This window comes from Pomacea canaliculata, linkage group LG8, assembly GCF_003073045.1.
Source record: "Pomacea canaliculata isolate SZHN2017 linkage group LG8, ASM307304v1, whole genome shotgun sequence".
Classification (NCBI taxonomy): Eukaryota; Metazoa; Mollusca; class Gastropoda; order Architaenioglossa; family Ampullariidae; genus Pomacea; species Pomacea canaliculata.
Genome location: NC_037597.1, coordinates 17,961,543 through 18,071,818, shown reverse-complemented (window position 1 = coordinate 18,071,818; position 110,276 = coordinate 17,961,543). Strand labels below are relative to the sequence as shown.

Here is a 110,276-nt window from a genome sequence, read left to right as displayed (position 1 = left end):
CGAGCCGGAGGCTGGCGAATCTTGTTTTTGTCCTCAACCTCGCTTTACTGTCTCTGTACCTTGGAGGTTGGTTTTACCTTGCCTTTCAAAGTTTTACCGCGGAAAGAAGCAGTCCTAATGTTTCGGAAAAGAGTTTGACGGATGCCAGAACGACTTTACGGGAAGACTGAAGGAGGTGACACTGAGGGACTTGAGTCTTCCTGGCTGGGGAAGCTCATTAGAGGCATCTGTACTGCCACGGTCAATCCTGTCGTAGAGGATGTGATTATCTGTGATCCAGCATGTAGCGACTGTCGTGGTGTAGTGTCGACTGATGTCTGTTAACGACCTCGCCGCTGCCTGCAGCCTGCAAGTTCGCCTCCCAAGAACAATGATCCCACGCTGGACAGCGGCTACTTGCAGTGATGACAGCCTCTGATCTCCTTCATGCCTGCTGATGGTCCACAACCTCTTGTCTCGATGCGCCTCTAGGTTGGCTGGGCGAGCGGTACCTCTTGGATTTCCTCCCACAGCAAGATTCAGTGACTCGCACAAGCGTCCTGACTACGATGACGACGACTCCCCTCAAAACTTTATTCAGCAACAGTAGTCATGTGCGCGATAACTAGTCAGGTGGTGTCATTTCTCACTGCACGTTTCAGACCAGTCGTTCACACCCGCCCAGTAATCTGGAAGGACTGCGATGCCTCCTGTGAAAACTTGTACTCTCCTCCCTGCCTGTGTTAAACGTGTATGAATGATCATGTAGCTGGATGGAGACATTGAACGCTTGAACAAAGAACGATTGAAATCAAAGAGAAGTTTTATGTCAGACACAATCACATTCACACTTATCTTGTCTACTCTGGCCGAAGTAATTATTTAGGGTGGTGACAAAACAAAAGCAAGACACGAAGCGTGACTTCGCCTGTTCGGTGCATGAAGGCGTCAGACGGTGTCTGCCTGTGTCAGGTCTTCCACTTTAGTCTTTGCGCCGGTGGAGAGAACATTTGTCGGTTGTGACCATCGTCAACACTTTTCTTCCTGAGTGACAGGAACCGGACGGAAGGAGTGGAGCGGTTTGAAAGAATAAAGCTGTTTTCACTCATTTGACCCGTTATGTGTAGTAACTTTGTCCTGTGAACAGCATGTTGTTAACCTGCACGACCGTCAGTCCAATTTAATAATTGAAGGGTTCTTAATAAATAGTTAGATGAAAACAACAATAAACTGACAATTTTTTTGTGTTTGTGCGATATATTTTATGTATTTAAACAATATACAGACTCCTCGCAATGTTAGGAAAATTGCGTTTCTCTTTCGTGCGTGTGCGCGCGCGCTCGCCAGCTTGTGAGTACTGGTCTTAAAAAAAAATTTATAATTTAAGTATTTATTGGTTGCTCTCTATATATAATATTTTTTTGGCATGCACATAACAGCGAAATTGAAAGGCAGTATGCAAAATATCACTACGCACTTCTCTGTTTGCTCAAAGATTCGTTTCTTTAATAAAAAAAAAAAATTGTGCAACAGCTTTGTGGACATTTATTAACGTATATCTTGCAACGATGCGTACAAGGCTCTCTGTCCGCCACCTTTTATTTCGGAGTCAATGTCTGGTGCTGCAAACACGCATCTTTCATGGTACTTTCCCCAAGTCAGACAAAGTTGTTGGAGCTGTTGCTTTCTTCGACACGGTGACTTTCATACCGACGATGTATTGTTGGGAAAAGCTGATCAAACATGAACATTGATCTGAAAGTTTGAAAAGAAATGTTACCGCATACACTTCAGTTTGCTGTCAACACGAAATTCTCTCTTTCTGTTCGTCTTTTCAGCTTATAGACATTTACCATCTGGAAAACAAACAGCACTTACTTTTGTCCTGCTCTCTTTTTTTAAAATTTACCGTGGCAACAGCTTTTAGCACATCAAAGAGCTTTTCCACTTGGCTAACAGACCGAACCCCCAGCGTAACGATTTGACCACCGACAAGTGTGACTGTGCATGTGCCATGGGATGGAGACAAGTGTTGTGTGTGGCTGTTAAAAGATAACCGTGGATTACAAAGACGGTTTTACGCTTGAGATGTTGAAGTGTGTCAGATAAAAACGAATGTAGAGCAATGTCGCTTCAAGGGCGCTGAAGAGGGGCGACTGCGAACATTACAAGCTCATTCGCTGTTTTCATGAACAGGGAGGATATGTGCCCTGTCTTCTATCATGGTCCGACTGTTGCTGCTGCTGACGACGGTTTAACTCCCTCACTCCCCTCTTCATCCCCTCTCTTTCGTTTACGTCACGCTGTGGGATGGCCGCTCCATGTTCATTAGTTCATTCTTCACAGCCATTTAAAAATATTGTTGTCATCATACAATCATAGGATCATTGTTAGATACTGATGGACTGACTGGTGTGAGCGATGTCGATGCTGTCTTTCACTGTGCTTCTTGTCCTGCTATTAAATGCGACATCGTTTGCTAAAGATAGCGTCTACAGTGTGGTGCGCAGAAACAAGTGTTTGGGGTAGGGGGTGTTTATGTTGCATTTTTATGGCAAGCACTTTGAATGGACCCATTCATCCCAAGTCTTTTGGGGGGATTGATTTGTTAATAAATGTGTCTATGAGATTTATTGCTGAGGCCTTCTTAGCCACCAAGTGCTGCAGCTGTGTGTGAATGTGAGCGCGCAGGCATGTATGTGTGTATGAGCATGTGAAGGGAGAGTGAGAACATGTAGGGGACTGGGACTACATTAGCCACTTCTGTGCAGATGTTGTTCCTAACACATGATTTATACAACCTAACAAATCAAGTAGTCAAGACAGACTAGTACTTCCTGTAGAGAGAAACTGTCCTGCATTTTAAGATTGTCAAGGTGGAGAAAGTGATGTATGTTGACATTGTTGTGGTTGTTGTTCTCAGCAGCGCTTCCCTGTTCTGTATGTCCTATTCTGACAGTGATATTTTTCATGGAAACAACAAGGGCATGTAGCAAAGACTTGCGAAGTTAGTGCTTGTGGAGCTTCTCACTCTCCCACACACTCATTCTCCCAGGAAGTCAGTATATTGTAATCTCCGCAAGGGTCGGGTTTTAGGGGCAAGAGGATGCTGGACCTACATCAGTGTTGTAATGTCTGTTGTAAATGTTTGTAAATACCTAGGATTGTTGATTTCTACTAATCTTAGTTTTACAGGTGCATATCAGGACTTGGCAAATAATACAATATACATTTTAAAAAGTCTTTTTGATGTTCAGATTCAGCCTATGTTACAATATGGTATAGAACTATGGGGATTAGATAAGACATCTCAATATTTTGAAACATTCACCTTTTTGCCTTTAAACTTGGCATTAGATGGGTGCACACCAAATGACCTAGCTTGTGGTGAATCACACAAATACCCAATAACAGTAAATTCAGTGATTAGATGTATTCATTACTGGTGAAACTTGTTAGAATGTATGATCATATATTGCCTCGTAAAGTTTACAGAATGCTTTTTGATTTAGATGTAAACAGTAAAATAAACTGGGTAGCTAATATTAGAAAGAAGTTATTTTTCTCTTAAGTTTGGCTTTGTGTGGATGAATCAGGGGGTAAATATAAGTTTATTTATAGGCAAATTAAAAGAACAACAACTTTTTTTGTAGATGGCAGGAATGGGAAGATCACATTAACAGCAGTGAGAGGTGAATGTGTGAAAACATAAATAAGTTTTGTTTATTTGCCCCTATCCACACACACACACTTTCTCTCTCACAGAGGGTGGGCCACATGGACAACATGTTACAGGCGCCAGCTGGTTGGTGAAAGCAATTTGGCTGGTTGACTCAGCCATCCAACTGGTGCCTAGTGTCATATTGTGCACCTGACAAAACAAGCAGACTGTTTGATAACATGACCTGAAACCATTGATAGTCTGCCTAAGAACCTGGAGGTTCCCTATAATCAATTCAGTGAGCCAGCACAGTCTCTCTTGATATGAAATAAAGCTTTACATGTGTTCACTATATGCATAAAATACATTTTAAATGCATACATGCACATGTACAGGTTTGAGAAATAGTTTTAAACTGTCAGTGTGTAATTTTAGTTGATGCTAGCATATATATTCATGTATTATGATAACACTAACTTGGAGATTGTCATATCAAGAATAGAGCTGTCAAAAATATTGCAACAGCTATAGATAATTGTTGGTGCTGGCATTCAGGATTGGTTTAAATACATCTGAGAGATATATGAAGGCCAGGCAGTAAATAGCAGAAAAAAAACATGTAACCCACATGAATTCTCCCTTACATGGTACACAGTTGTGCAAGAAGTCACAACACAGAGAGTATGCTTCCCTAAAGTTAAGCAGATAGTTTCAGTTAGTTTCTCCATAGAATGGCGAAGGATGAAGAGCGTCCACAAGATACAGGAATTTTATAACAGCACAGTAAAAAAGCACACACACACACAGTGATTATCAGTAGTATTCATCCAAGAATCTTCAGAAAAAAAACATCCACTCCTAACCCCATTTCTGATTTTTTTATATATCTCCCCTCATTAAATTTCCAGAATCCCTCGCTCCACCTCTTGTCTGTTATGTGACCACATCCAGTTGCCCTGTCCTTGACTGGTAGTCCTGATTAAATGAGTTTGCCAGCATCCTGTGCCAGACTGATTGAAAAGAACAAAAAAAAAAATCAGTGCATAAAAATAAACCCATGTAACAATCAAGGTGTTACAAACCAAACATGAATTATGTGTCACTTGTAGAAATAATGATAACACATAATATGTTTTTCATTCATATACATTTATTTAATGAATAACTAGTTACTTCAATTTAATCACTGAGGTAGAAAAGTATGCAATTACACAATTTTCTTTCACCTCATGACTTTATTAGCCCATTTTCGGCAAAAATCTTATATCTTGAAGAAATTTATCAATACTACTTGTGTTCTTTTTTTAATTGAATGTTCCTGTTTTTATTATTGTGTGTCAGCACAGAGAATGTAACCTGTTTTGGTTGTGATGCCGCATGATATTAAGTGTTCAGTTTGCAATTAATTTATTTATCAATGTAATTTTCCCTTTGGAAAGGTATTAAAATGTTATAGCCTTAAAGCAGTATGCATAAATAATTCTTCCTGATGCACTTCAGTCTGTTATTCATGTATGTTTTATGTAATATTGTATATTCCATTTTTTTGTATTTCCTCGATGTGCTCCTTAAAACTTTTTTAAACTTTTTTTCAAAATAATGTTTTCTATTTTTTTTCTTAAGGATGAAACTGATAACCATCCAGGTGGTAAACACAGAAAGTCAAGTGAAGGTGAAGTGGAAACCTTCGAGGCAGAAGGTTAGCTTACCTTATCTAAATCACACTTGTTGAAGAAACATGCATTGCTATAGATACTGTCTATTTTTCAGAAATGAAAACAAAATATTAGACATTATAGCAGTACTTAAAGTCCATATCACTATGATTAGCATTGTTTGACTGAGTTGGTGTGTTTGTATTGATAAACTTGTAAGGACTTTGTGAAATCTTTTATTATTAAAGTATCAAGCATTTTAATTAATATCTTTTTTATAGTTACTAGTTTATATTCAGAACTCTAAATTAAGGGAGACAGAGGATCATAAAATTATTTTAGTAATTGATGGAGTGCTTTAGGAGTTCATAATGTTATTTTAGATTATATTGGTGCGATGCATAAGAATGCTTATGGACCAGTCAGTGCATTGCAATCTGTACTAGACATTTTAGAAAAAAAGGCCTTTAAGCTTACTATACATACACTGGTACAAAACATTTCAGAATGTAACAATCCTGCTTGCAGGTCAGATGGAAGGATCCCCTGATCATAGATATGACTTCAATGAAAATTCCAGCATGGAACATCTTATACACATCTGTACCAAATTGGGTGTTGGTCACCATGGCTACCTGACACAGCTGGAGCTAGGTCTTGTTTGCCAGTTCATTGGCATGGAACAAATGGAAGATGAGGTTAGATCACAGAACATAAGTGTGCATGATTAGTAGAGGCAGCCTGTCACTATTAAGTGTTCTCATAGTCAGAGAAGCTGTGTTGATAACTAAGTGAATTATTTGATTATGTGCATTAGATATTAAATTAAGTGACAATGTTTGCTATTATCCTCATAATCATCATCATACATCATACATTTTTTAATGAAATTCTAGATTGTGGTTCCTTCATTATTGCATGGAAAATGGCCACAATAGTCCCCAATCCCAAACCAGGTAAAGCAAAAACAGGCCAATCTTATTACAGAAGATTGATTTTCATATAGAAAGGAAATTCAAAACAATTATTAAAAGCACATGAAGCTATTTGCTTGTTAGGCCAACAGCACCCTGCCCCTGGAACAGAGTGATTTGAGGGGAAAAAATAACACGATGGACCATATAACAGCCCTACAGTAGGGACCAACATTCAAACACCACCTAAAAGCAAAATCCACACATTGATAGGTGACATTAGGAAAGGTCAACTATGCTAAGAGTAGCAAGGGCTGAACTGTCTTTTTTCAGCATCTTGTAAAATCAAGTTTTGTCTATCTTTAATTAAAAAAAACAAACTAGTATTTATTGTTAGTTATTTACTGACAAATGAAGTGAATATGGTGTTGTAAAAACTACATTGCTCCATGCATTAAATGTAATGTGCTCACATAAAATGTGTCTGTTTAAAAATAATAATAAATGATGATGTGTGTGCACATATGTTTGCCAGTGTGGATTTTCCTTTAAAGGTAAATTTTATGTCATAAAATTTAGGTGCCTTGTTGGTTCATGTGGAAGACATTGTCATCCTCCATGAATCGGTCCACAGTGTCTCAGTGTTTCTGTTTTTGTTCCAGGAGCTAGAAGACCTGTTTGCCAGGCTTGACATGGATCATGATGGCTACATCAGCTTCGATGAATTTGTCAGCGGTTTATCCCAGTACTTGACCTCACCTGACTTTGAGACCCCCACCATGACCCCCTTTCCTCGCCCCCTTCATGTGAAAAAAAAGCGGCCGCCTCCTCCACCAGCACATCTTAATCAAAATGATTTGTTCCTTTACACCAATGGAGAGACAATTTCTTTATTCTCATTACTTGAATCAAGTAATACTGGGTGTGTGTAACATCATAATTGCTAAATATATTTTACATATTTTTAATTGAGTTTTCTTTTGAAAGACATTGTAATGTGTATGAATGAATTTTAGGAATTAAACCTGTATGAAGGTGCAGCAAGACTACTTTGCACTCATAGATGGGCCATGCAATTGTGCGAGCACATTCATGGATACATAGTTAAATTTATGCATCCATGATTAACATGGCTTATTCTTGCATATGTATATTTATATTCCTAAACATACATCTGAATATTTGGGGAGTTGATTTGGCTTTACTTTATTTTTTTGGTAGTGATATTTTGTTGTTACAGTGAAATATTTTAATATTTAGTAGTCTTAATGAGGTGTTGTTGCGGCCCTATGTTCCTCAAGAAGCAACAACGAATAAGCTATTAGTCTTAATTGTGGTTTTTTTTTTTTTTGGTTTATTTTCATGTTTCTTTTGTATGTACAGTTTTATTTATACATTTTTTATTATTCCAGTAATTTTCTTACTTGATTTTAAATCGTTATTGTTTAAAAGGTTAGATATTTGTCCTTGCAGATTTGCAAAGGAAGGAGAAATAGTTGAGTTTTGGGAAAGTCTTCATTTGCACCATGGAGCTGAAATTCTTAGGGTAACAAACGTTCTTTCCTTTTAACATTCGTTTGTAAGTGTCAGAGTTGAGTTCACATATTGATGTTAGTTGTATTTGGCAGAATATCGTGTAGCACTGTTGGTCAAAGCTCCAACCTGTTTCTTTTTGAGCATCTGTGCTGCTGATGTGAGTAATGTAGTAAGAAGCAAGTAGATACACCCTTTATTTAGTATAGATTGTGGGAAAAGTGTTGTTCTAGAGACGTACATGCTGCAAGTGTGAAAAAGACAGTGTCCCAAGCAGTTTCGTCAGTGTCTAAACAGAAACAGAGTCATCCTCTTTAGATTTTTCTTTTTTCTTTTTTTTGGTTCTAGTTATGTTATATATTAAATTTAGAGGATATTACACTGTGCAAGGATCTACAGGCATCTCTGGGAAAGAGAGTGAATTACACTTTTATTAAATCTTTCTGCTGTCCTTTCCATGTTAGAGTATGGGATTCAGCTCTGAGACCAAAGTTAACCTGAAGGACCTGTCACAAGCTCTAATCTGTGAGTGGATGGGCCAGATGAGTAGCGAGGACTTCCTGGGTCACATCATTAGTGTAACTTTCCAGCATGAGCTGGGCTACCTCAGGTAACATTTTGTCAGTGTCTTGCACTGTGTGGACACTATCAGTTTTATATTTAGTTTATTGTATATTAAGTTATTTTCACACAGCTATAAATACACTGAATGTATTCCATATACGTATATATCAATATATGTGTTAATGTGTGTGCACATGCTTTTTAAAGACTTAAATTAGCATGGGAACCAAATGAGACTTTCTGTCAAGAATTGGCAACAGTACTAAAGGCCTTTGCTTCACACAAGCTGTTTTATGATATGCTATGCTAAGAATTTTTTCAAAGCTCCTTTTTGTAACAGGGTGGTGTTAGACCAGACAGTAGAGGAGCGTAACAAGCTGAGAGGGAATCTGGCTGAAGCTCTTACCCACAATGCATTGCTGGCAGCTGAGGTGGATGAACGCCATGCACAATTGGAGAAAACTTACGAAGCTCAGCTACGGTGAGTGAGACTTGACTGAAACAGCTGATTAGCAGCTCCTCATTTTGTCTTACATAAAGATTAAGGCTTTGTCCCTCATGTACACTGACCTTCATCTTCATCGTATGTTGTCTGTGATGATGCTTAGCTAGAGAATGAGGTTCTGTGCTTGTTACAGATCACTGGATCTTGAACATCAGGAACAGTTACGTAGCCTCCAGATTCAACACAAGGAAGAGAAAGAGTTGAGGGTCTCACAGGCAGCTAGTCTAAACAGGCACTGGAAAATATACAGCAGTTGGAGCAGCAAGTTTCCAGTCTGCATAAGCAGCTCCTGAAAAGCCAGCAAGTATGTGTGTGTTTGTGCTACACTGGGCTTGCAGACATAACTGTAAGCTGCTCCAATTTGTTACAAAGTCAGTTAACGATCCAGTTTAATACGTTGATGGTGGCGCTAACCCAGTTAATTCCTTGGCATGCTGGCTTGTCATGCAAGTCATTTTCATAAATTTTAATAATGCTTATTTCATCATTTATCAGATCGCAAATAAAGTCTAGCTATGCTCACAACGGGTCTAGAATTATCATGGCACTGTGCCCCAAACCAGATTTAGTAAGAAATTATATTTTATATTTACAGCACCAAAACTGTTGATGCTCATGTGTGAAGCATATTTTATAATTGTATGTTCTGGTTTGAGTCATCTAATCATACAGTGACTTGGATTTTGATATGCTAGCCCATTATGATGGGAAAACAGACCTGTGTAACTGCATGGATGAATTTTTTTTAATTAATTTGCTCTTTCCTTTTCGTATGCCACTAAACATACCTCTACCAGAGTTTTGGAAAGTACTGACCTGCGTTGAATCCTTGATGGCAAATGGGTATTATTGACTGAGAAGTTTTATATTTCATCCTTGATATAGAAATTTGAACATCTGTGCATTTTAGGAGGTAGCAGAGACTTGCAAGGAGCTGACTCAAGTGAGGGAAAGACAAGCAGAATGGGAAGAAGAGTATCTCAGGCTGAAGAAAGAGATGCAACTGCAGCAGAAGCAGGTGTGGTGCATTGCTGGTTATTTGCTACTGTGTAAAAATGATTATCTAATTTGTTTGATTATCTAATTTATTTACCTCTTTGTTTTCATTCTTTAGTTATCAAAATCAGCATGTGCTATGTGATGTGCTGCTTTTTAACAGTTTGCATCAGAACATAGAATAGTGTCTCCTATAAATTGTTAATTATCAATCTCTTTAGCGTTTGCCTAAAACATTTCTGAAGCTGCATTCATTGTCTTTCTCCACAAATCAGTTATTTGAATTTTTTTTTAAGATGGCTCACTGGTGCAAATGTTTTTAGTCTGCATGTTGTTGAGCTAAATTGGTCTGCATTGTTTCAGGCCTATCATCAAGAAACCACAAGAATTCATTTCTTCAGATTATTTATTTTTGTAATTGGTTGTGCCCACAACAATGATAATATAGTACATTGAAAGTATGTTTGTACTTTACAGTGACAGTACAGGGCATCACTAGTGAAAAATCTTAATGTTGGTCTTCATTGGTGAATGCGACTGGTTGCATCAAGACTGAAGTCCAGATGCTGCTGTAAGGTTAAATCCTGAAAATGTTTTCTCCAGCTATAGTTGTGTTATGATTGCCTTGTTTTCTTTTTTTACAGCTTACAAAATTGGACTCCCCCAGAAGTCCATCCCTGGAAGGAGAGAAACAACTTGCAGTAGAAGCTACTAACCGATTAGTTGCAGAAAACAAGGTAAACACTCTTTTGCTTTATTTTATACCCACAGAGCAAGGTTTTTATTGTGCATTTTTATTTCTGCATTACCACAGGTTTTTTAAAAAAAGTCACAAAGGAGTGGCAGATAGGAAATAAAATGACGTCATGTGACAGGTTGCTTTAGGACAACTCCAGATGCTGCCATAAACTGAGCAGTGTTTCCAGGTCTTGGCTATTCCTTAAAGTTTTCTGTTGAAGTTTGAAGTCTTTGGGTTCAAGCCATAGCTGGAGCCAGATAGTTAAGGAAAATATAATGACAAATGTTATATTATGTAGCAGAAGGTGTGACTTCATTTTTTTTTTTTTTATCAGCAGCAGATAAAACTGAACTTTATATGTTCCTCACTTATCACATGGCACACATTCATGCACACTTTATGAAGATAATGCTTATAGCCATAGGTTGTTGATTCTTTATTATGGCCTCCGCTTGCTGGCTGTCTGCAGTTACTGTCAACCACCACTTAACAAGACAAACTCTAGGCAGCGCTGTCCTCAACCAGGCAGCTAGTTGAGATGGTGGTGATTTCAGCCAGTGTTAGGGGGTGGCAAGCAGAAGTGACCACCCAAAGCCCCATGTATAGCACCTGGAGGAATGATATCTTGGGAGATGGAGATAATCCGTAGTTTTCACAATCTTTGAAATTCCAAGAACTCAAATTACCTCCCCTTTTTAGTGGAGTAAAAGTAAATTCCGTTTTCACATTTTTTTTAAAGCTTGTCTTTTTCCCTATTAGGCTTCTATTTTCCCAAAGCTCCACATCCCATTAGTGCCGGCTCTTGGACAGTGTGGATTGTGCTGCTGGGGTCTGCCTATATAGGTTGGAGTGTGGCCTCCTTCACCCTGTGGCCCCCTCCGTCCTTTCAGGACAACAAAAACTCACTGGTCAATCATTTCTGCCAACCATCTGGTCTTTATCTGAGGTGTAATCCAGCATGTTAATTGCTGCAGATTCCAGTTTTCTTTTGTGAACACAAGAGTTCTGTAGACACATAGCATTGCAAAATCTATTGTACTGGCTTTTAAATAAGTGAAACTAATGTATTCCATCACATGACACAGGAACTTAAAGATCGCGTTGATGAATTGATGGTGCAAATTGAGGAAATGCAGCGCCAAAGTCTAGCAGCAAGTTTACGCCATGGAAGCAGTGTTTCAGCGAGAAGAAATTCCTTAGCATCACGTATACCTGTTCGAACACAAACTTCATCCCTGTCCTCAGGTATTTGCTATGAAGAATCAAAAGCTTTATTTTAAATGTTTTTCCAATTCTCATATTGATTTTCTGGAGTTTTTTTTTTCTTATTTAAAAAATCCAACTGAAATGGAATACTGAAATTCATATTTAATGCACTTTATCTTTATGCACTGAAAGCTGTTAATTAAAGTTTGGCTTGGCATTAATATTTTGTAATCAGATTTATGATGACATACACTAATTAACCCTTTTGTCGATGTTTGTGAAATTTAATACATTTTAAGTTTCATGTACATGTTGTAATGACTAAAGTTGTATTTCAAATTATTTCTTAAATATAAAATCTGCAACAGTGTTTATTCTACAAATGCTAGATACACATAATTTTCATTGTTTTTGTAAAATATGGGGTTGGGGTGTGACTTTAAAACTGGGTTGTGTTTTAAAGGTACTCTTAAACAGCCACATTAAATAGCACGTTTTATGGCTTCAAATAAGAATTTAAATGTCAACAGAATGCTATTTTTAAAGTTTCTGAACATTTTACACTTGTTCTTCCTCCCTCATGGCCATCATTAATTCAGAATACAATCCTCACTGTGTTGCATATTATTTGAATACATGAATAAATTTTTCTTTTTATTGCTTAAAATGTTTTTTAAATGAGCAACTTGACATCTCTGTATCTCTCTGTAAGCTGCATAAAACATTTTGTTTTCTAGACTCAGCTAAAAAGCTAGACTGAGCTTAAATGTATTTAAAAAAAATAAAATTTTGACAATTTTATCATCAGCTTTAGATACTCCTGAAATGAAAAGAACAAATTTTTATTAGATTTTTGATGCTAAGTGAAATAATTTTTATTTAGTTTTATCAAGTTTTGATAGTAAGCTGTATAGTTTATAAAGGAATGTGAGGGCTCCCATTGAATTTATTATTTAATAGCAGAAATTTTGTTAATAATCAACAACAATCAACACCTCCATCTCATCCCTTCTTGCTGTTTGCTTCTATGCAATACTTTACCTACAACCAACAAGATGCTTCAGAAATGGATGATGATGAACTTTTAAGTTCTTCTGAAGGATTCTACTTTAACCGCCGCAGTCTCCTGGCAACACCTGAAGAATGTTAGTTTAATTTTTTTTCATCCAATGAGATATCATTGCTTATTGTTTTTTTCTGCCATTTTTTAAAAATCCATGCTTCATTGTGTGCATTGTTATTTGTTTTACAGTTTAGTGAATGCATAATGGTACACTAGTATTGATGCACAAACACATGCACTTAAGTCTTTGTGTGCACTGTAATTTGAATCTGTTTAATTAAAGTCTCTCTTTGTGGCAGCAACTTGTAATCTGGTTTTTGTTGCTTTTTTGGGTAGGAAGAAAGGGTGGTGGGGAGCTTTTGCCTTTCTCAAATTCCATTTTATGTTTTTGTTGTTTATCAGTTCAGTGTTTGCCTTGATATGCTTTTGGAGAGACTTGCATTGGAATGAGTCTTAGCAGAGTATGTCTTGAAAGCCCAAGAAAGGGTATATTAAATTTTTTTGTGATGAAAGTATAGAAATATAGAAGTAGTGCTTAATTTATAAATTACATTTCAAATATATTGTAAATATATAATGATCCAATGTATCACATTTCCTAATGCCATAACTACTTAACTGTTGAGAAATTCAGTAGAAAATATTTGGTGAAAGAGGAAAAGTTGATGTTTGCTGAGTTTTTTTTATTTAGTTTTGATATGGATTGTGCGTGTAACATTAGTTGTTGACATGCCAAGTTATTTTCTTCTTCCTTGATTTTCCCTGAAACTTATTGCAGCTGACAGCTCCCCAAGTCTCAGCAGTGAATTAAAACATCTTCATCGACAGAGGCGAGGAGAGCTCCGAGAAAGAGAGAGAAAGGAGGTAGAACATGCCTACCGTGTGGAGATTGCAGACTTAGAAGATAAGCAGAGAGAAGAGAAAGAACAGATAATAAAAGCCTTTGAAAGGGAGAAGGTGTGTAATATGTGTACATGTGCATTAAAAATGTGTGCATTGACTCAGGTTTCTTTGTGGTGGTTCACTGGTCACCAATACAGTCAAGATTGACTGTCCTGGGTTCAGATCTTGTCTCAGGCATGTTGCTTTTTCTCTGAATATGGCACCTGTTTACAGGGCCAGATGCTTTGCTTGGCCGCTGGCTAGGCATAAAATACCAGTTCTCCTCCTCTCAGATTCTTTGTTTGATTCTGACTTTTCATTATAATTTTTCTTTGTTGAGTAAGTCCCCTTTTTCTTGCAAGTGAAGGTAGAAGAAAAGGTTGGGTAGGTTATGAAAATAGAATTATAATATAAACAAATTTATAAAATGTTGCCTTTCTTCTGTTCATGCTTGATGTTACTTAATGACATTAATGTTAATTTTAATCTTAACTTTTACACTCAAGAAAAAATACATAAGCATCACCTGGAGCCTTTTGCACACTTCATCAGCAATTGTAGGCTGTGAGGAGACATCCTGAGTTTGACATTCAAACATTCCTTGTACAAGTTGTACTTTTTAATATGGTTAAACAATTCTGTTGATTATATGATGCTAACACTTCCAAGTTATGAGTGCAAGTTATTCTGAAGCTTTTAGACTTAAAAGATTTTCATTCAGTTTCATTGTTTCATAGCTTCTTGGGATGCAACATTTTTGCCTACTCTTTGTACCAAAGTAGGCAATAGGAAATGTCAGATGTTTATCAGATATTATTAATATGGCTTCACAGACTAGGATGACAGAAGACTTTCAGGCAGTCATGAATCAGCGTCTGGCAGAGCAGCAGAAAGAGCTGCAGAATATTTTTGCTCTTGAAAAGCAGGACCTGCTGCAGCAGTATGAGTCCCGCAAGAACTACATGGAGTTGCAGCATCAGCAGAAGATTCAGCAAGTTCTAGCCGGCAGGTTGGAATGGGTTCTCTGTACTTGTAATCTGTGATGGGTACAAGTTCTAAGTTCTTGGGGCTCCACTAAGCTGTCCCCTAAAGCTATCTTAGGAAGGAGTCTAAATGAAAATGCCTAGACATCACTGCAGTTGTGACCCAAACCCATTCTTTACTACTAATTCCCATAATAGATGTAAATATTTAAAATATTCTTATCATAAGCCAAAAATCTCTCAGACATCAAGAATATAAAAAAGAACTGATGATAGATCATTTGTCTTGTTAACAGTTGGAGATGACAGAGTTTCAATCGCAAAAACAGCCCCAGCAAGCATGGTTGTTATAGAAGATAATGTCTTTTGCATTGTTTAGTTTGCTTTGGCATGAGACAGAAAAAAAATAGCATTGGTTGTCTGAATAGATAGATGTAGTATCATTCAAAATATGAAGAAATATAGAACTGCTTAATTATTTTTTGTTTCTGTTGCCTTGCCATCAAAAGAATTAGTTATTGAGTTTTGTCACAGGGCAAGAGAAGAAATTCAAGACAAGGAAAAGTTTCCCCGGAACCAGATGAAGGAAATTTCAGACTTGCACCGTCATCTTTCCCAGAATGAGTCCATCATACAAGATCTAAAAAAAGAGAATGCTGCCCTAATAGCAAAATTGTTGGATGTTGAAAACAAACTGTCATCTTGTCTTAACAAAGAACTTGTGTGGCAGAAAGAGTGTCAACAAAAGTTGCAAGAACAGCAGAGTGCCTTTGAGACCAAACTTCAATCTGAGCTGAAGAGAGTTTTTGATCAGGTGTCACTATATTTTCATTTATGCATGCGGCATTGGTAGTATGCCCTCCTTGTATTGAGTGTAAATGGAGGTTTTCTCTGACATATTGATGGACTAACAATGGCAGGCATCATGTTGCCTTTTAATGATATGTAGTATCCTTGAAACAATCTTTGAAGGTATAACAAATTAGCTGGCTATAATTTTGAGGTTAATCTAGGGTTTCTGAAGAAATAGCTCTTCCTGTTAGACGATGCATTTTCTTAACAGGGAGAGTCAGCTCTAGAAGGAAAGTTAAAGGATGACTTCTATCAACTTGTGCAGAAGCGAAAGGACACATTGCATGAACATCAGCAGCCTAACACAGAAAGTGGGTCAGCTTCTGAAAACTCTTTTGACAGAGAAGCACTTTGTAAGTGGATTTATTTTTATGATTATGATAATGGTTTTTTCTTCTTGTTTAGCTTTTATGATGAGCTTATGATTCCAAATGGTATTTGAATAATGACAACAAAAGTGTGAACACCTTTATGTTTGTTTATGTTATATTTATGTCTATACACAGATTGTACATTACTTGTACATGTGTATCATACTTTATAATAATTGGAGTATTCGTTATGTGCCAGGCTCACTGCACATTATCATACTGATTGATATGTTCGCCCACATTCCCCCCACTTCCCACACACACAGAGAGGACATTCATGAACATGCATGCACACACTATATAAGTTCATTCAGTTCTCAAAGCATCAGCTAAAACTTGCAGCACAGTAGGTAATAACTGTTGGATGAATAAGGTGCTTTGCACATCTCCTATAAAATTCCATTCTGAACCAAAAAGTCCTTCCAGCTTCAAGGGCAGAGCAGAACAAAACGCAGAAACACTACATAGACTGAAAGACTATTGCCAGTATCATTACCAATTCTAACACCTTGTTAAATTTTGACTAAAAGTGTAACTGACTGGAGAAAATAAAATCTGCCATGCACACATACTATTGATCCAAAGTTGAAAATAAGTCAAAGAACTATCAGCAGTTTTTGCCCTTGAACCCTCCGTAAGCTCAATGAGAAAAATTAGTAAGACCTGTGTACAGTAGTTCTTGCATGTATAGCATTGTACTTATAAGAAGTCTTGGTTTCTTCTTGCAGATTCTGCTTTTGAGCAGGAGAAGGTGACTCTTGAAAGTCACTATGAATCGAAGATCCTCAACCTTGAGCAGGAGTTGGCAAACCTCAGAGAAGCTAGTATCACAGAGCAGAATGTCACTCACAGTCTGCAGACATGGAGACAAGTGACGGTCAGTTTCAAGATGTCATGAGTACTTATTGCAGACAGCTGTTGAATGACTGAAGATCCCAACAGGAGTGGACACAGACCGTATTTACAAGCAGACTGTGGTTAAAACCAGCATGCTTACATCAGGAATACATTGTATAAGTAAATTTCCAGCTCTGTAGTTAGCCCTGGAGTAATATTTCCAGTTGAAATTTGTTTTTTGTTTTTTGGAAGAGAGATTTACATGAACAACACAAAGCTTGTAAAAATAGTAAACATTCCTGTATTCCAAAGCCACTGAAGACAAGCAAATGTTTCTGTTGTACCTAAAGATGATGGCGACCAGTACGGAGATGACTGCAGGCGAAAAGCAGAGGATGCAGGGTGCGGAGGAAGTGAAGGTGCAGGCCGCTCACCTGAGAGAGCTGGAGTCTTTTTCAGGTCTGCAGGTGAGCCTTGTAGAGAGCCAGAGGCATGCTAGCTCCCCGCAGCAGGCGCTTGTGGAACACATGCAGCTGAGCGACAGAATCATGGCTGGTGAGCAGGGAGCTTCACAAGGCAGGGGGCATGCTTTGCTGTAGAATAAACACCAAGTAGTCTTTTTCTTTTCCAAGTTGTCACTTCATAATTTTTCTTTTTGTGCATCATGCTATGCAGTATTTTACTTTGCATTCGATTCATGTTTTTTTTCTATATAATTTTAGCTCATTGATCAAGAACCATAAATTGATTCAGACTTGCATTGTCTGTTTTATTAGTGCTCATTCTGCTTTGTTTCAAAATAATCCCTGCTACCTGCATTTTGGATGTTACAGTTATGTTCCATGTTATGGTACAACAGCGTTTACAATATTGGTATCCTAGCGTGTTCATTCTTCTTTGTATGCTTCTTCAGTTTCTTCAGGGTTCGTGGGGTCCCTACCGGGCCTTACGAGTCCATACCTTTAGATTGTTCCAAGTAAGATTTTGTAAGCCATTGCATTTACATGTTTCCAAGTATAGTCTTAGAAGATCTTATATTTGCCCAGAGTCGATACAAGTCTTTCAGAAAATATTACCTCAAATCCAGGCCTGATCCTTTTTCACTAATACTTAGACTCGTCAGCAAAGGCAGGTGAAAAAAATCAACAAATTTATTTAATGAACTATCAACGAGGAACAAGAGTGGCTAGAATGAGGACCAATTATAAGAAGACTATTCAAAGTAGTTATTTATTGCAACTTTTGAATCAGTTTGCATGAAACTTTAAGGCTTTCAGTCGTTACTTGTCGCCATTCTAATAACATGAAAGGGTTGTAATGAGTCTGGGTCTAAACTGCTTTGAAGTTTAACCCACTGAGCAAGGGTGTTGTGGAAGTGCGCATTAAAGAGGGCTGACGGGGGAAGGTGATGAGCTGGAGGTTTGTCAAACGAAAGTAGGAAAAACCGGTATGAGCATCACCAGTGATTTCACTTTCAATAGACTACACTTCTGAAGTTAGTTACTGTCCAATTTTGTTACTATTTCTAATTTGATTGTATTCGATCGCAGATAAGCACCAAGAATAACTATTTCTATCAGAATATAAAGAGGATGAAATATTCTTTAACACTTCTCCTTTTGGACATTTATCCCTTTAATTAAATTGTACTGCTTGTTGATAATTTCTTGTTGTAACACTGGCTCCATAGCTAACACATTAGGCAAAAACAACCTAGCAAGCAGCAAGCCCCTCAGTGAGTGTAAAGTTAAAACACGGACACTATCATCTAGGTCCTTACGATTGTCCGAAGGAACCTTACGTGGGTCTCTGGAAACCCTGTTTCTTGTGTGGTCTCTGCGTCTGTCATTGTCTTTTTTTTAATTATTTAGTTTTGCTACTACTAATTGACATCGCCAGAGGCAGTAGTTGATAGTCAGCTACCATCTTGTGTCTTGGGGCAAAAGTGCACTCGGTGACTTTTACTGCGGCTGTTGTGACGATGTCTGGTCTGACAGGCTTCCCTCAGTATTAGGACAGCATATTTTAGGTGGACATGGGTTCTGGTTACGCATGCGAGTTTGGTCAGCAGGGTCAGTGGGTGGGAACTGCAACACCGAAAGAAACTCTTCTCAGTGTTTAGTGTACAGGTACCAGGCTCTGCTGTGTTCTGTCGACTTAGGAAATGCGTTACAGGACATGATCATGGAAGTTTTCCCAGCAGGGAAACTGTTTATGTTGAGCAAACTGTCAGAATCTAGTATAGCTTTAATCGGGTGGCTTTGTCTTGGTTTGATTTGGGGTTTTTTTTTTAAAGCTAAGATGGGTAACTTGCTCGTGACCACTGGCTGCAGTCTAGGGCAAGATCCACTCTGTATGTATCGTCACAGAAGCAGAGAAGCAGAGACAGGGGGAGCGAACTGCCTGGGAGGAGGAGAAGCGGGAAATGCAGCTGCAGTTGAGATCCACCCAGGACTTGCATCGCAACTTGGTCCTACAACATAAACAATTGGTTGTTTTAATCAATTTTTTACCTACTTACATAACATTCATTGTCTAAACGCAGGCATCTCTTTTGTCATATTAAGATGGTTCTCATTGTTTTAGCAAACATGTTCTGTTTGTATATATATTCTTTCAACAGACAGGTTTACAGCAGATGTCTCATTAAACCCACAAAGACTTCTTCACGCGCCACGATAACACCTCAGATTTTTATATTATAAAGACAACTATATATATACACACCACACACTATTTCAAGGATGATAATTTTGTTCGAGTAAGTAAACAGTCTTTAAAAATCAGTTTATCAGCGTAACTCACCTCAGACGGTTTTCAATGATCAAATATGCACGAGACATGTTAGCCTGCTGTTCTAATGCCACTGTTTTTTCACAGTGTCGGTCCAGCACGAAGCTGGCGGAGATTGCCAAGGACTTGTATGTGCGGAATGTTGAACTCACCTGCGAACTGCAGCAGACGGAGAGAAGGCTGCGGACTGCACAGCGACAGTGTCGCAAACTGCAGGAAACATGTCAGACATGGCGCAATACTGTGCATCGCATTGTCCGCCCTACCGGCCACTAGGTGACCAGCACTCGTTTGTCCACTGGAAACAAAAACCGCGGGAAAACGTTTATTTCTTTTCATGCTACATGCGCTGTGCTACTGGGCTCGCTTAGCCTTTAGATGGAGACCGTTGACTTGAGGGGAGGATTGGATACAGTCAAACAACGACGTCCACAACACCTAACAAAAGGTGGCGTGCCTAGAGAGCAGCATCCGTTCACTGTAATGAAGAGGTTTAGCAGCGACCATTTTCGAAACTTTTTTTCAATTACACTGGTTTGAGAAAGTGAATTGTGCTGTAAGCTAAATTCGCTAACACACTTGATTTTTTTTGTTTCAAGGGAGAATCTATGAAATGGCTTTTCCAGAAAATTTCTTTGTGTGTGTGTGGGTGGGTGTGTGAGCGCGCCTGCGTCTGTGTATTATGTTTCTTTGTATGTGTGAACTGTTTAATTTTTCTAAAACTAAAAAAGCTCTACTTCTAAGATTGATTCTGAGACTGAAGAGTTCTACTTGTAAAACTGACGTTGTCCTGTTGTTGTCCAGTGTTTACCTTATGTGCAATGTGGCCTCTTGTATATTAATGTACATCATACTGTTGATCCGTCCTGTGCTCGTGTGTCACTTTATGTCACAGACGAGAAAGAATACATTTTTCTTAACTTAATTCATATCATAAAGACACATTTTGTTTGTACAAAAACTGCAGCTATATACCGTTATTAAACATGTTAATATTGCAGCTATATACTGTTATTAAACATGTCAACAATTCTTTGGTGTTTGCCAGTTTTTGGAAAATGTGGAGAAATGGGCAGTGACTGCATATTTTATAGTAGACTAGAGTGAGATGCCTTACGTTTGTTCGTCCATCGGAGGCGGATAATTACAATGACTTTTAAAAAGAAAGATAATTTGAGGATCTCGGGGGGATGGGCTTGGAGGTGGCTGATAAGGCTATTTCATGTTCGTAAGAGTCTCCAATAGGTACAGCATGTGGAATGTTGGCACAGGAGGACACTTTGACCTTACGTGTGTCTGTTTTGCTACCATGAGGCTTCAACTACATGGAGGCCTATCTCCTGTACATAGGTCAGAAGTCAAGTACACCCTGAGACTAAAGGTTGGGTTGTTTCGACTCCTGATGCACTGCAGAATTCAATATACAGCAAATCAAAATTGTGTAACTTAGACAACCCGCATTTTTTAGTTGGTTCAGTTGTATTCCTTCATCGAAACAGTTACCAGGTTTTTGTGTTCAGAGTTCTTGAGAATCCTATTTTGCAGCCACAAATGACTGCACCATTTAATGGGAAATAAGGAAATAAGACGAGTGCAAATTGTATTTCATTTACTCATACACCAACATTCTAGCGGTATGCCAGTAGTAAAAACCATGAATAAAAGCACAAAAAAATTGATGTTTGGAGTGGGTAGTGCTGGGTCAACAGTTATCAAGAAAGGAAGTTACTGCAGTGTGTATTATTACCAAACCCAGGTTTATTGAAACATAACAAACTGTATGTCAATGTACCAAACACCAAAATAATTTATAACAAATGCCATTCTATTTTTCCATACAATAAAAAAAGCATTGTAGATTTCTAAATACAGTACAAATGTTAAAGGAAATTTTAAGACAATTTATAATATCACGTACCTTACCAGTCCTTTAAATTTCGTCTCTGCGTCGGGGTTATTGCCCTTTTCATCCTATTCATAGAACCACGAAATTTCCACAGGGAATACCCCTTGTGCTACTTTACTGACTAGTGCAAGTCTATGTCATTGTTGGGTATTGTGTAGATACAGGCCCGGTTCTACCTATTAGGCGAACTAGGCAATTGCCTAGGGCGCAGCGACCGAGGGGGACGGAAAAAATGGCCTGCTGGTTTTTTTGTTTTGTTTTGTTTAGATGAATAATTTTAGGGGAAAATATCATGTTCACAAAATGATACTAGCAGGACACCTTTTCTCTGCTTGTAGACTGACCACCACTAGTTTCTCAGTACATGCATTACAGGAAAAGCCAATCATCCCAGGGCGCACCTGCAGTGACCACAGCTAACCAGCAGGGAAGTAGAGGGCGGATGGGGCGGCTATAGGCCTATAGTCTTGTACTTACTGTTGTGACTCATGGTCGTGAATATTTTACTTTCTTATTAATTATTAAATTTCTGTTCGATTGGTGTAGTACGCTTAATTTAGTTGTCAAATTGTAATGTTTGTTTTTATTATCTAAGAGTGCATCTGTTTGTCTACAGTTTGAACGGCTAGCTTGTTGTTATGCTCCATTGACAGAATATTTGAAATTGGTTATTAAGAGATAACGCTTACTAAGACCTACAGTCTATATACTTCTCTTGTTTTCAACAAACCCTATGCTGGGCACCACGCAGTGTTGATCACTGGACTGTGTTTGGGGAGCTGCCCTGACACCATGATTTACAACTTTTCATTGTTAGTGTCTAGAAGACTCTGGTGACAGACCTTGCTCCGCCCCCCACCTGTGAGGTGTGACTTTGGATGGGAACAAAGTACATGTAGCTGCTATCAGGGTGGTCTAGATGCTGGAAGCTGTGATAGTTTGAGTTTTAGACCACACAGCAAAATAAGACCAGAGCAAGGTGCTACAGATTTCTTGTCTCCATCAGTGTGCACTCCATAAAACCTTTTACACGAGTGTTTGAAATCCTCTACTCATAAGTGTAGGTCTGATTTGGGAGGCATGCAAGCATCCATGGACCATGTGTGCATGATGCACGCCTGCAAAAGAAAAACAGACGTACTTTTTCTTGACAAAAAGTAGTTGTTACTTATAAGTTATTAATCAAATCTGACAGCAAATTCTTGAAAAAGATTTATTTTTAATAAGCCATTCTTTGACACTTCTGGGTTCTAACGCCTCTGGCCGTAATGAGTTCTTGCAGAAAACCACTTTTCTACTATTTTTAAGCAGCAAACATGTAGTCAGTTCGGTTTTACTTGTTAGTTCGTCTGTAAGATGAGAAAGAAGAGAACGACTGAAAGGACTCGCCGATGGAGGTGCTAGGTAGACAGGCCCACAGGGCAGCGATAAATCTGTCACAGTTAATGACCAGTCGGATCAGACTAGCAGACTGGACAAAGAAGGTGGTGCCATGTCACTTGATAGTTGTCTGAGATGAGAAAGAGAGAGGAGAGAAAGATTGAAAGGACCTAAGTGGGGTGGCTTAGTGGAGAAGGGTGGCGATAAATCTGTCACAGTTAATGACTAGTCCGATCAGAGTAGAAGACTAGACAAAGAAGGTGGTGCATGTTAATTGATACTTGATAGTTGTCCGTGAGATGAGAAAGAGAGAAGAGAGAAAGATTGAAAGGACCTCAGTGGGGTGGCCTAGTGGAGAAGGGTAGCGATAAATCTCTACCACTTTAAAGAAAGTCAGATCACATTACCAGGGCTGGACAGCCGAGATTGGGGAAGAGGTGGTTTGAACTTGTAACTTAAAACCCACAGGACGATGTAAAAACCTCACTTGTCTGAGCGGCTGCAGACATCTCGTGCTGCTGTTTGAATTGACTTTGTAATCGTCTGTTCGGGTGCTTAGAGCTACAGTATCATCCTTCCACAGCTGTCAGTAAAGGTTGTGAACTGGATGCAAGACTGAACAGTGCTAATGTCCTACAGCCACTTCATGAGAGTTTGTAAAGATAAGTTCGCATGAATTTTATACACTGTGACATAGCTGTATATATTTTATTAACACAAAGTCTTAATATTCATTATCCAACATAATTAAGCTAGTTGATATTGTGCCGAATGTTGTAGTGTCTCTCAGAATTTTATTGACCCTTCCAATTTCTGTTGCCAGTGCAGAACGGAGTTTCCCAAAATTAAAATTAATTAAAAACTATATGAGATCAACAATGTTGCAAGAGAGACTGACTGGGCTGGCCACCATATCTACTGAGCATGACTTGGCAAATGCACTCAATCTGAAGGAACTGATAACTCGTTTTGCACAGCAAAAAGCAAGAAAAGTGAGATTATAAGCATCAATTTCATGACCAGGACTAAATAAATTGCAAAATAAATGATATAACATGGTTGATGGTTCACTTTTTGCAGAATTTTTCTTTCGCCTAGGGTGCAACACAGCCTAGCGCCGGCCCTGTGTAGATAGGTAGATGGCTGGCTGACAGTTTTATGAGGTGGCGACGAGAAAAAGAGGCAAAGAATGGAATGATCTGGAAACGCTATTTCTGCTGTCGTGCAATCTCCAAAAAAAAAAAAAAAAAAAAAAAAATGGTGCTATTCAACAAGCTGTCACCATGAATTTCGATCACATGACCTGCCTGTAGAAGTACAGAGGAAATGTCTGTCGACGCGTGTGCTTGGTTGTTCCAGCAGCAATAATTCCCATTCATAAATAATAGCACGACGACTTCCTCTAGCTTAATTGCTGGTTCCGACATTTCATGAACTCCTTTCCCGATTCCTCTTCCGACCTCTGGGCCCCTCACCTCGTCACGAGTTCTCCGGTTCTCTTGGCATCCCTTGTCTCTCTATTTTATCTGTCCTTCCATCTCTCCACTCCTACCTCTCACTCTTTGCGTAGTTAATAAAGATAATTGGCTGTCTTGTGTTCAGATCTCGTCTCGGGCACGTTCATTTCTTTCTGTATGTTTACAGAGCTGTTTGATTTGCTGTGATATAGTCTTATAGTTGCCCCATAATCCCCCCCTCCACTCTCTTTCCCTCTTATTCACTCGCTTGGTCGCTTACATTCTCTCATGCGCGCGCGCACACACGCACGCCACACACACCACACAATTATATAACGGAAAGAGTGAACGTGTGTAGAAAGAGGACAAAGTCGGGCAGAAAAACATCTCAGTCCGAAGAATCGAGGTCTGATCAACAAACACGTAAACAGAAATTACTCGACATTTTATTGTTAAAGGACTAATAGGGAGGATATATTTATTTTAAAGATTGGGTAAAGCTCAGAGCAAAATGCGATATATTTCCAAAAATCTGGCAGGATACTATCCTTCCATTCTCGAGATACAAGACTACAAACATGCACACAAAGAGAGAGAGAGATCAAAATCGTGATGTCACGTGTGTGCACAAATATACCTACCTAACATATAGTCTCCCTTTTTTCCAGTGGCTGTAGCCTCAACAATGTACAGATATCCTTAAACGTATGCAAATTATTGGATTTTCCCGATTACATAAGTAAGGGAGGGAATAAAAAGACAAGTCGATCCCGACCGGTTCTGTTTCCTTGTTTCGCACGAGAGAACTGTCTTTGCTCGTTTCTCCTCTATTCGCTCTTCGATTTACCGGAAAGAACAGTTCATCACCGGAATCCGCAGGTCACAGACTTCAGAGGAAGGTGATCAGGTCAGGTATGGTGCTTCATGACTTTGAGTGTTCACAATACCGACACGACATTCTGTGCGAGTGGTCGGCTGTGCTAGATGTAAATATGGGTCACACCACCTCTTATCGAACGCACATCTCAAAACTGTCATTTCAGCTCGGTACTGTACTGTGACTGTGTGTAGACAATGACAGGACCTGTGAGACTGGACGTACCTCAGCTTCAGTCGATTTCTACTCGTTGACTTCTGACTACGTGACTTTACGTTCTGCGTCGGCGGTAGGTTTTTTTTTTTTTTAAGAGAGAGAGAAAGTATGTGGCACAGCAGACCAAAATCGATCTGTTTTCTATATTTTTCTCTCTCTTTATGTATATCTATATTCATCTGTCTAACCCTCTTTAACGACACCTAACAGACTTATCACCAATCTAAGTTCACACATCGCAAAAAATATTCTGTCAGCTTTATGTACAATAATTTATTAGTGAAAAGGAAGGATTTATAGTTTATAGTTCGACAGAGTTTCTCGGAGTCCTTCTTGATCGTGGCGAGCGTGACAGTGAGTAGGTGTCGCTGGACATTGTTTCCCAGTTACTCTGTATGACGTCAAGCGGCGCGCGTGACCAGACTGTTTGTAATTAGATAAGTTCATTGTCTTCATCTTCCTTTAAAATGAAAACACTTTGTTACTCATGTACATGACGCAAGAAAGACAGGTGGGGCTCGAGGAGGAGGAAGAAAGCTGATGTTTGTTGCGTGTTTGCACTGGTGCGGGAAAGTAGATCACACTTTACTTGACCCTCGACACTCCGTGACCCCAACATCCTTCTTCCTGCGCACGTTACGGGTTATTCCCCACAGAGTACGTTTGTTTTCTACTTAAGCTGTTTATTTCTCAGGGGCCACAGTCAGACAACAATTACCGGATCGTGTACCGGACGTTCCTACATTCGAGAACATTCTGAAGCCAGATCACTCCTACACGGTAAGGCTACAAAAAAAAAAAAAGCACACTTTCACTTTCAGGTGTGTTGTTTGCTGCGCTCATATCTGATGTCTTGTATATAATCACTCCCATCGTGGAGCATAGTCATCAGTTTTATTTTAGTGGGTATAGCTACTAAAGGTATTTTCATGAGTAATGTTTGGTGCCACGTGTAGCTGGGGAATTTACAAGACCAAAAGTATTCAATTCCTGTTTACTTTTCTGTTGTCAAAATGGCGCACCCTTTCACATGCCTGGAATGTATTGGAGAGTTAAAATATGACGCATGATGGTCCAAACTTGAATATGTGTGGGTACATGAATGTGAATGTATTCATATCTTATCATATATGTATTTATTAAGACATTCTAAACACTCTGTAAGACATTTCGGTATTTAGAAGGGTGTTTTGATAACAGAAAAAATGGAAGACTGGTTTAGAATGTATCGAGGACTGTAGTTTTCAGAGACGTAATTTAAAGTGCGTGTCAGCGTTGGGTCATACCTATGTTTAGTCTGTGAGGAATGGCGTAGGAAACGTGTGAAGTGCGGGCTGATTACACGGAAGAGCAATGAGCTGTGCTATCGGTCGCTCTCCCTCCCAACCTCACGCCGCACGTTAGTGTGTGCTATCTGTCTCTAGCAGCGACAGCACGAAGTCAAGTTCCTTGTGCCGGTGGTTGCGACCGCTTAAAGTGCCAGATCAGTATTGTATATCATTATACGATGAAATTATCGAACTCAGTGTAGAATATTCTGAATTCGATGTTTCATTCACTTTGGTGAGTTACATATGCTGTCACATAAGTACTACGCAGAAGCGATTCTTACATTTTACCCAGAGAAAATTTAGATCACTGCATTTTAAGAGAATCTAGTGAGAGTGAAAGAGGCTGACAAGGGGACGAAGCAGAGAGAGAGATGAAAGGATAGATGAACTAGTGTCACTGGCACCACCATCAGTTACATCTCCCCTTCAATCAACACCGTGTCCCCGTTGCTGAACACGAGCTGTCAACCTGTCAAGTAAAGGAAGGGACATAAAGGGTACAGGTGTTTTATTACTTCGCTACAATGACGCTGAGGATGAATAAGTTTGACTTGGTGATAGGTCGAAAATGTGATAGGTCGAAAATTGATATAATCACTGGATAAAGCATGCTAGCAACAGAAATCAACCAGGGCTAGCTAAAAATATAATTACTAATTATCATAAAATGTCACCACTCATTATAGAATAAAATGTTAATACTCCAGCATCACACGACGTGAAAATATGTCGTTTCATCAACATCGTACGGTAAAAACAAATCGTGATTACAGACTGTTTAATGATTAGTCATGTTATTTGCCACAAGCTATCACAATACGTCACTGCGGTTACTGCGTTACTTGCAACACCACCAGGTGTTGTAACACAGATGACCTGTGTCTTCATGTTGTATCTATAGATAAATTCGTTGTATCTATAATTAGATTCTCTCTCTCTCTCTCGAGTTATTCAGTGACTGTACTAGAAAATTCACAGAAAAATAAGTGGATCTCCTTCATTATTAGACGTGTCTTCTAAAGTAAGGTTAATTATCGATTTCCTCATTTTTCGCATTATTATTGAGTACCCGCCTATAATGGTGATCTCAACGATGACTAAGCGTAGTGAATAATTATTACACAAATGGGGAAAACCCGTTTATTGTGCTTCATCAGCATGTTGCAGCATTCGCTAGTTAACAGAGGAGCGGTGGGTATCATATAACGAAGTGTAATACGTTGTTCATTACATCCTATTCCTTGTTGCAGACGATCCTTGAGACTAAGCCTGCAGCATCCGCTTCATCGGAGAACGACAAGGATCGCACCCACCCGACAGTCCATTTGTGCCACTCCCACTTAACAATACATACCATAAAGCTGGAGGTAGAAGTTTACCCAGAGTATGGACAGTTTGACCAGTTTGACGTCTTCCACTTCTGGACACGACAGCTGCCTGAACATCGACGGCTATGGTGACCCCGAACCCGTTGACCCTGATGACCTGCAGCGCTTCCAGTGCGGCGTCCACCGCGGACTGCTGCGGGAGCCTCTTCAGACACAGTGTGGACACCGCGTGTGCTCCCAGTATGAGTCTGCTGGTCCCTTTATGTACTCGATCTAGCAATTTTCTTATAAAAGTTTTAAATGAATGCATTACTAGGTTTATTGTACATTCCTCCTTGAAAATATATTTAAAGGGTGTGGTTTAATAAACTAAATTAATTTTCAATTTTATTGATCATAAAATTACTAAAAATACAAAGTTTCAAAATGTTCATTTTCTTACACTTCTTTTTCGTATGAAATAGAAGCATTCAAAATCTTATTATACATAGAAAAGCCTCTGTATAAGTAAAATATAAAAAGTTACAAAGGTTACATTTCTTACAAAAGGAAATTATTGAAAGTTATTTTTCTTCTTGTTATTTTGTTTTGTTTGCTCGGCACAGTAAGTTTTGAACAAAGATATTTTCATTTGTGAAGACAGTATGATGGTATGTGTCTGTGCCAGGTGTCTGGAGGTGTGGGTGGCTGAGGGCGAGTCCAGAATGTGTTCTGTGAATGAAGAGGACTGTTTACCTGTCTCACGCCAGACAGTGAGTGTCCATTGGTAACACGCACCTCCTCCTCCCTGATGTGAGGAACTGATTTGTTTGCAGCATGCTTTACAAATAAAGCAAGCATTCCACGATGTTGTTTTGCCAGATAGTACTGAGCCTGAGGAAAAAAGTCAGACTTTCTTCAACACTCTTTCCCACGACCTAAGCTGCTAAATTTATTAGCTCAATGGTTATAAGTAGATACAAATGTCCATAAGTTTTAATAAATGTTTGGACTGCATAGCAGTTCAGGATGAGTAGATTAAATTAAATTTAGTATCACATATTATAAATAACATAATATCAAAAAACATTATACGTGTTATTAAGCAATGAGTGAAAAAAGTCATCCTTTTCAGATGTCAGACTGAATAGTAAGTGGATCAGTTCTCTGGAAATAATTACATAGAAGTGACCACTTGCTTACGTGTACGCGCACGCACACACACGTAAGAGCAGTAAATTGTTCTAATGTTGTGAGAATCGATCATTGATTTTCCCTTGAGGATTACTTCCACTGAAAAAAAAAAATTTTCGTAACTGATTAGTTCCGTGCTGACGGCTACTTCCGCATGTCGCCACATCGGGAATACTTCTTGCCAACCGTCAGCATAAAAACTCCTTTCAGCATGTGAATGTGTGCATTTTACTTTCTCAGGTTTGTCCAGACAACAGCTGTGTTCGCGAGATGAGGAGAATGAAGGTGCACTGTGTCAATAAAGGCTCTGGTTGCCAGCTCCAGTGTAAATACCAAGATTTGAAGGTCGGTAATAGGGCTAATTAGTACGTAGCGGTTTTCCTTGCTGTCCACGTGTGTGTATATGTGTGCATATTTTATTTTTATATAAATTTTTTTCAAATGTTTGAAACCAAGTTTTTGAAGCAATTTTTTTCTTAGGTGTTAAAAGGCTAGGGGGAAACAAACTTACTTCACATGGCTGGGTACAGCTCAGTGCAAGATACTTTTTCCTCAAATCTGAATCTCTCTCTCTCATCACGCTCTTTCCGTTCTACAAACATCACCTTGCACAGAAAAAGGTCCAGATCGTGACATGTTTGTATGCAGATGCGCCTAACTAGCATTGGGCTTCAGCTCTCCCATTGGCTGGGACCTTGACAATGTTAACGTATCCATGTACAATCGTGACGTCAGTGTCTGTTTACCTAATTTCTTTTTTTTCTTCTTCTTTTTCTGTTACTACTGCTGCTGATTATGATGAAGTTCTTCTCTTTATCCACGTAACCCATTGAAACTGGGTTTAAATTTTGTTTTCATGTGCCCAAAATATAAAGATCTACGCCAGTTCTGAATAGGGCGTCAAGAGGGGAACGTTTATATTGCTCTCTCTGTAGCTATATACAATTCATCTTTTAATTATAAAATGCATTCTTTAGTTAAACAAATTCATTTTATATTTATATAATGCATTATGTATCTATACAATTCATTCTATAACTAAAGAGAAAAATTTACAGTAAAACCAAAGTATTTCATGTATATTATACTAGAAATGTTCTATCCAGCTCAATTCTAGCTATTTACTTATAGAATGAATTTTGTATTTAGACATTGAATTGTGATCGGAACGAGGCTCTGACAGTCAGTATTTGCATATAAGTTTAGACATGTGAAAGGTCATCCAATCAGAAATCCTCAAACAAGAGGGACCGGTATGTGCTGTCTGCTGCACATTCAACATTTCAGTTGCAAGGCCTAAAAATGAAGCATTGAACTTAAATGTTTAGAAACAGAAGTTGCAATTTTCACAACGACTTCCTTCCTTTGTGCATTTGATGTATTCTGATTAATCCTTATTCTTCAGCATAAGCGAATAACTGAAACTCGTTGTGTCCCAGATCTATTTTACTAAAATCTAAGAGCGTCGATGATGAGAAAAACATAATTCACCTCTGAACCTGAGTAAGTAAAAGGCGGTAACCACTAAACTAATGATCAGAGAAAAATGTAAGAGCCTTAAATATAAGGTATGGTCTTCAGATTTTTTTGTGTATTTGCGAGGCTCGCTCATGAGGATCTGAAATTGCAGAAGATTTTTTGTTAGAGTGATGTCCCCTAGCTTTGCGTTAGACAGGAAGTTGTAGTATACGATGCATCTGAGGGATTAGTGTCACAAACAGTTTATTTCCCTTCCAAACTACGTGATTTTCCCGTCGAATCTAATTCACTTTCCCACTTCTATGAACCGCTTGATCGAAAGATTCTTCTGGGATGCCTCCCTCCTTCGTCGTTACGGCTGTCTTGATGATCCCCACGCCTTCAAAAAGGGTTCCCTTGATGATCCCCTCAAGCTCGGGAAGAAGAAAAAGTCACATGGAGCAAGATAAAGTGAACATGGAGGTTGTTCCAGTACGGTGATGTTCTTCTAGGCCAGGAACTGCGTGATGCGCTGTGTGCATTGTCGTGGTGAGCAGCCAGGATGCAACTGTTCACAACGCCCTCAGCGTCCAGCAGATCCTAGGCGAGGGAATGGCGGATTGTGTTATTATCTAACATTATATGTTGGCCAAGGAGCAAGTCAATAAAGAGATTTTGTGGCGTTTGCTTCGCTGAGTGAGCGAAGAGGCGAGAGTTGTGGCAGGACAAATCGAGGCTGATTCGCCACAATTTACCTGCTCACTCTGCCCTGAACATTTTTATTTTTACTTTACTTTGTTATTGTATTTTTGTTGATATCCCATAGGTTCCTAGAAATATAATCTGAAATGACTGATTATTTTTATAACCTGAACTAGGCCAGTAAATAAAAATGGAAATAAAGATAATAATAATGTATAAGGTGCCATCTTAAACATCAGGGCATTCTATTCACATGATTCACATGATTCACATCAAGTCAGGAACACAAATAAGAAGGGATAAAAATTAATGAAATTTTTGATGAAAAGGAGCATCTGGGGTTATTTGAAAGCTGAAATTGTGGGGAAGCCGCATGATATGGGACAAAAAATTTAAAGCTGAAGCCAATAAAAGTTGACCATGGAATGACCATGCAAACAACATTTGTTGGAGGCCTTGTATCAGGAAAATGAATGAGAGGGTGTGTAAGCATGATATCTATCAAGATATTCACCCAAGTGCATCTGCATCGACAACACTCACACAACTGCATCAAGTGACATCTGTTGAGTGTACATATCTAAATCACATGGGTGCTTGCTTCCAGAACTTTCAAGTTGCCACTGCTATTGTATTAAAGTATTTAAGAAGAATTAAAATATCACACAATGTATTTATATACACACTATATGTTTAAGAGGGTACTTCATTCTGAGACATAAAAGAAGTAGAATTACAGATATATCCTAACCCAGGCTTGAAATTTTTAACATAAAGTATAATACAAATCTCATGAAGCAAAACTATGACTCAAAACCCATTTCACTGAAGGAAAATTATTCGCTAATAAAGAATCGATAGGAAAGGATGGCAAATATAAACCCATCTACATGTTAACCAATAGTTTAATATTAACTGAATTGTATTGCTATAGAATGCATTCTATAATTATAAAATGAATAGTATAGCTACAGAGAGAAAAACAAAAATTTCCTCCGGCGCCCCCTAGTTGTACATGGCTGAAAAGTTCTGTAGCAGTTCTTCGCAATTTCATTCACTCCACTTTATTTCTTTCAAAGCGAGGGAGAGGGTGCTTTTTGTTGTTGTTGTTGTTGTTGTTGTTGATTTATTTGTTATCTTGCCCTATGCACCACCTAATCAGACCATAAACAAGAAAATCCTTTGGCCTGTGTTCTTCTCATGTTTTTTAAAGAGCTTCTCTACGATTATTCTTTTCAATAGACTGTGGACATGCGACAGTCAGGGGAGGGAGGGTATATGAGTGCCTGGAATGTATATCTTTCTGTGGTGTATATGTGTATGTGTCGGTGAGGGAGGAAGTTAGTGCTAGGACATTTTAAAATTAGTGAAAACGTAAGTAGCTTTAGTGAGTCTGACATGAGTTGGGGAACAAAACTATGTTTTTATTATTTGCTGGTAATTCTATAAAATTAATCCAAAATCTTACCTGTTTTCTTTACAAAGTATTACAAATTTGGATGAATCAGTAATTCATGCTTTCTGATAATAATCTTGTTAATAACACATTAGTAATTTGGTGATATGTATATGTGTGTGTGAAGTTGCAATTCTAATGAAGTTGGGGCTTTAGGATTATCTCTTTACTGTAACTTTGTATTTGAACCTGTACTGATTTCCCCTCCCCTCGCTTCCCCAACATCAGTTATGGACACGAGACTAGAGGAATAGAACAAAAATTGTTATCGGCAAAGTTGCCCGCCACTTATGTATTGGGTACATGGGTCGAGTTCTACTTGCACTGAAGTCCACAGGTCACCTTCGCCATGTTTTGTTCGTGCAGAAGCACGTGCAGGTCTGTGAGCACGCTACGGTGACGTGCAGGTGGGCGCCACGCGGGTGTCCCCAGCACGTGCTACGTAAGGACCTGGAGGAGCACGCACGCTCTTGTGTGTGGAGACCGGAACGGTGCCAACTGTGTGGGGCAGAGGTCAGCCATTGTGAGATGCAGGTAACCAGCGGTCTTCGTGTCGTGGCTGGTGCTCATGTATGCCTTTCAAGCATTCTTTCGATGCTTAAATAAATATAATTATACTCAGATGCCAACGGGTAGTCAAGAGCTGGGTGGTGGCAATAATGGGAAAGTTCCAGGTTATTAAAGCTCTGGTGATGAATGTTACAAAGAGATGTGCTCAAGTTTAAGATTATTTGCTCGATGGTTGTGAAAAGTGAAACTTGGTTACAAGGCATCTGCACCATGGCCTTCATCAACCCATTAGTCGTCATCCTTGCATGTCGTGTGCAGAATCACGAGGCAGACGTCTGTCCAGAGAAGGTTACCGGGTGTCCGTACAACTGTGGACATAGGACGCTGAAGAGAAAGGAGGTGAGAAGTCCCAGCAACGTCTGCTTGATGGGAAACTGAGTGTTGTGCAAACTGTATCAGGTTCTTCCTTCCTCCCGTCTTCCTGAACAACGTGTTTTGTTACTTTATTTCTGTGTCGACATTCTCTTAGATTTTGTCTGTGCGTGCCTCACCGTTTCACGGTTTCTTTGTTAATTTTATCTTCAAGAGGTATTAAAAAGAAATAAAATGTGAGAGGGTTTACGAAATCCTTACTCTAAAAAATACTCATTACAAGAATTGCATTGAAATATGATCAAATGTGATATTAAATATACTTTCTTCATAGCTACATATACACAACATAAGCTGCTCATTCATGGATTAATTGTCGGTTATGTTTGCGCGTGGGTGTGTGATTGTTTATGTGCCTTAAAAATTGTTTTAGATGTAAGATCGGGTGGGTTTTTGTTTTGTTTGTTTTGTTTTGTTTTTTATTTTTCTATTTTTATTTTATTTTTTTTGTTTTGTTTTGTTTTTGTTTTTTGTTACAATCTACCACTTGCCGTATCTTATAACAACCACCTGTTCTGTTTTGTTTTTGTTTTTTTTAGGGGAGGGGGCGTTTCTCTTTTTTGTGACTTTCATAATTAACAAGTTATAATTGTCCATTAAGATTAATAAAGTTGGTCATTTGTTATTTGCCATATATTTTTTTTCCCAGGTTTTGGACCACAGAAATGTCTGTCCAATTCGTCCAACAAGCTGCAAATTCCAAGCAATGGGCTGCACTTATGTTGTAAGAAATTTCTTTGATTTGGACTGCTCAGTCCACTAAAAAAATATAATAATTTGTTCTACCAGATGATTCTTATTTTCCCATTTTATATCTTTAAACTGTCATGATAGCTAGCATAGGGCTTTAGTGCTGGTGCCGCACTTCTGTTCCCTCCACAAGTCAGGCGGACGCGCTAGTAAACAGACTATGTATCATTATTGGAATGTGGGACGGCAGTTGTCGCTATGGGAGATCTCTCAGGGAAGGGGAGGTAATTAGTGGTTCAGGATACCTCGACTAGATATAGGGATGTTAACGGGCACCTAGAGAACAGCCGTATTTTGAACTGTAAATTGATTGTAAAATTCTCGATCATTAATATTTCTTTATTACACTAAACTGTCTTGTGTCTGTTATTAGGGGATGCGCGCTGGGGGCTCAGAGTCAATTAAAGTATAATTAGCAATTTAGTGTAAGTGTGCACGTACGGTAAATGTCGGCGTGAGTTGGTAGAGGTGTCGAGAGTGTGATTGGCCCCGAGGCAACGGCAATCGCAACCTCTGACCATCTTCACGTGCTCATTCCCCGGAGTTCTCGACATCTAGTCTTTTTTTCTAACACAATTTTCCCTGATTTCAGAACACAAAAGAACTTGTTGATCAACATGCGAAAGATGCAATCGCCTATCATCTTGAACTAGCGACTAGCAGACTGGTAGAAATTTCCCAGAAGCGAACAGTTAGCGAGACCGAACATCAGGTAAAGTTTCGTGCCTGGTACCTTCTTTGCTGTCCTACCACTGCTTTCTTCTCAAGCCATCCGTCCGTTATTGCTCTTGTTATTTTCTCCCCTCCTGGCTTTACTGAAGAGATATTCACTTGTTCTTGTTCTTGTTCTTGTACAGATTAGAATTGTTATTTGGATTGAATGCCATCAACTCACCCTAAACGGTATGTTATATCGTGTGTGTGTGTGTCACAGGACTTGCTATCAAGGTACACAGAGCTGGAGCACAATGTGCACGAAGCACAGGCACAGCAGCAGAACGTCCAGACCACAGTTCACCAGATTGAGCAGCATGGTCGAGATACCAGGGTACGTAATAACTATGATTGATGATGCTTGATGGGAATCAGGGAATGATTGCTGATAATCGAGGTACCAAGGATACATCATGATGATGGTGATGGTGATGATTGATTGAATGAATGATGATGATGATGATGATGATTGATTGAATGAATGATGATGATGATGATTACAAGGATACATCATGATGATGGTGATGATGATCTCTCGCAGCTGAAGATGGTGGACCTGATCGAGAGGCTGATTGTGCTGGAGCGGAAGCTGGAGGGGCAGATGGCGACCCGGCGGCAGGTGGAGCAGGTGGAGCGCAGCGTGACGGAGGTCAGTCAGCGCCTGGCACAGCTGGAGGAGCGGCAGCGGGGGGACGGCAGTCTCCAGGGGGAAGTGCAGGGGACGACCGGTCGCTACGGCAGCATCAGCAACATGGCCGGTGAGCGAGCACAACGCAAACACCACTACGCTAATAAAGGAAAAAAAAGTTTGCAGTGTGTCCGGACATTTCTCGCCCCGTCTCATTAAAGCGTGGCGCTGAAGTCATGTGTTTTCTTACGTCACCTGAAACTCCTTGTCTTGCTTTGACGTCACATTTGTATAACAAACCTACTTGCGCTTGCCCACCACTTTCAGTTAAAAGACGAGAGAGGGAGGACAGAGTAGACAAGGTGGAGGTAACAAAGAAAAGACAAGGGTGAAAGCTGGGGTGAGAGAGAGAGAGAACAAAGCGATACTCGACACTTAATATCTTTAATGTCATTTATTTATTTTGTCATTGGGGAGATAATATTTCAAAACAAACAAGAATGAACATTTTGTTCCATTTTAATCCAGAAATACATACAAAATTTTTTTTTTCTTCGGCCTTCATAAAACCTCCTCAGCTATGGACGAGCATCTCTTTGATGTTTCCAGATAAGTTATCTACATCACCGTCGATTGTGTTTAGGGTGAAGAATGTACCTTCAACTTGGGTCCGGAAGAGCTCCACAATGTCTGGATCGTTTCTTTAGAACAGTTTTAAGTTGTAGAAACATGTGCAACTAGCCCCTGAATTCGGCCCTTCCCTTTTTCTCTCCGTCTTTTCCTCCATCTGCCAATCTGCTAGTATTTCTTACTGTATATGGAGGCAAATCAGTCATGTGACCTCTCTAACGCTCTCAAATACGCGCGGTCATGAAATTCAAACTTCACACCTCGCGCCCTTTTGCACCTCGCCCCAGGTCTAATGTTTCCTTGTCATTCGCATGTCATTCACTTACTTAAGTTGAAGCTGATCTTCTCTGTGAATCGTATCTGCAGATTTTACTCCTAATATTATCTTGTACTTTATCTGCGTGCATGTCTACGTCCACACATATACAATAAATTTAATAGCCCATCATACTTTTCATTGAGTCGGTTTGGCTTTGTCTTATTCTCCAGAGGTTGTGTCGGCGCAGCTGTCCGACCACGACCGGATGATCGGCGTGCACGACGTGCGCATGGCCGAGATGGACCTGCGCTTCCAGCTGCTGGAGACGGCGTCGTACGACGGCACGCTGGTGTGGAAGATCCGCGACTACGCGCGCCGCAAGCGGGACGCCGTCAACAGCCGCACCCTGTCTCTCTACAGCCAACCCTTCTACACCAACCGCTTCGGCTACAAGATGTGCGCTCGCGTCTACCTCAACGGCGACGGCATGGGCAAGAAGACCCACATGTCCATCTTCTTTGTCGTCATGCGCGGTACGGAGGCACGGCGGGATGGCTGGGTGGGCGGACGGCTAGGGCAGGGACCTATATAGCTTGAGATAGCTTGTGTGGTTGACATGGCTCCTAGAGCTGTCACCTACGGATTACTCATTAGTCTTTGTAATCAACTGAACCCCATCCATAATTTTATGTTGCATGGCAGTGTTATTATGGTCAGTGCAATAACTGTCATTTAAGTGTGATCACGTGGTTTTTCCAATCAGGCGAGTACGATGCGCTTCTCACCTGGCCGTTCAACCTCAAAGTCACCTTAACCTTGCTGGACCAGTCTCCACGGAGACGACACTTGACAGACCAGTTCGTGCCTGACCCGACCTCCTCCAGCTTCCAGCGACCATCAGGAGAGATGAATGTGGCCAGCGGCTGCCCGCTCTTCGTCAGCCAATCTCTGGTCGAGAACCCGGACAACGGTTACGTCATGGACGACACAATCTTCATCCGCATCAGCGTCGGTCAGAACACTACCACACTTTCTCCTACTGACTGAGGTACAGCCAGTCCGTCTGAGTATCCGTCTTGTTTATTTTGATCGCCTGAAAAATGTATGCTGCGTGCAATTAAGATGTACAACTGGTCGGTAGCCGCATATTTCTTTTTGTCCAATTCCTGCTGTTCAATATGTATTTCTAGAAATAATATTCCCCCTGAGCATACTGTTCCATCGTTCTTTAGTCTAGACTTCTAAATTATGAAAGAGACAAAAGCTTCATTGCGACTTCATTGTACAAATGATTTTTCACCTAAATTATTCGAATAAATATCCAGGTTGTAAATTGTGCGCCACCAAAAAAAAAAAAAAAAAAAAAAAAAAAAAAAATCTGAATATACAGTCTGAAATTCATTAGTAGTGTTTGCACCGATTTTTACCAACTAAATATCGCGCGTTTCCCGCATTAATTTTTCCAGTTTTCTGTGCCCCTTCCTTTTTCCCCAACCCCACACATCCCAGCCTTCGAGACTATTGTTTTGTCAGCAAGGGAAAGGTATAGCACTTGCTTACCATTTTCTTCACAGACTGGCTTGTCAGGGCACTAACCGGCACGTGACCATGCCCGCCGCCCTTCCTTGGGCACCCAACTGCCGCTTCCTGAGTGAACAGTGATGGGTGAGTTGCCTTCGCCCACACAGCAACAGTATACCTCGCCCAAGAGGCCTTCTCAACTTTTGAATTTTTTTATTTCCTTTTCTCTTTCTTTGTCAGCTGTTTGCTGTAGAGTTACGCCGCCTGATGTTTTGTTGCTTTCACACCTTTCTGGGTCTTTGCGTTGCGGACATTGTGCAGTTCCGCTTGTTACACCTTTAGGTGTTAGGAGAGCAGAAACACATCTACAGTGAGGCTCGTGAGGACTCACATTCCGATCTCACAACGTGAGGCCCGTAAATATTGTCACATCTCGTCTTGGGACACACGCACCTCCCTCTGGGATTTTATTCCCTTTTACTCATTATTAGTTCCACTACCTCCTTAAAAAAATTAATAAATAAACAACAAAAAATGCAACAAACATCTCGGTACGATACCAGGCGAGAGGAGGAGTGGGAGTACTTTTCCTTCATAAGTATCAAAGTGCAGTTAGCAAGAAGGTATGCTAGACTCGCGGGGTGTAGGACGCGTAGACAAGTTCTGATTGTGTCGATGTCACGTCAGTAAAAACAATTTTTATCAACATGAAAATCAGCGGAAAGAATTAATAGTCAATGAATTGAAGGGAGGTAATCGGACAAACTCACACTTCGATGTTTTTAACATTTGGGTTTGAGTAAACAACCGTTCTTACAGTTTACAGCACTGTTTCAGTTTTCTGTTAGACGGTAAAGAAAGTTGTAAAGAAACTACTTTGTGTGTGGGGTGGGTGATGTACGAGTATGGGGAAGTGGAAGGAGAGAAAGAGAGAGTGTTTGTGTGTATGTGTGACGAAATGGCTAGTGGATGTCAGTTTGTGTGCAAGTGTCAGTGGATGTCATAGAACTGTTAGTTTGTGTGCAAGTATCTTAGATGTTAATTTTCTTGGTTTGTCTGCACAGGTGTCGGACTTGGCCACGACCGCCATGGGCAGGCATCTGCACCTGATATGTCGCTGGGGGTTAGAGGTTAGAGGGTGGAAACCCCGACTGCGGGCTGCTTTAGGTCAAGTATGATCAACTTTGTGAGGTGAGCTGTGTCAACTACATTATCCTGACAGTGAGAGGGCAAACTGCTGTGTCCTGGAAGTCAGCTATGATATCTTAACAGTGAAGCCAGTGGTCAGCTACAACATCCTGACAGCAACTAGCCATACTGGTCATCTTTGATCAGCTGTAGCATCCTGACAGCGACTAGCCATGCTGGTCATCCTTGATCAGCTGTAACATCCTGACATCAACTAGCCATACTGGTCATCCTTGATCAGCTGTAACATCCTGACAACGACTGCCCACACTGGTACCTTACTGAAGTCGTCAAATGGAAGATAGACGCAAGCGCTTAGAGAACATGTCTCTGCCTTTTGATTTTCAGCTTGCTCCGTGATTAGATGTGGCTTCTTTCAAAAAAAAGGTGGTAAACAATGGAAAGAATATAATTAAACATTAAGAAAACAACAGCAAGAACAGTACTTCAACACAATTCTCATTGAAGGTTATTGTTGAAAGCTTTAAAAAAAGCTGGCAAACTCACGCAAAGACCTCGCACGAAAGTCGCAACTAAAAGCCGCAAGAAAAACACCAAAACATAAAGTGACAATTCGACTTTAAAGAAAGTGTTGGCCTATGTGTGTGCTATTTTATTCAAGAGAAATGTAAGTCACAGACAGTGATACAGAGCAAACCAGAAGAGTGGGACATTTTGAAATTTTGTTATAGTTCATTTACAGACAGAAGTTTAAGCCAGTAAGTTTTTATTTTTGTTTTAAGTTGTGAGTATGAAATAGCGTTTGTGCTTTGTGCAGTGTCAATGATGAGTTCTTGTGCTGTGTAGGATCTTCATTGTAATAAAATAAAAACATCAAACAGTTTTCATCCTGATCATAAAATAACTTTGTGATAAACATCAAAATCTGTGATAAACTGGATTTTACGACGAATAAAAATGAGTAATATGTGTTGGGGATTGTCGCCAGTGCGTGCGTCGTGTGAGGGCTGGTCACAAAAATTGTAATATAAGTATTTATTAGGGAGTTTTGTGTTGTTTTGGTATAATCGTTGCAACTGCTTCCTTATGTTGGTCGTCATTCCTTCCCGACTTCATAATAGTGTCACCACTTGCAAGACTTCTTTTTTCGTTGGCCTGTCCAACGTGCTTTTGTAATTCCAAGATCAAGTTGGTATCGATGCATTTATCGGAGGGCCTGTGCTAACTTTCCTGTTTGGTTCAGCGTTCTCACATTCCAGCAACCAATAGTAATGAGCTTTTGGGGTCACAGCAGGTCAGCTGTAAGATTAGGAACATCCTTGAATGTCAGATATTGCCATCAAGACATGTTCGTTGCCCCAGCCTGGTACACGCGTATTGGGATGCAGACTTCAGATCCTTACGAGTCAGTGTAGGAGTATGATAGATGGGTGTAGGATCAGCAGAACTCTTCATTAGCATCACCATATAGAAGTGTTTTTTCATCCTCATTTTGTTAGAACATTTGAAGCAGTTTATAATTATAATTGTATTAAAGTATCAAGTGTTTAATGTAAATAGTTTAATATAACGCACGGAAAGCCAGCGGCGTGCTTGGATCCTGCGCTCTGGAAGCACACTTTATTGTTAATAATAAACAGGTTAATTTACTATTTTAATTTACTAGTCAAAACACTTCCACTTACCCTGTTTTGCAATCATTGTGTTATTGTTTTTTGGGGTTTTTTAAATAAAACTTATTGCCAAAGTTGCATGGCAGGCACACGAGGCTTATTCGACTAGAAGCCCTGTCTAGGGTCGACCCTGGTGGTACCGTGTAACTCCGTAGAGTGGAGTTACTAGCGGTTCATTGGTCCAGGGCAGCTCAAAAACAACTCCGAAGAAAAACGGAAAACGATGTTTGCGCGTGGCGGCTTCTAAACACAGACAAACTCTCATGGAGTCGAGGCTCGTGCATAGTCCTGCTGTCTTGGCCAGAAAAAGCAGTCTAAGCTATCTTTCGCTCGGTGGATGTTGAAATCGTCAGCATCAATTTAAAATCAAGTTTTATATTTCACTTGGGGTGAGTTTTGTTGATAGAAAGAGGCGCGCGATGAAAGGCCAGAAAATGTTGGTCTTCTTGCTTCATCTTCACGTGTAGCTGTCCGCGTGTTCATAGGCAGTATTCCCAGCCACGTCATAGGATTTTTAAAATGTTGAACAAACATTTGAAGTCTTCCACACTTTTCTTCATAGTTGTCTTTAGTTTTTGAAAGCTTAGGGAAAAAAGTAGATATCAAATTATTTGAAAGTGATTTGAGACGCGACTCTTTATCGCGTGGTGGACCTGTCATTGGACACATGGGATATTTCCCGCCCCCGTCCTGGTGAAAACACAACCAGTCTGTCAGCGACTTCTTATTCGTCCAGAAAGAATGAATGTGCAGAACCTCCTGGAGACGGACTGGGTTAGAGGTGGTTGCCCAGCTACCGGACTGAGGATAGCAGAGTTGCAGAGACATTATCATTACCTTTATCACATCATCCGACCACGGTAGTTCAAGGTAGATAAGGCATCTACGTACGGTCATGACACATCACCATGAAAAGGTCTAAGCTCGTCGCTCCGTCAGCGAGTTCTGAAGGTTAGACAGTGTCTTCACTCTGGCAAGTATCTCAATTTTCTTTGTAAGAAGACATTAGAGAAATATTTTAGAGGGTGTGGTGTCAGAAAAATAACTGCAGCTGTAATTGTATTCTGAAGTTTAATCAAGACAATCCTCACTGTGATGCTGGTACTCGTATTTGCAAGTGTGTACAGTCTGAGGTCTAAGAAGCAGCCTTAACACTTTGTTTAAGAATGAAGGCTTATGAAAGAAGTGAGCTTAGAACTCCGTTGGTTTTGTTAATTGTCTTGAACTGTTGTCTGTTCGAGACTGTTACTGTGCAGATGGCACATGACATATTGAATGTATATTCTCTAGAGAGCTATGCGCGCAGTACATGTAGACAGTACTCGTGTAAGCCTGTATGTCAGTGTGTGTGTACAGAACTGCAAGTGCACTTAAAGTAGACATTTTTGCACTCGCGCGCGTACACACACACACGAACGCACAAAGGCATGAACACATAATAGTATTTCACATACATATGTACACATACAAACGTAAGTACACAAACACACACATTGCACATACAAATGCACACACACACAAGCACAACCACAGACACACAAACACGTTCACACACAGACACTTCACACACAAAACAACCCCTCCCCTAAGATCCTGCAATCTACGAGTCAGTTCTAAAATTATCTTCCCAGAGATTATTCAGCAAGGGAATTTCCGTTTTTTACTTTATGTGTGTGTATTCTGTTGTTTTGGATATTCCCACGTCATTGTTAATGGACCTCCGTTGCATCAGTCCTATTTTATGTTCAGCAGCGTCTGTTTATACTCAGTCACCTTACAGGCGCGGTTAGTTTAGCCCCAGACTTTCAATGTTTAAGGTGACCAGACAGTCCCGCTTTTGACCTCGTGTCCCGCCTGCTCATCGGGCGGAACGCCCAATGTCCCGCTTTCTGGCTTTCTGGCAAGTCCATCAAATGTCCCGGTTGTCTTTAAAAATCACTTTCTTCGGCGTTCTTTGACGGTGACGACACCATCATCGGCACGTGTCCCGCTTTCGCCCCCGAAACATCTGGTCACCTTAAATGTGTCACCTGAGTTTTATAGATTCGTCATTTTGTTATCATCTTCTTGTGATGATATCCAAAATTAACCACTACTGGGATTTTTTGTGTTCATCGCATTTTCCGACATGACGTCACGGATTTTGTCTTGAGTGTCAAAAAACAACAGATTTTGGTCGAGGTGAACTTTGACCTTGACTCTCACGCTGCTTGACAGTCACGACAGGGTCAAATCCCTCTACATGAATATTCAGCAGGTAGGTACATTGTTTTACTTGGCTGTAAACTTTCTTCCAGCTACAAATGATTTGCAAAACATAGAGGAAGGGACGATTGATGGGGATGGAGAGGAAGACACCCCCTGGACGGCCATGCAGTCAATGAACAGGTGCCACATTATTTAGGAGGAAGATGCACGGCTTTGGGGGAGAGGGGCACAGCCTCAATATTGACAGTGGATGACGTTCACATTCCTTTCTCCTCAGTATATTTTGTGAAGGTGCGGCTGCCTGCCTTGTTCCTACTTCAAGGTGTACACCCCCGACACTTGTGCTGACCTAAATAAAAGCTCGCTGTATTTTATAAGGTTATATAGCGATCTATTTTCTTGTTGCTGAATTTTTTTTTTAGTTTTTTGTTGTTGTTGTTGTTTTTTATCTTCCCGAGGAGTTTTGTTGACGAAACGGGAACCAGACCCGGTTTCTGTACGTTTCTTAGAAATAGTCACATTTCCCGCCATATTTTTCCCGCGAATCGTCACAACGACACTTTACAGGTCACGGTGGTGGGTCCAGTTAGCTTGCACTTTCAGTAAGTACACGGAATGCTCTTATATAGACTAGAACGGTGTATATAATCTTCATGTTGTAATTACGATCTTTATACTAGATACACACACCTTGATATGTTTATACTCTACCTATTGGCCGGACGTAAAGAATGCAATAGAATAAGCACGTGCAGTTTAAGTCGTAACAGTTTCCTATCAATCCACGTGCTGTATTCTACGCAAACATTTTCTTACAAGTTAGATAATCGTCAGAGGTGCAAATCTCTTCTATCCACTGAGGCACACAGCAGTCACTTCGCCTGAACACAGGAGGGGCGGTAACCGAGTAAGGGCGCGTAATCAATTCTGAAAATCATTATTTGTGAAATGAACCCATTCTTTATTGGAAATCTTGTTTTCTTTCTTGTTGTTAAGTGGAAGAAGTCTTTCACCTACAGATGATTTCCCACTGTAGAAGTTTTCGGGTGAGGACCAGGCTCAACTGGGGAAAGCGATGATAAGAAGGAGCAGGGGCGAGGGCGGTGGGGCGGTCGAGTAGTTCCCCCTTACACACCACGCGGCTTTGCCTTGCAAAAGAAAATTCTGGCTGTTTATGATATTAATATTCAGTTTGCTACATAATCGTAGTTATAATAGTATTTGCCAATTGCATCATCAGCTTCATCTTTCTCGCTTCTCGCTAAAATCGGAGTTTCAAAAATTACTTTGAATTCAGAGGCTTAAGCCCAACGGAAATTCCCGCAGAAAAACATTGAAAAGGTAAGTTTTCTATTTCTCAGAAAATGAGGATGGGTATTTCAGAAACTGCCGATTCATGGATGAAACGAAAACAAAAATTATCAGTTGGTTAAGTTCTTTTTTAACAGGTGCCAAAAATATGGTCCCAAAGCTTCGCCTGTCAAGTGCTACATTTCCACTGCGTCATTTTAGCTCTTGATTTGAAAGTTCACAAATCGCTGTATTTTTTACACGCAGTTATTGAGAAATTTTGAGATATGTGCCTGCAGTCTCGTGAGCAGTAGTCATACTATATTTACATGAAAACACGAACATATATTTTGTTGTGCATTAGAGAATCTACCAAATATAAATATCAATAATTAAAAGTACACATTTTCTTTACTACAGAAATTTACTAAAAGCTATTTAAGTTGAAGGTGAAAGTGGAATTAACTCTATAGTGTATGTATTTACTGGTAAAATTTTATCAACATGGGGCAGGGATCAGTCATAGAAACAAAATCAGACAGCACTGGATCACATGACATGATCAAGTGTAAGGGAAATGTAAGTGGCTTTACAATGAAGAGAGATCACATAAATGTGAAATATTTGTCAGATATTACAATTATACAAATTTGAGAATATTTTTGGGAATAAATATGTTGTAATAAACTAGTCGCTTGAAAAAGAAATGTATATTTAGATTAGCCATTAATTCATTGGCAACGACTTGATCTTCACATTAAATACCCAAACATGCATGAATTTAAAGCATTAGAAAATGACAACTCATGACTGGAAGAAGAGTCAAATTTACATGTCAAAATTATAATTAAAGTCAAAGTAAGCACAAGTAAACTGTTCCTGATTCAGCCCATTGAAACAGCTTTTTTCCCCCTCCCCCACCTTGAATCTAAAGAAAATGGGCTACATCTAATGGCATTTCCAAAAATTATTTTTTGACACAGAGCTTTCTGAATATGAACTACAAAATCTTTGTGATGTCTTATCTGTTAGGGAGTTTATTACACATGATGTAGCAGTAAATAAACATGACTTATGATGGTGAAAAAACTTTAGTGTCAGAAACAGGCTCCAAAATGGTGACATCTCATTCTTGATGTGTGCCCTTGTTTTTGAAAAATAAAAGGTACAATCAAAAAGGTATGAAACTTTCCCTCCCAGAGAAAAGAATACCAGAATGACCTGCCTTATAATTAACACCTGCTTGCATGTTTTAGGGAATTTGTTATTATGTGTAATCTGATTCTGATTTCAGGAAAACTAGGAAGAAGAGTGGTTGTTTGAGATGGCTGATGAAGCCATCAATTTTCCAAGCTTAGGTAGCACAGGACCTTTAAGCAGTGGTCCTGAAAGCTCACTGTTTATTAATGACAGAGGAGATCCGGAGTTGGTAAACAGTGCAGACAAAGAAAGATTCCTGTGTCCAGTACATCATGGATTGCTACGTGATCCACGACAAACACCCTGTGGTCACCGTTTGTGTGCAAGGTATTTGTTTCAAAGCATTTAGCTGGGAAGTTTTAAAAAATTATTCGTCATGTTATCAAAAGCTACTTCGTAAATTTTAATCCTTATTAGCTTTCAAAGAAAAAGTGACAACTTTTCTTAGTGTTTGAGAACTGGTTTGATGCTACTTTTCTTTGTATGATTCTTGGCCCTTCAGTTCTTGGCTACAAGTTTACCTGTTATTTTGTATCCATCAGTACTCTTGTACAGGAGAGATTTATTTCTTTTTAGTTGTGTGGAAGATTATTTGAAAGGATCTGAATCACGACGTTGTCCTGTAGGGGAAAGCGATTGTGAACCTATCACTCTACAAAATGTAAGTATACATCCGTAAATGAAGTAAAGTTTTCCTGCGTTAAATCAGACTCACTTTTGCCATTTTAATGTTTGTGTAAACTCATTTTGCCTTCTGCATTAGAAGTTCTATAAAATCTTTGAAACATGGCATAAATGAAAGTATGTTTTAAGTACTTTTATGAATGTATGTGTAAATATACATGGTGCAGGTCTTGCGTGACAACAGCTGTTCACGTGACATGAAAAAGTTGATGGTGTATTGCCTGAACAAGTCACGTAAGTGCCCTCACAAGTGTAAATACCATGAATTAAAGGTAAGCAGTATGAGCTTAGCAGATTTTTATGTCGTGATGCATTTTTTTTTGGAGTAATTAAATAATCAACATGGAACTATTACAACCAAAGTGGAAAGTGTTTCAATAAGTGGTTTCATTCTAACCACCTTTCTCACAGCATTGAAGCAGTCCATGCATCATATGGTCCCATAAACACATTTCCATAATTTAATGGAGAATATTATGCAGTTAGTATATCATAAATTTTATAGTTTCCTAGCAGCATAGAAAAAGGGAAGAGAATATGTGAACCAAGTCACTATCGAATAATAAAAGAGAATAATACTATCTGCATCAGAAACTCCGGGCTTTGTCTATGCATTTAACATTCCCTTAGATAGTTATGTCGATAATTTACATAGGATTTTTTGGATTATAGAATTGCAGCAAGACTACATCTTGAATGTTATCTGTTTTTAGTTTTGTTTTCTGTAATTTGGTAAAGGGTAGGTGTAGACTAAACACAACCACCAAATCTGCATTAGAAACTTAAACTTTTGCTGTTTCTGATTTTTCTGGTGTTACTTAGGTGATAAGATCGTTAATCTCTTCCAACTGATTAATGAAAGTTAATAAAGTGTATGAACATTGAACTTGTAGGCTGGTAGTCTATGCTGGTAAATTAGCATTTGTTAATTATTATTTGCACTATTGTGTTGTTCAGTCTGCCTGACTTGCTTCTGCTTTGTTGTCTGGTGATTGTTTTCAACTGTTTTTTTAAAGTGTTGTTTAATATACACTTCCAACATTTTTTTTTCTTTTATTGTTAGCTTTTGTTAAAAGCACATATATAAAAACACTTATAATTAAGTGCAGTACTGTGCTGATTATCTCTCTTCTTAATGAATGAAAGTTTTTGTTCACACAAATTGTCAACATTGTATTATTTTGTAGGTAATTTAGATTAAAGTGGATTTAATATTATTTTAGTATCTGATTCAAAGTACATGCATAATATATATTAAGCAACTGTAATTTTGTGCTTATTTCCAACAAAATAGATATAAGATCTGAAGTGTTGCTAAACAGGGATTTTTTTTCCTTGTCTTGTTTGAACTCTAAACAGTAGCATAAAATATTTCATTAATAATAATCTTTTTTATAAGTGATGACTGAGGCAAGTCAAGTCTTTTGTTCAAGAGCCAGAGAGTGCTGAAGAAACAAGACAGGTGTTGTGGGTTGGTGGTAAAAGTCATCTCACCAATTCCTCCAACCAATTAGGGCTACGTTTGTTTTTTTTTTTTTTTTTTTTTTTTGACATTTGTGTTTTACTCATCTGTTGAGAGGTATAAAGAAATTTTAACTATACACAATTAGTAATTCATCCATACAAAGCTTGAATAAATGTACAGAGATAAAAGATAAATACATGTAAATACAAAACAGTGTTATGTGAGACTGGTGATTTCTTGCAGACCCATATAGAATCCTGTGAATATGAAGACATTGCTTGCATTTATGCGTCACGTGGCTGCACAGAGAAATCATTGAGGAAAGACTCTATCAGTCACACTAGTGCTTGTCCCTTCAGACCAGTTCAATGCAAGTTTTGTAACCTTGAGATCAACCATAATCAGATCCAGGTATTGTACTGTGATGGTCGTTTTTAATCAGTTAAGCTAGGCTGAGAATGCAGGTTGTTTGTGTGAGGTTTACAAGACAAAGACAGATGGACAGAGGTCTTTCTCCTACCACATCCCATCAACTTGGAACAGATTACCGATCAGCCTTTGTCACTCTGAATCTCTGAATCAACAAACAGACCATGCTAAATACTCCTCCGTACGGTACTGGTTTCTTCATGTCATCATACCTCTCTGAGCTATCGACATGTTATGGCCTAAGTCTGTTTTTTCAGTCTGCTAGTGTTGCCTTTCGATCTGTGCTATGCATCAAATTCTTGAGAAAAATTCAGTAAACTTTCCTCCTCTGGACGCACCATATGAGATTCTCAGCCTCTCTTCCAGTTGGTATGTTCAAAGAGTCACAAAACCCACCTTTAAGAAATATTCATAATCAAGCCAACAGCTGTTTTCTCAGTTATTTATCTTCATCCTTGCACTTTGTTCATAGTGTCCATATTTGCTGGCATGTGTTTCTTTGCTGTTTGGTTGACTGTCAGTTTATGTGTAGTCTTTCATGCACATTACATTGAGCTGGCCTCCACGTAGGGAAATATACTCTTAAACTTCTTATTAATTATTATTAATAATTCTATCAATTTTTACATAAGGTTGTACTATCATTGGAATCATCACTGAATATACTTATGGACTATTCACATGAATCTTGTGGAGAAACTTGTAAACGTCCTATTCTTTGAACAGAATTGAGGGTTGTAGTGGCAAAATTTAAATAAGTTTTTAAAATGAAACGTTGTAATAAGCCTTTAAAGAAAAGGGTTATTCGCCTGTCTCTAGCATCATGAAAGTGAAGTGTGTCCTGAAAAAGAAACAGGATGCCCTTTTGGCTGTGGAGAGAAGAAAGTGAAGCGTAAGGAGGTAAGAGACTTATATGTTCTTTTTTCGCCATTTGGTGGTTTTTTGGATTGTTTCTAATTCTGTTTATTACCATAACTGAAGTTTCTTTTACTCCATTCATTCACAAGTGATTGATTGACAAGAGTCAGTGATTGATTTTGGTACTGCAGATTATGGACCACAGAGATGTTTGTCCTATACGTCCAATGGATTGTAAATTCAAGGCAATGGGCTGCAGCTTTGCTGTAAGTATATGAAGGTTTATATGTGGATTTGTGGAATGATTTGTTAATGAATGTCCTCAAGAATTGGATTCTTAATTTTTGTCTTGGTAAAAGTTTGAAGTAATTTATCAGTTGTTCAAATCAAATGACACCAGTGGCTTATCAGATAGTTTTTTTCCATTGACTATACAGAACATTTAACTGCATTTTTCCAGGGCAAGAAAGATGATGTAGAAAAGCATGAAAAACATGCGCAGGCTGAACATCTGGAGCTGCTGACACGGAAGGTTGCAGAACTTGAGCTTAAAAGCATGGACACTCAGAGTGCTCTTCAAGTAAGACTGAATTGTCGGTGTTTGAGGCTTTGTGCTTATGATGTATTTTAATGGTTTGCAGCTCTTGAATAGGAAAGTCTAGAAGACTAATAATTATAGAAATGGTATTTGACTTTTGGCTTGAGACTTACCTCTTTCTTACCATGTTATGTTCAGTGACATTTCACAATCTTTACATGACATTAAAATGCCATGTAATTTTTAACAGCTAAAATAAAAAGAATGCAGAATAAAGAAAATTTAAAAACTGAAAAATAAAAATGAGAGTTCTAGCTGAAACTTTTATATTATTCATGTCTGCATTTAACCAGTATTTTTTGAAAATATTGCTTCACCACCTTTGATAAGTTTTACTCATCAAGACTGTCTATAACAAGAAAAACTTTATGGAAACCAAAAAAGCAGTGTCAGTCACTTGATTATAAGGAGACTTCATGAAGTGTTTCAACTCCTGCAGATTAGCTACAATGTGGCAACAATATACTAGGAAATATTGCTGGGCTAACCTAAGAAATTTGTTTTTAAAATCTCTGGTAAGAACTTCAGTTCAGTCAACCTGCCTTGCAAGGTATGCCGTTCTTGGCCCCTTCACCCCTTCTGTCAGCTTCGTGTGGCGTTGTTTCGAAGGGCAGACCACTTCAGCTCCCCTGTCGTACATGTCGGGGCCGCAGGTTAATTGGGCACCGGGTTCAGATCTTGTGCAGTTGAGGACGCTCTGTTTCTTGGGGGAGTCAGAGGATGCAGACAAAGAAACATTGCTTATAGAACCTTGCCGTCTGACAGATGCCGTTGCTTAGCACAGTAGCAGCTGTTCACGTGCGGCAGCTGATAAAGAGAATGACAGAAACAGAAGACGTTTTTACCCCTTGCTCCAGCTTTCGAAGAATGTGAGACTACTGGGAAACAAGCTCTTGGGTTTGAGTATCTCACAGTTTATGGGTGAATCTCAGCTACTTTGCCTGGTGAGTGAAGCCATTTTTGTTTTGTCAGAGAAGGACATGGACTATCTTGGAGAGTTGTTACATTAGCTCGAGTTCTTAAAAGGGCCTCTTGCATGCGTCAGTCTGTAGTATGACTGTACAGATGAATGTCAGATTGATCCATAGAGATGTAGTATTTACAGGGTCCTCATTTCTCCAGGATCATTACAAACAGCTCCAGGGAGCCAGCTGTGGGGGATATTTTCTCTTCAGAAGTGCCATTTAGAAAGTGAGACAGGTGGCCTTCTCAGAGCGACCGGCCTGTGATGGTCAACATGCCAAGGGAACAACGATCCTCTTTCAGGCAGTTGCCAGCAAAGCCACAACACCCTGCCAGATCTCGTAACCAGCGAACTGCCACCCAGAGGGCTCCTACTGTAGCAGCAGGACCTAGGGGTAGAGCCAGTGGACGCTTCCACCCATATGGCGCTGGTTCTTCTCAGACGAACACGGAACTGACACCGGGAAGGACAGGGGAAGGCCTCATCATAATAGCCCAGTGACCCCCTCAGAGGACCCCTGAACTGGGAGGTCGCGACGGAAACAACACGGCCAGACAGCGTTCCAGAGAACATCCGCCAGTGGTAGGATATACAGCCTGGAATCTTCACTCCTCTTCAGCCCACACAGCGAGGCCTGGGAAGTGACCAGGCAGGATGCTGTGCTTCGGGGGACACCCCTGGCCTGGGATATCCATGGCATGTCCTCCCTGGGCCAGGTGGAGTGTGGGCATGGGACCCACCTCATTCATTCAGAAGTCTGCCTGGTAAGTATGCATCATTTGAGACTTCTTGGCAATGGCAGTGCGGCTATCCCCCAGCCTCTGGAGCCTGGTTCAATGCCCAGCCTTGTCTGCAAGCACAGAGGAACACCTGGTCTTGCCAGGGGGCTATCCGGCTTGAACTGTGAGCCTGGTCAGCAGCACATCTTTGAGACTGGTAAGATCCCCAGTCTTATCAGCAGGCCTCGAGGACCGCTCAGATCTGCCCGTACGTCATGCGAGCGGCCTAGCCTTGATGGAGAGCATGGTTTACAGCACAGCCTTTTCTTCATTCCTGCCCCATTGTCCAGCACTGCCTGGGAGCTGCAGAACTGTCAGGCCTCATCTTTGGGTAAAATACAACTTGGCATATCTGATGACCCTACTGACTTGGAGTTGATCAATCAGATTTGGCGTCAAAACAAGATTTTGTCCACCTGGTCACAAGATTCCACACACAGTTTAATCGAGTCTCCCTGTTGGAGGCACGATGGAGACCTATCCAGCTATGATCAGCTCATTTCTGAACTCAGACAACAGTTAGCCCGAGAATGGCTACATCAGATCTGCTGCTGTTGGGATGGCTGCGCACGTGACCTCTTCGACTGATCTTTCTAGCACGCTGAAGACTATCTACGTGTCGGCTGGACGTTCAGGTACTGATGACGGAGAAGACCAAGATACATCTGTCAGCTTTGAATGACAACATGTGGTTAGCCATGGGTGTTCCCTTAAGGATCCATTGCCGGATTTTTCCCTGTGCAGATGCCAGCCAAATCAGCTACGGGGGAAGGGGGAGACTCATCTGCTTCCTGGCTTCTGGATACACCAGGAACAGTGGTCAGTTGAGCATTCTCTAACACATCAATGTTCTGTAACTGTTGGCAGTGTGGAAGGCACTACAGGCTTGGAGGAACGTACTGCAGGTAAAAACAGTAATGGTCCTGTCCAACAACTTGGCAGTAGTGACCTACTTATGCCAACAGGGTTCTAATTCTCCCCAGAACTGTGCCTTCTTGTGTGGAAGTTGCTTTGGTGGTGCCATGATCTCAGCATCTCACTGAGGGCTCGATACATTCTGGGCGACTCGGTGTCATTGCAGATGCCTTGAACAAGAAGGGAAAGATCATTCACTAAGAGTGGTCCCTGCATCTGGATATCTCTCAACACGTGTCAAGTGTTCTTTCACCCATGGTGGATCTCTTTGCAATGGGTTGGAACAAACTCCCAACATTTGTGTCACCAGTCCCTGATCCGCTAGCTTGGGCAGTTGACGCCTTGTCCTTGAATTGGGAGGGACTTGGTGCTTATGCCTTTCCTCCAACAGTTCTTCTGCCCAAAGTCTTGGCAAAGATCCAGGGAACCAATGTTAGTATCCTCCTAGTGGCATCTCTAAACTAGAATCAAAGTTGGTAGTGCTCTCGATGGTGGTACTGCAGAAGCTACTTACTATCTGGAGGCTACTGAAACAGCCACACAGATCTTTCATCCAGCACCAGAAACCCTCAACCTTCACTCTTGGGTATTAACAGGGATACCGTCTCATGTGGATGCTTCCTGCATGAAACAATGGCGTGGATCTCTACTGCTAGAATTCCCTCCCCTTTAAAATCCTATGAAGGTAAGTGGAGAGTTTTTCAGAAGTGGAGGATTGGTCAGGGATGGGATCTTACAGGGGGTGAATTTTTTTGTGGGTCTTTCATGCAAAATCCCTGGCGCCCATAACTATCAAAGGTTATAGAGCAATGCTTTCTGATACTTTCAGACATTTGGGACGTGGGGTCCAATAGGGATATTTCTGCTTTGCTGGCAAATTTGTTGTTGTTGGCCCTTTTCCCCTCGTGGAATTTGGGTTGGATACTGACCTTCCTGAACTCGGCAGCCTTTGAGCTTTAATGTAGGGCCTCCTTTAAGCTCTTAACATGAAAGACCTGCTTTTTAGTTGCTGTGGCCTCCACATCGAGAGTTTCGGAGATTTATGCTCTTCCACAGATCCCTCTTGCTTACGGTTTTGAGTGGATGGTTCGGTATCTCTTCTGATTTATCCAGGATTCATAGCTAAGAATAGACTTCTGGCACAGGGGCCACAGGAAGTTACCTTTCTTCCTCTACCAAGGTTGGCCCCAGGGATCCAATCTAGGACCCAGTTAGGGCCTTATGGATCTATCTCAAGAGATCAGCACCTCACAGAAAGGGGCAATTGCAGCTGTTTGACTATAAGAGAAGGTAAGGCAGATATTTCAGCACAGTTGGTAGTGGCTTAGATCAAGGCAGTGATTAAACTCGCCTATGTGGCGCTGTTCCCAACAGCGGCCTCCCTTGTCGTTACCAGAGCAAATAAGGTTTGAGTACTTGTTACTAGCTTAGCCTTTCTGAGGAATGTTGCACTAAAGAATATAATTCAGGCAATAGGATGGTGTTCTAATTCAACGTTTGCTGGATTTGGGACTTTGCACCCCATTCTGACTCCTTAGATGCAATTGGCGTTGACTCTGCAGCACAGCATGTGGCAGGTACGATGGCCTGCTCGCCCGCACCAAAGGCAGCTTTGCATTAATGCCTCTCAGCCTACATCCCGGCTAGATTTGAGGGTATGTTGTTTCACCGGATTATCTCCAAGTTTCTGCAGAGAGGGATGCCTCAACAGTAATGGAGTGCCACTGGCGTGCATCCAGGTGGGGATGGGAGTGGGCTGAGCTGTATTCAAGGGTTTGGACAGCTGGATTTGGGTAGCTAGAGGGTGATATCTCCATATATTCATGAAGTAATGTCATCTGGTAAGTACTCGAAGAAAAAAAATTTACCACCGAAAATGGCATATTTGGGAGTTTTATTGTGGTATAGAATAGACTTATTCTTATCCAATAAAATGCGCAGGTGCAAAATATCAGTAAAAAATGAATATGGAGCATATCAACTTGTAGCTGACAAAATTTATTCCATTTACATTAAAAAAAATAGTTTTATAAAAGAAAATAGTTGTCAGTCTTACAATTCATGCCTGTACTGTAAAGAGAAGCAGGAAAAAATGTTACGACCACCTAGGTTTCAGTGGTTTCTTAATTTCATAAATGCAGTTACTCAGATCCTTTTTTTTTTTTTTTTCCTTAGACCATAACAGTGCAGCGTGATGAGCTACAACAGAGCCTGAGCTCAATGCGAAGTCAAGACCCTAACCTCCAGGCCATGCTGCACCAGCTGGAAGGACAAGGACGGGACTTCAGGGTATGCTTTGTCTCCAAAATGCATTGTAATAGTTTGAATGAAATGAGAGCTCGCTTAAATCTTCTGCTAACCAGTAGCCATCACTGTTTCCTATGTAGTACAGTATCTGTACAAGAATCTGCTACAGCTACTTGAAGCACATAGTGCCTGCCAGAATGTCTACCTTGTGTTTCTATTAGGACAAGTGTAATGGCAGTTTATATCAAACATATTTTGCAGTTTGATAGCACTTTGCCTCAGAAGAAAAGAAATGCTTCTCTTTTTAAGAAAGAATATATGTACTAAATGACCATGTATCACTAAATAAATAACAATACAGGTTTTTCTACTTTGGCTTTAGCAGTTTTATTAGATGACTTACAAGTTGTATGTATGTCCTTGGGGTGTCACCAGGAGCCTTTTTTTGTTCACCTAGCATAATCAGTGGGAAAAAAATGCTTGGTCTCAGAAAGTGGTTTCTGATCATGTGACAAACCAAGAAAGCACTCACAGATAAGCAATCATTCTGATTATTATCTGCAGCTCAAATTGGTTGGTCTTCTTGAGCGCGTAATTGTGCTGGAAAGGCGTGTGCCAGAACTAGCTGAGCGAAGAAAAGTGGAGGAAATCGAGAGGAGTATCACAACCATCAACCAGCGCTTAGCACAGGTTCAGACTTCGGCTGGAAGTGGGACTGGTGGCCCTGTGACAGTACCACGCTATGGCACTATTAACGATATGGCAGGTATATGCATAATTGTGTAAAAATTCTGTCCCAATATTAAATGTATATTAAACGTATGTGCTAAAGTTATGTAATTTCTGCAATGCCAACATACTTCCTATGCTGTTTTTCAAAACGATGTAGATGACATTTGTTTTTTCTCATTAATGCACTATATGTATAGTTGCAATATTTAAGCAAAGATGGGTTGTTGAGTACAAATCAAAACAATCTCATGTGATTAATAAGTGACTCATGCAGAACACTTTATGAAATAACCATGTAACTTGAGCAACCATTCCCCTTTTTCTTCCTCAACCAGATGCATTTTCAACTCAACTTAGTGCACATGATAGACAGCTAGGTGTGCATGATGTGCGCATGGCAGAAATGGACCTGCGCTTCCAGCTACTGGAGACGGCCTCGTATGATGGCATGCTTGTGTGGAAAATCCGAGATTATGAGCGCCGTAAGAGAGATGCTGTCAATGGGAGAACGCTTTCCTTGTACAGCCAACCTTTCTACACTGGAAGATTTGGGTACAAAATGTGTGCTCGAGTCTATCTCAATGGTGATGGAATGGGAAAGACTACGCACATGTCCCTTTTCTTTGTCATTATGCGAGGTGAGTTTTGAGAGATCAGGGAGAGTAGCTTTAACATTATGTGAAAGAAAGTGTGTGAAAGTGTTTGGGCATGCTGCTTGATCTCTTGACAAATCAACTCCTTTCAGTTTTTTCCCCTCTACAGGAGAATATGATGCCCTTCTGAACTGGCCTTTTCGGCAAAAGGTGACACTGACATTACTGGATCAGTCAGCAGAAAAACGTCATCTCTCAGATCACTTCCAGCCTGACCCAACATCATCTAGTTTTCAAAGACCTTCAGGAGAGATGAATGTAGCTAGTGGATGTCCTTTGTTTGTTTCTCATGCTGTACTGGAAAACCCAGCTAATGGATATGTTAGAGATGACACAATATTTATTAAGATTGCAGTGGACACAATACCAAATCCTTTTTGAATGTATTAAGGGAACATTTTTTCTGTTTTAGTATACCATGTTCAATTATTTGACGTGAAATTTATTATGTATTTTCATCATCCTTTACATTGACATAAAGTGGCATCCACACTGCCACAACATTGTCTACCACCTTGTAGGATGGGTACAGTCCTGATTGTCCAGTACGGCGGTTAGTTCCTTTAGAAAATCCATCCCAGTGGTTTCCAGCTATTCCTACCAAGTCGCCTACTTGCAGGGAGATCTCTTCATTTCGAGAAGCATTGTAGTTTTCCCAAGCAAGCATGTTATGAGCATTCTGGCCACCAAAGTAGAATGAATCATCTAAAGATCTGAAGTAGGTTGAAGCATCACCATGCAGGGTCTGCATTAGTTCATAGGCCACTCGACATACCTATCAGACAAAAGCAGTTTTAACTCTGTAAAATACAGCACCCACTAGACAGAAGCAAATTTCCTGATATTTCTTAGGCTAGAATTTATATTTATGGGGCTGATTGCATCTTTAAATTATAGACACTTGGGCTAATCGGAAATGCTGCACAAATTTAGAACGTTTTAAAACTAAAATTGTTTTAAGCTTTTCTACTTTAGTTTACACCAGCAATTTTTTCAGATCGTACAATTTTTTGTATGCACTAGTGCAACACCTTTAAATAGCATAGGAGTGGTTTTTGAAACTTTTCTTTTAGAACAGTTTCAAGTTTGAAAAACACTGAGCAACTAGCCGCTGAACTTTATAAATAAAATTTAAAGCAAATATACTTTAAAGTGATAAGTTACAGTTGCAAAATTCCTTCTTGCCTTTAAATGATTAATGATTCACAAACTTTTGTCCAGAATTTGTTTTCATTAGGTGTCTGGTTAAGAAAGATCTTAAACACAGCTACATGTTTTTCTTTAATTTCATTGCCTGGGTAGAGTTTGCTAGAACATCATTAATTTGCGTATGATGTGTACAAAATTACAAAAGAACTATTTTGTTCAGTCCTTACTTCTCCTGAGTATAGGTCACTATTCGACTGGTAAACATTTTATTACATAGAGGTCAGGGGAAAAAACTCAAATATTCTCATATTTAACAGTATATTCCCAGTTAAAAACTGGAAAAATCTTTTATGTGCAGAAGTTTCAGCCTAATGCCTTCAGGCCATGCCAACACCTCACAAGTTACACCGACTTCAACAACATTTATCTTATTTGTCATGCATTTAAAACATTTTCTTAAACTGAAAAAAAAAAAAGTAAAATGTGGAACAGTCAAATAAAAGCAAACTAAAAATCTAAGTTGATACTTATGACAGGTTGAAGACCTGAAAAGATTTCATGTGTGAAAAACTAGGGCCAAAGCAGAGCAGGTGTGGGGAGGAAGATAGTCCTCCTTGAGGACCATTTTTTTTCACCTCCTTCCTGTAGTCTTGCTTACACTGTAAGTTGCTGTCGATTGAACCCAAACCAATTCTTGAAGTTTGTTGCCCTTTTTGACATCTCTCAATGTTTGTTGTTGGGGAACACCCTAATCTCTTTCATGGAAATAATCATACATATCCTGTCAAAAGCAGATATAACTACAGAGGGCAACTGCAGTTAGGAGTGATGTGAATGAATGGTGAAGACTACCTTCCAATCAGTGCATTTAAAACTGTTCACTCACATTACTGATGCTGTCCTTTTGTCGGGATTTATGTAGTGACAAAATTTTGAATAACTGATCAGACATGCCAAGAGAGGGTCTCTTTCTCCTTCAGCTACAATGGCATATGTCTAATGTTTTCCTTGTGAGTTTCATGACAAAACTCTTTTTTTTTCTATTCTAAATCCTTTTCTTTAAGAAAATGCTTTGCTGCTACACAAATGACTTTCATTGTACTTTGTGAGTCATTGTGACTTGAAAGGTGTTAGCTAGATTTGAAGGCAGATGCTTCCGAGCCTATGGAGATTAAAGGCCTATATTCTGTATTAAAATTTGCAGAAGATAAGCATGTATTTGAGAGTATGTGTATAGCTAAGAAGCCCTTTTAATAAAATAGATGCTGTCGCAAAACTTTGTATCATATGAAGACCAAAGATACCCAAGCAGATTGAAATGAAAAATTCATGTTTCACCTAATGATGCATTCTGGACAAAATTTTGCAGCCTACCAAAACTGGATCTTTAAGATTGTTAATTTGAACATTATGATAAAGTAGGGGAATTGATATAAGTAAAATGATTTGTGCATTACAATTGTAATTGCTTATAATGGGCTGTTTTGGTAATCTGCCATTAAAGCTACAAATAATGTATAGGGTGGGTAAAAAAAACTCCATATTTAAAATAACTATTTATCAATCGTAATGGAAGTTTTAGTATGGACAGAAAAATGGTAGAACTTGTCTGCAGTGTTAAAACTGTTATTGAACTGTCTGCATAGTAAATGTCTATATTATCCACATGCCTGTGAAGAAAATGTGCATACAAGGTAGTCGCTTGAAGATAAGAAATGGATATCAAGAATGATCCCCATCAATGATCTTGGAGTGTAGCGAGATTCATGAGCCGCTAGAGATATCCAGTCATCATATACGAAGATGTAGTTTCTATAACTGCAAAAAAAAAATCCAAAAACAATAAAGTTTATAATGCCTTTCTGCAGAGATGTAGATGTGGGAATAAATGAGGGATGAATAAAAATTTACTTCTCTCTAGCCTCCTTCAGGACATTTGGATCATCAGTAGCTAAATAAACACGTCGTGTAAGAGGTCCAGTGTGGTGTTCTAGCTGCTGGTAATAGTCCTCCACATGATGCATGTATTCTTCTAGGCTGTGAAAAGCAGCTTCTCCAAACAATTTGTCTGTACGTCGAACATGGACTCTTGAAACATATAGCAGTTATTTTATGCATTTACAATGCCAATTGAACAATATTCATTTTGATTTTCTCAAGACATGCACTCTGCTTAATTAGCATATCCATTATAAAAAGCATTCAGTCATATTGGATACCATTTTAATATCTCCTGCTTAAAGGAAAGTGCAAGTGAACTAGCAGGTGTGTGCAAGACTGTAAGAATTCTACTTGCAACTATAACCCAATTCAGCAGTGATGTAAAGGGAGATTTCTGGTTCTTTCAGTTTTGCAATGGAATTCTACTAATTTTCTTATACATTGATCTTTGGCACACAACAACTGTCATGTCAAACTTGCCACAATGAAACTTTATTATTATTTGTAAGCTTGTCCTCTGTCCTGTTCTTTTGAAACTCAGCATTCTCAGTAGTGTGCAACTTTACTTATGATTCCCTTTAAAACACAACACTGTTCTGGATATCACAGAATGTGGTTTCAAGAGAACAGTTAATAAATGCAAAATTTGTAAAGCGCATACTCACACTCCCAAGGAGTATGCTCAAGAACCAAACATGGACAGGAAAACACAAATAATGTAAATTATAAAAGAATAAACAACCGTACAAAACAATAAAATCAAATACAGAAAACAAGAGGAACCAAATAACAAGAATGAGCTAGAGTAACATGATATTGCAAAAGGAAGGGTGTGAAAAAGGACTAGCATTATGGGAAAGGGTTTTAGGAGTGATGTTTACAGTAGAGGTGAGTTTTCAGTCAACGTTTATAGTTAAACAGCAGTGCATTCACCCAACTATCGGCTTCTTAAATCCCATCTCCTTTGCTGACTGCTCTATGTTCTCCTGAAGATGTTTCTGTGGTCGCATGAGGTATCGTAACAGCTGACCGATCCACCATACAGGAGGGTCGCCATGGAAAGTCATAAGCCGAGGTGCCAAATCCTTGGGAATGGCCAGAGGTAAAATGTCTGGCCGAGGATTCAGAGAATCCACCACTGGTATCTTGAGAATCCTTATTGGAGAATAGCTCTTAGAAGATGCTGAAAACACTAAACCAAGAAAAGTAATGAGGAACATTTCTGTAACAATCTGTGTTCTTGTTCATTTTAAAGCCTTTCCAACCCAATTTTTCAACCTTATGTACACCTAATGCTTGAAGTTTCCATTGTATGCTCCGTTCACCACCTTGTTACCCTCTTTTCCATGTACGTTATAAAACTTGGTTTCTCTGTGAGCGATTTTGACCAGTAGAGCGTACAAGTGTCTGTGCTGATGTATACGTGGTTTTTATAAAATTGCCCTCACTGGTCAACCTTAATTGGTCTCATATCAAGGACTCCTTGGTGTAAGGCAAGATGAAAAGCATCTGCTTGAGGCAAAAAGTTCTTTGCTGCAAATTGTAAGGCCATTTCTGGCATGCCGTTGAACAGAATATTTGCTCACTTTTCAGGCACTGCACGTTTGCTAGCACCTTGTGTTATCAGATCCCATCTGTTAAGAAATATCCACCTAACATCCATAAACAACAATTTTAATACACACAGACACTATAACTTGCACCTACCTTCTACCTGCTCTCTTTCTTGTCTTGAATCATTTGTACAAGTTTCAGAAAGTGGCTGGAACACCGACTCCCATCCTTTATCAGAGACATAGTTCCAATATGGTATATCCAGAATTAGAGTGCGTTCCGTAGCATATGCCACTAAGAGGCAGTATGCTAAGTGATGAAGCTGGCAGCCAAATCCACAGCCCTTTATGTTACATACTGCAACCCGCACATTCTCACAGTCTGCTGGATTCTAAACAAAATAATTTTTAAAAATTTTCTGTAAGAACAGAATCAGAAGATGTCATATTACATAAAACAGAATTCAAAAGCAGTATTTGTTTTAATAGTAACCATCCTGTTTAGCAAAACAAATTACACCTCTTTGGGGAAAAAGAGAACTATAGTTTGCACGTGCAGTACAAAGAATAGCAAAATGTTGTTCCTATGGTAAGCAGACGGGGATTGACAATTCATTGAAAAGACAATGTAAAATCTCCTGAAGCAAGTATAGCTGACGGGGGCAAAGTACAACCTGTTGAGGTCTTTAGACTGACTCAGCTGCCAAAATGTGTGCTGTTTTCATAATTTGTTCTTATTTAACTTAGGTTAAATGGAAATTTTATGTATACAGGTTCAGCATCTACTCTGATTTAAAGAGCTTGACAGTACTTTTTTCTGATTGGAGTATTTGAGGGCCATTGCTGATTATCTGCAATAAATAACTTCATTTAGTCAAAAATGAGATCTGTTTTTGTTTTAAGCATGTTTTTACAAATTTTATTACATCTGTATTGAATCTTGCTTATGTTTATGGTAATCACAAAATAGCTACTTCCACAATGCTTCTTCACCTGTAAAAACATTAGGCGCCGCTGTACCAGGTTGCCAAGTCTTCTAGACTCAGAAATTCGCCATTTCTCATCTTCGTCAACAAGTCGTAATAAAAGAAAGTCATCTGTCATCGTTCTGTTGGGATAAAAAGCCACTTCATCACTACTAGGATGTATGTGCCATTATCAGTGCATGCACCATCACAAAATATGTAAACAACAGTGACAGAATTTGCCTAGTAGTCAAATGGCAGTCTGTCCTCATTAATCACCTGCTGTATATGAATGGAACTATCCAAATGCAATGTTTTTGCTGTGACCCGGAACTAGCAAAACCTTCCAATTTTATAGCAATTGTTTCATGGCAATTATTCTATAGCAGCTCATTTTCACTATGTATATTAGATATTAGTATATCAGGCAGCAAATGTTACATTTAATTCTAGTTTGTAGCTGTGATCATGTATAAGCAAAAGATTTTACACAACTTACCTCTGATATCCTACAAGTGATTTCTGCATTTCTTGGACAACATTCTTAACAGATGGAAAGAAAGCTGCTGCTGCATTCAACTTCTTCATCATGGCATTAATGTAATACCAGAGTTCTCTTGCTGTATTTTCAGCTTTTCGCCTTGCTCTTTCTCGCTCAAGTGTTTGGTAGCACTGACCATGTTGTGAAGCTATTGGTTTGCATACAGATTATTTATTTCTAATTTTTTTTGTTGGGACAATTACAGTTCTATGGACATAAAAAGTGAACACTAACACCACTGAACAAACACAGAATTATTTCATGTCTTTTATCCAATTCAATCTCATGAACTGATAACAAGGTATATGCAGTTATACTTTATCTTGATATAATCAGAACAAATTTTTAGAGGCATGATTGGCAATATTAAAACATAACACTTTGGCAGCAGTCTGAACTCTAAAGTAATAGAACTGCTCAACCTTAACCTGAAATTTCAATAGCAAGAAAAAAATAATCTGTACTCTGCATTCTTGCTTATGAAAGAAAGCGCATGCCCTCGTGTAGTCCTGATCAGATAGCCAATTGTCTGTCAAAACCTATTCACTTCTGTTAACATTTCCATGTATCATAGTCACTCAAAACTGGAGCAGTCAACACGCACAGATGGCCACACATTTCAGACAGGGATAGGGGCAACATTGGTGGCTCATGGAGTGAAAATAAATGAAATATAATTCTATTCTGCCACAACATCCTGCATGCAGCATGGACAGTCAGATAATGTGACAAGACCATGTTCCAATTTAACATCAACACCAGCTCTTCATGCTTTCATCAATAATCACTGCACACTACCACTGATTCTGAACACGAATATTATACATCCAGAATTCCTGGATTCACCTGGGTAATGTTCCCATCCCCTGAAGCCAGCGAATGGTGCAATTGCAGAGAAGACAACAGTTGCAGGGAATGGGAGGGCAATAATTGTGGTAGCATCACCTCCCTCCCTTCATCTTTTGCTCTTTCTGAAAGGGTAACCTCTAAAATTCCATCACTATTTTTCTCTGCTTATACAATTTTGTTTTCATCTAGAGCCACTAGTACCATCTCATAACGGATAAAATAAACATGCAGCAAAATACACTAACCATAGTTCACCCATATAGCCCAAAGGAGTATTACTGCCAAATTTGGTCAAGATTGGAAAAACAGTGGATTTGCATAGGAATCACAGAAACACCAAATTTGCCACACTCTCAGATTCTAATTTCATGATCTAGGCTTACATTTTTTGACACTTGCTTTTTTCAGGCTTTTTGAAATGATTTCAAGCTGATGTTGTAGTTTCTGATTAATAACCTCTTGACTTTCCTTGATCGTTTTCTGTACAAGTCTAATATAAACAGGCAAACCATTAGTTCATTAAAAAAAAAATACAAGTCTTATACTAACAGGAAAGCTATCAGGTCACTGAATAAAAATACAAACTGCGTTGCCAAAAAAGTGCTTTGCATTTGGCAGAACATTTTTAGAAGTACTTGTCAAGACTGAAGTTCTTGTTAAAGCTGAAAATTACAATGCATAACTAAACCACCTAACATAGATCATTGTAAAATGCTTAAAATCTGTCTTTTCTCCTTAAAGTGAGGTTCACATCTGTAATCCACTGCTGAAATGTCTGGTAAGGAAAATACATTCCAACAAAGTAGCATAATTTTATAAAATGATTTAGATAGGCTTACTGTAGCTCACTGTATTTGGTATAAAGTATATCCAGCTCCTCTATGGTATGGAGCAACAGCTTAGTGTCGCTTGTTTCTTCCAAGCCTAGGTTGGCAAACATACGTATGGCCACCAACATCCACCATGCCAGTAGCAGGGCAACAATCAGCTCCCAGCACTTCATCACAGCCTTGGCATGAGTCTGTCTGCACTGGCCAGGGTCTGTACTGCCCACATAGCATGTTTCATGTCTTTGACATTGTCGACTCATTACTAAGACGTATTTTCATAAAAAAGATGTAAGTATAACAGCTTTTTATGGTTTATTATTTAAATGTTCTTATTAATCCCTGGGAAAAGCACACCATCTGGTGTATCCCTTCAAAAATATGCACATTTGAAATCTTTGTCCATAATTAGGCTTTGGTGTTGTTGCTTTTTTGTGGGGATAAGGACGGTATTCCTGAGTGATGAACATTTACTTTGTTACGTGGTTAAAGCATTGCTGTATTCAAATGAGCGGTTAACTGTATAAACGATCGATGTATATGGAAGAAAAAAATGTGCCACAAGAAAACGGATTGTTGAGTGCATTTTGCTAGTAACGAACATGCGACAGAAACTGCACAAAACAAGGTCATCGTCCCTACCCACTGCAACAGCACGAGCGACACGTCGACAGAATTAAGTCGATGTTTTAGCGTACAGGAGCGCGTTTGAGATTATTACGTATCCACATCTGAGCGTGGGTATGTCCGAAAGAGCGTGCTGAGAAGAGGACCGCCAGATCATCTAGTGCCAGAGGGTACAGCTGTAGATATCTATGTGTGTATATATATGCTCTCTACTAGTGCTTATGAAATATTTCGACCATATATATAGTCAGGCCACGATGTGCGGGGCCCTCACGCCACGAATGTGATACGGCTGACTACACTTCCATATGCCTAGTTACCATATCAATCAAAGGGCGGGCCCCTTGAAGCTCACTGCCCCTGTTAAGCACGGCCCTGTATATAGTACCAACTCCTGCCCATCGAACAAGGATCGAGAGATAACCAACCGACTGTATGGTAGGCGCGTTCAGAATCCGACGCGCGTCCTCCGACAGGTTCGATACCCGTGTGGCGCAGCATATATATTCTTTTTATATAATTATGGTTGAGGAAAACAAAGAAGGAGAGATAAACACCGTCCTTTAAAAAAGAAAAATGCCTACCATGGGAAAAATGTGTTCAACCTCACTCCCCAATCTCGGGAGATTTTCTTTTTCACTTTTACGCACAATAAAACACTGAAATAAACATTTGATGTTTGGAGTCTATATTTTATAGTACGCTAATAACAAAAAGAAGCTAGTTTGAACCATTTTTTTCCCTCCGACGTTTAGCGACGGCCGTCTTTAAATTGACTGCCAGATGTGAAAAATATCGAGACTGTTATTTTAAAAAAGCAATTAGATAGAATTTGTATGGAAAGGGTCGATTGTCTTACTCATAAATGGTTCTGTTGATTTTTTTCACTTCAAGATTTTGTGCCCAACGCCAAGTTTCAGTCGTTTCGAATGTGACAATTGATGTTCAGAGAAAATTGATTGAAGAAAAAATTTGACAATTTCCCAGCAAACACGCAAGATTCGGCCAAGCTTGGACCAAGCTAAAAAAAAAATTGACTCAAGCTTGGCAGATTCTTGCGCATTTGCTGGGTGGTTGCCACAACCACAAAACTGTACACGACATCACCATTCAGTTTAAATGTTATAAACTCAAAGGGACAAATTGAAAAGATAACTTATGAAAAAGTTCAGCAGTGGAAAATAGATGATTTGTTTTTAATTTTCACAGTAAGGAAGAAAAAAAAAAAAAAAACGATGTGTTTCGTTGCAGAAGTCCAAAGACCAGTGTCGTCATTAAACAAAAAATTAAAACATTCCCTAAATTGATAGCAAGCTGGCATGCCTACTGTTTACTATTAATAGTGTTAGGAAAGAACTAAAAATCATTGCATCATGACCTACAAATTTTCGAAAAAATATGGCCATTCACATAATGGACGCCAGCAGAAACTTCGATTTAAACCAAAAATTAGGGATGACACTTCACGATAATTACGAAAAATCTGTTACTAAAACGTTTAGATGCAGCTGTCTTTAACTTCGATTGTGAGCTAACTATAATTGAAAACAGATTATATAAATTAAGCTACTGAAAACAAAGACAACAATCGTTCTTACCGCCAAAGTCCGATTCTCAGATTCCGCAGAAAGCGTTAGATTTTGAATTTATATTACGTTAGATCCAGGGAGATAATTGGGTATTTAAATCGTGGGGGCTGTTGGTGACAGAAGAACGACATGTCACACTGCTGACTAGATGCGTACATCTGTCTCGGACCGGACTTTCCTTGCTTGTTCCTCAACATTTACATTATTATTATTATGGATAGCTTAATATAAATATGTCCACCCTTGCGAACAGGAGTTGTCACAGTGTCCAGGGATGCGATCTGAACTCAGGACCTCTCACTGCAGTGACCACTACACTATCGAGTGCCTCTAGTAGTTCGGGAAAAGTTGGCCACCTCTTAATAAAAATTCAACCATATCCCTATACCTACCTTCTTTGTATTTGACTCCCCACTCCCCCTCAACCCATGCCTCGACTTCCTTGTCAGTTTTAAGCCAGCTCATGTTGTAAACATCTAGCATTATCATCTTAAAAACCGTCACCATTCCAGTCATTCGTATGTTGACTGGCACCGGTCGTTCGGGGGTAGGGGGAGGGAGAAACATATGGATAGAAGCGGCAGATGACGAGGTCAGCCACTCACGCCTGTTTTAGGCGATATAGTGAGCAGGTCTTGCAGATGACCAGTCCAGTCTTTGACGTTCATAAATCATTTCTTTCTTTGGCCACCGTGGCATCGAACACCCTCCAATTTAAGGTACCTTGAATAACAGTCTTCGGCAAGGTTAGACTATTCCAAGTAAAGATTCCTGGTGTCCAGATTAACCAAGAGTGTGGCAACCGTACTTCATGCAAAGTCATTGGTTTTATGTTCTCTGTACGAGATCCGGAGCAGCCTTACCAGACATTTGCTCTCGAATGACTGTCTTCTTCTCTCTCAAGCAGAGTTCACATTTAAAATCTGTATAGAAGATCGGCAATACGAGGGATTTGTACAGACTGCGCTTTGTAGTAAATCTGAGGTTAGGGCTGTGCCAGACCCTGTCCAACCTAGTCATTGCCGCTGTTGCTGTTGCGATCCTGATGGAGATATCTGTCATAGAGCTGCCATAGCGTGGCTCCCAAGTACTTAGAGCTGCAAGCTAATTAGCTCTTCGTTTCATACTCCGTTCATCTAGATCTCAGCTTTGCCAGTGCAGTGACCATGACTGTTCTTATCAGGGCTAGTCTCCATTCTATACGCATTTGATCGGTCAGTCAGTCTGTTGGAAAGAGCTTGCTGTTCTTTGTTAGTGCCTGCTAACATATATGTCGTCTACAAAGCATAGGTTACAAACTTGGCCTTCCACTAATGTAAATGGAAGATTTATTGTCGTGGAGGGTTTTACACATGATGTTCTCTAAGATGTTGAACAGCACTCTTGGTGAAGGCCTAATGTCATATGAAAGTAAGCTCTTATCTGGTCATCCATCAGTATTGAATATTAAAGCATTATGTCGGCATCACTGAGAACACCAATTGCGGTGGTTTGTTAAATATTTGATGTAAAAAGTATAAAATAAAGCATAAAGAGCCAGCAGCGTTCTAGGATACTGCAGAAGCATATTAATATTTAATACTTTTAATTGACTAGTCCACTTACTCTTGCAATCATTGTTGCCTTATAGGAACAAAAATTATTGCTAAAGTTGCATCGCAGGGACAAGAAGCCATGTTTGTCAAAGATAAACACTCATGGTACCATGCGACTCTACTGCGCAGAGCAAGAGGTGGGGTTACTGGCATTTACATTAACCAAGCAGACTCAACTCGGGGGATTCGGACTTGAAGTTTGTATATGTCCTTTGTGAACTGCTTTTAATAAACTGGGTGATGTGGATATTTTCGTGTATATATATATTAAGTAAAGGTATGGCAGGTAAGGCTAGTGGTATCATGTGCAACTCAAGTAGTGAATTTGTTCCAAGGATCATTTACTCACAATAATTTCTTAAACATCTCCAGGTTCAAGAAAGGTGCCATCTTTGTGTTCCCTGGTGCGAAGGGAAATAAAATGAGCCTAATTCTTGACATGGTCACGGGCTTGCTTGACAGCAAATGTTATGATATTGCTAGCAGTTTTGCCAACTGTCCACCATGACCTTCATTCATAGCTTGTGATTTGTGAGAAGCATGCTATCTGTAAAAAAAAACACCCCAAAAAACAAGGTGCCTTAGGAGGACTGGCCTTGTTTGTATAATTTAAAACAAAAAATTCTACTTCCAATACAACCAGACTCAAAGCAAGCTGAACATCTTGTGCCATTCTAGTCAATCTATTGTAAGTCTGGCTGCCAAACTCTTCAAAGGTAATAACAAGATAGAAGGCCAACTCACTGACACTGTTTATTTACTGTACCCAACATGAAAAGATATCTGTGCAGCAGACCTGAAGACTGCAGAGGCATCCAGACATCACAGTTCTATAAAAACAGGAACAGAACACACAAAAAATAAATACTATTTAGCTGTTTTTTATTTTTACATTAACTTTTATCATAACCACTATTGTAGTTCTTACTTCTATTTATCTGTGCATTTACTGCTATCTATGTATTTACCGGTATTGATATATCTATTGCTATTTATATATTACTTCTATTTATACATTTACTGATATGTATATATTTTACTGCTATTTATAACTACTATTTATGTATTAACTACTATATATATGTTTATGACTATATTTTTATTGCTATTCATATGTTTACAGCTATTTCTCTATATGTTTGCTTCCATTAGATGATCTACCTAGTTCCCATTCCCCTTAATATCCTCTCCTCGACAAATGTTTCAGTTAGGAGTAAAAAATCACTAACAGGCAAGACCACACTGAGAATCAAACTCCTAAACACTGATCAAATAAAACACTCATAAAGCTCTAATAAACACATATCTTGCAGTGAAATACAAGTAGAACAAAAACATAGGGCTAGCACAGTCAGAAAAGAGAATGCAGCTTTGTGTGTCACAGAGAAGAGAGAAAATTGGTGTTTTGTGCTGAGCCAGCAACTAAGGCTATATCATGGCAAAGCAGTCAGCCCTGTAAGCAGATGTCAGCTAGAGAAAAGAGCAGGTGGGGAAGAACGCAATTACCTATCCTAAACAAACCTTGCAATTTAGGGGAAAGGTTTATCAAAATATTTTGACATCACTGACATCGACATCAGGAAGCAAGATGAGTCTCCAGAAAAAAATTTTCTTTTCTCTAGAGGAAGTCATGTTTGGTCGGTAGCATGCAGCTAAAGCAATTACAAATGAGCTGTCAACACCATAACTCATAGAGAGCGGTGTGTTAGAGGTCTCACTTATCTGTCAGCTTTCGTGTGAGGGTGTTGCCTACTGGTGGTCCCAAATGCAAAATAATAAACAAAAGAAATTTTGAAATATGTCTACTATGCACAGCAAATCTGGACAACATGGCAATTTGAGAAAATAGCCTATGCAAAAGCAAAAGACAGAAAAATAGGAAGGAGTAGCTGGCACCATGCAATGTTTATCTTCCCCTTACCTTGAAACTTTGACATCAACAGCATTTCATTATTTCTCTACACTGACACTGTGCACGAATATGGCAAACAAACAGAATGAACGTGGCTCAAAAGATGAAAATAAAATTATTGCTGAAAGAGTTAGTGGTAGCAGTCAGGCCAGGGTACCCAGAAAAGTTACTTATATATATAGTCTATATATACATATAAGAGAGAGCATAAGAGAATAAGAAAAGAGGAAAACTTTTTAGTCAAGCACTTACAGCACTGCGACACCTTTTCATTGAGGTTGCTTTGGTGAAGACAACATTCCTGAACACATGGAGATTTTTCAGAAGAAAAGAATGCGCCTGATAAAGAGAAGGACTTGCCCTCTTTGGCTTGTTCACTTAACTTGGAAATGAGCACCTGGTACAGACAAAATACAGGAGGCAGGTTATAACATGGTATGAAGTTTGAATGTAACAAGGTTCCACTTTATTAATAAAATCATAAAAATATGCCAATTGCTGAGTCTCTTCCAAAAATTTCTCAACAGCAAAATTTCTGTAAAGGATTATGTCAATAAGTTTGTCAGCCTGCTTATCATTACCTAAAAATCAACCACACTGCTCCCTGTATCCAATTATGAAATATGTTATCTACATTCCTTCCAGATTTCTACATTTTTCCTTCTGATTTTTTAATTTTAATCTTGCTTGGTTGCTTAAAAAATAATCAGACACCAAATTCTTTCTTTTATCTTGGCCCTGAAGTCTATAACAATCTATATATTTGTCCCACATGCACAGATTGCAGACTGCTTCTAGAAGTATTTAAAGATCTTTCTTTCTCAATCTTTATACCAGCCACCATCAGTGAGAGTTATACATATCATAAATACTTTTTGGAAGTGCAGTGTTTAGAAATGAGGAGAGAGGTATGAGTTAAGAAGAATAATGGGTGCAATATTTCAGAACATTATTTGTACAGATAAACTAGAGAAAATGAACAATGTCAGAATCTTAAAGCCACTTTACCCTGGGTTTCAGGTCTTCACCCCACATGTATCCAAGAGCCATACTCAGTGTTGTGTGTCCCCACACCAGCTCCACTGTGACAAAGACAGTACTGTGAGAACAGACTCACTACCCTGTACAGTATGATGCTTTTACAATTCATAAAGTAACAGTGTCTATTTACCTTTATGATATCAAGCTTCACAGGGTATTATTGCTAATAAACAAGATCACTTTTTAAGGCGTAAATATTCATTGGTATAAACTTAAAATAAAGGATATTATTCTGAAGTGGAATGTTAGCACATAGGTCTCAGTGAAGTCAACCTGTAGCTGAAAGGATCATAAATACAGTAACCAAAGGAGGAGATTTTTCTCAACCTTGGCGAATGGAAAAATAAAGTCATGCTTATGTTAACCCAAAATTTGCCTCAACACCACTGGTAAGATGTTAGCTGAAGAGCAGGCTTTTGTCTCTGACTGGATAGGTGGTCAACTGAACAGATCTTTAACAGCTACATCCTGAGAGAAAAACTGGAGGGATCTCTACCATAACTTCATCATCTTTAACACATTTCACAAAACCTGAGAGGATATGGCATATGATGCAAAAATTTGATATTGAAAAGGGCTGCAGGTAAGTAACTAAAATGCTATACAAGAGCCCAATAAGAACAGCCCTACTTAACAATCTACTGGAAGACTTCCTTTAGACAACAATGGGCATTCTTTAGTTCCCCATCACCTGTGCTGTTCAACATCTTAGACAACAAAATAAGAAACTCTTTACAACCACCACCTTGCCATCAGCTGGAGACCCCTATATAACCTGTGCTATGTGGACAAAAATAACCTGATGGCAGGCAGCAACAGTCAATTGCATGACCTCACAAACAGGATGGCAGACAGCACAAGTGCTTAACTCATTAAATATGAATGTTTCGATGCAATACATTAAGGTTAAAAGGTGAAGGTGATAGTCTCACAGCACAGGATCGTCAAACCAGTCAACTTCTAAGTGATTCCCCATATTTAGGACACGCCATATGAAGTCTTTTCTCCTATCTCCTTTCTGTATTCTCTCATAAAATCGGGTACACATCAAGGAGGTAGCTGTCTTCAGTAAAGCTGGAACTGACGATCTTCTGCTTGAATATCAACCACTCTCTCCACAAGATTATGATACAGTTTCTGAAGAAAATAGTATTTTAATGCTTCAGTGGCATATGTGCTGTGTACTTACACTCTCTTCCTTCATTTGACTCCAACACTTTAAGGGCCAGTGCACCTGCAAGTCTACTGTCCAAACCTTTAAGTAGCTTAGAATCTGCAAGGCAGAGTTTTTATTTAAGTTCACAAGTTCTCTAATGTTACTGATCTCATAACAGACAAGAGCATTTAGAGAGCTTTCACTAGTAGCATCTGGTCTATACTATGTTCCACTACACCAAAAAAACAAAACAAAAACACCTAAAAAAGATTTATATCCTATGCCTAAATACTTCTCTACTGTTCATAGTTGCACTGTATGATGTGTTAGACTCATGAAGACTGCCCTTCAGATAATTTTTTTTGTAAAAATTAATGCATATAGCAGAGTGACACATTATTTCTTTGATTTTTTTTTTCAAATCATGATGTAGATACAGGAAATGTAGATGACATTACCTATGCATCCAGATGAATCAAAAAAACACATGCACACACACTCACATTATTTATTTCAAATGACTCATTTAAGAGGATGAATGAGAAAAAGCGAAGCAAAACAATTCCTATGTTGAAAAATGTCAACTCCATATCATCTTCCAAAATATCTAGCACTAAAGGCTGTTACCTAAAAAATGGGAAGTAAAAGACGTGTTGAGTCCTTGGGTGGCATTATCTGTGGTGTAAATACAGTCAGCACAGGTCTTGGCAAAAAGTGTCTTCATCAAGTGCTCACCTGAGCCTTAATAAACATCACAAATAATACAATAAAAAGAGAAAGATTTCAGGGATTAGTTTTGTTGACATCATGATGATCATACATGCTTGTTACCTAGTGCACACACTACAGCTAAATCAACTTTGACTAAATAAAATTATTGAACAAGATGCTGTCAACAGTAGTTATTTCTATTCTTAAAGGTAACCTACTGATCATCTGAGCCATTAAACTGATGAACTCTTCAAGGCTTTTATCACTACTTACACCTTCATGGCCCAAAGTAATACTGCTAATTTTCTTGATGTGATCACTGTTACTACAGCGTGTATATTTACCAGATGTTATAACTGCAACACCTGGGTACCCATTCTCTGGATTTTGTGCCCAGCAGCCAGCACCATACATAGCAGCCTGCACAATATTTAAAGCATCATTTAAAAATAAAAGACAGACATCAAGCATGGGCTTTGAACCTGATAAAATGAAAAGCAAAGAGTAAAAGAATTCCAAAGGCTACCATCCTTCAAGGCAGAGAACTAAGTGGTTCATCATTTTTGGGGTATGGCATATGATAAGGCACATTCCTATCTTTCTACGGCCTTTACTTTTCCCGATAAATCAGGTACCCATTGCTTATAAAGGTGGACAAGTGGGTTTTCCAGCCACTATCTCAAATTTGCCTAGAACCAGCAAACAGTTATGCCAATGATGGAGTGCACTACCATCAACAGGTAATCTCACTAACTGAACTATTCATATGCACAGGTTAGTAGAGTTGTCTCTGCAAGTTGGTCAAAAATAATGTCAAGCACAAGAAAAAAAATGAGCAACATTTTAGCCTTATTTAACCTTTATGATCTTCCAAAAAGTATACACAGCTGATCAAACCTAAAGTTATCCTAATTTGATTTTGTGCAGCCAATCACCTCATGTCAGCATTAGTATGCAAAAGTAAATCACAAAACTCACAGGACCAAGCCGCCCTGGGTGTTTGAGCCATATGCCACCACTGGACACTGCTGCTGCCAGATTCCCCTGACTGTCCAAACATATGGCCCCTACTGTGTCATGGGGTGAGGCTGTGTTGTGTTGAGCACCATTATTTTTCTTAGATATATGCTTTTGCAGATTCTCAGATTCAAGACTTGTCCCATCATTCTGAGCTGACAAGAATATGTCATCCTATGCAATCAAAAATCAAAATTCAATTTTTTCTTAATTATGAAACTGCCTTTGATATCCAAAACAAACAGGGGAGAATAACTATCCCACAGCAAAAGAATTATTATAGCCAACATTTCGTTTACATTTCATTGCACTTAGGTACAAGTTTACAAGTGTCTGCCCAAAATGGTTTTGTAGTATGCATAAAAAACACTGTTTTAAAACAAGACCTGTTTAAAAGTATACCATGCATGCATCAGCAAGCACATACATGAAGAGTTTGTCAGAAGCTGAAAAAAAGATATTAAATGAAGTAGAAGAAATGAGTCAGAAAAATTACATCACCTCAACCTCATGCACATAAATAACTTTTAAATTAGAGGTGAATACCAAGTTTATTATCCCAGGAAACACAACAATATGCTTATGTTAAAATAAACGTCAATACACCAACCAGAGCTGCTTTCTTCTTTGGAGTTGAATCAGTGGCAGTCTCAATTCTGCGCTTGTATTTCTTATACTGACGCTTCGACTTCTCTGAAATTAAAAAAATTCTTATAGAGACGCCTGCAATATTTAAGTTAGTTTTTAGTTTATTCCTTGTTACTCCTCTCGAGGAGCACAGTGCTGCACAATATTTAATGTACCAATGAAATATAGATCATCACTGAAGAAGGCTTTGTAGCATGGTGGTTAGTGGACTCATCTTCAGCCCAACTAATTAGGGAAGGCAAAAGGCAGAAGGATTGGGCTCAGCTCTGCTTTCCACATGCCACGACATGATAAACCCTTATAGTTCACTATCCCTATGGTAGCATTACCTTAGTTTTTCACTCCATATCTATGCACTTTTTTTTTTAAGGCCAACCCATGACTACATAAAAATCCACCCTCTCCTAAACCTAGATATTTATGCAACTGACATGATGAACACATGGTGGGATACTGACTGGCTTGCTCAACAATGTTGTAAAATTTCCGTAAATGAGACATAATTTATCTATTAATATACAGAAGCTCTAATTAATGGAAACTTATTTTTGTGAGGTCAGCAATTAAGTTTACTTTTAAACTAACATCAACCCTTACAATATCTCCAGACTGTATGTCAAAATATCTACTTTACCTGACAGGACACATGCAATAATCAAATAGCAAGTAAGCATAAGAAATGTATACCAATGCTGGGTGGCCAAGAACATCTTTTTATCTTTTAATAAATTTCAAATCAGAAATACTGTATCAGCTCATGTCATGTGCCCAGCAAATAAGCAGATTACCTGTAATAAGTTGATTGTCTTCATCTACTTTAATTCCGTGTTGCTTAGCCCAGATTCTGGCTCCTTCTCCCACAAGCACACTAAAAAAAGGGGGAAATATTCTTCTCCATGTTTTTTTCTATCATTAAAACTGTAAAAATCACAGACTTGAATATATTTTCACATACAGCTGCAGGATACCACAAGTACTTTTAAAAAAATTTCAGGGCAGAAAATCATTACCAACCCACAAAATTTGGTAAAAATTATTTATTTTTTATAGTAATAAGTAATCAGTGAAAATTTATATGGCACAATGCCTAAGCCAAAGACAAACGCACTGGGCTGAACAAGCTCCACGAAATAGTCACAAAGATGAAGAATGATGAACAATGCAAAGACACACTGCAATTCGGCAGTAAAAGTGATCATGTGGTAAGAAAAGAGTATTAAAAATATATAAAAATCATATTTTAAGACACTTTTCTTTTAAAGACTGTTTTGTAAAAGTCTTCTTAAATGTTAGACATACCTTGGAGGAATCCTACCATGAGATAAAGAATTGTCTTTCTGCATGTCAATCAATTTGCCAGCCAGCTGCACAGGGTTCAGGACTCCAGACACACATCCCACTGCACCAAAGAGGCAAGTGGATCCATCCATGACACTAGCATCACATTCAATACTCCCAGTCAAGGTCAGGTTGGATCCTCTGCCTGCATTGGTGCATTCTGCATCCTACCAATATCATACACAGAAGAGCAAAGTCTCACATTAAACACAAATGTTCAGATGATTTCTCAAACCATACTCAGCTGCAAAGCTGCATACCAACTTATATTATTTCAAAGAATTTTTTGTAATGTTTCAGCGCTTTCAAAGTGCTGAAAGCTGATATTTTACATCATACACCATAAGAAATGTGGCTAGGAATAACTTACACCAATCATTTCAACACCCATGTGCTTTGGTGCCTGACTCTACAGAACGTTACTGAAGGTACGGCAGTGAGAGAGATCAGTTGGACAATGCCACCATGAAAGCTGGCTCTGAGGGTTCGAACACTTCACTCTTCTATAACTGCTCATCATGTGGATTATCTTTACTTTTTACCAAGATATAATGTCCAAGAAAATTGAACTGCTTTAAAAATGTCAAATAAACACAACATAATTTTCTGTAATTAATAATCAATCTTTTTTTTTAAATATAACATTTTATGATGCTGAACTTTTCTTTTTTAACTTCTATATCAGTCCCTTCTGCCCAAGTGCTTATTTACTGACCTTGTATGACTAACTAGAAGTCAATGAAAAACATGGTGGGGCAGTGGGAAACTAGGCAAGGAACTGGCTGATTGTTCTGGTGTATGTACCAATCTCATGTTACTAAGGTGTGAAAGGAAAGGAACAAAGGTAAATTTCTCTGGCATACTCACTTCCAAGATCACTGTAGCTTTAATAGCTGCAGCAAATGCACTGTAACCTTTCTTTAGAAGTGACATCGCCTGGAGACCAAAATACCAAAACAGCAACATGTTTTCCTTGGCAGAAAAAGAGAAGTTTAATACGGAATAAAAAAAACACTGCTAATGCTATGATTTACAAATTTTGAAAATTGTACACAATTGCAAAGTAAAGAAAAACAGAAGATCCAGTCACCATTCTTATAACTACTCAATTACTACAAATTTACAATACAGTTCCTTGGTTGTGTGTGCATTGTATTGTGGCTATTGTCCCACAAACATACACTAATATCCATAGATAAAAAGATTAAGCATACACCTGATATTTCTTCCCCAATCCCTCTCTAAGACACACCCACCTAGGCTCTCCTACAAACCCCTGATCCATATTTACATAATACCCTCACTGACCCACACCCACAAACATATACTTTTTTTTTTATTGTTCTAATTGAGCATGACTTAAAAATAAACTTGCACAACCTGTAAGCAAGCTTTCTTGCAAGCAGCCTTATATTCACATTCCTTCTCAGCACTATGATATCCAGCCCCTGCAGACAGTGTTTTGTGTAAACATATACAAGCAAATCAGAAAAATGACACCATTTAAACAACTAAAAGATTATCAAAAACTTTACTGCTAAATTTGTGTCTGTTTCATTACACAGTACTTTTTTTTTATCCCCTTCTTCGTCTCCACACAAACACTACTACTGGAGTTACTGATACACACTTTCAACATGCTGAACAGAGTTGTGACGCTACACTATGCATAACTAAATTTTAAACCTTCACAGTTTTCATACTTGTATGTGTGTATTTTGACGTCTCACGATTCTCTTTGTTTGACATACCTGCATGTACAGCTACAAAAAGCCTGTTGCAGCTTCCTTCTTTTTCAGCCATCATGGGAAGAAGCTTTTCCAAACATTAGCTATTCAAATCAGACAACTTTGCTGGTCCTAATGTCGAATGCCTACAAAAAACAAGGGGACAATATTCGCTGAAGCTTAGTTGCCCTTAGTAGCCCTTGTCATCTCACACACCGTTAACAAATTTAAATAACAAGAATTTGCACATTGCCATGAAACAGTTTGTATTTTAAGTGAAATATGGCAGAATATTATAAAGTATAAAATCTACTAAAATTGAAACAGAGTATTTAATTTTCATTGTTTTAATTTTTTTGGCACTAACTTGAAATATGGCCGGCATCAGAAACATGTAAGTTGCAATCAAGACTTCCATCGTAAAGCTCATCCATACATGAAATATTACACTGTCTGGGACACAATACAAAATTCAGACTACACGTGTATGATAATAATATGTGCTCAACAATAAAGCTAGCTGATCTTTAATTTCTAGCGTCTCATCTCATCTTTCCTCTAACTGTAAATATTTTGTTATATATAAATAAACTGTATACGTTCTGATCTGCAGGATTCAGAGGTATTGAAAAACAATAAGAGGCATGTTATAATTATTATAAAGCTGTCAAGTAATTTGCTAAAATATTTTTCTTTGACATATATAATTGCTTCCTCTATAACTCCCTCTACCGCCATTAACCCGTACATAATCTCATTTTTATGAAGTGGCATTCCCGTGTTTTCATGAAGCGTTTGTTATTTATGTGCACGTGTGAAAAGTACGTACGAACTGTGTTTTAAAGTGCTTAGACTTATACACTTTTTATGTCTAAAATACATGATATATTCAGTTTATGGATCTTATTATAAATCTAATTATAACAAATCCTAATAATAAACGATTAAAATTTTAAAATATTGTGGCCATGTCTAACTATGATTTTGTCATTTTTTTTCCTTTTCAAAATTCTGAAATGCCAATACCTTCTTTCAGCTTTTTACATCAGATATGCCACGACACAGCAAAATACAACTTCAAGTGCTGAGCTTGTACAAAGAGTTTCTTCGGGTCACCAAAAATCAGTCTGGGTTTCAAGAATATGTGAAAAAAGAATTCCGAAAGAATGCTTCTATTCCACGAACAGATTTTGTACAAGTGGAATACTTATTGCATAGAGGACGGCGACAACTTAGCATGCTGAAATCTAGTTTTGTATCAGGAGCAGGTGTTTTTGAACAGGAAGAACAGGTTGAAGGCAAAAAGACAGAGTAATTCAGGATAATTTTTCATAGTTATCTGCAGAGCAGTAGTAAGAATTGTACAGTTGATTTATTGTGCATAGTTTGCTACATTTAAACATATATTGAGCTGAAGGTCAAACACTGTATTTAAATTAAATATTTAAAATTAGCAATGGGTTGTAGATTATTAGGTCATCATGTTCTTCGAAACAATTCTCATTTTCTTTTTACTAAGTACAGTCATTTTCAACTACTTAATCTTTGCAAGTATAAAAGCAGACTGCATAGTGTGTGTGAATGGGATACCTGCAAGATTCATTTCATGGGTTCAGGCTGTCATTACTGCTCCAGCAAGTTAGTTCACAGTCATAAGCACTGTGCGTTGCTTCCACGAAGAATTGTCAGCAAACATGCTTTTGCTACTTTCTATCCACTTCAGGTGTCAAAACACCTCATAAAGAGATCATCGTCATCAGTAGTCAAAATTTCCTCTTCACTGCTTTTGCATCAACAGTTCCTTGACTCATTGCCAGATGGCATTCAGATGGCATTTGCATATGGCTCTGGAGTTTTTCAGCAGGAAGGACATGCTGATATAACAAAAAATATGCTTGATTTTGTCATCGTTGTTGATGATGTCGAATCTTGGCACAGAAAAAATTTGGCACTTAACTGGAAACATTATTCTGCATTGAAGCTCTTAGGAAGCAAAGTGATAGCAAACATTCAGGAGAAGTATGGTGCAGGTATCTACTTCAACACTTTGGTTAAATTCAAAGATAGGCTTCTTAAATATGGAGTGATCAGCACACGCTGCCTCATTACAGACCTTTTGGACTGGAACAGTCTGTATGTTAGCGGTCGGTTGCACAAGCCAGTTAAACTGATTGTTCAGCCAGATTCCAAAAGTGTGATGTCAGCAATGCAAATGAACCTGCAGAGTGCAGTGCATGCAGCCCTTCTTCAACTGCCTGAGACTTTTAGTGAAGAGGCTCTCTACATCACTATTGCTGGCCTTTCATATGGTGGTGACTTCAGAATGACTTTTGGTGAAGACCATAACAAGGTAGATGCTTTAGAAATGCTTTAAAAATTGTGTGTTACAAATGTTGACCAATTGACATAAAAAACATTCTGGACTGAGGTCTTCATTTTCAGTAAATAAAATGTGGGTTTGGACTGAGATATTCCTTTTCAGTAATTAACATGTGGGGTTTTTGTTTTCTTGATTTAACTAATCTTGTGACTGATTTCCTGTTTATTACTGTAATCAAAGCAAAACTAAAACAGATAAATTATGCATATTTTAAAGGTGGTCAACATGGTGCGCCCAAACATTGAACATTTCAGACAGTTATATGAGAAAATCCTTGACTCTACGGAGCATCTTTACTGGCATCGTGGTCTGGGCAGACTGGAGCAACCCCAAAGTCACGTTGCTCGCTTCCATCATCTTCAGCTTCTACCAAAAACAGTTTTGCTGTCATTGCAGGTTAGTCTGTGAAGATTGTTTATAATAAGTTAGTTTATTCCATGTTACTCCTTGAGGAGCATAGGGCCGCAACAACACCTTGTCATCAGACCCAGTTTTGGGCAGCCTCCTTCAGTTGGGCCCATGTGGTTCCAACGTCCTTTGAATCATACATTTTCAGCTTGTTTATTTACACCCAGTTTATTAAAAACAAGACATTTGCATGCATTTATTTTCCCTTTATGACTTTTGGTTATCTTTCTGTTCATCCTAGTTTTACAAAATGCTGTCTCTCCTCCCCATCCTCAGCTGCTATCGTTGAATACTTTTTTGGTTTGATTTTAAAGGAATAAGAATAGTGCTAAGCTGAATCAAAATGTCATACAAACATTTCCCTTTATGCTTTGGATTATTCCCTGCTACCTTAAAAAAGGTCCATGTACATGGTTTACAAACTACCTTAAGTACTGGAATACCATTATGACTCTGAAAGTATACACTCTCTTGTAACCTTTTATATTAAAAAATTTTTTACTTCCAACTAAATGTGTTTGCATATTCATAAAATGCAAGCCGTTTACTGAAGCATTCATCTGCTGTTTGGAATCTTGGAGAATCTTGCCTGCAATTGCAGTGATTGATGTCTGCCACAGGAGAGCAGTCTGACTGTGTTTTTGATTACAATCCCTGCATATCTTGTAATAATAAAATCCTTCTGTCATAAAACAAAATGCCATTAGAATGTGCTGCTAGTGATTGTTGGGAGTTTACTGTCAGAGGCTGTCCTTACAGTCTTAACAGGTTCGCGAGAAATCCGGAGCTTTGTCTGCAGTCGTCAGTAACATAAACAGAAAAGTACATGGGACAGGAAAGCTGTGGATGCCTTTTGAATATGAAAAGAAAGGGAAATCACCATCATGTCACAATATTCTTAAATTTTAGATAAAAAAGTAACATTTGACATCTTAAGCCAGATTTTCTTTGCAAGGGATCATTTAAGTCTCACTAGTTTTATTTTCGCGGTATTCATTCCTGTGATTCAGTTTTCTAGACTGTTTAGCAGACGCATCATGCACATTCACTCAAATGCACCCTGAAAACTTTAAAACTCTCGTAAACAGATTCTTCACTTCACAGCATGTGAATTTGCAAAATAAATAAAAAGAGTGCAAATGTGTACTTTTTAAATTTTGGGATTGTTATCGAACTTTCTAGGGCCAAGCACAATTACACATAACATTATCTATTGCATAGTAGAATGAAAACGAAATGTAAAAATAGCTGTTTTGAGACTGATGAACACAATGTTTCCAAGATCCAGCATGTTTCAAGAAGGAAAGTTACTAATACAGATGTAAACATCAAGTTAATTTGTTTTAATTTGCCTTTCTCTTTATCTTTCTGTTTCTGGGGCTGATGGTGTATTGGTCATCTCTGTGTCTTCTTGCTGTGGATAATTTTCTTCATCATAAAATTCATCCATGCTATTCCTAGATAATAGTTGGATGCTAAGGGCTCATTTTCATAGGGCTGAGCCATATCATTTTATGTTAAAAATGAAAGAAAATGTTTGATGCAAGTTAAAAGGCCAAAGGCAACTTCAAAGTAAACACCAAAGTATTCCTTTAGATGATGTTATGTGAAGTATTTCCTTTTAGGAGGTTGTTACATGACTCTCATTCTTGCATGGTGGTAGAAAAGCAGTGAATAAAAGTAGCAAATAAAGCACACTTCTAGTGACAGTCATGCAATAATTTATCTTCAGAGGGCAAGCAAATAGTTCAAAGTTTATCATGACCTTGACTTTTACCTGTATTTAATGGTTAATATCAAGTACAAGATAATTTTGCATACAAAATGATCTGTTTGTGGACTTTAAGTTGTTTTTTTTTTAACTATGCCTTCAGGGACAGCACAGCCAAGCCTATCGAAACCCAGACCTAGAAGAGGTTTTACGTTTCTATGCACACGACACTCACTGTGATGAAGCTGTGGCCCGCTGCATTAGAAAGACTGTCCGTAAATCTAGCTGGAGTCAGAGTCTAAAGACTATTTTATCAGCAGGTATTAGAAAGTCCCTTGTATACAGTGCAAAGAAAATGGGAAAAATGGTACAAGGAAAGCAGAAACCAAAAGAAAGCATCAATTATCGACAGCAATAATGTAAGAGCGATTGTTTTTAGTCCTTTTTTTTTTAAACATTGTATTTGTTTTCACAATTTTGCCAGTCCTTACTGGTGTTTGCTAATATGTAGGTAATAGATGGTTAATTAGAAGATATTGTTGATTGTTTTTGTGCAAGGGAATTTGTGCTGAGAATGAATAGCTAAATTTTAGACCATAAACTGATTCAACTGTTGAACGGATAAATTATCTATTTTTACAGACTTTGACTATGCAATTGCATGATTTTGAATATATATATAAAACCTGTAGCAGATTATTGATGCTTAAAGTTTTGAGTCAGAAGCATCGATTTACAGATGACTGCAGTTTATAAATTTTTCGGCATATAAGCAGTCTGTAAAAGGACATACTGAACCAAGTATATGACATACTGAACCAGGTACATTATAGTGTTTAAAGCCAACAAATGTGGCATTGACCAGAGAGGTGTAGCTGCATCTGAGAATAGAGATTTAGCTACAGCCCATATGAGCCTCCAGGTGCCATAGTTTAGAAGCAAGGGCAAGTCGTTACCCTAGGGCTAAGTCGGCAATACAAGGACAACCATCTTGTTTTAGTAGTTACAAATGCCAAGACCCCCATGAACACCTCTTCATGTTTCTTTGCCTCTGCTTTGTAACAGTGGCGTTATTTATGGGGTCTAGACACCACATTATAAATGAGTTGTTGTAGTTTCATAACTATAGCTGCAGGAGGAATATATATATATGAAGGAGTTATTTCCCTCCTTAATTCTCTACTTTTGATCAAGGTTACACGACCCGAATTGTTTCATAAGACAAAAAGTCAACTTTGTGGTCTTATTGCTGCATGTAATGATTAGCAGAAAGCAGAGTTTATATTACAGATTTGTATTGTTGTACTTGGTTGCTGGCTGGAAAATTGACTGTCCATAAGTGGAGCTGGTCAGGATGTGAGTAAAAATCTAGTGCATTCAAATGTTGCAGGAATAAAAAAAAAAAAATACAGACTTTCCTCAATTACAAGGTATGTTGAAAATAAAATAAAAACAACACTTTTGAGCTTGTTGATGTTGAGCTGTGGTACATAAGTTTAGATGCAAGTTCTTTATTCTCACTGCACATGTAGCACACATACTTAATTCCTGAAAACATCACCAAAAATAAACTGGTGATTATTGAAATTACCTCATAAATATAATAATTGTATTACAAAACCTTTACTGTTTTTAAAATATTAAATCAGATCTGTGTTAAAGCAATGTTTATAAATACTTGTTGCCACATCCATATATGTGTCATAATAAATGCACACTTACAATACTTGATGTAAAGAACATTTACAGCAACATCACAGCTTATAAAACAACTTTAACGAGAAACTTTGGTGGGATGGTGCTTAAAACTACAGCTTTTCTTTTTTTAAAAAAACATGCTTTTAAAAAAGGATTGTCATGACCTCAGTGTAGCAAATAGAGGTTTTCTCGGCATATTTATTTTAAAAAAAAAAAAATGACAAGACATTTAGGTTACCCAGAAGTGTTTCTTGTGTGCCACAATGTTTTATTGCAGCGTAAAAATTAGAAATGAAAATCATCCTTTCTCCTCCAAAAATGTCTAAGATTCTCTCAGTTTTTCTTCAACAATGGTCACTGTTTTGTCATGGCCTTAAAGAGTCTGAAAAGAAGGGTTTATGAAAAGGATTTCAAGTCACTGATGTGATTATAGTTTGCCACCTTGGTCACTAGTTCATTACAAAAAAAGGTATTCTGAAGCTTTACGCCAAAGTGTAAAAATAAGAGATCTTGCTTTTTCAGACCTGCTTAGCAAGGGTCTACTACATCCAGAACAGTTTTTGCTTTAAAAATATTTTCCAAGCTACATGATAAACAGAATTGCTAACAAAAAGTAATAAAGCTTTTGCATCTGAAAATCACATACCAAGGTAACTTTAACTATAGGTGTTTGTACACCAACTGTTATGTACATCAAGTTTATCGATAAACTGCAATGGATATCAATATTCTGTGACTGTTCATAAAATGAGATAAAATATAAAGTTTCACCTTTACCCTGGTACATGAAAGTACCCTGAAGAAACACCAAGATCAAGACTGACAAACTGAGATTCTGAAAAATGAATTAAAAACATGGCAACAATTCTGATGTTGCCATAAACCCATAAGTAAGATAAAGTTAATGAACAACCCCCCCCCCCCCCAAAAAAAAAAAAAACGCCTTCATCCTGGAACTGTGTATCAATGATTGAATTAATGGAATCTATGTATTCTGGATGATTCCGTCTTACTATTATATAGAGCCGCCTGTATAAATATAACAATTTAATACAGCCAGAGCACCTGAAGCACTGGGTGGAATAGGATCAAGCTTTCTACCACAGACTGTGGATGAGGAAAACCTCCATAACAAAATGTTCAGAGAGAGCTGGTATATGAAAATTGTCTATCTGTAAATGGGATCAGACAAAGGACTTTTTTGATGAGGATAAAGGGGTGGATGGGTAGAAGAAGGTGTTTAACAACTGTACGGATCCAAATTTCATTGTGTGATTTAACAAATACCTTACTGTATGATGTGGATGTGGTAATAATGAGCATCATATAGTCTCAAAACCAAGGAGTTTACTACTCTTGATTATCTGGCTATCATATGAACCCAGCTATCAGGAGTTTAATACAAAATGCAAAGCAGCAAATGACAGCAAAGATGATTTAGTAATCTAAACAAAATCAGTATCACCAAAATGTTTACATCAGGCACTAATAAATGCAAACAATCAGAATATCAAACTGTTAATCCACTTTTGCACCATATCTTATGTCTTAATTTATATATACAGTTTGTGCACTTGACTATCATTTTTAAAAGATGTAAAATATTTTTTAAATTAAAAAGAAAAACACTGCAAGTGAGATTCTTTGATTCTACTATCAAATTAATGCACTTTAACTCCACAAGAAACCTCATCAATAATTTTGTAAAAAAAAAATAAAATAAATAAATTACAAATCCTGAAAAGCTCAGAAAGCATCTTTGGCATAAGCTCTACATGATCTTCACTATCGTACCATTAACCCAACATAAATCTGATAGCATTTCACTTTTTTTTATATGCAGAATTTGTAACGTGCATATTCTGCTGTAAGAAATAGCATTCAAAGTAGATCCCTGCCTAAAGTGTCACACAACGAGTACATATATGAAACTCCCAGTATCAGCTGAATGTATATCAATATACTAAACTGTTATTTCAAAATCCACTCTCAGCATATAATCTAACATGTTTTGATTTAGATATGTATACATAGTTTACAAACTTGAATTTATCACTTTTAGAGATATTTAAAATGAGATTCTTTGTATTTAAAATGAAATTAACACAATTTACATTCCAGAAATGTCACACATTAAACTGCTGCAATATCTGAAAGATGGACAGTCAGTTCTTAGCACTTCATCTTGTAAGCATTTCTCAATCAAAAGGAACCCAGATATTTTACAATTACAAAACTGTATTACAGTCCTGTGAATGACCTTGACAAACTACAAAAGAATTCAACACTGATGCAAGATTGCTAGTTATGCAGGGATTTTCCGGAAAAAACTTTCAAACAGATTTCAGTGTAAGTGGGACCATCCAGGAGTCTTTATGACTAAGCCAATACCACCACTGTTCTAAATAAATTAAACTGACATCAGTTAAAATGGGCAGTGTTATGTGGAATTACAGTTATCAGCATTTGTGTATAGGAAGAGATTAATGTCACATGATAACTGCATTTCCATTCAAAATAAATATAACAATAATGATGATAGTGGTAGTATGTATGTCCAAATATAAAAATGTACCATGCAATAAAGAATATTTTGTTTCCCCAAAGTTTCTCTGGCAAAATGATAGAATAAATGATATGTCTAATTTTTTTGTTTGGCATGATTCCTCTCTATACATCACAGAAAATCCAGTGTAATGGTCATAAAGAAGAAGTGTGATTACAAGACAGCAAGTTCTCAATTGGTTCCACACAAAGATGTCCATCAGGATTCAGTATACTCAGTAGCTCTGTGTAACCCAGTTTCTGGGCTATAGTCAATGCAGTCAAACCAAAGACATCTTGAAGATTGCAGTGAGCACCATTCTTCATCAGAAACTCTGCTACATCTTTTCTATTACTTGTCACAGCCTGTGAATGAAAGATGCAATGATAATGACTGCACATGGCTTAACAAAGTATATATCAATTAACTTAGTAAAACTTAGTAATAAAAACTGCAATGGAGAATTCTGTGTGCCTGATGTATGTTAGAATCACAGATGCCTAGAAAAATTAAGACTCAAATGTTGAATAGTTGATTGATAACTCACGACATGAAGGGCAGTGCGATAGTCGTAGTCAAAACTATTGAGGTCAGCTCCAGCAGCATGCCAAGCTTTGATAGTGTTGAGGTCGTTGAGTGCGGCAGCACTACAATTCATGAAATAAAATGACTGCAGAACTTACACGACATGCACAGAAATTATATCTCACTAGGTCTGCTGGGTCAAAATATTTTCTTAAACCATCTAGACAGCTTTGGTGGATTTCCAATCATCACATTTATTACACTTGATCTTGATGCTCAAAATAAAAGAAAATATTTTAAAATATAATAAAAAACTTAGATTATAGGGCTGCAGCAGCAACAGAGTACATTAAACCTGAAAAGGACAATAATAATATATTTATATAGCGCTGCTTTTCCTCACCATTTAAGGTGGGTTCAAAGTGCTTTACTAAAAAGAAAAAAACATAAACATAGTAATAGTGATGCCGGTCTCAAAAACAATCACTGAAAAATAGATGAATTCTAGCAGTAAGATCATCAGGTTAGCTTTACAATCACTGAGAAACAGCCAGATTCTGCTCAAGAATTTCCAGACTGAAATACTGGAGGCAACCATCAGTATGCTGGGGTACGTCATAGACTGTTCACAAACGCTGGCTTCCTACGACTGTAGAGAGTTGTGGAGGCCAGTGAGACATATTTGTCCACTAGATGATACTAAAACATTGCTAGCCTTCATGCTCCTATGTATGACACCTTTGCTATTCAAGTATTCCAGAGCATGCAGTACATCCCACAAGATATATGTGACCACTAGCACCGGCAGATGGCTGTGAAACAGGCATGCAGCAGGTGATGGCAAGAACTATAGGCCATAACAGGAACGACTGTCCACAGCAATGTGGGAGAACAGTCTCATGTTGTAGCTGCTTGATCAATACAACTTCTTTCTGTACATAAGAGAACTCACGATCTAAGTTTTCTAGATCAATCTGTTTAACAGCCACCTGAAGTCCTATTGGTGAGTGCTGAGCTAGATGCACTGTGGTTATATCTTTGTGACCTTTGTCTATTCCTGTATATAGCTGATAGACACAGGCCACACTGTCAAACTTCACGATGACCACTTCTGATGACGATGACTCATTGAAGTTGAGAGTGACCTTCACCTTGTTTTCTGACGGTGGTGGGGAGGTGATGTGGTAAGGCTGACTTGCTGGTGGAGAATCAGACAGCTGAGATTAGGAACAAGCACAATGCTTTGTTACTGGTTTGTCTGACAAAACTTTTGTCTGTCTTTAGCTTCTTGTCACTCTTGAATCTATAAACTTGATCAGCTACTTGTTTTAGAAAGTCATCTGTTCCAGAGCCCGTGTGGCTCTCAACGGCCTGAGTTCAGAACGAATTTGAAGTTTTAAGCCAACATAGTTGAGAGCAGAGCACAGTCCTGGCAGTGAAGAAGCGAAGGCAACAGCAGTCAGTGACAGGCAGGGATCAAGATGCAGGATGACACAAACACATCTCATCACTAGATGACATCCCTCAATGAAGCGCATAGATCCAGAATCTAATCTACATAACATGGATCAATGTACATGGTTTGTAAATAGTAAATGGAAAACGGCATGATCCACAGTGCTAGAACAACTAAAAGTGTCAGTAAAGAAGGCATAAAATCAGGTACAGTGGTGCCCAAGATGAGATCTGAACCCAGGACAGGCACTAACAGCTGCACCACAGGACCACCAGGGGAAATGGGAAGTAAAAGAACAGATCTAGACTAGGAGCCAAACCCTGTTTAATGCCAATCACAAATGGCTCCAATCTGTGATTTTAAGATAGAAATCCTAAAATTATATTGTGCTCAGAATACAGGGAGGCAAATCTGATTCTACCTGATTTGACTGAAAATGATCTCACTTTCATTGAATTTTTTGCATTTCGTTTCATTATTCTCTTGTCATAAACATACTCAAAGCATCAAGTAATAAGTTACCTGCACAAATGTAAAGCTATTGCAGACTTGGACCAGGGTATTACAGCGCCTGTCTGTACAAGCAAATAAATGATGTCCAAGTTTTTTGCATGTATTGCATCAATCAATGGACTGTCGCCTCGATAATCCCGCACATGCACAGATGCTCCATTGTTCAGCAGAAACTGTACCAGCCGGAGATCTCCACTGTGGCAGGCTACATGAAGAGCAGTTCGACCATCTTGATTTGGTGCTGATAAATGACTGCCCTGGGGACCAAAATAATCAGTGGATGTTGGGAGGTGTTTTGGTTCTTGCTGCATCATCCACAAGTGTAAGAATACATGAAATGAGTGTATACTTTCTGCTCTCAGAACTGCAACTCTACTAAAACTGCTAAAATTCTGATATAGGATTCATTTTCAGTAATAACAGCAAAATATCTTTACAAATTTTTGCCCTTGCATGTTTATATGTTTAGTTAAGATATTCCTATTGATCTTTTAATTTTGACATTAAGGATTAGGTGAGAAACCTATGATTGCTACATGCAATGTACTTCAACAAAATCAACAGCATTTTTTTTTTTTTTAAATCCTTACCGCTTCAATGAGTTTTTCCAAGGCAGGAATGTCACTATTTTTAGCAGCAGCACACATGAGATTGGGAAAGAGAGCATCCTTCAGTTTGTTCACCTCCTCATGCGTGCTCAGATGAAGTGTTTGGGCAACACTCTCAATGAGGTCATGGTCCATAAAAGACAAGGTCTCCTGTGCTACTGTTGTCATCTCACCACGCAGGTTCTGCCCCAGCATCTAAAGCAATCAAAACATGCAAAATGTTTGTTTGAACACCAGTATACTTTGTATCTTTGATCATCATGGTCTTACCTGTTCCTGAAATAGTCACAGAAAATCTAATCATATTACTATAAAAAAGATATCCCTTGGCCATCAGCTTAAACAACATCCTGATACCATCTTTACTGCTTAGGATTATTGCTGACCCACCTTTCTCTGTTTTTTTTTTTTTTGATAAAAGACAATCTTACATAGAGGAAAAGTTTTTGTATCTTTCAAAAGTTTGTCAACATCCCACCTTCCATTTTTCTCTCAGATCTCTTTGAAAGTAAACCCTGATGGTTACCAATTGAATCATGATGACACTAACTACTTAAAGACACATTATATCAAAGATACATTATATCCAGTATTGGGTTTTTAGACAGAATGATGCAAATATGCAATTAAGAACACAATTTAGTATTTCCTGGCTTATGATGCTGGAAATGCTATGCTGTAAGCATCTTCATGATAACGATTGTCCTGACGAGAAGCCCACAAGTGAACTATTTGACTGTTTATGACTGGAATAAATGGAATACTCCAGTTTAAAAGCCCCATTTGATTCTTCTGTTGGTGTCAAATTTCAAATGGTCAAAATATTTTCAATATTGAACTGATAATACTTAAACCGCTCTGCAAATTATGTAAGACAGATAGAAGGCAAAAATGCAACTGTTTTACCTTCTTTCGTTTTTCCATGGACCAGTCACCTTTTCCCAAGACATAGCTTAGCTTGGCCAGAGCTGCCTCTGTTGTCATATCTCCACCAAGTATCACACCAGCTTTCTGCAGTGCCTATCAGTAACAATTTATAGCATTAGGCTGACATCTTTACTTTATTTTGGCCTGGAGTGACAGGTTAAGTCCAACCAAACTGTAAGGGTTTTAAGACAGTAAACAGTAAGAACAAAAATAATCACAAAAGGGAAAAATAGAAAGAAAATGTGGTAGAAAGCTTAAATTAATAAAACAATTTTACAACAGCCAAAAACTTTTATAGTGATTAATTTACAGAAGATAAACACCTAAACAACAACGCTGAAATGTGCTGTGAAATTCTAGTTGGTATTTATTGGATAGTTACCACTCCAGTGGCATAAGCTGCATTGACATTGCCACGACTGCACTGAGTGATGTTAACAATCAGTACACCCCACTTGCAAGCTTCCTCAAGCACATCAAGAAGATCTGCCCGATTGGTTGGTGCATTTCCAGCTCCATAAGTCTGCAGGATAATACCCTGCATTGGAGGCTGCATAAAAGCCCTCACCTGGTGACAGCAGAATATCACATAAAAATTGAGATATGTCATGCTGCTTTTGGTTTCTAATGTGTAGTTCAATTACACATCAAATACAGACAGCCAAAGATTTCACTTGCTTTGCATATATTGTCTGAAATACAGCTGGTTTACTTACTGTCTGTGCTGTGATTCCAGGAAACAGGCGCAATATGCCCACATTTTGACACATATTAGTGTGGATTCTAAACTTCTCTGTCTCTCCAGTATAAAACACTGCTGGCCAATCCACTGAAAAATATTGTCAAAGACATATTTTCATATCCTTATCAATGAATCTTACAATAACTAAATTCATTTGTACCTGAATGGAGCTTAGATCAACATATGCCACAAAAATGTAGTCAACTGATTACAGCCAAGTTTCAAGTTTAATAGCCCCAAGGCAACCAGTGTTCACCGTATTTTTTCTCTTGGCTAAGATTCTTCAACTTTGCACAGATTCTTGCTCCTGCTCTCTTATTGTCCTAAACTTAAAAAAAAAAAGAAATCAAAATCAACAACAGCTAGGGAAAAAAACCTAACCCACAAATTATCAAAATATTTTTCCTTCATGACAATGATCTGAAGATAGTCAGAGAAATACCTTTTTCAATATCACTAACATGTCAAAATTACAAAACTAATAGTCTATTTACCAAAAATATCAATTTCTAATCTGACAAGGGGAGGCATGTTGGGAGAGGAGAAAGCGGAGAAGCTGGAGTTGTCTGACTTGACGCATCTGTTACCACGGTACACTTTTTCATTGAAGCACAGCAGCACCTATATATTTAAAAGGAAATCTTAGGTCACTACTAGCAAATCTTAAAGATGAAAAAGAGGTCATTTAAATACTGTGCAATCCTTGCAAACTACAAACAATTGAGCATAAATGTCTGATTTTTACAAATATAATACTAAAAAGCAAAACATCTTTATGAAATCCTTTTCAGGAAATTGTCTTCCAATCTTACTATTACATAATACATCAGACATTACATGATACCTCAAGTATGACATTAAATATGAGCATACATAAAAACAAGAGTGACCAGGCACTCCAGGAACGGGACCATGTCTGAGAATCTTAACTCAAAGATGAGTCCTATCCATTTATGCTGCTGGAATAAAAGAGTGCATATAGCATGCGATTCTGGATCAATAAAGTTGTATTGTAAACCTACCACTTCTATGTGTCTGTTGTCAAATTTCTGTCAGAGTGGACAAGAATCACCTGCTAAAATTGCATTCAGTTTATCATACAGAAGCTTGTGATATAGTGTCTCTAAGTCATTCTGCCCCCTCCCAATCACCCTTCCTGCATTTTTAATGTTTTTGTTCAGCTTGTCTCTAAACTGTTTTGCTATGCTCCCACTGCAGCACACTAGGCCATAAGTCATGGAACTACATATTACAGACATGTAGAATAGTTTCAGGAGTTCTGGGTGAACATTAAAAGATCTAAGTTTTTTCAAACAGTAAAGGCAGCTATGCGCTTTTTTTGACAACACAATCTACATGAGCTTTCAAGGTAAGTTTATCATCGATAGTTATACCTAAATATTTGTAACTCTCTACTCTTGAATGTCATCAAAAATTGCACAGTCTTTCCTAAAACCTTCAATCATTTCTTTTGTTTTCTTAACATTTAATTTTAAAGAATTGTCACACCATGAAACAAAATGTTCAGTCTCCTGTCTGTAAATTTAACTACAGAGCAGTTTTTGTTCCTGTGTCTACACTTCGCTGTGTCCAGGGCAGAAAAGAAAGGAGATAGTACAGTCCCTTGTGGAGCACCAGTATTTACATCATAGTATAAAAACCCTCTAAAGCTCACCTCAGGAATGGGGTAAGTTCCAGCAATGATCAAAGAGGACAGAAAATTATCTCTCCCATCACTTCTCACCTCAAAAATTGGAATCTGAAATGAAATAACATAAAACTGCTATATCGTATCAAAACAGCAGCTCACTGAATAATGAATCTACATTATAATTTAAATGACAATTTTATGTGACAGATGGCAAGTCTACCTGTCCTTTATCACAAAAAAAAGAAAAGATCAGAGCAATTTTTAATTGACAAAAGCATACCCTGACACAAAATGTGAGAAACCTCTAAGCACAAAACAAAGTGTTCAGAAATCTACTTTTTGACAGTTTAGCCCATACATGCTATATTACTCAAACACTGCTAACATATTATGCTATACATGTTGTTCCTCTGTCAGCAAATCAATAAAAGCCTTTTCCTGACAAACATGGTTTGACAATCCAGAAGAAGCATTAACAGCTGTACTCACTTGTGAACCAGTCAGAATGATTGGTTTGCCAAGATGTTCACACATAAACGATAGAGCAGAAGCAGTGTAAGCCATTGTGTCTGTGCCATGTAGAACCACAAATCCATCATACTTGTCATAATGTTTCTGCAGCACATAAAGTAGGTAAGTGCTAAATTTGTTGCCATACCATTTGTTGGACAATATCTTTTCACTTCACTCTCTGGAAATGTATTTTAGGAGTACTAAGTTTTTCATGATTTTTAAGTCTTTGTATGCCATGGCTTGCATTTATAAAAAGAATAATCAAAGATGAACTCTACAGGCGAACTTGTACTTCAAGAAACAGGTGCTATATATTTATTACACATTCTGATAACAAGTTAATGATTTGATGCATGTTGATGGGCACCACACTCAAAATAGAACCTCAGTAATGCTTAAAGAAAGTCTTGCAAATGACATGGGATCAAACACTTAAATCTCAAAAGGTTATCTTTCCATGTAATTCTCACTCAAAGCATTTTAAAATATTCTATTTATGAGCTTAGACAAGTAACCTTTTTAGAAACATTACTGCTTTGGATTTTAGATTTGTCCATGGCATAACATTATATGAACATTGTTCAATTAAAACTTTCAATAAGTTCTTCTCTAAGAGTTTCTCAACAACTCGGCTTCTAAAAGAATAGGTGCACATAGCATGAGCTAAACAATTTTTAATATATACATCATCTTGATATCTATTTTATATCTATAACAACTATGAAAGGCATGTTTTAATTTAAAAAAAAACAAACTTGCTACGTAGTAGATTAAGAAGAAAAAATAACCTGTATGCACTCCGCAATCTTTATCCAGTCATTTCCAGTCATGTTGGATGAATCTAGCAGGGGTTCAAACTCTATCACTTTATAAACAATGCGCCTTTTTTCCTTTACCAGCTTGCTGAAGCAGAATACCCCACACACATGCATGCATGAATGCACACATGCACACACACACACGTCGATCTCATAATTATGACTGTGTTGTATCAATAACAGAAGAAAAATTCTTACTCCTTGAAAGCTAATTATTTATTATATTATTTACTAATGTTTCTATTATCAAACAATCTCATCATATTTTATAAGGAAAAATAGTTGATAGAAACAATCTTACCAGGCTGTTTGGCCAACTACCCCTGATAGACTGAATCAACACTTTAAAAAAAAACACACTAAACCAGAGCCCCAGCAGAATATTTTTCAAGATGGACTACTGTTTATATATATACTGTATAAACAACATAAGCGCGATTGGACCAGAAGATGCAGAATTAAAGGAACATCATATAATTGATCGATTATTATTTCTAGACTTAAAGAAAAAAATATATTTTGAATGAAAACTATGACTGGAGTGACTGGAGACTGCTAAAACTATAAGGGACAGAACATGAAAGTACCAAGGGAACAAAGAATGCACTGGGATTTAGAAAAAGTAAATATTTAAGGTTATTCTTTTAATATTTTTAAATCATGGGACAAAAAACTGTGCATTTAAAGCAGTTAAAAATAAATATTAAAAAAATACTGTTAAAAAATGAAAGGAACAGCCCTTCAGCAAACAAATATACATGAATGAGAAGATAAGAAAATTGTTGATGATGCATTCAAGTTTGTTCTACTCCTACACATGCATGCATGCAACTTAGTCATCTACTGGTAAGATGTGACAAGATATGGGAAAAAACACAGGCTGGAGGTGTAATAGAAATAAACGCTACTTCATTTATAATAAAAAGAAATGTAAAAACTTTAAGACTGGTTTCAAGGATATGTATAAAACCATTATTTAATCAGTTAGAGAGAAGCAGAATCAAGCAGAAATGCTTAAGAACATTCTAAAACAAAGAATGAATTCTTATTCTGCAGGAAAGTTTGATATATTTGACAGACTGCAAATGGATATCAATTGTTAAAAGATCTAGAGTTCTGGTTTTTCCATATTTTTTTGTAAATGCTATTTTGTGAATTACACAGCTATCACCACACTTAATACCTCCCGTCATCCATAGGAGCCCTGTGTGTGAAAAATATTCTTACAAGCAGATTTTGTAAATGCAAAACTAATCAACAGAATTCAAACTTGAATAAAGTCATTACCACCTTAGAGAGTAAACTGATTGTCAAAGCTGAGTATCGTCTTTGTTCTCTCAGGATAATTTATTTAATTCAATCATCCCTTATGGTACCAGCTGACAAATGGTTATGCTGGTCTGCCTGTCTTAATCATTGGTGAGCAGGTTCTGAATGAAATGATCAGTCAACTCATTCAAGTTTGCAAGTCAATTCTTCCTCTGTTCACCTCATTGTTAACTTCCCTTCAGGGAATCCTAAAAGATGATCTTATGAGTGTTTTTCCAGGTCACATAGTTAAAATAGATCACCTTCACTGTCATGAAAAGGGTTACTGATATTCCATGAAGGTCTCAACGAGGTCCGTACACAGTCAATATATTGTGTTCGTGTTAAGAGATTCCTCTTCAGGCAGTTGGTCTTGAATGCCTGGATTCTCCTTACCACATTAGCAAGCAGAGTCTGTACCACCAGAGTCAGCATATCAGTGTGTGAACTACAAGGGATGTGTGTAAACTACAACAGAGAGGTACCAAAGACTCTACTCGACTTTGACACAAGAAAGATTACACTCAAACTTTATAAAAATGATAAATAATATTTGTCAAAGAACATTCAAAATCTCACAAATGTGAGCATAAACTAAAAAAGAAATCAGCAAACCACTGATGCAAAATTATGTTAGATATGTTTCCTGGAGATAAGCAGTTACATTTACAAGCCAGGAAAAGATTAAAGCAAGAAAAATATAAATAAGGAAAATATTCCTTACGGGAGTGCAAGGAAGATTTTCTGATTCTCTGGAGACAGATGGCCAAGAACAAAATCTTCATCATGGAAAATGGATAGTGATCGTAGCTTAGTCACAAGGCATTTGGCTTCTGGCACATAGGCTGTGGTGAAGGAAACAAGCCAAGATTAATTTTTATTAAAGTGGTTATGGTGACTTCTTACGAAATATTAACAGAAATCATGCACTTGCTTTAAAAAGACATACAAATCTTACTAAATACTGACGTATAAAAGTTCCTAAAAAAAAATTAACAATCACATAAAAGAATAATTTTATTTAAACAAGTCCTGGGTTTAGTCACATATCCTGAACTCTGACCTGTACCCATATGGTTGCCACATTAATCCGATGAAAGTCATGAGGTTGAGGCTCACCAAGCACAGAAATAGCAATTGTAATGGGAGTAATATGACAGTGATATGAACATTTCTTGTGCTACAGGAACAGAATATTGCCATTGAGCAGTAAAACACCATGGCTCTACTTTCTTTCCACATGCTTTTCTCCAGACATAGTGAAATACAGTTCACCATCCTAATTTAGCTTCACTAGGTTCTATGTTGATGATTAACCCAAAGCACTTCACTAAAATGCTTATAAAATATAAGCTCATGCCTTTTAATATATTGTATCAGTGCACATGGACTTTGAGGCAAAATAAAAATTAAGGTCATCAATAGCACACATATTGTTTAACAGAATACTCACTAGCATAAAACTGGAATCTGTTTTATTTTTCATAGCATTTTTAAACAATCACTAAATTCTATATGTTATAGTGAATATGACTAATAAACCTGGATAATAAATCCAAGCATACAGATTTCACACAAGAAGAATGGGACATGCTCTAGATATTCCTGATAATCCAGTTTCAAGGCCATCATTATCATATGTACTAAATTGGTTTCAGTTTGCATGCACTTCAAATTGGTTTGAATTCACTCATTTTTTCTTTAACAACAGTTGATGATAGTACTTTAAATCTACCTTAGAAATAGCTTTTTTTTTTTTTAAAGAAAATAATTAATTTTTATTATAAAAAGGCTGAGAAAAAGGAGCCAATCAAATCATACTAATTCTATAATAATTCTTTTGCAAACCATTAAACACAGAGTTTCATCATGCTAATAGAAGACAGTATGAAAACCAATAAAAATGCATTACACATGTCTTAATAAAATACCTAATAGTGACTGGATAAAAATATATAATAGTGTTTGCACAAACCAAAGTAAAAAAAAAAACATTAAACCGATCAACAGTCCAGATTAGTATTACACTTTTGTTTCTGGGAAGAATCCATGCATAAATAAGCTTGTAACTTTTTAAAAATGATTTGTATCACCGTATAATAAGTTATCTTCATTTTATAAATTAACTTGACAAAATCGCAATCACTCAGTTACTCTCTTCACGACTGTACATAGTTCTTTTCATAGCGATTGTGTGCGTTTAATGTGGGAAACAGAAAACACTTAAAAATGTAAGGAAATGCCGGTATGCTAAATATCTTTCATTTCAACGTGAAACGTCGGGTGTGGTTTGAAATTCGTCAAGAACCGAAGAGACCTCATTTCACGTGACATCTATCCATCAACAAGAGCTTCTATAACGCCTACGCGACAAGGAGATTAAAGATACAATTAAATGACTGACAAAATGAAAATAACCTCCGTCCTTGTTTATCATTCCGATCGTTCCGCCAGTGTAAATGACGAGCACGCGTGCGATCATATCTGATGTTTGAGACAACGAAGATTGTGTCTCTAGACGAGATGCTTGTTCTTCAAGAGATTTCTGATGCCAGAGTGTTGACTTTTTGTCTGCTATGTCCATTTTTTAAGGCGTGATTACTAATAGCAGACGCTCCTTTTCCCCGATTAGTGTCTTTCGTTCTCAACAAGCCCGACCTTAACCTCACAACTACACGTTAGGGAGATTCCTTGAAGCAAGTTGTAATAGTAATTATATAATGTTATGAATCGTTATAAATTTTCATTTTGTCTTCCTATCGATCATATAAATAAACACAAGAATAATACAAAGGCTGTGCATTTCACAGAAGATATATTATTATTTTTTATATAAAATACATTTCTAGTGGACACAGTTATATCTCCCTGAAAGAGGGCAAGTTAAAAATGTTGTTCCGGGTCATTCGTCTGATATCTCGGCTGAATTACGGTTTCAGAAAAAAAACAACTTGTTTGGTTCTGATATAGATAGATATTTTTCTGTTGCAAACAAGCTGAAGACGACTTATTTTATAGTCCACCTAGATAGCATTATATAGGTCGCAATATCAAGTAATAGCTGTATACATATCTAGAAAATGTATAAATTCTTCAGTAAAATTTAAGAAAATAAAATGACAAAGGAAGGACTCATCAGATCAATGGCACTGGTCTGGCCACTCAAACTGTGCCCTCAAAAAAAGGATGAAGACAGGTAGGGAGAACTGGATCGAGAACCAATGCCGGACATAGAGGATGGAATGTTACGAGGTGACAGCAAAAAGGCCTATACCAACTTCTAAAGAAGCTCGAATTTGCTGCCTGCCAAGACAAACACTTATATAGCCTCTTGCGAAGTTCGCTAATAATTAGTCTAGGTGAGCCTAAACAAAGAATGTGAATAAACCGGAAGCGTTGTAGTCTCCTGCCTCGTTTTAGTAGTTAATCTGAAATGTGAATTAACTGGAAACTTTAATTATGCCTCGTTTTAGTAGTTAACTGGAAAAAAATCGTCTAACCAGCAGTCCAGTAATACAAGTTCGTGATGTAAGCGTTTGTTGGTAGCAGAGATCGACGTTATACCCGTCTATGGTGCTAGCGACAAACGCACCATAGACGGGTAAAACGTCGATCTCTGCTGCCACCCTCCCTGGGGTGGGGAAAGTGCATGACGTGAGCCGCTTCCCAGGGGGGACCAAAGCACCTTAATCGCAGCAAACTGGTACTTCTCTCGTAGTTGTGGTGGTCGGGGGAACCTTTAGTCACCTTGCAGCAACTATAAACCCTTGGAGAGGAGATATAAGGAAGGGAAAAGAAAACAACAAAAAACAAGAAACCTTTACTACTTATCTAAGCAAGACCAGCAGCTTTACGGCAACAGGAGTTTTAACTGCCCTTTCAAACAGGACCTTTGGGAAACGGTGCAAGCCATTTTGTTTAGTATAGGAAAGTGTGACTGCTCAGCAACCATCACTGGTAAATTCATCGTAGGGGGTGTTTAATTGCTTGTATGTCAACGAAATTAAGGAAATGTAAAACTGTTGTAGTGCGTGAAACAATCTGCATGCACACCTGATATCGAACTGTTGTTAGTCTCCCTTCTCCCCTTCTACCTCCCTAGTGAATTTCTGCAACTCTTCTTTACAGTAGTGTACATTCACCCTAAAGCAAATGCTACGTCTGCCAGGAGGGTAGTCGCTGCTGTGACACACAAACTTGTCTCCGTGTCACCAGATGCGCCCAAATTTATTCTTGGCGATTTCAACAACTGTGACCTGACAAAGATTTAAAAAAAAACTATGAACAGTATGTGTCCTGCCCAACAACCCAGAAACACACCAAACTGAATTGATGTTATCATTGTTATGGCACAATCCCTGCAACACAAAGCCAAGCCTATGCTTCCTACCACCAGTGTGATTTCGTCACGATAGCGCGGGAAAATTCGCATGCAGGGACCGCCGATAGCCGGCTATCGTAGCTCTAAGGCTAACGGAGCCTCACCCCTCCATTAGCTCGCTATCGTACCGAAAGCACAAGATGGCGGACTGGATTGTATTGAACCGTATTAGACGACGTTTGCGCCGAGAACGTGTTTTTTGGGACAGAAATCATCCCCTCGACCGGTACAACGACGAAGAACTTTATAAGAAATTTAGATTTACAAGACAACATATTTTACAACTTACAACTTACTGATGAGATTGCAGCAGCAGTCAATTATCGAATCGGCGTGGGGCGCTTTCTCCAGTGTTACAGGTACTGAATAAATCAGTTACTATGCTGCTAATAAAACTCGTTCAGCTTCTTGTATATTTGAATTTAGCAGTGATTAGTTCCTTTTTAAATAATATTTTAAGTTTAAAAAGGAAAAATTGACATCCTAGCTTAGGTATAGAGCAGACTAACATGACTGCAATCTAGAATCTTCTAGAATTTGACACAGGCTTTACCTTGTTTGAGAGAGTGTGGAGACTTTGTACTGTAACCCACAAATTTTTAGTTTGCATTGCATCTCACTTCTGAATACCTGTTGCAGGGGTGTGTGTGTGTTTTTGAGGCTTTGCACTCTAACCCACATTTTTTTTTCATTGCATCTCACTTCTGAATACCTGTTGCAGGGGTGTGTGTGTTTGTTTTGAGGCTTTGTACTGTAACCCACATTTTTTTCATTGCATCTCACTTCTGAATACCTGTTGCAAGGGCTGTGTGTGTGTGCTGAGGCATTGTAATGTAACCCACATTTTTTTAAAATTTTGCATTGCATCTCACTTCTGAATACCTGTTGCAAGGGGTGTGTGTGTGTGCTGAGGCTTTGTACTGTAACCCACATTTTTTTTCATTGCATCTCACTTCTGAATACCTGTTGCAAGGGGTGTGTGTGTGTGCTGGGGCTTTGTACTGTAACCCACATGCTGTTTTGTATTGCCAAGTTCTGAATAACTGTTGCAGGGGCTGTGTGTGTGTGTGCTGAGGCTTTGTACTGTAACCCACATTTTTTTTCATTGCATCTCACTTCTGAATACCTGTTGCAAGGGGTGTGTGTGTGCTTGGGCTTTGTTCTGTAACCCACATGCTGTTTTGTATTGCCAAGTTCTGAATAACTGTTGCAGGGGCTGTGTGTGTGTGTGCTGAGGCTTTGTACTGTAACCCACATTTTTTTTCATTGCATCTCACTTCTCAATACCTGTTGCAAGGTGTGTGTGTGTTTGCTGGGGCTTTGTACCGTAACCCACATGCTGTTTTGTATTGCCAAGTTCTGAATAACTGTTGCAGGTTTTGTTGGCACTCCGATTCTATGCCACAGACTCTTTCCAAGATGTCTGTGGTGAACTAATTGGAGTGCATCAAACCACAGCAAGTAGGACCATAAGGCGGGTCACACAGGCCATTTTAAGAACCCTGCCACAGAAAATCAGACTGCCAAATGCAGAAGAAAGTCAGCTAACGAAAGAAAAATTCTTTCAAAGGCATCACATCCCAAATGTCCTTGGATGCATTGATGGGACACAAATTCCAATTCAGTCCCCTGGCACTGCAAGAAACGAACATGAATATGTCAATCGCAAGGGTTATCATTTTATCAATGTACAGGTAAGTGTTGTACACTGAAAGAGTGTATGAAGGCATGAAGCCTGCAGTGAAGCGTTGGACCGAGGTCGTGGATATCGTAGTTCATGGTTGAACGGATGAATTCAAGTGTTGAATGTTAGCGAGGCTGTTTTGATTGTACAGTGTGGGATGATTTCTACAGCTCATGTGATTGCCTTGATGAACTGACAGATGTTGTTTCCTCTTACATTTCTTTCTGTGTTGATTCTGTAATACCTAGTAAAACCATTTGCATATTTCCAAACAACAAACCGTTGGTAACTATATGAGCTTGAAACAGGTAGTAATAAGAACAAACAAAAAACGTATTTATTTCGCCGGTGATGGCTTGGCTAAAAGATCTACGGATAGAGAGGTAAGGGACGCGATCAAAAGAGCTAAAAGAGAGAATAAAGACAAGACAGAGTTGTGTCACTGTGCTGGCGACCTTTGACATGCCTGGCAGGGGGTCAAGTCTATGGCGTCTGTTACTCAGAACAAGGACCGCACTAGGAAATCAGTCAAACTCAATGGCGTGAGCCAGTGTAGCAAGACTCGACGTTGAAGCGAGGTATGCTCTTGCGTAGAAACTTTGGATCTTCTAGTGTTGCTGAATGGATTAGCAGACATTTTCGCGGTATTATTTTCATCTGCGCTGTCCCCACTGGCCTCTTCACCCGACCTTCTAGCCCGACTTTCCTCCAAACACATCCCCGCACCTACATCCTGTCGCTAGTCGACCCACCCCGCTTTTCTTCGGTCACAGGGTCGTCACCCGGTCGGTAATTACCCCCCACCGCCAGCCTGTACCTGTCCTGTGTGGGTGTGTATGCGTACATGTTTCATACTACTATACAGATTTGTTGTTTGTTTTACATTTATATAATTGTCACTTATCTTCTTTTCACGTCCTAATGTACATCTTAACGCTGCGCCTTGCAACGAACTTTGTTCTACTTTTATTTTTAACTTTGCTGTAACTAGAGCATCTTCCCATGTCAGTCCCAGTGGGACAAATAAAGTTAATTGTTCATCGTCATTGTCACCTTGCGGCGATTTCGTACCATGGGGGGAAGAGGGAGGGGGATGAAACCGGAGAAAATCCCTCGACATCCAACCCTGTGAGCAGGTGTCACATACAGAGAGTGTCCCGAGACGAGATTTGAAACCTGAGCCTCTCACTGCGGTGGTGACGAGCGAGTGTGCGGTGCAAGCACTGCGTGTTAGATTGCTATTTATAGTAACAGATGGGTCTACGTCACCCGCGCTGTGCTGTCGTCTGCTTTCTTCCGATTCACCTGCAGCGGAGCGTAGCGCCATTACTTCGCCTGGAACCTCTCGGGTTACCTGCCGGTCCCAATGAAGGATAAAGGAGGGTTGGGCGTGGGGCTAGCAACCCAAGCATGTAAAACAACCCACATTACAGAAACCGCAAATGCAGCATGTCGTCTGCTTTGCCTCGGATTAACTCTGTGACCTTGTGCTGTGAACTAGATGGGGGAGAAGGAAAGAAAGCACTGTCAGCGGTAGGCATGCGCTTCTCACGAAAACTTGTAGCAGTCGGTTTTTTCCGAAGCATACGGTAGTGGTTGTGCCTATATATATATCGTCTCGTTGTACACTGTCAGCGAGAGCAAGACAACCGCCATCACATAGCTGACAGCCGGAGAAGACGGAGAAATGACCGCTCCATTGTTGTTGTTGTGTCTCCTGCCCGTCGTGGCAGAGGCCATGTTGACTGGGGGGATAGCAAACTCCACGGTGGATCCTAACTCTGAACCAGTGAGATATGCTGTCAGCATGATAAATAACTATTTCCGAGCAAACGGCGACCCAGCTGTACGACGTCTAGCGGAGATCGTCAACGCTCGGTCACAGGTACAGTATATACAGTTTGGGGTTTAAAAATGGCGGCCTGACGCCACAGGTTTTCACTTCCTGGTACCGATCTCGTGTAATTGTGCTGGACTTTGTGTTGAACACTGGTCAGCGATGTCCCTTGTAAATATCTTCTCAATTTCTGAGATATGCAACTGATCCCACTTTGGTTACTTTTCAATTTGTCGTCGTAATATCGAAATATAAATATTTTACACAAAAACTTTTCTATGATTGGCAGGCCTACCAGTAAATGTAATACAACGTAGGGCCATTAATCCGCGAAATGCTTGGATCCCAATTTATTTTTTTTTTATAGGCTATATACTTTTCTATAGTTTTCGACAAACTCGATCTGTTAGAGCGAGCGGCGCTGGCTATTGGAATGTGTTTGGGCAGCATCTCTTGGCACGGGAAGGGAGCACTGCCATTAGGTGGTCCAGATGATGAAGCTTTTACAGCTTGAACTTTAGACCAAACAGCAAAATACGACTAGAAAAAAGGTGCTGCAGATTTGTTGTCTGCATTAGTTTGCAAATTCTCTAAAAAGGTTTAATTTTAATAAGCCCTTCTTTGACACATCTGGTCGTAAATTAGTAATGAGTTCTTGTGGAAAACCACGTTTCTACTATTATTAGCAACAAGCATTATAGTCAGTGCCGTTTTAAAAACTTGTTGGTTCTTCTGTAAGATGAGAAAGAGAAAAGAGAACCATTGAAAGTACTTGCCGAGGTGCTAGGTGGAAAGGGTAGCGATCAGTGATCAGTTAATGACCAGTGGGAGCAGATTATCAGGACTGGACAAAGGAGCTTGCACAAAACCAGTTTTCTACTTTAACGCCGCAAAAGTCTCGGTCCGTAAAATGAGAGAAGAGAAAGGTGGAAAGGACGGAAGTCGGGTAGATTCAACAGTGGATACACATCATGAGAGTTCGTAAAGATAAGTCTGCATGATTTTTATGCAGTCATTTAGTTGTATATATTTTATTAACACGATTTGTCTTCTTACCTTAATTATATACTTCATACTTATATTACCTTTTTTGTTTGTATGGATGCAAGTGGTTTTGTTAGTGATGTTGCGAAGCTTAAAAACATTCCATTGCGCGAGCGGATCCATTACAGTTCTGTCTCTGGTCTTTATCATGTGACAGTCACGCTTGGTGAAGTCTGTAGGCGGGAAGTCAACAGAAAAAAACCCAAGTGGATAAGTTTGTGTGGAAGGAAGGAATGCCACACGTGATGCACATTCAGCTGGGTTATAATGTTCATTTGTCACACAAAAAATAAAAAAAAATCGCTCTTTACGGATCGCTTGGTACTGTCTATGGACTTGCCAAGGCAGAAATACTCGGCATGTGTCACTAATATTTCTACTACAGCTTCGCACGGTTAGACTGGGAATCGCTGTATATGAAGCAGCAGTTTATGTTTCTCCTGGATGTTAGACAACCCGTTTGTTCTGTTATGATTCAGTCTGAGATAAAGTCTAAAACCGTCATCGCACAAATGAAAGATTTGACCAATAATTATAATTGAATGATCGCCTGCAATCAATTTTTTAAATCGCATCTTTAGCTAGCTTGTAAGGTACGTGTTAAAAATTACGACTCACCTCACTAGGTTCCTGGAAGAGATTGCTGTCCAAACACAAACCCTGCTGATAACCCGAAGAACATCAGTAGAAGTCAAGTACATAATTATGTCTGATATCAAACATTTGCTTTTTTTTTCTTTGGAATATGTGACTGAGTTCTGTCGTTAACAGAGGTGTTGCATGTCTGCCTCAGGTTGTCAATGGAGAGAAGCTCTACCTTACCCTTCGTCTTACCGGAGATCCAAAGGTACACGTCATGTATTTTTCTTCTTTCTTTCTTCCTTGCTGACTTCTTCAGTCGTTGTTCTGACTGGCGATGATCTCCTCTCTGTATGCAGTTAGTCCCGTGTGAGTGAAAATAAAGACACGAATATAGAATGAGTAACTCTAACGCGCTTTGAAGCTTCGACAAGCAGTCTTGTAGAAATAATTCCTAATAATAATTACTTTTATTATTCTTTACTAAGCACTCGCGCGAGATTGTGAGAGAGAAAGTGAGACTGGGTGGCTGGTTGGTTATTTGTTACACTGTTTGTGTTTGTCTACTGACACTGTAAGAATATGTCATTCGAAAAGAGCAGACGGGAAGAAAATTGGTGTTAGGAAACGGTAAGTCAGCTGAGAGAACGGAAACATGGTTGGGTTGCTAAAGCTCCAATCATGTTCGGTCATATAAGAAATAAAAATTATGATTTTCCTGCTTGACAGAGAGGTCCGACTACAAACAATCTCAATAAGAGAGGTTCCAATTACGGGATATGGTATGCCATAGACAGAAATATTGTGATATATTTTAAGGGCATGAGATTTAAGGGCTGTGTTGATGCTACTTGTTGGTACTTATAATACTGTACTGAATTTTTTTGTTCAGGGAGACGATTTCTGTAAAGTTGAGGTGTGGTACCGCTCGTGGATAAAAGACGCGAGCGGCCTTGTGCTCACTAAGATCCCCGAGTGCTCCAAGAGTCCCATTAGACGACCGTTACTTGGTCGTCCCAGCACCCGTAAAGTTCTGGGGACCAGTCCTGCCAAGGAGGTGGCCGATGCCCTTAACTTCGCTGTCTGCGCCGTCAACACCGCCAGCAACGACATGTTCTTGTCGGTGCTTGGTGACTCGTCCGGTGTGACGTACACACAGCAGGTAACATTTGTGTTCCAGCATGCCGTACAGACAGCGGCTAACTGTTGTCGTCCAGTGTGACTTACACCAGTACCTAGCAGTCCTCTTTGATCTCTATAGGTATATATATGGTCGTTTCAAGGGGGTAGGGTTTTATGTTAAGCATTCAACGAGGAAACACACACGCATGCACACAACCCCCCCCCCCCTCTCCTACTCCCCATTACACATACACACGCCCGCACACCGATAGGCTTTACAGAGAAAAATGACATCCAGTGCACGTCACCAGAAGTAAACCCACAGGCCAGAACTTCATAAATATTTCTTTGTCTGATCACGTAGTCCAGGACATAAGTGAAATGAAACAATGCTTGAGTAGAGCTGAAATAAATTTCTTTGGCTGCAGATGACCGCTGGGACGACCTACCGCTTTTACAGCGTGCCCCTTCTGACGTCATCATGCACGAAGACGGCCACCAGCTGTCCGCAGACCGACCTCTCGGCCTGTGCGGTTTCTGATAACGCCAGGGTTAGTGACGCCAACTCCTGATGGTTCTGTTGTTATAGAGCGAGGGCAAGTCGTTACCCCTGGGGCAATGTGGGACGTTTTCGAAGCGTTGTCCAGTGTTGGCTAAGATGCCCTCGGGTAAAGAATAATGAGGTAGTGTTCGCGGGGTCTAGCCTCCGCATTTTAACTATAAAAACCAGAGGCTTTTCCTTGACTGTATCTTGGGGACATGACATACTAACGCTGTATAACCGCGACCAATGATGTCTTAGTCAGACGACAGGCATGGAACACATGCACACTGTGTCAAGATGAGTCAGAATACTTTGATAACCACTTCTTGTGTTTTTATGTTACTAACGTTCGGCAGTTTACAGATGTAGAAACTACAAGTTGCTAACGACTTATGACTATCGGCTTCATTTACTAATAATAAATTTGTTATTTGTTTACAGCATGTTAAACGAAAAGAAACTCACGGTTCTAAACCTTATTTATTTCAGACCACAACCTGTGATTTGGTTGTCCAGTCCCAGCCATGGCAGGACCCTGTTTATTCCTTAACAGAAATGAAATGCAGCTAGGTGTGCGCAGCAGGGATGCCGGGTGACCGCAGACTCCATTCACTTGTCGGCACCGCAGTTAAACATAAAGATAGCCGCCCATAGAGAGTAAAGCCTCCACCGCTTGCCGGCAATTACTTATTTTTTTAATTCTAGATTAGATCACTTCTTCTAAAGTATCTTGGCTTCACTGGCACATCAACAGTTTGTATTCAACGGTTTGTGCCTTCATTTTTGTATTGAGAAGACCTTTTTATTCGCCGAAATCCACTTCACTAAAGCACACAGCTGAAAAATTAACCAAAATTCCCAGTTTTTTGCATTAGATATCAGGCTCTGTGTACAATGAAAATAAATAAAAACATATTGAAAAAGATACTAAAAGACACTCCGTTTGATGTGTGTGAAAGGGGCGCGTGCAGCGGGCGCACTACAGAAGTCGGGAGTACCAAGGGAAATAACTCCTTACGTGCAGAAATTGAGTCATCACATTGCTCTCCCATTAGTTCTTTCAAAATTTCATATCAAACATCTCAGTGATTATTTTTCCCAAAGACCATCTGGCGCCAGTTTATTATGCATTTAAAGTCAGGCCACATGATTATTTGTAATAATAAGCAACGCTCAATCTATATGGCTCACAATCACACTCGTAGTTGCTGTTCGTTAATTCACTGGTCATGCTTTGCTACATTCTAAATTAAACTGGCTTGCACAGTCAGGCCTGACGAGAGGGGGGGACAGGGGGTCTGGTGTACCCGGGCCCGCGGCTGTGAAGGGGGCCCGGCCTTGGTCAGTGGATTTTTTTTTCTTCTTCTCCTTTTCTTTTTCTTTTAAAGAAAGGTCTAAGGACAGAACACCCAAGCATTACACATGCAGAAGTTGAGTTTGAGTGTAGATATTGAGATTCGAATTGTAAACATACATTATATACTGGGAAAATAATTTACGATTACAAGTACAAGGGGCCCGGAGAGGTCGTCTGTCCCGGGGCCCGGGCTGGCTCTCGGCGGCCCTGTGCACAGTAGAAAGAGATGTGAGCTAGCAAAGGCATATGTTAACGGCACACATAAGGGAAAACCCACATAACTTTATACCCGCTTATCTTCTATATTTTATAGATTATTCATTACGTGTTTTAATAGGTAGGAATGTTTAAACAGCTCTGTGAAAACTAACCTTTCAAAATTTGTAACAGTTATTTTCCTCTACAGTTCAAACCAGTTGTAGCCCCCACTTAAATAGAGCACATACTGGTTTAAAGGACGCATATTGTAGTGTATTGAAATCATTGTAAATAATAAAATACTATTGTAGTAGGTCACGAATAGTCACATTTTGCTACTCTTCAACTGTAAAGCAAAATAAGTACAGTGACATTAATAGCCTTATTTCTAAGTAAAGATTAACAAGTCAGACTCATTTATGGCACATACAAAGCAGCTTTCCTGTTTTACAAAAAAAATTCTTCTTTCTCATTATTTTTATATTTACCTCATTTGTCCTGTTCCATGATGAACAGGGATGTCATAAACTGTTTACAGCAAATAAGCTTTAAAATTTTTTAAAGCAGTAGAGTGTAGGCACAGCAAGTTAACAATCGATCATCAAATAATAATAATAATTAAAGTAATAATTACAGTAATAATAATAATTATTATTATCATCATCATCATGTTGGCACAGTGTCTGGCTCAAGACATGGCAGATAAATGGGATTCCGTTTTCTTTGCAAATACGATACTGGATTGTGAAATACTTTCTGTGAAATTTATAATAGTCCACATCCTGCTCAACAGGCAGTTTTTAAGTTTCTGTCGCTTAAACAAAGAAACAACCCTTGTTTATGAACGACATCCTAGGCTTCAGTTTCCAAAGAAGAGGCCTTGAACTTGAAGAAAGAGGAAAAGCAGCCCAAAAGCTGATGTCGGGTACAAAGAAGTGAATTGTGACTTCAGGAATGGGAAGAAGACAGTTTGGGAAAACAAGATCGAGGGCTAGGTCCGGACGATAGAGGAGGGAATCGCGTGGGTTCAAAGCCTACCAACTACTGGACATCCTCACGAAGTCAGCTCGGCTCAAGACCTCAAGTCATCGAAGACAGCGATGGCGGCCTTTTCACAGAGCGGAAAATCACAAAGTTCTGTACAACTTCTAGCTGAAGACAGAAACACAATTAAAACAACCAGAAAACACGTAGACCTACCAGAATGCTTCAAAAGAGCGGTATGCAGCCTGGAGGGAGGACAGTCACGTGGATTTGACGACTTCCCAGTTGAATCGCTCATGCATGGTGGGGAAAAACATGCAAACCCCTGACTGCTCTGTACTAAAGAGTCTGGGAACACAAGGAATGGACACAGTCACTAGTCATACCACTCTACTATGGTTGACTGTGTTTTACGCTGCATTACGGTTACCATCAGCTATACTAGTCCTGAAATAATTTTTAAAATATTGCCTGCTGCTACACCACACATCGATTAGAACTTCATCGATATGCATAATAAACAAAAGAAACACACAGCAGCAAGCGGACGCCAATCCCTCTTTAACTAATTTAATAAAGCAAAAACGCACGAGCGCACTTACATTCGCGCATGCACACAAGAATTCACACTCATGTACCGACCCTAGACCCATGAATGAGGAAATTCCAATTTTATCCAAAGGTCTTCATAGACAAGGGAGTACCGAGGAGTTTTTGCTGAGCAAAATATTAAGTTGACAGCCAGACGACCTAAACCTAAAACTTGTTTTCCGCAAATGTGGTCAGCATGAGAGCAAACAGATGTTGATAAGGGGAATATTGGGGTGGCTGAGTCTAGATGTATTTATAGATTTGATTCATGGAGTTATTGGTGTATTGAAGATAACGTGTTGATATATATATATAGACATTTTCCTCTACAGCTTCCTGCTGTATTGCATATACTCGCTCACTCACTGTAATACTTGGAAAAACTAAAAAAGTGGTGTGAAGCGAGAAAGTGTGTGTGTGTATGTGAGAGAGAGAGAGAGAGAACAATGGCATGCAAATATCCCTGTTACTTTTTGTTTGAAATTTCTCTCTTTTATTTGTTTTCGAAACATCCGTGCGGCAAGAGTCGGCTAGCAGACAGGCTGGACACACTCTCACCTTGTGCGTGCGTCACAGAACGAAACCGGACACAGGTAGCAAAGCTGCAAGGAAGACCTTTGACCTCAACCATCAAAAACAACACGTCCCTTGCCAAATCTTTTGTGTCAAACTAGACTACTGCACCCCACAGCGTTATCAGTCATCTACCTTTATCGGCGGATCCTCTGACAGTTTTCTATTTGGCAGAAAATCTCATTTTAACAACAAAAAAGCATTTTAAGGATCACAAACAACACAACAGTGAACTTATTAGATTGGCGATTAAAGAACATGCTTCTTTTACAGGGAATTATATAAATA

General features: G+C 38.8%; 8 protein-coding genes and 1 long non-coding RNA gene across 33 annotated transcripts; 5 read left to right on the top strand and 4 right to left on the bottom strand.

The window, feature by feature from the left end:
* Positions 1-8,978: 8,978 nt before the first annotated feature.
* On the top strand, positions 8,979-20,566 carry LOC112570134 (trichohyalin-like). 11 transcript variants are annotated; one of them, XR_003100589.1, is made up of 14 exons: positions 8,979-9,115; positions 9,722-9,829; positions 10,452-10,544; positions 11,632-11,791; positions 12,808-12,897; positions 13,594-13,772; positions 14,531-14,706; positions 15,215-15,494; positions 15,744-15,885; positions 16,632-16,780; positions 17,091-17,207; positions 17,654-17,716; positions 19,110-19,231; positions 19,621-19,762. XR_003100589.1 is itself a non-coding variant. In XM_025248394.1 (13 exons), exons 2-13 carry the CDS (start codon positions 9,809-9,811, stop codon positions 19,807-19,809), a joined length of 1,797 nt encoding a protein of 598 aa, XP_025104179.1. In that variant the 5' UTR covers positions 8,979-9,115; positions 9,722-9,808; the 3' UTR covers positions 19,810-20,566. The 11 variants fall into 11 exon arrangements, 9 of the variants coding, with proteins under 9 accessions (XP_025104179.1, XP_025104181.1, XP_025104178.1 ...); XR_003100590.1 differs by lacking the exon at positions 17,654-17,716; XM_025248394.1 differs by lacking the exon at positions 17,654-17,716 and having other exon boundaries at positions 12,817-12,897; positions 17,091-17,295; positions 19,621-20,566.
* Positions 20,567-25,010: 4,444 nt separating this feature from the next.
* On the top strand, positions 25,011-40,383 carry LOC112570136 (TNF receptor-associated factor 3-like). Of its 4 annotated transcripts, none has more exons than XM_025248408.1 (15): positions 25,012-25,188; positions 26,064-26,149; positions 27,951-28,268; positions 28,696-28,780; positions 29,442-29,546; positions 33,184-33,351; positions 33,646-33,726; positions 34,409-34,483; positions 35,102-35,221; positions 35,444-35,557; positions 35,765-35,981; positions 36,971-37,273; positions 37,504-37,788; positions 38,315-38,405; positions 39,326-40,383. In XM_025248408.1, the coding sequence occupies exons 3-13, from the start codon at positions 28,087-28,089 to the stop codon at positions 37,785-37,787; spliced, it is 1,734 nt and encodes a 577-aa protein (XP_025104193.1). In that variant the 5' UTR covers positions 25,012-25,188; positions 26,064-26,149; positions 27,951-28,086; the 3' UTR covers position 37,788; positions 38,315-38,405; positions 39,326-40,383. The 4 variants fall into 4 exon arrangements, with proteins under 4 accessions (XP_025104195.1, XP_025104193.1, XP_025104194.1 ...); XM_025248409.1 differs by lacking the exon at positions 25,012-25,188 and adding an exon at positions 25,256-25,442; XM_025248410.1 differs by lacking the exon at positions 38,315-38,405 and having other exon boundaries at positions 25,011-25,188.
* A 1,220-nt stretch (positions 40,384-41,603) lies between these two features.
* LOC112570137 (TNF receptor-associated factor 3-like) lies at positions 41,604-56,523 on the top strand. 5 transcript variants are annotated; one of them, XM_025248413.1, is made up of 12 exons: positions 41,604-42,056; positions 45,876-46,108; positions 46,358-46,442; positions 46,633-46,737; positions 48,174-48,341; positions 49,179-49,259; positions 49,409-49,483; positions 49,678-49,797; positions 54,649-54,762; positions 55,285-55,486; positions 55,788-56,090; positions 56,215-56,523. In XM_025248413.1, the coding sequence occupies exons 2-12, from the start codon at positions 45,906-45,908 to the stop codon at positions 56,484-56,486; spliced, it is 1,728 nt and encodes a 575-aa protein (XP_025104198.1). In that variant the 5' UTR covers positions 41,604-42,056; positions 45,876-45,905; the 3' UTR covers positions 56,487-56,523. The 5 variants fall into 5 exon arrangements, with proteins under 5 accessions (XP_025104198.1, XP_025104197.1, XP_025104200.1 ...); XM_025248412.1 differs by lacking the exon at positions 41,604-42,056 and adding an exon at positions 42,599-43,340; XM_025248415.1 differs by lacking the exon at positions 41,604-42,056 and adding an exon at positions 43,405-43,893.
* On the bottom strand, positions 56,517-61,706 carry LOC112570148 (alpha-(1,6)-fucosyltransferase-like). 2 transcript variants are annotated; one of them, XM_025248435.1, is made up of 5 exons: positions 60,903-61,706; positions 60,129-60,387; positions 59,166-59,342; positions 58,925-59,072; positions 56,517-56,880 (listed from the first exon to the last, which is right to left on the bottom strand). In XM_025248435.1, the coding sequence occupies exons 2-5, from the start codon at positions 60,260-60,262 to the stop codon at positions 56,551-56,553; spliced, it is 789 nt and encodes a 262-aa protein (XP_025104220.1). In that variant the 5' UTR covers positions 60,263-60,387; positions 60,903-61,706; the 3' UTR covers positions 56,517-56,550. The 2 variants fall into 2 exon arrangements, with proteins under 2 accessions (XP_025104220.1, XP_025104219.1); XM_025248434.1 differs by lacking the exon at positions 60,903-61,706 and having other exon boundaries at positions 60,129-60,888.
* Positions 61,707-63,964: 2,258 nt separating this feature from the next.
* Positions 63,965-77,456, bottom strand: LOC112570141 (threonine aspartase 1-like). Of its 3 annotated transcripts, XR_003100591.1 has the most exons (14): positions 77,316-77,456; positions 76,945-77,012; positions 76,432-76,500; positions 75,526-75,731; positions 75,015-75,094; positions 74,189-74,271; positions 73,540-73,752; positions 72,906-72,981; positions 72,478-72,591; positions 71,884-71,967; positions 70,662-70,735; positions 69,906-70,050; positions 68,486-68,571; positions 64,128-64,149 (listed from the first exon to the last, which is right to left on the bottom strand). XR_003100591.1 is itself a non-coding variant. In XM_025248421.1 (13 exons), exons 1-13 carry the CDS (start codon positions 77,368-77,370, stop codon positions 64,106-64,108), a joined length of 1,311 nt encoding a protein of 436 aa, XP_025104206.1. In that variant the 5' UTR covers positions 77,371-77,456; the 3' UTR covers positions 63,965-64,105. The 3 variants fall into 3 exon arrangements, 2 of the variants coding, with proteins under 2 accessions (XP_025104206.1, XP_025104207.1); XM_025248421.1 differs by lacking the exon at positions 68,486-68,571 and having other exon boundaries at positions 63,965-64,149; XM_025248422.1 differs by lacking the exon at positions 64,128-64,149 and having other exon boundaries at positions 68,481-68,571.
* Positions 77,457-78,601: 1,145 nt separating this feature from the next.
* LOC112570140 (phosphatidate cytidylyltransferase, mitochondrial-like) lies at positions 78,602-83,252 on the top strand. The gene is made up of 3 exons (XM_025248420.1): positions 78,602-79,641; positions 79,888-80,067; positions 81,954-83,252. Exons 1-3 carry the CDS (start codon positions 78,748-78,750, stop codon positions 82,206-82,208), a joined length of 1,329 nt encoding a protein of 442 aa, XP_025104205.1. The 5' UTR covers positions 78,602-78,747; the 3' UTR covers positions 82,209-83,252.
* Positions 83,250-97,791, bottom strand: LOC112570132 (L-asparaginase-like). Of its 4 annotated transcripts, XR_003100588.1 has the most exons (15): positions 97,513-97,791; positions 95,819-95,939; positions 94,970-94,990; positions 93,757-93,871; positions 92,945-93,070; positions 92,480-92,563; positions 91,299-91,425; positions 90,779-90,891; positions 90,445-90,630; positions 90,042-90,155; positions 89,118-89,330; positions 88,537-88,784; positions 86,581-86,680; positions 84,260-86,398; positions 83,250-83,870 (listed from the first exon to the last, which is right to left on the bottom strand). XR_003100588.1 is itself a non-coding variant. In XM_025248390.1 (14 exons), the coding sequence occupies exons 1-14, from the start codon at positions 97,676-97,678 to the stop codon at positions 86,189-86,191; spliced, it is 1,944 nt and encodes a 647-aa protein (XP_025104175.1). In that variant the 5' UTR covers positions 97,679-97,791; the 3' UTR covers positions 83,619-86,188. The 4 variants fall into 4 exon arrangements, 3 of the variants coding, with proteins under 3 accessions (XP_025104175.1, XP_025104176.1, XP_025104177.1); XM_025248390.1 differs by having other exon boundaries at positions 83,619-86,398; XM_025248391.1 differs by lacking the exon at positions 94,970-94,990 and having other exon boundaries at positions 83,619-86,398.
* A 4,751-nt stretch (positions 97,792-102,542) lies between these two features.
* On the top strand, positions 102,543-107,212 carry LOC112570151 (cystatin-C-like). The gene is made up of 5 exons (XM_025248438.1): positions 102,543-103,044; positions 104,834-104,887; positions 105,512-105,781; positions 106,170-106,292; positions 106,775-107,212. The coding sequence occupies exons 1-5, from the start codon at positions 102,847-102,849 to the stop codon at positions 106,853-106,855; spliced, it is 726 nt and encodes a 241-aa protein (XP_025104223.1). The 5' UTR covers positions 102,543-102,846; the 3' UTR covers positions 106,856-107,212.
* Positions 107,213-107,790: 578 nt separating this feature from the next.
* Positions 107,791-109,671, bottom strand: LOC112570157. 2 transcript variants are annotated; one of them, XR_003100595.1, is made up of 3 exons: positions 109,467-109,671; positions 109,041-109,172; positions 107,791-107,849 (listed from the first exon to the last, which is right to left on the bottom strand). It is a non-coding gene; the product is annotated as an uncharacterized LOC112570157 (long non-coding RNA). The 2 variants fall into 2 exon arrangements; XR_003100596.1 differs by having other exon boundaries at positions 109,427-109,484.
* Positions 109,672-110,276: the final 605 nt, after the last annotated feature.

Excerpts from the sequence above, each read along its gene's own strand:
- LOC112570148 (XM_025248434.1), bottom strand. The coding sequence starts at position 60,415 with ATGTTCCTCATTACTTTTCTTGGTTTAGTGTTTTCAGCATCTTCTAAG. Across the intron at positions 59,343-60,128 it reads TTTAAGAAGCCGATAGTTGG|AGTCCATGTTCGACGTACAG; the intron begins GTGAATGCACTG and ends ATATGTTTCAAG. Across the intron at positions 56,881-58,924 it reads TATGCACATTTTCTTCACAG|GTATGTCGAGTGGCCTATGA; the intron begins GCATGTGGATAA and ends TTTGTCTGATAG.
- LOC112570132 (XM_025248390.1), bottom strand. The coding sequence starts at position 97,678 with ATGGACATAGCAGACAAAAAGTCAACACTCTGGCATCAGAAATCTCTT. Across the intron at positions 95,940-97,512 it reads AATGATAAACAAGGACGGAG|CCTATGTGCCAGAAGCCAAA; the intron begins GTTATTTTCATT and ends CCTTCACCACAG. Across the intron at positions 88,785-89,117 it reads TGGAAAAACTCATTGAAGCG|GGCAGTCATTTATCAGCACC; the intron begins GTAAGGATTTAA and ends TTTGGTCCCCAG.
- LOC112570137 (XM_025248413.1), top strand. The coding sequence starts at position 45,906 with ATGGCTGATGAAGCCATCAATTTTCCAAGCTTAGGTAGCACAGGACCT. Across the intron at positions 49,484-49,677 it reads CAATGGGCTGCAGCTTTGCT|GGCAAGAAAGATGATGTAGA; the intron begins GTAAGTATATGA and ends GCATTTTTCCAG. Across the intron at positions 56,091-56,214 it reads TTTCTTTGTCATTATGCGAG|GAGAATATGATGCCCTTCTG; the intron begins GTGAGTTTTGAG and ends TCCCCTCTACAG.
- LOC112570134 (XM_025248393.1), top strand. The coding sequence starts at position 9,809 with ATGCAACTGCAGCAGAAGCAG. Across the intron at positions 14,707-15,214 it reads CAGCAAGTTCTAGCCGGCAG|GGCAAGAGAAGAAATTCAAG; the intron begins GTTGGAATGGGT and ends GTTTTGTCACAG. Across the intron at positions 17,296-19,109 it reads GAGCGACAGAATCATGGCTG|AAGCAGAGAAGCAGAGACAG; the intron begins GTGAGCAGGGAG and ends GTATCGTCACAG.
- LOC112570140 (XM_025248420.1), top strand. The coding sequence starts at position 78,748 with ATGGGTTGTAGATTATTAGGTCATCATGTTCTTCGAAACAATTCTCAT. Across the intron at positions 79,642-79,887 it reads TTGGTGAAGACCATAACAAG|GTGGTCAACATGGTGCGCCC; the intron begins GTAGATGCTTTA and ends CATATTTTAAAG. Across the intron at positions 80,068-81,953 it reads CAGTTTTGCTGTCATTGCAG|GGACAGCACAGCCAAGCCTA; the intron begins GTTAGTCTGTGA and ends CTATGCCTTCAG.
- LOC112570141 (XM_025248421.1), bottom strand. The coding sequence starts at position 77,370 with ATGATGGCTGAAAAAGAAGGAAGCTGCAACAGGCTTTTTGTAGCTGTA. Across the intron at positions 76,501-76,944 it reads GCAAGAAAGCTTGCTTACAG|GCGATGTCACTTCTAAAGAA; the intron begins GTTGTGCAAGTT and ends TTTGGTCTCCAG. Across the intron at positions 72,982-73,539 it reads ACCCAGGGCGGCTTGGTCCT|GCTGCTATGTATGGTGCTGG; the intron begins GTGAGTTTTGTG and ends AATATTGTGCAG.
- LOC112570151 (XM_025248438.1), top strand. The coding sequence starts at position 102,847 with ATGACCGCTCCATTGTTGTTGTTGTGTCTCCTGCCCGTCGTGGCAGAG. Across the intron at positions 105,782-106,169 it reads GTGTGACGTACACACAGCAG|ATGACCGCTGGGACGACCTA; the intron begins GTAACATTTGTG and ends CTTTGGCTGCAG. Across the intron at positions 106,293-106,774 it reads CGGTTTCTGATAACGCCAGG|ACCACAACCTGTGATTTGGT; the intron begins GTTAGTGACGCC and ends TATTTATTTCAG.
- LOC112570136 (XM_025248410.1), top strand. The coding sequence starts at position 28,087 with ATGGACAGTTTGACCAGTTTGACGTCTTCCACTTCTGGACACGACAGC. Across the intron at positions 28,781-29,441 it reads TACCTGTCTCACGCCAGACA|GTTTGTCCAGACAACAGCTG; the intron begins GTGAGTGTCCAT and ends TTACTTTCTCAG. Across the intron at positions 33,352-33,645 it reads TCAGCCATTGTGAGATGCAG|AATCACGAGGCAGACGTCTG; the intron begins GTAACCAGCGGT and ends TGTCGTGTGCAG.